We start from the raw sequence: 144179 nt of genomic DNA, 5'->3' as shown, positions 1-144179 counted from the left end.
TGCGTGTGTGGGGGTGTGGGTGTGGTGTGTTTGTGAAATAAAATTTGAAAATTTTGAAAAACTGAACAGTTTATACATTACAGTTTCCTACTATATTTTTCTGTTATTGCTCACCTTTAGATGAATTTCTCTCTAAATTGGTAGAGACGAAAATAATCCCTCTCTTATTGTTTTTACCATTTCCTATATACAATCAAAGTCGGCCTCTCCAAGATTAACACTTCCGATTTAAAGTAGTACACACTTCACAGAGCTACTTATTATGTAAATAAAGCCGAACTACTGCATTAATCAGGATTAACTTATGGTATACATTTATTTATCTCCGTCCATTCAATAGATTTAGAAACATCTGTTTTCAAAATTTCTAACGTCATTCCCACTCATCGTGATGGACTGAATCATGATAGCGATTACACTCAATTTGAGGTCATTTCTGCTGGAAATATCGCCTTGAATATCAAGAGAGGTGTTAAACTTGATGAGATGTACAAACGTATACAATACTTAAAGTAACGATGAGACATCCAGCTATAGAACATGCTAATGCATTCTGTATTATCCGTTTAATGACACATTAAGTGCCGTATATATGCCTATGCACGGTGGTACTATAATGATAGGATATTTATATCGCTACAATGTGAGGCGAATCCTCACATAGCAACATTAGCATTTAGGTTAACTTTGGTATTCTTCACTGCCGAGTGCCCTTTAATTGGAGTAAGGTGAAGGGTGGTTGGGTGGGGTGGGTGAGGCAGGTATGGTGGGTGGGGTGGATGGGTGGGTGGGGTGTCTTTCCGTCAGACAAACAGATACACGCACACACCAACCCAAACACTCAAAGTAAGGGCACAAAAACCTCGCCTTTGGCAGGGGCTGATTCCTGATTTTATCAAGGAGGGGTGTGGCCCTGGCATCGTTGAAACCTTCTACTAACCTACAATTACGTGAGGTTTAAGAAGGGCGGGGACGGGGAAGGGGAGGGAGTGGGGGGAGAGTGTGGAGTACACCCATACCTCTGGATCCGTACCTGTTTGGATTCTTTTTACACTGTAGACAGACTGTATATGTGAATAATATACATCATGTTGGTGAAAGTGATGGAATACAATTTTATCGGTCCGTTGTTACAGTGCGTTTACATCTGATTACAATTTCTTAGCTACGTCTCTGTTATACAAATAAAAAAATAATAAAAAAATACTAGGGCTATTACGTAATCAGCTTGACAAGAAACTGACCGGGAGCTGTGCTCCCTCAAGCCTCAAGGACCACTTTTATATTTCTGTTTCCTACCCTGATATCATAAAACAATTTCACGATTACCCGGTTAACCCCCCCCCCCCAGGGGTACTTCTTTTCTAACATGCCAATGTCATTTCCTTGTCTATTATCAGCAATTCACCTTATAACGATACCGACATTGCACCGGTATATCGTCATACCGATACCGGTCATATCAGCCGATTAATTTATTGAACCGATACACGGATATATAGTGACCTATATGTTATGGCGAATAAAAACCTTGCGAGCTTCATACAAGATACTCCATGCATCAATACCATCAATTTATGTATCTAGGATATGTCAATTGAAATTGATACTTACCGTCATGCTCTTTTTTCTTCCTTATCTTTAAGTTCCTGGTAGGGTGTCTTATGACATTGTAAGTGAGTATAAGCCACTTCACGGGAAATCTTGAAGTTTATTTATGATGGTAATAGTTTGTTTTTAGCCATGAATAATTACAGAGGCCTCTGGTGTAAACATACAGAAGATGATTTATTATAACATCAGATATTATATATCTATAGCAATGAGACGGTTCTATATGTCTCCCCCACACCACCCCCCCCCCCCCGTGCATGGAAAATGTCAAACTCACATGAGTGTATAGTCGGCTGTGGTGTTCTCAAAGCTACAAATGCATCTTAAAGCAGCCATGCATGCTTGCAACCTGTAGAGAGATGTTAAATCTTCCTGTTGCAACGTACAACGAATATTTATGTACAGCTCATCCATTTAGAGCTTAATGTATATAATGATTTGTTGTTAGTGGTACCGACAATTAAAGTATACCGTAGTATTTATAGGATATTCCAGTGGTAGGCAATGAGATCCTTATCTTAAATATGAAACTATACTCTGTGACGTAAGTATATGACTTTTGTCCGCACATGAAGCTGTGAGGGCGGTTGGCGAGACAAATAAAAATCCAACCTAATATAGCATAGCTGAGGTTTGTGAATGGGGTGGGGGGGGGCGAGGCGCAGCGCAGCGTTTGTTCGAACACACCCGATTTTGTCAGCGTTCCACATCTCCCAATGACAACCTTCCCCCATCCCCCAACCCCAACCACCACCACGCCGGCTGACATGCCTCCCCATGGTTGGTCACCCGTATACTAATGTCTGTATCAAGTTCTTGCTGGTTTCCACAAAGTTGCAATTATTGCTTTGAAATGCATAAATTACCATGAAGTAACAAAAGCGATCATATCACATGCAATAAACATGTTGGAGTTGCTTATGTCTGTGATTTATGGTGTCTCCCTTTTCCCCGATGCAAATCACCCCCCCCCCCCCTCCCCACCCCAACCCACCACCACAACGTGCACGAACACTGAACTTCAAACCTAATTTAAGCATATTTCATGCCCTTCTAAATTTCGTTCTTCGGCCTTTCCCTTCTTCTTTACCATGCTGAAAAGTCAGCAATTATGTTTCATAGTCGTATCTAATCGTATGCACGTTTTTGTAACTTATTCCAAGCGTGGACTCCCGCCTTGTTCTATATACATATACATTTTTAGCAGTGATGTAAGGCCGGACTGCTGGTATGCCTCTCCAAGCTAGGTTGTTGACCCATCCTAATGTATGTATCAAGTACCTGCTCGTTTTTCACAAAGTTGCAAATTTTGCCCGCATTGAAATGCATAAATTACCATAAATTAACAAAAACGAGCATCTCACATGCAATAAAAATATTGGAGTTGCTAATATTTGCGATTAATGGTGCCGTGTATTAAATGTAATTCAAGATGTTCGCAAATGCACGCATCTGCTATATCTGAATAATATGCAGTAATTATTGTGAAATCTAAAAACTGAGTCAACAGAGCCATGTTCGGGTGTTCAAATGTTCAGCCTTGATTTAGTGATCAATAATTTGATGATTTGCTCGACCTGTTGGTATGAATTATTGCAGATATTTCGATGAATATTTGGACTTCATAATTCGAACTATAATGAGACCGATAGTTCGATAAATATTTGGACCGATTGTTCGATGAATATTCATTATCTGAAATTGAAATTTGACCAATCATGAGTTACTATCATGAGTTACTGTCATGGAAACTTGAATGGAATTTTAGTACTGGAGCATATATATATATTGAATCAATTACGAGAGATTCCTTAATTGAATCAACACAGAAGCTATATAGACTTGGCGTATACTTCCATACTATATATACAAAAAGAATTAACACTTCATTTTTACTTTTTTTTTGGTTGACATTTTCAACATCTTTCAGATGTGTCTGAACCTTATAAATAAATAAATAGTTGACGGATGGAAAATAGAGATTTCATCATCAAAATATTTTATTTATAAGACCGAGAGTGTGTTGACGTCATTTCCTATAAACACTATACACATTATTACATGCTTTGTACGTACATGCATATATAATTACATACTGTGAGAAAACGTGTTTTCTAGTTCGGAAAACTGAGGAAAAGTGAAAACATGAAATAAAATTAGTAAGTTCTTGTCATGATTCAAATTGATTTATGCATCAACATATAAGAGTACGGCATTGGAGTCACGGTAAGATTTTCATATAAAGACGAAGATAAAAATCTAGAGGTAAACCGAGTTTTACCTGATTCGGTTAAACAATTTTACCTTCTTGTGTAGCTTAAATCAGGACCCTTAAGTTACACGTGAAAGTTTGCCACCCCTTTTATATACAGAAACCTATATAGTGATATTTAACTGCGTTAATGATTATGTAAAGTGGACGTACACTTTTGTATATGAAGGCTAACCCTGAAACAACACTCGCTTCATATTCTCTCCGATCTGAATTTTTAAGGGTTCTTTTTACGCTCTTTTTATCTTTTAAGAAGCAAAAACTCACGTTTGTACTTTGGGGTCAATGTTAAGTCGTTATATATACCCCGAGGTCAGTGGATAACGTTGGATGGAAAAATTCTGACGTCACTATAAACGAACAGAAAAGATAAGACAGCCTGACCCATCAGGAGATAGAATTACACCGATTGAAGTTGCACTCATCCGCCCTTTTGGAGAAATTGTGGATTTTGAGAAAAGCCTTTGGCAAATTAAGCGTGTTTGGAAGGTATACGGATTTGCATAAATGATACTTGTATATCACAGAAGCCATTACGGATGGTTCCCATGGTAGCCAATGTATCATAGCAACGTCTTAAGTAGCATGATTCTGGAACGTTTAGTGGGTCATTAAGAGTAAAAGAAAATCTTCAGTTTTGAATCTTGAAATATGCAATGACATTTAGTTAATAAGAAATATGACCGGACACATCAACTAATCCGACTCTTGTTGCAGTATCGAGGGAGGAAATCACTTAAGGAATGACGTCTTTGTGACGTAAGATAACCTACTTCGAGGAGCAGAACCCTATCTAGTCGAGGAGGACGTAGGGAGAAGTATGAATATTTCAACATGTTATCATCTTTTATGAATATATGTATGTGTGTTATATATATATATATATATATATATATATATATATATATATATATATATATATATATATATATATATATATATATATATATATATATATATATATATATAGATATAGATATAGATATAGATATAGATATAGATATATATATATATATATATATATATATATATATATATATATATATATATATATATATATATATATATATATATATATATATATATATATATATATATATATATATATAACCCTGGCCTTTCCGGGTATATATATATATATATTAATATATACCCGGGAAGGCCAGGGTTCGAATCCCGGTGGAGGCTGGAAGTTTTTTCACTGTTCTTGATTTTCCAACTCATTACGATTTTCATTTATATATATATATATATATATACAGACACACACACACACACATATGAATACATATATATATATAATGAAGATTTCATGAATATAATGAAGAGTTCTAATACTGTTAGAAATAACCGTGAAATAAGGAACGACGATAATAAGACCACGCACCTTGAATCTGTTTGTGTTCTTCGCACTTAGCCAGTTCCATTAAAACCACATGCATATTGGATCCACCGTAACGTGTTTCAAATCAGCATGTTTTTCTAATGCTAAATTTGATCTATATAGCTTGTAAGTTACTACTTTCTCCGCTAAAATATCATCCTTGTATATTTTGCTTTCTAAAGATTACATTTCCATAATTGCTTAATATTAAACCCTTTTATATGAACAAGTGCATTGTTGTGAAACACAGGAGGTCGGATATACTCCTTAAAGGTACAGTCTGCTTTCTTTGCAGAGCGAAATGCTCGGAAAATACTGAAAACCTCAGCAGAGTATGAGGGTTGATATACAATGTTATATTTCAGTTTCTATCGAATTAGATAGTGGCCTGTAAGGTAATCCAATACAAAGATCACGTGTAATTGTGGAGTTTGTTGCCTATTCAATGGCATAGTGATACATACTATACACGTATTCTAAACGACAACAGTCGTGATGTTAGAGGACTGGGGATTTTCAAGACCTTGTTTGTTGGGGCGCCGTTTGTGCCATTATTAAGTTGGCACAGAGTGCACGAAATAATGTTTAGTTTCCGTGTTTTGAACGATTTTACACATACAAAAACATACACACACAAAAATTATGTGACATTGCTACATTGTGTGGGTGTTTATGAAGGATCACTGTATAAATAGGCCTACCACAGGCTCATCAATCAAAGTGACTGAACTACTTAGTTTAACACGTAGACCATAACGTCTCAGAATATCCTCAGAAGCAAGATATGGAATTGGAAAACATATCATCTTTTACTAATTCATTTTCGAATAACATATTCACATTGCACTGCTATCTTGCTTATAGGTCAAATGACATGAAGATTTCAACATGATTCTCCTGTCATGATTTACTTGAAACTTTCAGAATATATCTTGGAATAGTTTTTAGACTAATGACAGAAACTTGATTAACATTATTATTTGACTGGGTCTCGTGTAATGGACTGGCGCCATCATTAAATTTGCGTTAAAGAAATATTCTATAGTTTTAACATATCTTTTATGTGAAGACCTTGTAACATAATGAGGCAGCACGTATAGATCTTCTACCCAAAATTTCTATTTTATATAATTATGAATTACCGGCAAATTTCCAAAATTCTGCGCTATGTCACCTTGGCTAAATGTCCACTTACATTCGAGAAAGGAAAAAAAAAACAGACAAATGCGTCAAATCTCAATCAAAATTGAATTCTTCTTTGCTAAATTTGCTGGTGAGTTACCGTACTGGAACACGAATTTGATATAGAGTGATGAATGATAAATGAATGAATGATTAAATGAATAACTTATAAATAAAGGATCATGAGAGAAGGAATGTTTGAAGTAAACGTAGTAAGGAAAGAACTGAAGCAATAGAACACAGACTCATGACTGCTAGGTTGTTACTTACAACCGTTTGCTAACTCTAGCAACATAAGAATCTCTAGATCAGGGTTTCCCTAACTTTATCCCCCACGAATCCCCTGTGGATGTCCACGAACCCCCAACTTTTCGAGACACGATCTGAGTCATTATTATACTATAATATACGCATAACAGTGCTTCGTAAAAGATCAAGTTCATAGTGTAATATTGTACTGTCATGCGTACACCAACTTCACCAAAGTCACGCGGCCTGTTTCTGTTTCATAATTCAATTATTTATCACATGTACGGTATAAGGTACTATACTATGGCAACATATGCGTATGAAACGCGAAAAGAGTTTGACTTTTGTACATTACTACATTATATGATATATCAGATTTTAGTTCAACATATAGTACTATAGTTTTGACTTTCAGAAACGTCTCACGAAACCCCTGGGATGCATGGCTCACGCACCCCTGGGTTTCATACACCCCAGTCAGGTAACCCCTGCTCTACATCATAGTAATGAGTTGTTAGACAGCCGAGCCCGGTCTGTATATATATATATATATATATATATATATATATATATATATATATATATATATATATATATATATATATATATATATATATATATATATATATATATATAACCATGGAAACTGTTTATACACAAAGGTCCTTGTATAATTATCATTTTATCTCCATATTACATTTGAAATTGTTGTAAAACTGTCAAAGCTATAGAGTAAGAAAGTTAGGGTATTCCAGATATTTTATTAATTAATATAGCCCCATCCAAAATGTGGAGTATAATTTTACCGTTGAAATATGAAGACGTACATTATATACAGGGACTTTAAGTGTATAAAAATACAGAATAATAATGTACTTTACCATACTTCTGTAAAATTTAATCAAAGACAACACGAACCAATTTCACGTTTTGCATATGTGAAACGTGTCTTCGTTTTGGCTGGAGATTGAGACAAATTAGATTTATAAGCCTTCTTGCAAAAAAATGATTTGCAATTCTGTCCTTGACAGAGCTTATAGTGAGGCCTCGTGTGTGTATCTATCTTGATATCTGAGTGACCATATCGATCAAAATACATTAAATATTGACAACAAGAAGGATAAAGTGAAATAAGAACCTCTGGATATACAGACTCTTCCAGGGTAAACACAGAATTACTTTATTTTAAAATTTTAAGTATATATGAAAGACGTAACAATATAAAATTATGATTCAACCCAAGAGCGAAAAAGCTCATTTCCCCCACGGCTGCAGTTAACCGTTTAATTTACAGTCACTCCTGTATATGATGGTACAATAATATTGGCTAATAATTTAAAGTAATGATAATATATTGAACTTATAAACACGTTACTTTAGTCCACTAAAAGCAGGCCTCATCAAGAATAATGCAATTTAGTAAATAAACTACAAAGGTTTGCGAAGGAAGAAAATGGAGAGGGAGGGGGGGGGGGGTCACAGAGAACAAAAAAGAGAGAACAAACAAAATACTATATTATATGCGGTATTTTGAAAAAATATAATCCCGCAATTATGCCGGTGTATTAGCACAACGTACACGGCCATTGCCATTACTTAGATACGTTTTGCACTACACATGTAATACGCTAACATGTGTGCTTACTGATGCATGCTTCACATAATTAAAAACTCAACAGTAAAACTCTCCATTGCGCGTTGTCTGTGAGCTTCCCTCCCACCACCTACCCCCCCCCCCCTCCAAGAAAAAAATCGTAAACGTAAAGGAAGCTAACATATGGAAGACAAACTGCGAAACTAGAACTTATTAAATTAAAAATACAAGTGATCATCATCCTTGCAATATATATATAACTCAACATTCGCTGCATCACGTATACATCACGTATTTGAAATCAAGACAAGCTTGTAACACAAAATAATAGACAGCGGTATACTCGGCGATTTGTAACAACGGATGACGTCATACCTAATTGACGTCATCGACCTTGCAGATATTGTGATATTCTGTCTCTGAATTTACACTTCACTGATTATTTGAGACAAGATGTTCGAAATTATTCCGTTAGATAGGACTTATTTTGATCAATGCGAGACTGTACAATGAGGAGGAGATACGGCTGCCTTCATTAAAGGAAAAAAAAAAGATTGGATTCGAGGGAAACAAGAGTGTGTAGGATGTTGTAATGAATCAACGGCTTATACAAAATGCAATAATATTAAAATGAGCAATGTATTGTGTTTAATAAACATAATGTACATATATCCCGGCGGAGGCTGATGTATATAGATACGTGTATATGTAGATATGTGTATGTTAATATATATATATATATATATATATATACATATATATATATATATATATATATATGTATATATATATATATATATATATATATATATATATATATAACTATATATATATATATATATATATTTATTTAAATGAACGTTTTAGAGGAGGGAGAACATTATAAAGCTATTTGCGACAATAAAAAAGTGTCTTAAAATGGTAGTGAAAACATTAGGTCGACACTGAAATGTCGACCTAAGGTACACTGTTGACCTAAGGTACACTTTTTTACCATAAACTGTCGACCTAAGGTACATATTATGCTTATATGTTTATATATATATATATAATATATATATGTGTGTGTGTGTGTGCATATATATATATGTATATATAGATATGTGTATATATATGTGTGTATATATGTGTGTATATATGTGTGTATATATATATATATATATATATATATATATATATATATATATATATATATATATATATATATATATATATATATAAACTTAATGTAACGTAACATTAAGTCCTAAACCTTCAACGGAAGTACATATTATGCCATACATAATTCTGATGTCACATGCATATACAGAGAGACATGCAGCTGACATTTATCCAATATTCATCTAATAGTTATTAACAACGAACACGTGCGTGTGCTGGAAATAAGGCAGAAAGTCCCCAGATGGATTAGATAATTTAATCAAGCCATCCACAATGAAACTCTCGTAGAAATGAGAATGTCTTTCGGTTTCAAACCATTTAAAGGTAACTACAAAAACAAAGCAATTAGGAGTAGACAACATTATAAATTGAAAATTCAAGATAATCATTTAGAAGTCTTAGTTGCCAGCTAGGGGGGGAAAATTACAAGAAAGAAGGGAAAATCCCGTGAGATAATCCTGTATACGGTAGCCTTTACGGTCCAGTATGTATAATAGATTCTGATGAACTTTCATTGACCCTGTTTGCTAACCATGGTATGCTCCATATTATTTTGTATTGCGCTTTGAAATATGATAAAATATATTGATAATATTGAACAATTATACCCTCACATTATCCAAAACACCGGATTTTTTCCGCTGTCCTCTGTTTGAAGAAGCTGTGCACGGCTGTGTTGACAACAAATATTAATTTTGCAACACATGAACAAGTTAATATGTCGAGGTTATACGCTTTCTGTTATATACCACTAACTTTTTGAAAATAAATAACGGTATATGGTTTTGAGATAGTGATGTAAGTTTCAACGTCCAACTTTTATTAAATTTTAAATTATCCAGCTGGAAAGCTGTAGCAATAATTGAGTTTATTAGGCATCACGATACGCAGGTTGGTTAGATTTTCTCATATATTAAATTAATACATAATAATCGTATGTGTAAATCCGCTTTCTGAGTGAACGTTTGATATAGATTGTAAACGAGTTATTCTATAGTACAATACACTATGTAGTCGGTATTACATGACTGGTCAAGTTTGATTGCAAATAAAACTTTTCATACTGGACCGTGTTTGAAGTAAATGAGAATACCTTAGGACTATAGTCTTAATCTCATACTTCTCCGGGGCCATTAATTGACCCAGCCCGCAGATGTAACAATCCCCAACCACCCCCCCCCCCCTCCACAACTACCTACTAATACTCATCTTAAGATCCGTAATCCCATATAAAAAATGAACATAAACAAATTAAATACAAAATACAATGTTTGACAGGATATTGAGTGCAGTCAAACCGATAGAACATCTACTGATGAAAATAACATTTGACGAGAATCAGCTCAAGAAGCTGTTCTGAGGGGGGAGAAAGAAACTGAAAACCTAGTATGTTCCTTTAGCTTTATCAAAGTCATATCAAGAATGAGAAATTTAGGTATTGTGTTTGCAGATAAAACAATCATATCCCTAGTTGCTGTATATATGTTTGTATTACTGTATGTGTATCGCAGTCTATTGATACTTATACTATTGCTTTTTTTTTTCGTTTACGACCCTGTGTAAGCCGAATTTCCGATTTTGCACAATAAATTCAAATTCAATTCAATAGTCATACATTAAATTTGTGGGACACAGAATTATCTGTGTATAACGTACTAAACGGTTACAATGATGGACTGAGGTAGGCCTTATCCAAGTTATTTATATTTCATCGGTTATATCCCTATCAACTCGCAGAAAAAAAAATTGCGCAGAATTTCACTCAGAATTGAAAACTGTGTGAAGGTGATCTGAATAACAAAGAGAATGAGAAAACGTCGTCCACAGCTGTGTCAAGAGCCTGGTCCGACTCTGGACAATTAAGTAATCTTGCCACCCCCAGCTCCCGTCCCCCACCTCTTCATTTTCCCATTCCGTAGATTATGAAATGAGAATGCATTATTCTTCACATCACATATTTCCCAGTGTCCTCTGGTTGGACCCAGTGTCCTCTGGTTGGACCCCGGGTCCCTTCATTGGACCCCGGTTCCCCTGATTGGACCCCGGGTGCCCTGGTTGGACCCCGGGTCCCTTCATTGGACCCCGGTTCCCCTGATTGGACCCGGGTGCCCTGGTTGGACCCCGGGTCCCTTCATTGGACCCGGTTCCCCTGATTGGATCCCGGGTGCCTAGATTGGACCTCGGGTCTCGCATCATTCCCCAAACTCTTCAGGAATAACTATATATCCGCATGATAATGCATGACATCATTTCAGTCATCTATCGATGTTAGATCATGTCCAGTCCCATATAGTCACAATATTGTTAAACATTTCCTATTGTATTCTTAAATGTGTATCTGTTCGGAATATCAACTTATGAATATAATAATATCTATACACGCTTTAATAAAGTAAACAATATTTATTTGACAATCCGAGATGTTAAAAAAATAAATTGCCAAAAAACCTACTTAAACAAAGGAGAATAAAGATCAATCAAACTATATTTTTAGGTCATCCGTTTGATCAATTTTCTCCCAGGTTTAAATAGACAGAAATGATTTAATTCATCCATTTGCCCACCTTCTTTTTTTGTGTGTGTTTTCACAAGAAATAAATCAGCCTGTCTATTGAATCAATTTAGCGTACGTAAAACGGCGAAATGTTCAAACACTCTTCAATTTGTAAATAGATCCAAGTTTCTCTCAACCAACAAAACTAAAAATGAACAGTTGACTTAGACCGCTTGACAATCCAATAAGAAAGGCCTAAGTCAATATCGCGAGACGGTGAATATCACTAAAAAACGATTTAATCACATTTTAATCGAAGCATCCAGCACTTTTTTAAATCAGATTTTATATTCTAAGCCAGCGTATTACGGAAATGAATGTCTCGTCTCTGTGTGAAGATATATTTTAGCTGTGAATGGTTAATATATATGAGAAGCAAATACTATATAGTAGACTGCAATGGGTGAATATTGTTAATATTCGAGAGTAAATAAGAATAAAAAAGAAGAATATTAAAAGGAGAAGAAATACAAAAAGAAGAAACAAAATCGTTAAATGTGGGAGAGAGCCTCCCAAATTAATTAGATGATATAAATAACGTGAGATATTGTTGTTGTTGTCTTACAGTCAGTGGCGTAGGAAGGTACTTTTGAGTGGGGGGGCTGAAGACAGATGGCCGGCCTGGGGGAGGGGTCTAAGGGGAGGGGGTCACTAGGGGAGGGGGTGTCCCCCTCCCCTTTGGATTTTTTTGGCATTTCCAGGTGGCCTCAGATGCAATTTGGTGCAATATAGCACACTTCAACCCACCCACTCCATTTTGTATATAATTTTGCATTTTCACCTGGCCTTAGATGCAATTTAGTGCTCCAAATTTTTTTCTCATTTGGAAATGAAAAAGGGGTTTTTGACTTGCGAAGCGGGGGGGGGGGGCGGAAGATACTTTCGCCCCTCCATATTTTTCACTGGTGGGGGGCTGGCGCCCCAGCCCCCCCCCCGTTTCCTACGCCCTTGCTTACAGTTGTCCTAACAAACATCAGTATTATTCAAATTTACATATATTATGGTTGTCTGCCATCGTCCCACACGTAATTATATCACATTTAAATTAATTTATAGTTAAATTGTAAGGAGTATTCAAATAGCCTATCCTAATTTTCATATATTAATAAACATAATTTGTGGACACCCTAACCACTAGGCTATGGACGCTGATTGTATGTCCAGAGGTTCGAAACCAAAGAGGAAGGTCGTAATTCCACTGTAGGCGTTTGTCACCTGTATCGAACAATACTAGTTCTGTTTCGGTGACATATTTTGCCTTACTCTAGAGATCAAACATGATTCTAACCAACTCGAAAATCATTTGTGATTCCTAAAGCCGGATCTCGAAAGAGATACTTTGAACAGACTTTTGTTAATGAAATGGAGGTCAACGACAAAGGCAAATGAATATATATATATATATATATATATATATATATATATATATATATATATATATATATATATATATATTTGGCTTGCAACTCAGGTCACACCGTTATGTGTTAGTATTTATAAATGTCATCAGTCTTAATTTCAGACTAAGATGACCTTTTGTACCTTATACCAGCACCTTTGGCCAAATTCTGGAAACTAATTCGTCGTATTGGTCAAGGGCGATCCTTCAGGATATTACAACAGCTGCAATGTATTGATTTGTAAAAATAAAAGGTACAAAGTTAATCTTTATTGGAATTCTTCAGTCAATATATAAACCTCATGAATTTTGACCCACTTCAAAACCTTTCTATATGCTACTTTGTGACTTATTTCCCCAAAGGATGAGGTTAAATTTATTTATTTATTTATTTCAAGGGTTGTGTTTTATTATTTCTCTCTCTCTACTGTTGAGTCATTGAGACATCACAATAACGGTGAAGTGACAATTTGTTCAATAATTCATTAACTTGGCTATTCTGTTGATGGTACAGTTTTAGGCTTAAATTTATACCGTTTGTAATATTCAAAGGGAAAAGATGTAAGTGGACACACAAAATTCAGATAGTATAGAATATGATATTTCAAACGTTATAGCACATCACGTCATTGTTGAATGGGACACTCTATAGCGCCTATAACGTTAGCACGGTTTGCTGCAATTAATCGGTAAGAGTAACACAACCCAGTCTTGCTCATCCCCTCACAAAAGAACAAAAGAAAATAAAGCAACAATAACAATAACAATAATAACAACAAAATATTGACCAACGCAAATGTAGTGCATATCTATATGTATATATATATATTTAATATATATATATATATGTATGTGTGTATATATATATATATATAAATATCTATATATATATATATATATATATATATATATATATATATATATATATATATATCGATATATCTATATATCTATATCTATATCTATATCTCTATATCTATATCTATATCTATCTATATATCTATCTATCTATCTATCTATATATATATATATATATATATATATATATATATATATATATATATATATATATATATATATATATATATATATATATATATATATATATATATATATACATCTATATTTATACTGACATTTTACCAAAAAAAAAGAAAAAAATGTACATCGAAATGTTTTAGAAAGAGCAAAATTGCGACGTTTTGGAGAAGCAAAATCGAGTAACACGACTTCGGTATCTCCATCTTCACATCACTATCTCAATAGTTCATTTCTGTATCTTAAAACCTTTTTGTAAAAATGTTTTAACATAAAGTGAACTATATGAGAGACAGCAGGAAGTTAATCCTACATTTAAGGAAGCTTTTAGCAATTATATAGTTAGCTGAAAATTTGAAGAAATCCATATCGGTTTCCTCCACTCTATCCTCGGATCATGTAGCCTTTTAAAGTGTCATATTCTTTTTCTTTTCTCTTTTAGTGAGAGTACTCGAAATATTTTCATTGGTATTTCAGTCACGTTTACATATCGTCCTACGAAGTAAGTTTATATATGCCACAAATTTGCACCATGCACATGATAAAATAGCTAAATATCAATGTTTATGCCCTACCAGTGAGTGAACTTGGAAGCAGAAAAGGGTTTTCCCCAACACGATAAAAAGAACTTTTTATCCTCGGGATTTTATCCTTACAAAATGATTAATGAATTCGTTTCAACTATTAAATCCCTCGCAATATTAAATACAGGCTCATATTAAAGACATTGTATAAATACGGCAAAAAATAAATAGTAGAAAATCAACGGAAAGAAGATTAGAACATGTCGGTGGATTGTTTGCGTTACGATGTAGCATATATGGGATATTCCTTTATTTGGTTTTAACTTTAATGTCCTTTACCTTGAGCATAAGTGAAAATGCGATACTCGTACTTTTTACATATTTTCTTGTTCATATTTGTGTGTGTGTGTGTGTGTGTGTATCTGTATATGAATTTTATTTACTACTAAAAACACCACCTGCTCCTTTAAGGATAATTATCTCAGGGGAAAACCGTCTGTTGATGTTTTAATATTCAGCTTTAAAGCTTTAACGTTGCATTAAAAACCATCGCTATTTTAAATCCCCATGAACGAACAAGACAGAGCCTCAAAGTGTGAACTGCAAAAACAAGGAGAGAAAAAAAATCTTCATACAAAATTAAACTCAGAACGTTCGAAAGCAGCTTATGCAGATATCGATCAGGCTTTTTGGTTTATGCATATTTAATGATATAGGGATATCTTACAAGAAAGCAATATTAATGGTTTGGACAGCAGCACGAGAGGCAATAAGCCGTTGCCATCGGTCAATGTAATACGAATATTTTGGAAACAACAACCAAGAGAAAAAAAAAAAACCTTTTTGTCCCATTTGTGTGATATCAGAATTTTAATCTTCTCTCTGATAAATCCAAGACTGAAAACCTTCATTTCAGAAGGGAAATAATTATGTATGCCTTGTGTTGTAAGTTGGCTTTCTTTATTACAATTAATATTATTTGCTTATTCTCTGTAATAGAGATATGTTTGAATATTCTGCTGTTGATTGAAGTGTATAATATGGTCCAGTAATTTATTATTCTTCATCACATCTGTATCAACGCAGTATACATTCACCTTGAAAGTATGAGAAAAAACGACTAAAAACAAACATGGCAATCTGTCATGACACTTCGACAAAGTGGTAACCCGGATGGAAGACGTCACGTGACACAACAGAGCATTGTATGTATGTATGTATGTATGTTGTATGTTAGATCCTCCTGCAAGCAGGAACTCGCGAAGAAGCCATCATTGGCTTATGAAAGCCACAAGCTGACCGAAGTCAGTCTCTTAGATTCATATTTAACGTCCATGATTATGAATTGTCAATTGTCAACAACTTTGTAACTGGACGACATTAATCTTGGAGTGACTCGAACTCGGGACCTTATGATTGAAAGGCACCGGCGATAACCACTGAGCTAACACTGAGCTTACACTCCCATTGTGAATTAATACGACCACGCAAGCAATAACGGTAGTCAACAAGGGCACAATCTCTCAAAATATAGTTCGTATTTGATAAGGGAATATGCTCACACGTGAAACGACACAAAAATTCGTACATTGGTATACGATACTTTACTTTCCCGCTATTTGATATATATACATTCTTCAAAGTATACATGTACAAACCATGATTTGTCCAACGAGTTTTAGCGTAAGGAAACCAATATGTATACAACAATTACAATGACTTTGTATTGTCTTACATGAAGATGATTTTCTTGCAGACAAAAAATAATCTTCATTATTGTCATCGCAAATGGCAAAGTTGACTACATGCAAAAAAAACCTCTCTAGGGTCTAGCGACGAAGACACACGCTATCTTCAACATCGAGGCAACTTCGTGGCTTGTCCTTAAAAGTGTCTAAGTACTAAATGTACGTGAAGCGTGGTTAAATATTTAGTGACATTAAGAGCAAAAGCTGTCTTTGAGTAGCTTTTAATCTTAGTCAAGCAGTCACGTGATTTCGCCTCGTAAAAAACATGCCGTCTTTAAAAAGAAAAGGAAAGCAAAAACAGAAAAGAATATACAAGATAAAACCCGGAAAGATCAAGAAAGCTCCATTAGATAGTCACCTTGAGCTCACATACCACCTAGAATGTGTAAAACAACAGACTAATTAAAGTACTTGGTCAAGTTAAGTATACTTAACCATATACAACTTGCCATCCAAGTATTTCTCAATATCTCTCCAAGAGGTACGATTAGCTGTTATACTGTGCAACCAGCGACGTTATCAATAAAAAAAACAAGGCTTAGATAGTTTATTGTGTAGGCTTGTTAGTCACAGACACTGTATATTGAGCCTATATATATATATATATATATATATATATATATATATATATATATATATATATATATATCTATATATATATGTATATATATATATATATTTATATATATATATATATATATATATATTTTTATATATATATATATATATATATATATATATATATATATATATATATATATATATATACGACGTTACCAAACATTATATCACGTAACTAATCTACTCTTATATATAGCCACCGTCAGACCTCTGGCGGCATCAGGACAATACCCCCTGATAATGACGACAGCCTTTCCATATGCAATATCGCGATTCAATATCATATAAACCACATATGATCTTCCCCGATATATCGGGAAGCGAAATAACTGGTTCTATTAATCATATACATCAGTTCATATCCTCTACCAGTTTCTGAAAGCATTTTTTCTTTACACTTTAACTGACTGACCCATTATCTCACCGGTCTATATATTAATACAGAAATAAACGTTCGCTCCTGTTGGGCTTTAAGCCGTTTCTTTTTATTTCTAGAAGGACAGGAAGCGCAGTTAATAGTCAAGCGACGCCAGTGGATTATTTCGATTTTTATCCTAAGCACAGATGTTTTCGTTTTAACTATATCCTTAGAGAGCAGTGTGAATCTTTAATTGGCCCTAAGGTATTCGGACAATGTTCGCATACGATGTAATTAAATTATTAATTCGTCTCTCTCTCACTCTCTCGTCCTACAAATATTTCTTTTTCGATAATGAATAAAGTTATTTGTGAGATACTAGAAGCACGTATACATGGATTGTTATTTATAGTATTTCCGTGTAACGTTTGTTATATGTCTTGTATAGTGTCTCACACACACACTAATAGCTTGTAAGCGTTGTCTCGTAATATATAAACAATTCTGGTATTGGGAGATCAGATAGAACGATGGCGTGTACAATTATTGTACAATTTTTCGCGTTACAAAATGTCAGTTGGGCGACCGTACATTATAATAAGTCAATAATTGACTGACTATATATTACTACTGCTATGCTGATACATACCTTACTGATGGTGATATTAATGCAAGGCTTACTGCTATACGTCTCTGCTATATCATAGCATTGATATACTATTGTAACTATAGATTACTGATGTAACCATTGCGATGCTGTACTATTCTACTATACTGTACTTCTACAAATACTATATTGCTACTGTAATGCTATTGCTGCGATACTGCTACTGCTATCGCTATGCTATTTTATTCTACAAATGTATACTATCACAATGCTATTTCTGCTATATTACTGCGACTGCTACTGGTAACGTCGTGATACTATACTGTGCGATGCTATCACTATTATGACTGCATTATGCTACAGTAGATGTTACGGCGGCCACTGTTACTGTTATGTACTGCTAACGTTACTGCTATGTTGCTACGCCACTGTCCTGTTGTTACGGCTATGTTGCTGCTATGCTGTTGACTACGCAATTGTAGTGATTCTGTCACTGCCAAAGTCTGTCACTCTCTGTCTGTCTGTCACATTGTCTGTCACATAGTCTGTCACTGTCACTACACATGTTGTATGTGACAGTTATACTGTTACTGTCCTTTCCAACTTATTATGCATGCTACGACATTAGAGGTACGGTTTAAGATTCATATTTTTTAAATGTTATATAAATATATATATATATATAAATATATATATATATATATAGCCTATATATATATATATAGCCTATATATATAGCCTATATATATATATCACTACGCAATACATACATATATATATATATATATATATCACTACGCAAAAGCCTGACAAGTAATTTGAGTTGGCTTCCTGAAGCAAACGAATGAAGTCGCTACAGAGGTATAAAACACAAAACACATCTTGTCAACACATCCCATCATCAATCCAGGCTAAAAGTTCTGCACTTAGAAATATGTTATGTAACGAAGTCTAGAATGTCCTAACGGAATCAACGACCTAAGAAAAGCTATTTCTGTTGCATCCCTCATGTGTTCATGGACCCCTTTGGCTAACGTAGTATTTCTCCTCAAGAGCTTTATTTTTACAGCATCGATTAGTTCATTTTATGTGAGTTTGATGAGTCCGATCAATGCCATAGCGAGGGGACCATCATGAGGCTCGATAACCGTGATTTCAGTTTGACAAGATGCGTGTATGCCTGGTTTTATTTCCGCCCTACTTCTACATAAGTGGGAATACAATATACTTAAAGGAGCTGTTTACTATTTTGACAATCATCAATGATGCCTCCAGAGATGTTAACATTTTCCGTCTTTATACTTTTACCATATCAGCCATGTTGGGATATCATTAAAGATACGGTTCGTTTCTTACAATATTATTTGCAGTATGAATTAAAAGCGTAGAAGTTTTGTTTCTGCGTTAGGTCCTGTAGGAGTTGGGAGTATACGGAGTAGGTTAAATGAACTGTTCAGTTTGACATATTCTCTGTGCATGGTGCGTGACTGCTTTATTTAACTTCTGCGTTATGTCTGCAGTCACCATTACCGCTACGCCTGACTCTATAGCTACAGACTATTTACTGTTACTTCTAATGCTATGCAGTATTGTATATGATACGAGTACAACAGCATGAGTATGAGTACAACAGCATGAATACGAGTATAATAGCATGAGTACGAGTATAATAGCATGAGTACGAGTACAACAACATGAGTACGAGTACAACAACATGAGTATGAGTACAACAGTATGAGCATGAGTACAACAGCATGAGTACGAGCACAATAACATGAGTATGGGTTCGACAGAATAAGTACGAATGCATCAATACGAGTATGAGTACAACACCATGAGTATGAGTACAACAGCATGAGTATGATTACAACAGCATGAGTACGGGTACAACAGCATGAGTACGGGTACAACAGCATAAGTAAGAGTACATCAAGATTAGTATGAATACAACAGCATGAGTATGAGTACAGCAGCATGAGTATGACTGCAACAGCATGAGTATGAGTACAACAGTATGAAAATGAATACAGCAGTATGAATACGAGTACAACAGCATGAATATGAGTACAACATCATGAGGGATATATTCCAGTTTCTAATTGACTTATACCAGTTTAAATAGACATATGTACCGATTTAAATAGACATATACCGATTTAAATTGACATATACCAATTTAAACTGACATATACCGATTTAAATAGACATAACGTTTTAAACTTTCATATACCGGATTATTCATGATCTGATACAAATGGCCCGCCATATACACTCTTTAGATGACATCAAACGATCACTTTTAACTGTGTGATCAGATCAGTTGGCAAACAACTCTATTTTAGAAATTTCTGCTTAAGTGTTCGATGCTTTCTTCCACCTCTCCTTTTTATTGGCTTATTTTAACAGTTAAGAAATCTCCCTGGTTGCCTTCTCACTATATGAAACATATTCCATAGGACTTAAAGTTAATTTCAGGCAATACCAAAACATGTCTTAAAGGAGCATGGTTGGCTGTGACACCATGCATGGAGCTGACAGTTTATATGCCTATATGCCTTACTTTACGATTACAGCTGGTTCACGGCAATTCGTTACACCAGCGTTTATATAGTAACTTACATGGATGTTTACTTAGTTTAAAACAAAAAAATCTTTATGGTTCTGACAGAATTATGGTAGATGCTTATCTAGGTATAAATTAGCATGTTTATACTGTGATGTCAATCCCATATGTAAGTTAAAACAGGCCTATAGAAATATATATTACCTGAACCTATCATAATCTGTTTATGGTACAACTATATATTTCTTTCCAAATTGAGTAAGCTGCTTTAAAACTCGAAGTTCTTTTCTCATTGATTTATATCTTTAAAGTAATGCCGAAAACCACACAGGGCAGGATAAACAGGATCAGCTCCTCGCGGAGTTGAAGTATTAAAGAACCTTCGTGTTCAAAAAGATGTTAGAAAAAGGTTGCCGAAATGTCACGACTATAAGGACAATTAGGCGGCTATCAAGATTAATACGTACGTACAAACAAAGTGGAAAGGATCGGTTAAAAGGTAGTATCTTTGCCTCTTTTGACAGCTGAAGTATAGCAAATGTGTTTGTTAATTTTTCTTAAAGGCATTGAAGACTCGCCCCAAACCGCGTGCCGCGCTCTGAAAAAGTTTACTTTCCGTTGCTTGCAAGTGAATTTTTCTTCTTGTTGCTACAAAATGCAGACATGAAATGTGATACCTTGTTATCTTTAGCTGGACCTTAGATGTCCATCGCTGTATCGTTTGTACACTGTGTTGTGGGTATTGACAGCAGCTGTATGTATTGACTGTACACTAGTGTCTAATTACTGACGGTAGCAAGCTGTGTGTTTATTTTCTGGGATCGATGGTGGTGTCTAAAACTTCTCTTACACCTCATTCGAAACTAGGTCAGATTACCGGCATGAGACGTTTCTTTGTCACGAGTCTTCACACCCTTTAAGTATGCTACTGTGCTCTGAAGGGTACACCTAGCTAATTTATTTCCCAATTGTGTTGAACTTCTCCGTCATTCCTTCAAGCGTTGCATCTTAATGATACTGAAGATTCCTCGAATTCCGTTAAATCATACTAATCAGTTTTGTAAATGATATACAAAACGCAAAACGTCTTCTCAAATATCGTGACTATTCCGTTTCTTGATCCTTGTTACCCTGTCTGGGCCTTATCGTTTGAAGATAACGACACGAAGAGAGCTTAAAGGAGGTCACTTCTTGTTTTGAAACAGTTATAGTCACACATATAGAAGTCTCATTGAATTTATACAAAGGTTTGTGTAAGCTATACTTCAATATAACATTAGCACTACAAATGCCTCCTCGACAAAGACGAACTTGCACTAATATTCATAGAATAGCTTGTATACGGTTATACGAGATTTGTTTACTCATCTTCAAGGACACAATAGTGATCTTTCTTGGAACAAACCGTCATCGACTATAGCCTGATAGTACGGTACTTGATAGCAATTGAGGGCTCCTTTGGAAAGGAGTGCTTCTACACTGAGCAGGACTACCCTCATTAAAGATGACAATAATAACAAAAAATAAAATAAATAAAAGTACGAGAGCCTTTCATACGACGGCTTCGGACATTGAAGTCTCATAGCTTTACTATGTACTCTGGCAGGTTTGGTCGGTTGCTAAAGTGAAAAAGAAAGCGTAATGTCATGGTCACGGGGATTTAAAACCTTATCCCCCTTTCATAATTTGTGCAATGTATACATGTTAGTATACATATAAGCGATATGCTATATAACTGAATTTCAGTATCGCCCATGCCGATTTTCTGTTCCTATAACAGCATCCACCCCTTTAATTGGTCAATCCAGTTACGAAGATGAAGAGACTTCGTTGACACGGATTTTCATTTAACTCGAACAAACCGCCTTGCAGCTATTTTCTTGGACGTTTGTCAGAGTAAGTTATTGGACCCAATTTGAAGATTAAGACGCCTTGACAATCCCGACTAAGCTAATGTAATCAGAAACAGTGCAGGGACAAATTGCTGTGCGCAAATTCCACCGAGATTACAGTCTTATATTTGCCAGGGCTGTTTTATTCCCCGGTATGTGTTATAAGGTACAGAGGAAGAGTTTATAAAAGCTATGCTACCGTCGTGATATCGCGCTCCTCGATCTCGCATCCTTCAAGGAATTGAGAAAGGAATTTAAACCGAAGATTTAGAACCGAAAGAAAAATGTTAGCGATATTAAGGTACCTGGTGATATTGTACCTCACAACCGGGACGATATTTATGGAAATGTAGCTTATTTCAAGCCAGTTATAAAGGCTGTGACAATATATCTATGGCAAAGTATATGGCAAAGTTATGGACAAGTGAGTGACCGGAAGCGGCCGATGGGCGGCTAAGAGGCGGGTGGGGGGGGGGGGTCTAAAGCAAGTTGTAACCCCTTTCAAATAAATCGTACGGAATTTTCTTGCGTCATTCTCAATCATTCTGGAGTACATTGCGCAATTATATGTGACGTCACATAACGTGTACACATCTATTTAGCTTTGTTTTTCCTTGGTAGATACCACCCTTTACTATACCAATGAAATTCGGCTTGCTATCAGATGTAAATGAGATTTTTCATTAATGACATCCTTAATGTCCATGTGACTATTGCACTATGCACATGTCCTAGTCCAATTAAAAGGAAGCCTACTTCAAGTATTTGTATATCTCAGAAATGAAATACTCTTTATCGACGTCACAGGTTAGACCAGCACAAATATTTGTTTTCCACGTTCTCTGTTAGACATTACTTCGAAAGTTGGTACTTCAGCATTCGTCAGTTAAAAGATAAATTTATTCAATAAATATCTCCGTCTATTGGTGAGAATTTCTTGTCGCAGTGATGTAAGTTTCGTGGATTGATGGAGTTAATATCTAGTAGCTTCCAACTGTCACGAGGGACAAAAATACTCAAAAACACCTACGGCCGTAACTTGGCCAAAACGATGCCACGTCTTAATTTAGAACACACAGCCTAATATATCCTAATATAGAAGTTCTAAATTTAGAAACCCCAAAATATAGAGGAAAACAAAAAAACGATCAGTATATTTAGACAGGATGAAGGAAAAGTGGCTATATATAGAAAGGAGAAGTTTAAATCAGATTACTGAGGGCTTACTAGAAGGGTTGGATCTGTGTCTTCACAAGTAGTTGCAATGAACTAAACACGAACGTATTTGGAGGCCTTGCTTGGAGTATCCCAAATTGTTTATAAATGGTTTACATCCTGAAAGAAATGATGTTGCATTCGCTGACAGAAGTATCTTTTTCTAGTCTGCATGTTTGTGTAAATTGTCAAATCTTCACCATTTTGTGAAGCTTCTTGCTAGCACTTGTAACCAATATACACCCCACCAAACAATGTTTGACAAGAATCTCAAGTTTTACTCTAATTCTCTAATAAGTATCATCACACAATCATCAAGGACTTAGGTGGCACAGAGTTTCGTCAATTCGGTTCCTTTAATGTTCCAAGATTCTACGACCCACACATTACGAGCACTCCACCACCCACAACGTGTGCAGTTATATGTTTGAGATGCTACTATAGTCATACATGAAAGAACACCCAACCACCCACTATATTATATAGGTATATATGCTGAGACTCTTATGCAACACTCAACCACCCACAACGTGTGCAGGTATATGTTTAAATGTTTCTATAGTCACACATGGAAGAACACCCAACCACCCACAAAATCTATACTCGACTAACACGCAACACTCCACCATCCACAAGTTGTTCAGGTGATATGTTTTTAGAATGCTAATACTGACACATGCGAGCACTCTACCGTAGTGTGTAGGGTGATTTCTATTAAGGAATACTTTTATGGCATGAAAACAAAATGCCTGCAATCATTATCTGATAAACGCAGTCATTTGTTTTCTTCTCTATGGCTGCAATTCCTCTCAGGCAAAGAGTTTATGTTTGGTCAGAAATAAATCCCTTTTCCTGGTCACGGTCATGAAAGGATTAGGTTCGACATGTTCAACTGAGGCTATAGGTGTACCGTATAATACATCATCGCTTTTGATCTTTTTAAAAAAGCTACGTTCATCTTCTGAGGTCACATATTTTGCGAAGTCTTCAGAAAATGTTACCGACTAATATGAAGTAGGCCTAACTTCAATATCCTTCTTAAAAGTCAATATTTCGCCGAGTTTTTGGTTATTCAGTTTGAAATCACCCTTATACCTAGACATGCACAAATAAGCAACACGACCTGGCGTAGCATTCTTTAACAACTAAGGTTAGCTCAAAGCATCTGTTTGCGAATTATCTACAAAACAAAACACTTGCCTATAATGTAGTGTCCATATATTAAGCATGAGTGGTATTGCAATTCATCAACTTCACCCAACTCCTGCCCTCCCCTTCCTCTTCCCATACCCCTCAATCTCCCTTCCCCTTCCTTGCCCCCCACCTTATCCCTTTCCCCTCCCTGCCCCTTCATGCCCTCCTCTTCCTCTCCCCGTGCACCCTTCCCAAACGAAAGTTTGCCATCCTTAACACACACTACTTCTTTAATGGCACTCACTCAGAGACGTGGGATCAAGTTAGTTTTCCGACAGTCCAAATATGTCTCCAAGGCAGAATTATACAGGAACATGGGGGGAGTGTTAGCTCAGTGGTTAACGCCGGTACCTTTCAATCTTAAGGTCCCGAGTTCGAGTCACTCCAAGATTAATGTATGTCGTCCAGTTACAGAGTTGTTGACAATTGACAATTCATTATCATGGACGTTAAAATATGAATCTAAGAGACTGACTTCGGTCAGCTTGCAATGATGGCTTCTTCGCGAGTTCCTACTTACAGTAGGATCTAAAATACATACAATACATACATACATGACACGTTGGACATAATGCCAATGGGACTTAAATTAGTAAGCCCAGCGCCTTCGACGAGCCTATTGAGGGCGCTTCAACTTTTGAACACATAAGTTTTCATCTTAGTATACTTCACATCGGTGCCGATGCTATAGGAACCAATAAGTGACGAGCAAGAGACTTTGGCATAAAAAATAAACTAAAACAAAACAAAAACAATAGTCTACAGGTGAACCGTGAAATCATATATCCGGCCTCGACAATATTACGGTAAAAAATAACTTACGAAGCGGCCTGTTAAAATATGGTAATTTTAATGTCATGATAAATGCGCACTGCTAATAAGCAATTCAGTAAGCCCGCAATACTCTTTCATATTTGTAAGATAAAATAGCTAAGTTAGTTCAAAAATAATATTTATAAAGTATTATTTATAATACATTCATCATCCAAAGTGTCATTGCTCTTGTCACCAATCATTGAACACCCCCCCACTAACCCCCCACCCCTCCCCATTATGTTTGTATATACGTAATGACACATATCAATCTTTACCATCTTTCCAACAACCTCTTTCCTATGTTGTTTGTATAAGTGTGGACATGTAAAACAACTGAATGTTTCAGTCTTGTTTAGACTTAAAACTAACATTCAATCATCGGCTGGGCCGACAAAGGGAGAGTATTTATAACATTTATCATGGAAACTGGTGTTCTCAACCCAACCAATGTTCATTTATGTCGTTTCTGTATATACAGCTGCTATACATACATTTCAGACAAGCGCGTTTTACATGCATTCAACATGTTTGCGGATGTATAGGGGAGTGTCACTGTGGGATGGGAACGTGAATGGATGATTGGTTGGGTGGGGGGTGGGAGTAGGGGTAGGGGTGGGGTACGAGCCAATTACACGTGCTATACCTCTGGTCCAATGGTACAGAAACACTACGCCTATATCTCAAAGTAAATTGCGTGTGACGGTGACATGCTGCCACTTGTACAAAGTAACTTATACATCGACCGGCATCTAGCCCAAACTATCACCCTATAACCCAACCCCCATCCTAAACCAAACTAATCATTTTCCCGATGTAAGCCTCCTCGTTTCGTCTTGCGTATGAAATCGAGCCAGTTATCCACAGCGCTCTTTATTTCTGTACATGACATGCCAGCCTATATAGTGAGTTAATAAACATAACGGTCAGCACGTTATAACAATCGGCGATATATACAATATACATGACTTATATTATGGCATATAAATGTCATATGTATGTTACAAATAGTTTAACCATGTCACCGCTTTCGACCCTTTGATCTTTCTCGGTTCCCTCATATCTTTATATATGCATAATATTTCCATTCTGATTCCAAAACAGATATTTTAAATTTTGTTTTCTTCTCGCTCAAGCCGGGAAGCAACATTGAACAAGACCGATAGCGAAGAGATTAAGCACATCTCGGCAATCTTAAGAGTGCGTGTGGCGCCCAGGGCAATCTGAACTTCTAAGGGTTATATAGAACGACAAAATTTGATAAGTTTATGCAATGCGAGTTAATTTTCTTTTTGTTTCTCAAGTAGATAAATAAGTGGTTCTTGACTCTTGGGGTAAGCAGGCGTGATTTGAATTTAGATTACACACACACACGAATATAGTATACTATTATCTTGTTGTTGTATAGTAAACGGCAATATATAACCTTGTAAGACGTATACTATAATATAATGTATTATATGCATGTTAGGTACTGAAACTGTAAGGTTGATTAAACTGGCGTATGGCGGTTCAGGACAGGTTTCTATTTGGGGAGAGAAGTAAAGGATTTGTTATGTGCGAAACATACTAAATATTAAAACCAAAATAAAATCAAACAAAACTGTAAGCGAAACTGCTTATCCACTAATGAGCCTGTGTAAGAGAATGTGTAAAAGTAAGAGGGCCTGATGTTTCGATCCTAGCAGGATCTTCTTCAGAGGCTGCATGACAAGTTACAGTAACAGAAGGGACAAATACAAGCACAAAAATACAGGCAGGTTAATGAGCAGGGTGAACACAAAAGAGATGGATGTAAGAGGATTAGTAGACAAGGGATGGAGAGAAGAAAGATATGTCAAAGCAGAACCCACTCCCTTCCCACACCGTCACCCCTATTCCTACAGTAGAACCATATGTTAAAATACACAGAACACATTAATAATACTCCCCGCCCCGCTCAACACTCCACCCCGCCCCACACCCCGCCCCATACCCAATCAATAAACCAAGTCCATCCATTCCTCTGTTTGTCCTATACATGTTCTTGACGAGAAAACAGTAAAAAAACGAAACCAAATAATAACACATACGAGAATAATGAACTGTGACAAGTTTTGATAATTTCAACTAGGTCTAAACTACGCATGTATAAACATGTATGCATATATATATATATATATATATATATATATATATATATATATATATATATATATATATATATATATATATATATATATATATATATATATATATATATATATATATATATATATATATATATATATATATATATATATAATGTGTTGTTATTCATAATAGCTATGGAGCGAAATATGTGACTAGTTTGCAATAATATATGTCTGCTATTATCGACATACCGGCTATGAGAGTAGGCATGTATATATGCTACCCACATTATTGACATACAGCCCAGCTTATTTTTCGCATAAATCATAAATTTTCGGTTATAACTAAACCATGCATGCATTGCTGTTCTATATACCCTTAACTCTCAAGTGAGACAAGTGGTACATTGCGTTATAGTTTTTTTTGGGAGATATTGGTAGTTGAAATTGTCAAAAGTTGTACCAGAATCGAACAAGTGTGATTATCTTGTTTGAATCCTGACAGCAAAATGTTTTGGGATTCCCCCCCCCCCCCCGCCTCTCTTTGTTTTGACTTTGTATTTGATATAAGGTGGGCCGTTAGGGGATGTGAAGTTATCAATGCATCATTGACTGTAGTGTTATTCATGTGATGTTAATGCATCACCCATTTTATAGTGAATGTTTTTAAAAGAAAACCTTCACACAGACTTGTCATTGTGCATATATTTGACATCACACATGTTTGCTTCAACTTAACTTTCGTTACAAACACATCTCAACTTGAACTATTTTTTATCTCGAAAACGATAGATGGGCAATTTCACGTGGATGCATTGAATATGTTCCTCTTTTATCAGCCAAAAATCGTTTCTCAACTTTTAAATTGACTAATTTGGCAACTTCTACATTATTTAGTATCAAAGAGGTTCGAAAAAAAAGCATCATCATCTTTAAATCAGTCACCAGGTCAGAAAGCTACCAATGACGAGTGTTTGCCCTATATAAGCCCCTCCCCTTTCTGGCCCACGCCCCGCCACTATTTTCAAGTAGAGACCCCCGGATTTCACTTTTACGAACACCGCCTGATATCTGACGGCATATGTCCATGTGCTTCCATGCCATATAGCCTACATATGGCAGAAGTGTGAACCGATTTGTGGCACATTAGATGAACATTGCATTCTGGGTACAAGGCCTCTCTCATTTGAATACGTCATTATATTCTGTCAATTTGACTTCAGACACTTTCATCAAAATCGAAATATTGTAAAAATCAATGAATTGACATTTGTTAATAAAAAAAAACAGGGCCGCGTGAAGGCCACAGGAAATCCAAGGCTATTATTGTCGTAGATTTGTTGTTGATAATAACTATAACATGATACATGATCATTATATCTAGACTGGTATACAGTGTATAGCTGACAGAACCTATATCTAAAACTATCAAAAATATGGTTTCTATCTGCTACGAAAATAAAAAGTTAAAACTACATTGGACGAAAGTATTAACCATTTGACCTTGTTGAGCTGCGTAATATTCGCAGGCTAATTGTATTTGGCATCCTCTTCTTATATTGTTTATTATTTGAGAGAGGACAAAGTTATAGGTTAACATAGATGCAGAACAACTTCGACCGCCGAGATAACCTTTTCGAGTAATCGCGGAGGAGAGAGGCAGAGAGACAGCGAGAGAGAGAGAGAGAGGAGAGATCGCATAAGAGACAGCTAAAACAAAAAGGAGAAAGATAAGAGTACGAGATATAAATAAAATCAGATTCCTCCAGGTAAGGTGCCCTTGGGCATATGTATGACGTCAGTGCTATCAATGTGAAAACAATAATTAAATTAGTGTTTTTACTTTGCCCGATGCATTGGCATTGATTTTCACATATCCGTTTTCATCCGACCATATGCCACGTACACCGAACTCAATGGCGTGTTATCGACTAAAACATCGAGTCTCCTCCTGATGATGGTGATGGTGAATGCAACGTGAGAGAAATTGCGACAGAATTTAACGCAAAAAAGTCCTTGATAAAATTGCCACGCAATGTATATATATATATATATATATATATAAATATATATTTATATATACATATATATATATATACATATATATATATATACATATATTTATATATATATATATATATATATATTATATATATATATATATATATATATATATATATATATATATATATATATATATTTATATATATATATATATATTTATATATATATATATATATATATATATATATATATATATAAATAAATATATATATATATATATATATATATATTTATATATACACATCCATCACGTTCATAATTTATGGTATATATGTTTAGCTGACATTCAGAAACATAAATAATTATAACCAAACGAGAGAAAAAAAAAACACAACCCTGGACAAAATCCGACAAGGAAAATTAATATAGCGACCTTTGTTGAATGTATAGACACCGAAGGTAGAAAGAACGTTGTTTATTATAAAACAGTTACGCACTGGGGAGTGGGAACTTGACCATGATGGTATTTTAATAATTATACGGTGATATATAGCAATTGTGTAACATAGGCTTTTAAAGGAAATGATTGCGGTCGTGAATTCACTGATGCTTGAAATGATGGAAAGCAGGATTCAGTGTTTGGATTCTCGTTTTCAAATGACATGGGACGTTTGTAGGAACTGTATTATAGTAAACCAACATATTGATGCATATTTATCTTGAGAAAACTTTATTTAAAGTAATAAACCCCTGCAGTTCTTCGTTCTCATGGACCCCTCAAAATTGTAATTTAGTAACCAAGGGGAACAGGGCTTTCCGAAAATCTTTCGCACTAAAACTGTAGCTGCAAACTAACATAATTTGGCTAATAAAATAAGCACGTAGTAGAACAATTTAGCACGGTGGAGAGCCGAATTTGTCATAATTTATTACCGATGCATTTTTATGAACCGCTATTTGAGTAGAATTTAATTTAGTGTCTACGGTCTAATACTTCTATTCCGGTTCCCCTCTTATGTTAACGCTTTCAACATGGGGTACAGAGGATCATGGGTAAAGGTGAGAGGGGATGTCGGGAAGGAGGGGGGGGGGCGGAGGTTGTTGCATATATATGCAGCTTTTATTATTGCGATTATTTAAATATCACAAGTCTTGAATGGACTATTTAGTATGTAGTAAGCGTTCTAGCACATGCCTCTGGATTGCGCCTGGATATGTTAAATTGTATATAGTTTCTACTGTATTGAAACAAACACGCTTTATATCAGTTAACCAAAAATTACGCTTATGCATTTGCATTTGTTAATATTGACATTCGAAGAGAGAAAGAATCTCTTTTCCTTACTGATGACATTGCTCTTTCGTTTAAAGGCATTGAAGACTCGCCCCAAACCGCGTGTCTCCCTCTGAATAAAAAGTTAACTTTCCGTTGCTTGCAAGTGAAGTTTTCTTCTTGTCGATACAAAATGCAGACAGTAATGAAACGTAATACATTGTTATCTTTATCTGGACCTGAGATGTCCATCGCTGCTATGTACACTGTGCTGTGGGTATTGACTGCAGCTGTATGTATTGACTGTACACTAGTGTCTAATTACCGGCCGTATAGCAAGCTGTGTGTGTATTTTCTGGGATCGATGGTGGTGTCTAACACTTCTGTTACACCTCATTCGAAACTAGGTCAGATTACCGGAATCAGACGTTTCTTTTTGCGCGAGTCTTCACTCCCTTTAATGAAGGAGAATTGTAAATCTCTCTTGTATTTTAATTCTCTCTCATTATTATAATAACATACCATATGACACAACAAAACCATGTCCTCCTGTATTGTTCTCTTCTTTGCTACGATGTGTTGAAGATTTTTATGGACATGATATTATACGCAAACTTTTAATATGACTCATGTATGCTCGTTCATTACCCAGGACTGATAATTTCACAAAACAGTCCAAGTATGTAATTAACTGTTAAATGTCTACCTCAGCTATTATGTTGTTGTCTTATTGTTCATGTGCAAAAGATAGTACAAAAGATAAAAGCAATAATAAACTATATTAAATATTCCTTGATTGATCTTAGCTGTATCATAATATTTGTTTTCCCTATGTGGAATGTAAGTCAACATAGACAGACACACTGTCAACTCAAGCATATAATGTTAGGAACATTCTTTTTTTTTCGACTATGTTTTCAACATTCCCTCGGGACGGCAGCTACAAGGAAAGTCAAACTCCGTGACAAGACTAATATCTTCGTGATATCACGTGAGCTGTTGCATATTCAAACAGCAACACTGGAATTCTTTGGAATTCCTATACCTGAGAGGGAATTCTAACACTGTAGTTCTCAACTACAGATATTTTTAAAAGTATTTTCTGGAATATAGACTGTTTATTTATTTAGTTTCGCCGTTGCAAACCTTGCGGCACACGGCACAGTATAAAACTGGAATGCTGTGCTGAATGTTATGATAAATATCACACTCTCAACGATAACTTATGGAAAAGAAAAATTTATAGCAACCGAATATGTTTGTAAGGTAGTGTGCAAGGGCGTAGGAACCGGGGGGCTGGGGGGGGGGCGCCAGCCCCCCAGTGAAAAATGTGGAGGGGCGGAAGTATCATTCCGCCCCCCCGGTTCGCAAGTCAGAAAACCCCTTTTTCATTTCCAAATGAGAAAAAAAATCTCATTTGGAGCACCAAATTGCATCTAAGGCCAGGTGAAAATACAAAATTAAGTTTACAAAATGGAGTGGGTGTTGAAGTGTGCTATATTGCACCAAATTGCATCTGAGGCCACCTGGAAATGCAAAAAATTCCAAAGGGGAGGGGGACACCCCCTCCCCTTAGACCCCTCCCCCAGGCTGGCCATCAGTCTTCAGCCCCCCCCACTCAAAAGTACCTTCCTACGCCACTGGTAGTGTATGTTACCATAACAGCATAAGTCAGCTGAAACTTCACAACACAGGCTTGTACTTTGCTTGAGATTCAGGTTCACACATCCTTTAGATGATATTGAACCACTCACATTTGAACTCAACTATGTTAACAACACCCACCAACCCCCACACACATATGTTATATACTTCGTGTTCGATTTATGTGTCTATGTTATAAAGACAGTAGAGAATGGAATTACAGTAATTTATGACTGCATGTTACGAGATGTTGGTTACATTGACCCTGGATTATCCTTACCATATGGTGCCACCATATGGTGCCACCATATGGTGCCACCATATGGTGCCACCATATGGTGCACTGTCGGTTGCTGACAAAATACACAGGATGTCTTACGCTGAAGTCCGTAATAAATTCCTCCGCCCATAAAGTACGGATAGAAAGTTTATTTGTCAACGTTTGACTGTTTATAGCTAAGATGTGTTAATGATGGTAAATTGTCTTGTGGTTGTAAAGGGACAGCATGCCCCAGCATAATAATGCACTAATAATGCCCTATCATGCGTTATCATGCTCAATCATGGTCTATCATGCACTATCATGCCCTACCACGCGCTATCATGCCCTATCATGCTCAATCATGCTCTAATCATGCCCTATCATGTTATATCATGCCCTTTCATGCACTACCATGCCCTATCATGGTCCATCGTGCACTATCATGCTCTATCACCCGCTATCATGCGCTATAATGCCCTATCACGCTCCATCATGCACTATCATGCCCTATCATGCTCTATCACGCTCTATCATGCTGGGTTGATTGTTTCGTTTGATTCTTTCTTTTTTAGTTTATATTCAATATTTGAATTCATACATGCATATGGTTTTGTACAGTTTCATACTGTAAGTGCATAATATGTCTTGGAAAATATCAAACAATAAGAACACCTGTCTACAGGCGTCGAGAGCCTGGTCGGGCATCAGGACAGTTACATCCACCTGGCCTCTTTTTCGCAAGTTCCATTTTTTCCCCCTTAAATATATTATATAATGAGAAATATTCTCTTCGATATCCCATATTTTCTCGGCCACCTTATTGACCGCGGTCCCAGGTGACTGACACCTTCTACTGTTGAAAAAAGCGAGTCAGCAGAGTATAAAGTATAGTGAGTCTTAGAGAATATATAGAAGTAGATCTGTAGCTATAACCGTCATCGTGGTTAACAGTCACGGAGTTTACTACGGTACACTGCATGTGTATGATACATTCCCGTTCATTTTTTCCGCTAACAAACCAGGGCCACCTTGGGTTTTTGCTTTTCTACGGAACACTATCTGCTTAACATTGTTAAGAAAAGTAGCAGAATGCCAGGAAAATATCAGTATTTTACAATCAGAAATAAGTATACCGATATGAAAGTTAATATTCTATATTTAAAAATACATCCCCGCGAAAGACGCTTTCAATGACCTATGAAATTAGAACGGCATCACCTATAACCCCAAGTCTCTAGCCAGGCTCCAAACATATACATATCCATTACAACACGTATAACAATATGTGCATCACTCTGATGTTTTAAAGTTATTTTGAAGTGTATAGGCTAACGTTAACATAGTAGACACATGCTTAGCCGGACCTGTGCTCTTAAACATAATGTCTGTACACTACAGGTACAAGTAATAATAGGCTAATATAATAATATTCCAAATTTATGAAGCTTCTTATCCAATAAAATATAAATGTTCTAAGGGCGCTGTAGGTAAAATACAAACGAAGTAAACGAAATAGAGGTAATACTTATTAAATAATAATATAAAAGAATAGGTGACAAAGACGAAAAGCTAAATATTAATATCAAAGTTAAAACTGCAAAAACTATGAAAAACTATAGCAATACTAACAAATACAGCACAGAGAAGACTATGTTTTACATGTTTCTTAAATGTATTAATGTTTTTTTGGCACGCTTAGCTCCCTTATCAAAACGTCGATTTTCGTAAGTGGAAGTTTTAACTGTGGGGACACTGACCAGTGTAGGCCTAACGATACGCGGTGCATTCGCGTCCACATTCCTTTAATTGTTTTATCGTTTGTTGAATACAAAGAAGATAAATGAAAAGAATAAATATTACATAATAATGAAATCGGTATCTTTCTACCAGCTTTCAATACTCATTTCATTATAACAAATTCTAGTATCGATAATTCCTGCCAAAAGTGTTCAGTATATCTCTCTTTTTTGCTAATTTTAAAAGCTCCCTAGTAATTATCGATCAACGTTAATAACCTTATAGTTCTTCGCTTCGTTGTCATCAGGTGCAAAAATCGTTACCAGTACGTAAGTTATTTCGTATTTTGTGGCGAATTTCGATTATTGAAATTTTACGCCTTCTTGTGGCATCAAATGATCAACAAGGTCACGATTTCACAAACAGTACGTTCCGAACATTACATAAAGTTCAATACGAAGGCATTTATTATATGACAAATCCTGTAATCATAATTTATATACTGGTCATATTGATATTGTTATTACTTGTCATTTACTGCTGTTCGTTGCCTATGATGTGATAATATTTATAGACGAAAATATGTTAATTAATTGTATTATTGCATGAAACCGTTTAAATATCTATCAATTATATAGGAATATATTTCACTACAATATTTTAACCCGTTTAAACAAGGCTCAGATTTCCTAATTAAAAGAGACCCCCATGAAATTGTAATTAACATATTTTGGTTAAGTTTTATTCACATTGAAATCAGTTTATGTTGAATCTCACGCAATGTAACGAAATCTATCTACCGCTGAAAAATTCTGTAGATTCTTAGATTTTGCAATTTTTTTATGTTTTTTGTTTTTACTCTTTCTGTTATGTTTGTTCGAAAATATGTTATTAAATATAATTTAGCTGCTTACTATGTTGAGTAAATAAACCGTGATGTTTGAACAAGAATCCCACCATATTTTTTCTACTGAGGCGTCACAAAATATAATCAAATGGGCTAATGATTCAATTGGAAATCACCCGGACCGCCTGACGACAGTCAACTCGTTCGCCTCGATTTAATTCATGCAAATGACTTAATTTATGAATTTAATTGGAACATACCAAATGGACTTGCACTTTTATACAAATTCCTCTCACGACAGAAACTGTCACAACTCAATGTGTACATTGACAGTATAATATCAACGAATGTCACACATTTGTTGGTATTAATCAACCGGTCGATTGCAACCACTATATTTCATTACATTATTTATAAATCCATCGCTCATTTTTTATGACGGTGTGAATTTTTAATGGTAGTATTGTAGACTCACAGCAGTATATGCACGGACACAATGGTAGCAAAGCTGAGAGCCCTTTGTAAAATTCGACTCAATTTGTTGTTAATGACAAGAAGGCGTTAGCTCGTAAGTTATTTTCATTTTCCGCGCAGTTTGAACAAAGCACATGCGATATATCATTCATCGCATGAACGGTGTCATGGTATATATATATATATATATATATATATATATATATATATATATATATATATATATATATATATATATATATATATATATATATATATATATATATATATATATATATATATATATATATATATATATATATATATATGTATATATATATATATATATATATGTATATATATATATATATATATATATATGTGTGTGTGCATGTGTGTTGTCCAAATCTGGCACATATGTCAAACAGACCTATTCTATAATTCGCTTTATTCAAATGTCTAGTAATCTTGTAATCTGCGATGATGTGGTTCTAGCTGTGACGCCCAGGGGTGCTATTAGAAGTTCACATGAATTGTTTCTATGTCATGTAAAATTAGAAAGTTGATTTATCATCAGAGTTTTGCAATCATAGAACTGTGCTTCTATGCTAAGCCATTGTCTTCTTTTCTTCATTTCTAGTTTTGCAAGCTTCGTTTGTGTGTGTGTGTGTTTGTTTTGCTATCTGACCGAGGACTTGAACAAAAGAATTTCAGGTCCTCGGTTGTGATTTCTAAAGAATCACCACGTCCTCGGAAGAATTCTATTGTATGGGGTATTGTTAAAGTTAGGGTACGTGGATTTGAACAATGGAAAATACAATGGGGTCGTCGGTCTGAATGAAACACAAACATGTGTGTGTGTGTGTGTAACGTACTGTCCAGTAGCTACATATAACAAGGTTTGCTCAAAAGGATTGCGATCCTCGTATTGTACATTTTAAAGCTGAAACGACAATTCTCTGTTTGGGATGAAATAAAACAAAATTGGTGGTATATGTTGACTCAACATAATATAGACTACGTTGATAGATTGTGTGTGATAAAAACAACTTGGATCCACTGCATTTCTACCAGATTCTGATTTGAGTAAATATAAAATATGTGAAAGCATTTCCATCTAAGCAGGTGGTACCATAGCATTACAAATAAAATCATCGTCAGCCCCATTACCACGCCGTCGCCATTGTCATCGTCATCGTTATTGTCATCACCGTTATTTTCGTGACCAATTGATAAAAATGCTAATAATTTGGTAAATATACACAATTCTTCATTTATTTGCAAACTTTGCAATTGCCAATATAGTCAAGATTAGACAGTTGTCTGCATTTTGATGAAATACGAGTCAGTTATTCTATTTACTTTTTTTTTTTAAAGTTAAACATGTAAACGTTTACCGTGCGTTTCCATAGCAACGTAGTTAATATTTTATGATTTTAAATGTTTTCGGCATCAAATTGATATATTACCCAGTTACCGAGGAACAAATAAAATCCATAAACAATTATGCCAAACGTTTGCTGTTTTGTAATATCATAACGTTACTATATACGCGGTGTCCAAAAATAGGTTTGACCCTATTTTGCGTGTTTCTCCTTTTAGTGATTAAGAAAAATCAAAATCAACTTCATTAGTATCAAAATGTGGACGACTTTTGTCTCACTTTGTGTGCCTTTAATTCTTGTTTTATTCACAGAGGTGGAGATATTACTGAAGACCGTGTAATCATACAACATAGCACTTTAAACATAGTACTTTATTTGTTTTGATGACGCATAGGCCTACTCTGTTGCAACAGCCCAGGGTACTCTTGTGTATTGTGTAAGCGCATTGTAACGCTATTTCTATGTATCATCATCACCCGACTCTTTTATTAGCAGTTAATGTGTTCAAGCTTTGTGACGAAAACTGGGCATTTTCACATTAACGAAACGCCGTGTTGGCAAGCGAGACATAACAGCAAGTGGGTATAGGAGCAAATGGCTTTTCCTCTTCGGTAAACGTCTAAGGTTTCAGAGTTCGCCAGTTGTTTTTTACTATACACGAAGAATATTGCATTTTCCCCAGGTACCAAAAACTTTCCGAATAATGAAACATGATATACTTACACATGATTTATATAGGATACAGTATTGTATGCGAGGGATACCCTACTTGTAACACATTAACAATCATTTCCAAGAAAGTCTGTCAAATAATAATTTTCACAGTCATTTCTCTAAGGTGATTCGATCCTAAAAGGTCCAAATTTACAGTCTTCAAGCGAAAATGTTGTTTTTAATGGGTGTATGGGTGTGGGTGTGTTGGGGAGGGGAGGGGTGATTTGTGGGGGAAGTCCCCTTAACCCCTCCCCAACGTTCCTAGACAGCGGTTTGAAACATTATCATAGTGCTGAATCACATCAAGCGCACATTAATTCCTAGAACTCAATGTTTGCCTACATTTCGTCATGTGACATATATGAACATTAGAAACTCTTTTTAAATTCACTGCCGTTAATGTTTTACATTGGACGGTTTTAGACAAATTTCTTTCATTTTCTTTCAAAGCTTTGCTATTTGCGATTCAAGCAGAGAAGTGAACCAATGAACCAGATAATCTTAAACAGCTTGGCACTTTGGACGAATTAAACTCTGGGTGAACTGTCCAGGTGTGTCTAGGAAATGCAAAAGTAGTCAAATGATTCGGCAGGTTTGGCAAGGTTATCATAACCTGTTATTACATTATATCGACACCCTCTGGTTAATTTCCAAAAAAGGGGTGACAGCTTCTACTATAACTGGCGTTAAATGCATAGTCTATATATATAGCTTGTGCGATATTCACTTGTATATATACAAACTGTATAGAGGTTACTAAAAATGAAAAGAGAAAAATATCGTCAAATCCTCAAAAATAATCCAACTACCTGCATTGAGAATCTTTCTTCACTAAATTTTCATTTGATATACTCCCACATGTACTCAAGGTGAAATTATTTTAATTTTCTACTGCCATTGAGCAGGATTTAGAGTTTTCGCCAAGATAATCATCAGCACCAGATGAATGTCTTCGGGTGTATATTGTAATCAGAAAATGGCCTCGTAAATTGAAAATGAAAATATAGTTTAGCCTGTAATAATATCATGACATTATATCCGAGGGTCAAATATGATTACAAGGCTCGTAATTATACTATTTGACGTATATATACCTTTGGCACTATAGGAGGCAGAAGGTTGTCGTAATAACAGTATTAAAACAAAAATTGTTGGGTTTTAGCTATGCGTGTAAATGCAGTATCCTTTTGACGTTATTAAGTACAGAGGAAATTACCAAAATTAACTCAAAAACAAAAATGCTATAATTAAAGTTTGGTAGACATAATAATATTTTATGAAAACTTGCTTCGGTATATGAGCAAACAAATTAATCCAACCTGTTATACGTGTCTCTCTAAATATGTAACAAAACTTGATAAAGTCATTTATTTTTATGCTTTTAATAATAACTGAGTATATACCAACATAATAACTTTTAAATTAAAGATATTAAAGTACCGACTAGTAAAATCGATTAGTGTCTACAATATTTTACAGTTTGTCTGTATTATTTTGGAGTTCGTATATAGTGGTGTCTATCGTCATACTAAATGAATGTATTCCACTCTGTGAGATGTTTTAATGGATTTTTTTTTAAATTTCATGCACTCACTTGAATGCGAAAAAGAAAATGAAAAGAGATATGACATATGCTAGAAGCATACAATACTGTAATGACTTGGCATATTCCTTAAACTGGTTATCTGCACTTTTCCTTCATTTGGCAAAGATTACTTCTAAACCATTTTTACTGTTATTTTTTTTATACCGTTGAAAGAAAGGAATTGAGTCATCCTTAATAACAACTTATATACGTGTTTGAGTGCATGTACATGTGTCTCTGTATTTGTTTATGTATGTAGGTGTGCGTGTGAGGGTATTTGTATGTGTATGTATATGTACTTTTTTGCGCGTGTGTAAGCGTGAGTTATATATATATATATATATATATATATATATATATATATATCATAAAGCTGTAACTGTTATTACTTAAAGCAGAGCGAACGAGCTTTTTAAATTTCTATAATACGATAGAACAATCATTTCTCGCTTTACATAGGAATGTCTGACGTCATATTTGTAATAATACCCACCGTCATTAATTCCTTATATAATCCAGTCGTTGGAATGTTAGTAAAAGACGTGTTGTACTTCTTAAATGAAAATTCAAATATCTATTTTTTGTTCAGTGTGACTATTTTACCAAATGAGAAGAGAGATAGAGAGATGGAGAAAACAGGATAAAACGAGAAAAAAAAGTTATCCTGTGGTACTCTCGTTAAAGTTTACGATGGACATATTAATTAAGTATGGTGCCAAAAAAGCAGCTGTGCTTTGGTATTGCTGAAAGCATTGAACAAATAAAATGAACTATGAAGGAATAAAACATGTAACGTGTAAACACTCACCAACATTCGATGTAAACAAATGCCTTCTTGAACATATCAAAGTGTTTTCCTGGAATTCTTCTGGCGGTAATTCAGACGTCATTCCTGGAAATGAATGTTATATTTCAATTTAAAGAAAACATTTCATACTTATGTGGTTACATATAGGCGTTTGAAAACTTACGCTCTCCTATATCATGCGTTTAATTTCGCTTCGATGTCATTTAGTGCCGTTTTCTGCAAATTGTATAAGTTGTATTTGTAGGATGCATCTTGTCTTAAAAGAAAACAAACCGGTACAATATAACTGTACACTTATACGATAAGAGAGTATAGCTAAATTCTACAGCGTGAACATCGTGGAGTTTAAAGGATATCTTCTTTAGCTGTTTAATGATATGTTTCCGCAGGAGTATACAGTGTTTTGAATAGCCATAGTGTTTATATCGAAATTTATTTTAGTGTACTTTTTTTTTTCATAAGGAAAGTCACCCACGACAGAGTCTGCGCAAGAAAACCAAGCAACTTGATTCACTCTCAACCCCACTGTCGCCTTACAGGTCTCGCACCACAATTAATTGTTCCATTGACTTAAACACTTAACTCGTTACTTTCAAGACCTGCCAAGGCATAGATAGAAGTTTTCAACTGGTATATCTTACCCACCACATGATAGCTGAGATCTTGGCCTATCATAGCACTTGCAAACTTCCATATCATGACCGTTTAGATTTTGAGCTAGAAGAGGAGCAAGTTTAGCATACTGAACCCCCACCTTTCCATATGTTCAATCGGAGTAATATCAACATTTAACCAAAGATTTTCTAAAATGGTTTATATCACCTTCGATCGTCCCTATTTTCACACCATCTGTACTTTAAATTATGCTCTTTCATACAAAGGCAGAACAAACGATGACAGTAACTTGTAACATGCTTAAACAAGCATTACCTTAGGTACTTTAACCTCTTTTAACTACTCTAATCGTGGTGCGGTACCTACATCCATACTATAACCGTAAATGAACATGGTGATTGCAAATATCACTTTTCAAATAGAACAAAACTTAGGATATGACACACAGTGAGCTAGTCAAGTATAAACCAGGCATTTGTTGTTGTCCAAGAATATGTTGTCTGACATACCTCGATAGGTTTGAAACACTCAGGAAATAGAATAAGAGAACTTGAATATAAACTGACAGAATCCATGCATCGTACACAGGTGGTAAATTCTTTATATGTCACTCATGCATTGTACTATCGATCACAAGAGATTTGATATAAATTCAAAATGGCTGCCTTAATGATGAGTGCAATACTTACAATGCTACAGGGAGTTGTCACTGTGAATGTAGCTCTCTCTCTAGCTGCTTTAGAGGCGGTGTCGATGGAATCAAAATGGCTGCCAATAGTGTATATATATATATATATATATTAAGCAATGCTACGGGCGGTTGTTAGGGTATACTTTGAAGCTTGCTTTCTCTTGTTGTCTCAAATGTGAAAAACATGGCTGCACGATAATTTATTTCTAATGAATGCTATACACAGGTCATTACGTAGGTAAATCTCCTTGGCTAAACCCTTTTCAAATGAATGCCCCGAAACGGCGTGTAATACATGTAGGTTGTTATTCTCTAGAAGCCTCGTAACTATACAGCTCCTTGGATGAAATCTAAAAATAACTTGCTTATTGTGATTTGCTTACAATGTAAAAAGGTGGTTTGCACTTTCTCAAACTAAAACGTTCAAATGTGAGTTTTGATGGCTAAAATTCAATTACCATATGCATAAATTACACAGTGTAGATCGCCCACCAACCTTTGACCAGATCAGGTGTAAGGGGCTTGTGATACTCATTTGACGTAACATGGTCATAATCATATTTAGGTTCAGTCTCGATGTAAGGGGATGGAGGTTGAGAGGGTGGAACAATTTGTTTGGTTTTCGTGTCCAGGCTCTCCATCTTGGGTGACTGTTTCTTATCAAGTATCAAATGGCTATCGGAAAAAGTATTATTACTTCAGGTCAGAAGAAAAACGAGTTATTGTCGTTGCAACTTAAAACACTATCTCCTCTAATTACAGATTTAGTCTAAAAACCAGAATGAAAACATTTCATGGTTCCTTGCTGCTGTTCATTAGTTCCATTCCTAGGAAAATTTCTAACAAAGCCCTAATACAACAACAGTAATTTATGCTCACAAACTTTTGTTGCCAAAGTAATGCTAAGCCCTGATATCAATTGCAACACACATCAGTGTGTGAAGACTATCTACCATTATCATCATACCAAGTTTGACGAAATTCCGACTAGTAATAGTAGCCAAGTAATTGCAATTTGGAGTATTTCACGTTTGACCCCATGACCTCATTAATATTCATGAAATGAGCACCAAAATCAACAGGGTTAATCTACTTACTATGGGCCACCCACTCACCAAGTATGGTAATGATTGGTCATTCCCTTGTTGAGTTATTGTGCATACAAACTTTTCATAACAAAATAATGCTAGGCCCCCCCCCCCTTATAAACATGCATGATATCAATTGCAACACACATCAGTGTGTGGAGACTATCTACCAATATCATCATACCAAGTTTGACGAAATTCCAATAAATAGTAGCCAAGTTATTGCAACTTGGGAGCTTTTCACGTTTGACCCGTGACCTCATTAATATTTTTTAACTTTGACCTCGTATAACTTCGCACACGAAGGTCACACGGGGGTCAACCTATTGACATTTATGATCAGAAGGCACCTTTGACATCTGAAAATAGCATCGAAACTGTAAAAATCCCCAAAACACGAAAAGGTCACCAGAGGTCAAATTGAGGTCAAGGGTCACCCAGATGCGGGTCGACAACTGGATTACATTGAAGCAACTCCCAACCTTAACGGACAGTTCGTTCTCAAGTTATCACAAAAATACTAGTTTTTTATCATTAATTGACCTTTGGTGACCTCGGATCACATGACCGTTAAGTTTGAAAATATTCCCCTATACCATTTGCAACTTGTCCCAAAATATCAACCGTGTCACACCTTGGAACTGAGAGTTATTGCATTAAATGTCTGAAAATTAACTTTGACCTCGTATAACTCCGCACACGAAGGTCACACGGGGGTCAACCCATTGACATTTATGATCAGAAGGTACCTTTGACATCTGAAAATAGCATCGAAACTGTAAAAATCCCCAAAACATGAAAAGGTCACCAGAGGTCAAATTGAGGTCAAGGGTCACCCAGATGCGGGTCGACAATTGGATTAAATTGAAGCAACTCCCAACCCTAACGGACAATTCGTTCTCAAGTTATCGCAAAAATACTAGTTTTTTATCATTAATTGACCTTTGGTGACCTCGGATCACATGACCGTTAAGTTTGAAAATATTCCCCTTTACCATTTGCAACTTGTCCAAAAATATCAACCGTGTCACACCTTGGAACTGGGAATTATTGCACTAAATGTCTGAAAATTTACTTTGACCTCATATAACTTCACACACAAAGGTCACCTGGGGAAAACCTATTGACATTTTTGATTGGTGAGACGTGAATATAGCATCAAAACTGTAAAAATTCAAACATTTTTTTCTTTGCCCATTTTCTCACCCAAAATACTAGTTTTTTAACATTAATTGACCTTTGATGACCTCGGATCACATGACCGTTAAGTTTGAAAATATTCCTCTATACCATTTGCAACTTGTCCCAAAATATCAACCTTGTTACACCTTGGCCCTGGGAGTTATTGCATTAAATGTCTGAAAATTAACTTTGACCTTGTATAACTTTACACACAAAGGTCACCCGGGTGTCAACCCATTGACATTTTTGATCGGAAGGTACCTTTGATATCCAAATCTAGCATCAAAACCAAACATTTTCTTTTTCGCCCGTTTTCTCCCAAACTAAGCACATTTTTTCTAATGTGACCTTTGACCTTTAGACCTTGGTTTCAAATGTAGTTTGATCTGCTGATTCCAAAAATCAACACGATAAGTCTGTACAGCCATCCTAACTCCGACCGAAAACTTTGACCCCTTATAAGTTCGCACACAAAGGTCACACGGGGGTCAACCTATCGATATTTATGATCGGAAGGTACCTTTGACATCTGAAAATAGCATCGAAACTGTAAAAATCCCCAAAACATGAAAAGGTCACCAGAGGTCAAATTGAGGTCAAGGGTCACCCAGATGTGGGTCGACAATTGGATTACACTGAAGCAACTCCCAACCCTAACGGACAATTCGTTCTCAAGTTATCGCAAAAAAACTAGTTTTTTAACATTAATTGACCTTTGGTGACCTCAGATCACATGACCGTTAAGTTTCAAAATGTTTCCCTAACCAGTTCACAACTTGTCCCAAAATATCAACCTTGTCGCACATTGGCACTGGGAGTTATTGCAGTTTTAGTATTTTGGGTTTTTGGACCATAACTGACCTTTGGTGACCTTTGTGGGCACCAAAAACAATAGGGTTCATCTACTCACTATGGGCCACCCACCCACCAAGTTTGATCATGATCAGTCAATCCCTTGTTGAGTTATCGTGCATACAAGCTTAAGTGTCACACACACACACACACACACACGCCAACCTGAATACATAGGTTCCTTTGCTTTTAGCAAGGAACCAAAAAGCTTGAAACACGCTCTGTCACATTAACTAATCTTTGTCAATTTCATTTCGTGGATCACGGATTCGACGGAGTATTTTGACATATTAAACGTGTCGGAAATTTGGTTTTCTCATTATTATAATTACAATTATACTAGTACGATTTATGGTCTCAAATGATTTAATGCAATCAGTATATAATTTGTGTTATTTGTACTTGTATGTATGGTACATAGCCAAAAATGTTCCCTCTGCAGAACTTGTATCCCAATGTCTGTATCTGCAACTATATTTATTTTATAAAATATAGGATGCTAAAATTTACTAAAAAGTTACAAACAATAAAATTATATATTTTCCTCTGAGAATTGTTTTAATATGTCAGTTAACAGTTCAAACACTCAGATTGCACCTTTATGGTTCGATAATTGCATTTGTAGCACCCCTAATATTTCCCAATAGTAGTGTCTATAGTTTTGTCCCCCTGTATAATATACCCTTCCCCTTCACTTTTATTTTTCCATTTTCTTCTTATATCTATTTGTGGTATTTTCTGGTAACACTCATTCCTGCCAGAAGGACCATTAAGCCCCTGACATGTGTGGTCTGGCTTCACATTAAGGTTACTCCAAGGTTACGCTAAGGCTAGTGATCATTTATCTGTCAGTCCCTACATTAAAAGACTAGGCCTTGCCTTATTTCTCCCTTAAGTGTAGTAAGTATGTTCACACTCTTTGGAATCTCTGCTGGAGTAAGTTAAAGATGTGGGAAGACAGTTTGTCTACTTCCTGGAGTATTGGTAGCCAGTCTAAGTAAAATCTTGTCTGGTAGGGTGGGATAACAACCTTCCCTTTGTTCAAAGAATGGCTTAAAACAGCTAAGTTTGCAAGCGACTCTACCATTCACCAAGACACTCCAAGCTGCCATGCACCTGGCTGTACCAAACTGTTCCAGTTTCATTAGAAATTAATTTCATTAATTTCTCGACACAGGTAAGAGTTCATCTTTTGACTTTGCCCCAGACCCCTCAGTAGCTTGTTCATTTTCATTGTGCATACATAGTGTATTTTACTTGCAAATGTATTCATGTTAGTTCTGTGCTGGCAATGTGCACACAGAATATTTAGCAGCCCTCATTAAGTGTAATTGTGTTGTATTTACTATTTACTACATTTATCCTGTGATGGCTACATGCACACAGACTGTAATTATTATGTTGCTCCTGTGATGGCTACATGCACACAGACTGTAATTATTAATTAAACGTTTGTACCTGTAATGGCTATAGAGAGTCTACAGGTAAGATCATTATTATTGTTACTGTTGTTTTATAGTATGTTATTACGGTTGATTATGGCACTTATAATGCCCTCAACCTTTGCCATCTTGTGTATTGTTATGATCTAACCTACATTGAGTTAAATGGAGAGTATTGAAAGTACTTAGGTTATTTTGGTCTAGCGAGAATCCACATTTGGTATATTTATTTAGTTATTATGTACTCTTGCGATACGTCTAGCATTACCCGTTACTGTGATGTACTCATATTCGTATCTAGTTGTACTTAAGTTTCCGCTATTCGAGCTATGTTTAGATCCTATGATGCAATGTTACACTTTTACTAGTTGCCATGGTGATAGGAATAGTTGAACTTCTGTTAACCGTTATATTGAATCAATCGTTGTATCAATATGTTAGTAGGCATATTGACTATTTTGTGAACCGAGACACTATTGTAGTTTTGTTGTTGTTTATTAGAATATTAGAGTATTAGCATGTATTTAGCCCTGGAGTCACCCTTCACTGGTACAGACTCCATCTGACCAGATATTTACAGCAGATAAGCTAGGTGACATAGTCTCCGTTTTATAGCCTGCTCTTAGTCCCAGGGGACGCTTAGGTACCTGCAGCCTAACAAAGGTGTCAGTTGCCATGGCAACCTGTGGTCTAAGCTAGTAAGAGGTGCATGGGTTGAAGTACATAGTTAGTATACTACTGTTGTTGCTATTATTACTAGCTGAGGGATTTTCCCAGTAGTACATCATTTATACTTGTAGACTTCACGTAAGTCATAGAGGGTGTATTGATTTTAGAGTTAGTCACTGGCCTCTATTTGGATATTGTTCGTAGTGGAATTAGAGCAACCAGCTTCTAGTTATATATTTGTTAACTACGACATTCCTAGATTTTACTGCTATGCCAAATAGGGATAGACAGTTTCACTTATTTATGGAGCACTGTATTATTGCTGTATGAGTAACATAGGCAAGTAGTTGTATGTTTAGCAACCAGTTGTGTATTAGTGTCTATGTCTCGAAGGTTCATTTTATTTTAATACTTACGGTTTACTTGTTGTCATGCCGACCAGGCATGATGAGTGCACCATATATGTTACTCTTTATTAGATGATCAGGTTGACATTTGCTTATACTATTTCATTATTGTTGTGTCACCCTTACTGATTATCTTTGTTGTATATTATCGCATATTTTCATACTTATTTTAATTGCTTAGTAATTGCTTGTTTACTGTGGAAGATTGTTCATCCCCTTGCCCTTTGTTTGGTTTATTTTTATTGTGTTGGCAATGCATGGTGACCATTCACCAAGACACTCCAAGCTGCCATGCACCTGGCTGTACCAAACTGTTCCAGTTTCATTAGAAATTAATTTCATTAATTTCTACACAGCTTTTATACATGTAGAACTTTGATGTAGTCTCACCTATCGAGAGACCGTAATTATAGATGTCCTTATAGACGGCTATCTTAGATGCCGGAAACCCCACTCCTGGCCCGGGTAACCGAGGACGCATGATGCACCCCCACCAATAGACGTTATTCGTGGACTGAGGGACCAACCATTAGACTATAATATACTAGACGAGATTGAGGGGCCAACCATTATGCAGTAATACATACTAGACGAGATTAGCGACTCCCGAGTTATTAGTTTAGTAGGCCATTAGAGTGTTAGGCCATGTTGAATGTCATTGTTTTAATCATGTTTTAACTTTATTTTGTATTTTATATATTTTCATTTTGCATATCGTAATTTCTCTTTTATCGTATGGTGAATACATATTTACCCTGCGGATTACGATAGATTATTGCGTTTGTCCTCATTTTAATATACTGTGTCATTATATCTTCTCAAAGGCAGGCGACTCATCACAGATTTGAACCCCGCTTCCCTTGATCTAATGTATCTCGTGGTTGCGTTACCAGCACATATTTAGTCTTAAAGCTAAGTGCTACACATTTATATTCAATAAAATGCAGAAACGGAAGTTACTTTTCTGCGTGTTTTGTTCGTTTTTTGTTGCTTTTGTTATGTTGCTGTCAGACAAAAATTAATCCCCTCTGACTATAACACTGAAAGGTGAATATTTGATGTTTGTATCATTCGTTCGTTACTGGTGTTCCTCATTATTCTTATCTTTCCGTATATCCTATAGAGTTAGGATTCCAGTCTGCAGGGGCCAATTCACAAATAGTGTATCTTTAATATATGCAGCATGCTGACGTAATGGAAATGGAAGATATATTTTTAGACTTTGGTTGTTTACATATAGGATTTATTTAATAAACAAGTGTTGCCCAAGGCTCGTTGGTCGGTACCTCAATTGACATTTGAGAGGGGGAGTTGACGTTAGTGACTTTTTAAGTCATACATTATTTACTAACCTGGGTGTATCTACGGGTACTTTAAGAGGTTAATTGAAGGGGGTAGATTTCTATAAAACAAAAGGTATTTTAATGGTATTTCTTTGGGAATTTTGTGAAACGTCCTAAATAAATAGGCCCAAAATATTGACGCAGTGATTACTGAGTAGACAGAGGGAAAGGAATGGACCTAGAGTGTGTGTGTGTTGGGTGTGGGGGCGGGTGGAGGTCGTTTGGGGTAAAGCATTGACAACTGTTTAGTTAAGATGTTTTGTGAAAAAGTACATTCCCCTTTGGGTTCATGGAGATATCTATACCAACACACACACGCGCACACACAGCTGCGGTATATGTTCGCTGTAAATGTTGATAACACACACTTTTAAATACCCGTTCCTGTTAACATCTTTAACCAGTATATTTTTATTATTACATTTTGTCATAGCAACCAGCGCTAAACAGTGACTTCATAACCTTGACTTTATCCAAGCTATAGAAGTTATAAGAAGCGAAAACACGTGGAATAAAAAGCCTACATTTTTGTTGTTGTCATTTGTTATACTGTATATGCTTGTAACACATTATAAGACATGATAATTATGCGTACTACCAAATTCTGTGTTAAAAAGGGTTACTTTCGTGTCACATTTTCTTCTTTTTTAAAGAAAAGTAGGTGAATACAAAGTCCCGAAAGTATACTTTATAGTGACGAAATTTTTAAGTTTATCAGATAAAGCTTTTAAATGAAAAGAGATTATTAGCTATAGGCAATTGCATTATATCTCGATTGAAAGGTACATGAGTAAAGATAATACCTCAGATGGTTTGTCAAGTATCAAGCGTTACCTGTAATTATTTCTCTTAATGTCACGCAAACAATTTGGGTCTGTTTAAAACGAATAACGTATTCTGAGATTTTAAATATACATTTAACAAAGCTGCATAGTGATGGAAATTTAGTAAAGTGGTCCAATTCCCGGCTCTATAGTTTGTTCTGTTGTTGAGATCTAAATTGTTGGGATTAGATTTCTTCATCATTTGACTGAGGTTATTGCGAAATCATCTGTGATTATACCTACACGAAATACACACACAATAATCTTGTTTTTTTCCGCTTGAAATTGAAATAATGATGTAACCGTGGAAATCCGTTTGGAAGTTGTTGAGAATAATGACATAAATAAAAACAAGTACATCTGCAAATATATTTATATATATATGTTTTTAATAAATTGTTTATATTTAAATGTTGCTTTTACAAAGCATCAAATTGTGAATTAAAATTTCAAATGAGTGATCTTTTTTTACAATACTGTGTTATTTCAGAAACTGACAATATTACACAACAACCACAACGACCAATGAGTTTAAATGATTTCAAGTTGTAGAAAAAAACGAACTCAATCATTTTATATTTTTTTCATGAAGCGTTTCATATGAAAACGTCTGTATATCGAGTATATATCCAATGTTCTAGTTAATCGACGTCTTTGTACGGAATAGATTCATAATCAGAGGTTCATTCATACTTAGTAAAGATTCCTAAATCCTATTGGTCCATTCAGGTCAGCTGACCGTGGTTAATCCTGTGAGTAACGCACGGTAAAATTACGGGGCATCACTTTGATAAATCTTTGGTTATATGTAACCAAAAATGTTTTGTTTTATGATTTTTCCCCCACACAAATGGTAGTGTATGAATGAACGGGGTTAATCAACGGTCTAGCGTGCGTTACTCACATGATTAATGCACTCCGGGTGTTAATGCTATCACTGGATGCACTCGGGCTCCGCCCTCGTGCATCGCTTGCATTATCCCCCGATCGTGCATTAATCCTGTGAGTAACGCACGCTAGACCGTTGATTAACCCCATATTTCCGTGTCATATGTAATACAACAAGAATAGTATCCACTCTAAAAACCGATATTTTACCCTCAAATTGGGTTTAGTATATGTGTTGTAAGTGTCCTGGTATTGATCATGTTTTGACACTTGATCTGGTTAAGGAATCGTAAGTTTGCTTGCTTCTTATTGGGCCAAATATAGCCAAAAATCGGTTGAATGCAAAATTCTGTATACTGTAAGGTATATAGAATTAGATTACATATTAGATTACATATTTTAACATTCACTTCATCGACTAGTGGAATATACTCGGTGCGAACGTTACGAAACATTCCTTCTCGACAAAACTGTGGATATTACTAAATAAATGAAGATTACATGTTAATTAGTATAAAACCGTTAGCAAGATTATTAGTTACGTAGGTTAACGTATAGGTCTACATGTACCTACTTGGATAAGTCAATTAAATATTTGATTTACAAACAGCATAATGCGTGTTAAAATGTATTTGCGTGGCTTCATATCAAATTAACATGATAATAACGATATCTATTAAATTTGAAGGTTGCATTGTCGTCGTAACACACTTATCAACATATTTGTTATTGATCGTGCGCAATGATAAAAAAGTATACATATACATATTTTTAATTATTCTTTTCATTCAAGTTTTAACCTATTAGTTAAGTATATATAGGCTATATATATATATATATATATATATATATATATATATATATATACTGTATATTACATTTATATAATATATTATAATTACATATAATGCTTGTAATCTGTTTTCACTCTATGTTGAGAGCACAGTTTGCGAGAAACATAGTGAAGGCACATAAATATCATATATACATATACCGGTATATATACACACATGCGTAAACACACCCATACATTATTTATAACCTATACACTCATTATATGTTACATACACATAAACATATGTTATATATGCATATATAGACAAATATTTATATTACATCTAATACGGATATAGGGGAATGCGTAAAGAACCGACATCGGCTGTTTACATTGCACAACGTTAAATAAAGAGGGATATAAAAATAGGGGTGGGTATGGGGTAATGTGCACAAAACAGAGAGAAAAGCAACAACAACTTAGTCAGCAACTTAGTCATATGCGGTGAATGTTAAAAATAAACATAAATGCGGCGAACACTACATATCAACAGTTTAATTTTCTCTGCATATAGGAGAATTTAAGTTATGCTGGAAGTCACTTCAAACGGAAGACGTATACTAATAGCGAAGTGCATAATTATTCGAAAAGTAACAACTAAGTACATTCTGAAACAGAGACGACGAAAGCAGTTGTTTCCTCTTTTGCAAACGACTAAGCCACCCCCTTTATTCAGACCTTTCGCAATAATTTTATCTTTCAGGAAGATAAATGTCTACCTAAATATATGTAATATCTACTCCTGTTAACTCTTAATATCAAGCGCTATTACATGGAATTCAATTTATTTTTATTCCCCCCCCCCCCCCACTAGAGTGAACTTTGTTCCTTGCTATACCTCATTGTGAATTTCACGGAAAAGAACGGGCTGCTATTTTTCTTTGTTGCCAGCTCAGGCTAATGAGATCTGTATTGTTTTTATTATGAAGTTTGTCTGTGGTAATTTGCAATAGGCTGCAGTTCCCGGTGCACACACTCATTTGATAAAATATTTCGTTTAACTCTATATACTTGCGTATGTAGAAGATGACATCGCAGGCGAGACTTTGCACTTTGCAGACAGAACCGTTTCAAGAAGCTGGCTGGTTTAATGCATGTAAAGTAGAAAGCCGAACGACACGTGTGTCATTTGCCAGGCAAGAATCATTTGCATTTGTCAGTGTGTTCCAAATAAATAAATAACCAACACTGCGAAGTAAACGTTTTCCTTGCCAAGCTATTGTGCAACTATCAATTAAAGACGAGGAACAGCCTAAGTTATAATATTGCTGAATCGGCAATATATATTGCTAGATGCCAGACACCATATTTTCCACGTACGTTGTTTTCCGTAACTAGTTCTCATCGTTACTGTGCTGTTATCGGCCCTCAATCGAATTTCAGATAAAGAAAGCTGTGACGTCACGCAAAATCCGCCATACTATATTATTGGATTCCGCTGAGACGACATAACATCTTTAACATAACCATGGTCCTTGTTATTACTAGAGCAATGTTCTTCGCGGAATTTTTCAGCTAAAGCAGAACAAATATTTGTTGTAAGTTCCGAAGTATCCAGCTATTGATTGGGTATACTGATATGTGAATACGTGAATTGAAAACCTCACTTATAAAACACAACACGCACCTGTAATGCCCCCCCCCCCCTCTCCTCTCTCTCTTTCTTCTGTTTACTTAAAGCAGTACATAACAGCTGTACTGTGGGGTGTTTTGCCAAGTATTCCGGGTAATCTATGTTTTCTGGTAATAATGTTACAATGGGTCAACCCTATAAACCACCTCGCAACCTTTCACTAAAAGTGTTATGGGATTTTTATACTATCGTTACAGCATCAAAGCACTTTAAATATGTTATACATTGTTTCTTTATGAGGTTTCTAAAATCTTCATTGGTATTATTCAAGGGCGTAGGAACCGGGGGGGGCTGGGGGGCGCCAGCCCCCCCAGTGAAAAATGTGGAGGGGCGGAAGTATCATTCCGCCCCCCCGCTTCGCAGGTCAGAAAACCCCTTTTTCATTTCCAAATGAGAAAAAAAAATCTCATTTGGAACACCAAATTGCATCTAAGGCCTGGTGAAAATACAAAATTAAGTTACAAAATGGAGTGGGTGGGTTGAAGTGTGCTATATTGCACCAAATTGCATCTGAGGCTACCTGGAAATGCAAAAAATTCCAAAAGGGAGGGGGACACCCCCTCCCCTTAGTCCCCTCCCCCAGGCCGGCCATCAGTCTTCAGCCCCCCCACTCAAAAGTACCTTCCTACGCCACTGGTATTATTAATATCCAAACAGTATCAAAGTTGATAGCAAACGTGTAGCAAAAAAAGGGGGAGGGGGGAGGGGAGAGAGAGAGATTTAAATGCTAGAGATAATCTATAGTTTACGTGGCTTGCAGGTAACTGCAGTAACCTCGATATCCTCGTATAATACTTACTATTCTCATTAATCTGTATTCATTCTACTTGGTTTTATTCAATCTGATTCAGTCATTGTTATTCTCATTAACGTCATCATCTTATAGGATGACCCTGAAGTTTTTTAAGTTATTTTTCAGCTTGTTACTTGTAGAACATTCTTAAGATCTTGTTTTCATAACTCAAGCACCCTTTGAGAGAATATACATGGTAGTGAACGCATATACCGTACAACCCCCCCCCCCCACCCCCCCCCCCATTTATAAATGTAAAGTAATGGCATAGTATATAGATGTGTTATAACTATATTTGTAACCTTCGAATTGAATGCGGTACTGTTTGAACGTGTATGAATAAGACACAATAAGTATGACAGTAATGCTATACGTATACGAATTCATTCGAAGGTATGGAATCTCAGAAACGATATTCATTTTGAATCGCAGGATATACAATACTTGATGACTCAGTCACAGAACCCATTGGTATAGTACGATAACCCGCATACCACACAATACGTCCGTGCGTTTAGAAAAGCTGTTAGCTGCACATATGGCCATATATATTGATAAGTATGCTTTATGCAGACATGGGCATGGAGTAATGTGTATGAATTTCCACCGCTGCAGTCTTTTTAGACACACTTTCATATGGTGATATGAACATTACGTGTACTGATGAGCAAGTACAATGTGGTGTATAATCTAATTGAATCTAGGGATCAGTGATTCTTCTTAAACGTTACTACAGTAGTTTCAAAATTAACGTTGTCTTTCAAAACAATCACAGGTTTGAGTTGTGATATGCTGGAAAAGTTGGGTTTTCATTAAGTGCGGACAAAATACGCATATTATAGGTTTGCTCAAAGCCTTACTTAATTTTGATTGTCAATGGATTGATCTAGCATTGATATACGTTAAGTGACAGAAATATGTTTCAAGTAAGTGGCCAAGTTGTGTAACCTCAAACAACTAATGTTACTATACAGTCACAGCCAGTTGTTATGAAACTATAGCACAGATCTTATTGAGTCCGACATCTTAATAATCTTAAACCTGAACGAGTACAAGTAAAGACTGGCAGTAAGATAAACTATATGACAATACACAATAACCTATGCATAGTAAAACAATTGCAATTAAGGCTTGAAATTTATTAAAGTTTGAAAAAAGTATGCAAAAGTGTTAGTATACAGGCAGGCAGGCAGAGAGTTCACTTGTAATGATCCAGTAACATGTTTTATAGAAAATATAATGGGGTTTAATTCATTTTAAACTTCGTACCATCTTTTAAAATGAATAAATTAACAAGCAGAAAATATGGTACAATCAAATTTGTGAGGAAGCAATATATCAAACTATTGAGGATATTGTGTGAGCTATACGGCAAATGAATTTAACTAGTCAATTTGGGTTGTGTTTTTTACTTGCCTTTAACAAGATGTTATTCAATCTTTATTCGGATAACGCATATGCATGATAATTTGAGCAACCTTCTTCCAGTTTTTAACTATGCAGCACATACGTTTGAATTAGTGTTGGCCCAAAAGTCTGTCAACTAAATTATGTAAGCCCGGCCATTTTGGTCGATGGTTGTCTGATGCTCACTGTTTTTTCCCTTCTTACCTAAAACCTAACACTGTCATAGAAATGGGTCATTGACTTATACGGATGTTGTTGTGATTGTTATATTACTGCTTATCAAGTTTAAATGTTTTGCCTCATGTCATTTATAATATTTTATTTTGTTCCATGAAGCAATTAGTTCTTTGATCACTTGTACATCATTAGCAATTCACGAAGGGCACTTGTCAAAATGACAGTTTAGAATTTTAACTTTGCAGGAGGAAAAAAAACAGATGGCATTCAAAATGGTTTCACCGAGTAAGTTGCTACAACTTTGTTATGTAGGATATTTGATTATCTGGCGTGGTTAGAGAAAGTTTATTTTCTTATTTACCACCAATGACCGTTGCGAACTAGCTGCTTATAGTCCAAGTTTCGTTCCGTATATCATTTAAGGTTCTTACTGTGGACTGTTATAAATATCCTAATCATTATTTCTTCATACTAATTAGTAATAGGTGACCGACAGTAGGGTTAATCAAATTTGTTATTGATGCATTTTCCTTTGCTTTCTGTTGGTAAATATGGTATTGACAATGTTGGGTGGCCTTTCTGAACACCAACACCACCAACAACAACAAGAGCAAAGATTTACAATTCCCTGCTTAGTACATTATATAACATATATGAAACACTTGGTTTAGAGATGCCTGCATATAACCTTATTGAAAAACTGCAGGTCAATACTGACCCCCTCCGTCCATCTTTGCCTCCTCCTCACCATCCAAGGGGCTTAACCAAGCGTAATCGAAACACGACCCTGGTGAAGGATCTGGATATTGTGCTGATGAAAACGCTTCCTTGTTTAACGTTCTGCATCATTTTTAAAGGGCGTCAGCATATTCCCGAGATTACAGCGATGAGTAATGTTGTCGTGTCACCGTCAAGATAAATTGCAATGACTTTTCTCTTGAACACAAATTGATGAAGAGGACCGTACACAAAATACAAACTGCATCATCCGCACGATGAAAGCAGTGCATTTACAAGATGAACATTTTGCATCCAATTAAATAGATTTTCTTCTCTGCCAAAGAAGATTGTGAACGTGGTAGTGGAGAAGAAAAAAAAAGCTAATCATCACTGAAACACGAGCAATGACGTCACACGCGTTTCCCGGCTACAAATAACCTTTTCCCATTAAACCATGAAGCCTGCATGCACACAGTACAGTACTTTCGTGCTTGACATAATTTTGAAATTTGTACGAACTTAGGAGAAAAGCGTGTGTGTGTGTGTTTTTTTTTTTCATTTTCCATTCTCTCGGGGAAATTTTGTTCGCAAAAAAAAAATGTAAATTTGAAGCGCTGGCACAAAACGTAGAATAGGGAAAGAAAGAAAACAGGCGAGCGGCTGAAAACACAATAATGTAATCCAATTCTTGCAAAGAGACATAGGTTGGGACTTCTTTCACAGACAATTATATCACGAGAGACATATATTCAAGTAGTAGGCTTCTAAAGTATTATAAAAAAATCGTGTAATTTTTCCCGAGGTTATTATTTTATATTATGAATTGTGAATGACGTATTTACAATTCTTTCTCTGTAATAGTATTAATGGAGTTACCCACTCAAATTAGGCTGTACGGTGTTATTCCTTGTTCATTAAAGCTGATAGCATTTCTACCACAGGAAGCTGCCCTTTAGAATACAGGTCATTGTGAGACATATATATTGAACGGTATCCGTGTTGTAGAGATTAATAATCCAAGCAGCATCACAAGCGTATAAAGAGGGACACGTGAAAACAACGATGAAACAAGCGAATATGAAGTTCGTCCGATTAAAGTATACTAGGTAGTAGTAGTAGTAGTAGTAGTAGTAGTAGTAGTAGTAGTAGTAGTAGTAGTAGTAGTAGTAGTAGTAGTAGCCTACCACATTCGTTCACAGATATAGTCACTAAACTCACACACAACGACGGAAGCATAACACCGCATAGGCCTTACATAACGTGCCTTTAATGTTGACTCTCCACAAAGATGTAAAGCAGAAGATCCTGTACTATACAATGTCATCCTCACTTTGTAATATTAAAGTCTTGTCGCGAAGTGATGCTTCCCTTCTCATTCTTCTTTGCTGGGATTCTTTAAAGTTCGTCTTGGCGAGCCATACTACTAGACTGATGAATGCAGTAATTGCTAGAAGACATATGATGACACCTTCTGTCATTACCTTCTGTGGTAATTGGGTGTTGTAGGAGTATTTGTAACCGGGCTCTTTCCCGAAGGGCTGTCTGTCAGAACCGGCATTCACAGCTGCAGAGGACTCCATACTGTAATCAGAATTCATGTCGTACAGATCGTAAGCTTGACCCTCGTCTACGTAAGCACCCATAGCGAAAGTTGACGAGAGAAAGAAAAGAGTAGCTGATAATAGTAGATGATTACACGGGAATGACTGTACACACGTTGTTACCCTGTTGACTATATATGGTACTTGGCTTCTACACGTTTCTAGTGACGACGTGTAGCACTTGGTATTGGAACTGCTTAGTGAATCGTTTCGAAAACGCGATGAGAAAACACACAAATAAAACCGCCTTTGTCGTTGCGAGACAAAGGGAGGTATTTTAGTTCTTCTTATAGCTGAGTAAACAGGTCGGCCATAAGAGGTTAACATGCTGCAAACAGTCTGTTGAAAAGAACGGATTCGTTCGTACCATTTAGCACATAACGTTTTGCTATGATGGCATCGAGCTTGCGTGGAGTCCATATTTGAGTCAAATATTGGAAAAAAGTGTATGAAGTGTATGACTAAGGGAAATATCGCCCACCTCAGAAAATGAAAGACAAAAGACATCGTCACCGGCATTGTCAGTTCCAGCAGAGACCAACTCGATAATATTCTAGACAATTCAGTGCATAGAAGAATTGATACATATACAGTTAAGTTCGGACCGACTCTCCGTCTAAACAATCTCCCATTTGATAATTCAAGTGATGGTGAAGAGTTGATTAGTTTCCCAGGCAACGAGTTCCGGCCATGAGCACAATGTGGAACTTGCTTGGTATGGATCGTTAAGGCCTGACAGAACGGCCCATCCATGCTTGCAGACATTATTCACCTTGTATAGACTACAACTACTCTACAACTTTGAAAAGGTAAATCCTTGCTGCAGATATCCAAACCATCGGAAAATATGTCCCCCAAAAAATATCTCCCGCAAATCGAAATGTATATTTATACAGACCTATAGGCCTTCATACCACACCGTGAGAATTCAGTATATCATCCAGCGTTGCTTCATCAGTATGTACTATAAGGTATAACATACGCGGCTCGGTGTCTTTGTTCAAATGTATACCACATAGCAAACGTATATTGAAAGATCCTGCGAAGGCCTAACTTTCACGATATAAAATATTAATTATAATTAACCAGCAATCTGATTATTAATCACATATATATTCCCAGGCCGGTTGCAACGCAAGTCAGCTCCCTGTTCTCTGTATAGGCATAAATAGTATCAATTGCATGTATAGGCTATAGGATATTAATGTCAACACTCGAATACGCTATGAGAGCTCGTTCGTTATTGACGTTCAATACGCAACCAGTTACTCTATTCCAATACCAGCATAAAGACTGCTTCCATTACTGAATACCATCCAACTCGAGCATATCAAAAAAACAAACAAAAAAACGAAGAAACAGAAATCTCTGCTGATTGCTGAATTGGAAGATGATTCACGCCGATTTTAATACGCCTCTGCAGTGTATATCACTGTTAAGTGACAATAACGATTAGTTTGCGAATAAACATTCAGATATCGCGTATACGAATACAATGCAACTTCTTGAAGACACACAGAGTGTATTATTAACTCAGTCTTGTATAAACATAGCGAGTGAGATTTATTACTTCGCAAAGAGACTGCATAGAAGACTACACAGACAAAAAAGCAATTTTCTTTTTTGTTTTGTTTTGATTTTTGTTAACGTGTTAAAATGACGCACAAGTTTCCACCTAAACGGTTTAATTCCAAACATAAGACATCTTCTCTCGATGTAGATCTATATCCGTGTTATTATAAAACTTGAGAAAACGATGCTTCAACAAACACGACATCCAGTTATAAACACCGATACTGGAAAGAGAGACGAATCCAACAAATTGCTTACAATATCTCCATAAATTGAAATCTCATTTTTTTTTATATACTCCGCAAGAGGTCATTGGCTCTTTGAAATAATCGTACGCTGCCTGTTAATGTCAATCCAACTAGTGACACTACAACCAGTGAATTAACTTTCCAAAACTATAAGACCCACGCAAAGCTGAGCTTCGTCGTCGTATCCAGCAGCATTGCAGAATGGTCAGTTGTTTGCAACTGCTCCAGCTCTTCCTAGTCGCTTGCATTTCCCAATATCCAATATTACGTAGTACGATGCTACAAAAAAAACATCTGCTTGGATTGGCGGCGAGGTATCATGTCACCGCATACTATATAAACCACACATGGATTCACTATAAGAGACAGACCTGCAACGGCAACAAAATTGCCCAGCACGATTCTTCATCCGTCTCACTAAAGCGATCTGTTCGCCGAATTCATTTCAATTTGTGATGGCGCCCTGCTGAACTATAGGCTACAGGATATTCGTCTGCATTGCCAGGGCATTATTTCAAAATGGTACGGTACTTCTTGGGCGGCTAAATGCGATGAATTATCCACACGTAGAAGAAGTTTAATCTGCCCTAGCCGGGGTTTGGTTCTACAGAAAGGCAGAGAGATATAATATACAGGTTATTTATACAATATTATTATTGTTATATAATTCTGCTTGATGTGGTTTTGTATCATAAATAATAAAAAGGCTAAATGTAATTGAATGTTTAATTTATATAAGACCTTCTTTAGATTTTCATGGTAAAGACCTGAACTTGATTGAATGAACCCGAGTATTTCGCAATTTAGTTGTTCTTAAAAGTTATATAAGTAGAGGTCTCTAAAGATCAGCTAACAGTGACAGACGAAACCTGATCCAATCATTAATCAATTTAAAGAACATTAAAATACAAAAAGAAACAAAATGTTGATTGTCCTATCGGTTGAGTGATGATTAAATCATGCGGATTTACAGATCAGATGTAATTAATTACTGTTATATCGATAGATTGATTGATAATCAGTAAACAGGTATTAAAGATCCCGTTCAGTTCAGAATTTTTCAAAATGATCAACTTTGACTTGACTTTTTTGGCAATATCAAATCGGAGAAATTCTTAAACTAAAATGTTGATGAAAGGTGGTAACGGTTAACATTCAAATCATCCATAGAATGTCACTAATTTGCATTAAGTTATTCGAACCAATTTGTTTTAACATTCTATCATTATTAGTGAATTTGTAACTATCAAGGTTGCATGTTCAATTTCATGAACATTGGAAGTAAGTTCCGCGAATACTGATATAAACATACGAGATGATTGCACATTACCAAGTATACACGTTGGTGTAGCCACGCTTCTATATACTAAAATATCAAGGTAGATTGAGATCAAGGTATATACTAAGTCTACCATATGTTATCACATATTGCAACAGGCCATACACTGTTCCAGATCAGTCAACACGTAGACGTTTACAAAAGTAGTTGGTATATACATACATTATATATATATATATATATATATATATATATATATATTTATATATATATATATACATATACATATATATATATATATATATATATATATATATACATACATACATATACAACTGTATAATTTGATCTAAGGCTTCGGAAAAAAAGAAGGGTATGTAAGTAACGCAATGCGTGGTTGCTTAATCTGAACTTGCATGAAATAATTTGACTTTGTGTCGCGACAACAAATAAATGAAAAACAGAAATCTCAGCAAAAAGGGTCAACAGCCAATAGAAACCTTCTGATATGATTCTGAATCTGACTTGATTGCTTCACGATGTAAATTAAAAACTGAGTACAGTTATGATATATCATTCGAAACATGTTTACAATTGTAGTACAGTTTGGTGATTGGGAGTTCTCTAAAACTGTCCGTAGACATACCGTGACTTATACTGACGCAACTAAAGCTAAATGGTGATCCTTAATGACGGCACAGTAGAACAATGTCAGCAAACCTACCCTGTTCACAATATATGCCTTACTAGTACATTTAAGTCACCGCCATATTATTTATTAATCAAACAAATAAAAAATATGATTATAAATTTATAGCTAATTTCCTTTCGAGACCACGAACAGGTTTTTGAGATAAGTATCTGTCTAATTAATGCTAAACGAACATTTGAAGTTTCATTTATTACATTGGCGATGTCATTTGTTGGCACATTGCCAATTTATGTACTTCCCGATAACTTACCCTAAGTCGTCATCACTCACGCATGCTCAGTGGTCAATGTCCATGTAGGCAAAGACACATCAAGTTTGAGTTCCACTGAGCTTACGTTTTTAAGATTACTTTCCAAATACTCCTCTGCGCAAACTCAGTAGAGCACGTTTTCAACCTTTGACGTCCAGAGACCATGTGACCATTGAAATTTGTCCATAATGAAACGGGGAAGAAACATTAAAAAGACTGACTTCCTAAATGAGTCCAACAGTTGCAACCACTTTGGAACTGACGTAATGAAAATTCCTCTGAAGTCGTCACTCGTGGAGACTTCACAGCCTTAGTCGATCATACTACATCCAACAAATTTGATGTCCATCGGGCTAAGGTTTACACACTTTCAGTTCACACAATAGTTTTTAATTACCACCCCGAAATTTGCCATTTTCTATCCTCTTGTACCCTCTGCAAATGACACTAACCCATTGTTCAGTGCCTCAAGAAATCTGAGACGGACAACAATTTTAGTACCATTTACGTTCAATTGTCTATAGAGTTCAATATCTCAAACATATAGTACGTGAAAGAATGAGCTGATAACGAAACCAATATAGACGAAATTGGATACATTTATAACGCACGAGCATATATGGACATATATACGTTAATCCAATAGCAAACATAGTCTATATACGTGCACTTTCTCTTATGTTGTAGGTTCGCCTTAAAATGTTTACAAAAAGTTGCTGGTTGATAATATTGTCTAGCCAGCCTACGACAAACTTTCTATTAGTACATATTAATACAATAGACTCATATGGCAAGCCGATTCAAATGTAAACAGGTATGAAGGGTGGTGGTGGTGGGGGGGGGGGGGTCGTTTCTTAAGATAGTCATGTGGTATTTAAGATATTGTAAAGTTGCATAGGAATGAAGACGAAACTTGTGTATGGGTAATTTATAGGACTCTGAGCAGGAGGTAGTGAGTATATGACAACACTAGAGAAAGTAAGAACTGGTGGTAGTGGGGTATTGCTAACACGTATACCATACGACTGAGTTATACTTCAACGTACTGAGTCAAACTGTTTATAAACGTGTTTTCATCCACCTTTATAGTTAAATATGTATGGGATTGCCTGCGAAGAAGATCTTAGATATACTGGAACCGAAAAAAAAGGGTACAAAACGGAAAGTTTGTAATTCTGCCAAATCCACTTCCGACCCGAATTCTGAGATTGAAATTATAGGCTCAGCAACACCTGTATCAAATTATTTCAGATCAATAGTGTTTTTTTAAAAATCATAACAGCTTCAACTCTCTCTACATTCTACAACTTAACTGTATACAAGATGGACCAATTTACGCAGATATTTCCAACATGCAAGGTCGCGTAGTAACATTACTTGTGTGCAACTAAAGATGTTAAAGCCGCCAAGGGAGGGGGAGGGAATGCATTATCGGGAGTATCCGCACTGTTAACATATTACATATTTGTATTTGTAATTATGTTTTTCTATAGCTAACAAACTTTAGAAGGTGGACCCCTCCCCCCACCTCTCTACGGATCCCTATCTGGCTACGGACAGTGATTTATGTCGGTGACAGCGTCCTCAATCCACAACAAGCTATATGTATAGAAACTTCTATCTGATATATATACCATATGCACGAATTATAAGTCTGATCAGTCGATCCAAGATAGGAAGCCATGTCATTAATTAGTTGTCTTTGATTGCATTGATGTCCAGCAAGACTCTCTCTTCCACTGTTTGATGACGTCAGTATTAGAAACGTGCTGGTTTACTTCATTTAATTATCGAATTGCTTCTCATGGAATCTACTATTGGTCGTTACTACAATAATGAAAGACATAAGACAGTGCAAGTTAGACTGCTCATTGTTATTGTTAAGTTGAAGTAAATTTCAACCTTGACGCGATTTATTGGGGTGTATTTATAGATCGATAACCTTACCATTTTGAATGGAAGGATTTCTTGGTAATATACTAGGTTCCAGATCTTTAATAAATTTAAAGACGTGGCGTAGTTTATAATAAAATAATGAAATAGTCACCACGGTATAAGAGAAACCATCTTCTGCTGACCTCTAGTGACGTTAATGCGCTTGCATGCCCTGAAATCATTAATTGGTAGCCATATTTGATTTAAGGTCAGTATTGGAAGGCTATACTTTATAACCCCTTAGCAGAGAATAACGAGATCAGAATATATTGTCAATTGACATTTGAAGGTTAATGGAATTAATGTTCTATATATTCGTTGATTATTATTACATTTGGTATGAGAATAATATAGTCTCTGGTGTGTTTTCATGCAGGAAAAAGATTTCTATTATGCCCCCCCCCCCACAAAAAAGAGATGTATACATGTCAGTTACAATATCAACGAATGCAATATTTCGTTCCACGAGTGACGATGCATGCAATTCTGAGAAGTACTAGCAGTCCATGTAATTACAAAAAATACAGTTCGAAAATGAAGTACAGATTTTGTAGGTTTAATGTTTTAACAACAAAAAATGTTACTTTAATTAACAATGCAACTGTTCAAATGTCCATGAAATAACTAATGTTTAATTTACCATTAGTGTACAACGTTGAAGTAATAATGAAGTTTGAACAACATTGTCATGTAATTCCCTAGTTCTCAAAATTGCTTTACATTTCATGATTTGTTCAAGAACAATAGCAACAAAAAATTGAACGTAAAAAAGTTGTACACGACATACGTGTTAAATGGTACAATGAATTACAATATTTACAAAAGTAATTATTCTCATTTTCTCTATCGATCTCTGGATATATTTGTCTGTCTGTCGGTCTGTCAATCCATCCATACGTCCACCCGTCTGTCCGTCCGTCCATTCATCCGTCCATATGTTTATCTGTATTTGTTCGAAGCGTGATGCGATCCTGCAGTCCGCCAATGACGTACACAACACACGTGAAGAGATCTCAATTTCGAAAACAAAGATTTTTATGAAAAATTTAAATTGCAAATTTGAAGGCATTCGAGTCGTTCAAATTGTCTATTTAAACGGAAAACTGCCGGGCTTTGTATTTTAATACGTATTCGGGGAATATCTGTCCTGCTGTGTGATACACTCTTAAATATTCTGATGAAAAGTTGTTAAATTCCGATCGCCTCAATACCTAATTTTACTTTTAAATTCATTCCGCGAAAGAATAGCAAAGGTGACATGGGAATAACTTTCAATATTGTTGTCCTTCTATATCCACAGAGTTTCGAGTTTATTTGATGGATATGCACTTTCGAATAGATTGGAACAAGCTTTGCTTAAACGTTAGACATGCTTTCTTATACGAGTTATTTACCTTTAAATGTAAGAATTGACGTCCTAGAACTTAGATCCACATATATGATTTTGGTATTCTCAAAATAGTAAGTAATAACATCGGATGGCCTTGTTCTAATATCAAACTTCAATACGATTTGCTGTTTACCACTGTTCAGATCTTATATTTGAAAAGAGAAAGTACAAAAATATAAGAGAAAATGTACGTTATAATATTAAAGTAAGTCGTGAAGTGGGCCTAAGGGTAAGCCTGGGCGCGATGGGACGTTTTGCCTCGGACAGGCGCCGCTTAATTTACGATCACGGTATAAAGGCACGGTATATGTTAGTTATCATCATTTCTGTTATATAATTCTATGAACCTACTGAGACAATGATATAAACTAGTAAGTTCTTAAGTTCTTACATGTGCTCTTGCAATTTTAATTTCTTCTTCTTATACAACGGATGACTATAGGGCACTTTTGTATTACATCTACTGTAAGGAACTGGCCTTATGGTATGTGTGTTAGTCTACGTAGCCTAGCTACATGCACTAACTAATGGGCGTCAGATGCTTATATAGTCATTTCTAAACCAAAAAAGTGGAACATAAATACAACCTGGAGGTAAAATCGTGTTTGCAACATATCAAAATGAATGTAATCCTTTACTATACCCGCACGTGAAGTTAATGACACCCCTCCCCTCTCTCTCCCACTCCCTCCCCTACTCCAAAAAGTAAGAACCGGAGGAAAGAAACAATCGGTCCAATTTAATATATATAATGATATTCACTTGTTTCCAATGTCAGAGAACCCAAAGGGATCTAGTAATTACCATTTTCATTTTTTTTATTTTTTTTATTTTTTTTATGTCTTGACACGAAATGCATTTCCCCTATACTGTCACCCCAAATCCACGTCAAAATGAAAAGCATCAATTACGAAATATATATATGAACAAAGTAAAAAATTGGGGCCTTCTGAATTTTTTTCCAGGCACAAACTGTCGGCACAAATATAGACCATTATCTGTTCAGGCTAAATAAGGAGACGTGAAGTATCATGAACGTTACATTTCTAAGATGCCGATAAATTTGAACATTTTTATATGCGATGAACATAAACAGCCACACTTTCGAACAAGAATACAAATGTGGAAAGTCCTGAAATAGCTTTACGTAATATGATGGGTATCGTACATAAATGTGCTAGTAATATTGTGCAATATTGTGAAGGAAATGTTGTTCCTTCGCTGTCTCAAAAGTTTCACTCTTCCTTTTCAGCGATGCCATATTAGCAGTTATGAATTATATAATTTCGCTCTTTATCAACTAGTTCGGAAGGCCTGTCCATGATCTCTCAAAGCCGCTACTAAACAAACATAGCTCTGTCGCGCGTGACTTCGCGTAACTGATACCACATACATTCCTCACGCAAATTAGCACCTGTCACCAGTCTTAGTAACATGATCCCTTCTTAAAAGCGTATAAAGAAAAGAAAAACCTTATTCCTCCGGATTGAGTGAAGACAAGGAGTCGTTCAGCTAGCTAGGCAGCTCCTCATACGTTTTATAATCATCCTCGATTGAATATTAAAGTATATTGGTGTACTTTGTCGAATTCAGCCAACTGCTGAGTACAAGTATCTCTTACTGGTAGCATATAATTGTTATTGACTCTGTACGTGCAGAGCTACGGTGGAGACTGGTAACTTGATTGCCTAAAATGATAGCAAATGATAGATTAAAATTATTTTTACAAATTTTATCTCATGTAACTTAGAACATTGGTAGTGACGACACGAACAGTGGTTCGCTAGAATGTACCGCGGTCCAGTCGGGTGAACATGAGTGGAAAAGATGTTAAACTCTGTGTAAAATTACACAAGCCTTATATCCCTCCTATGCACTATAATTGATGTGAGGTTGTAGTTATCGCATTTGACCATGCATGCATTTATGAATTCACGCTCATCTTTGTCACCCATTTGCAGAAGAAACTGAAATTAAAGCAAGCCACTCCATTCGATGGTGGGTTATTTTAATTCCTCAAGGAGCCAGATTCTCTTGACCGATTCAAAAATCGTTGTAGTGCAGTATTATCTCAACTACATATAACCTAACCGTATCATGACAGCAGTTGTCCTAACATCCTTCATTTATCGAAACTAACAACTTCAATCAACTATACTGTCATTTTAGTTAACGTGTGACATAGTTCCTCCCTGGCCGGAGGTACAGTCTTTCACAAACAGGTAGATATCTGCCTCATCAAACAATACCTCATGCTTTCCAATCAATATTTATGCAAACTCTAATAACGTATATGATCGCCCTCAACTCAAAATGAGCCTGCCTAATTCTTACTTCGCGAACGTCCAAGCTTGTCAACTCTATCAATTCCTACATTGTTGTCGTCGGTGAAATTCAACACGATACACCTTAAATGGTCGCAAATTTTAAGGACATCAATGTCAATTTGTTTACCTGAAATGTTCAACGTTCGACAGGTTGTATTTTAAGCACCTTTTTTTCTTCCTTCTTTTGGAGGACAATGCCTTGCCTCAAGACATCATTTGCTTGAATTTTCTTATCAGTCAATAGCTTTGAGGATGTTAAACCTTTCCTTCCAAATTTGACTAGTTGTATGAAACGAAACTGCAGAGAGGCTATCCAGGGTAACATTATGGCAATGCACTCCATTTATTGATCAACGTTGAATGCTTAACAGCCACGGTCTTTGCAATAGCGCAGAGAAAAGCAATTAAAGACGACGTCGTCACCATCGCTACTATCAACATCATCGGCTTCATAATAACTTAAACAAAAATCACATTTTATGGACTAAAAGCTTTTCTCTTTCGCTGTTGTATCACAATATATGACAATAAATGATCCTATTTACACATAGAGAGGTGAAAGCAGAGAGCAAGCATATTAACTGTCTTCTTTGTCAGACAGAGATGGAGGTTCATCTCAACTAGAAAGCCAAATGGCTTAGTAGAGAGATTCCTTGCTGCACATTTCACACGCCAATTGCGAACTCACGGCAAGTTTCTTGAACTCATGTGAACCTGTTTAGAATGTTTAACATACTCTCCCGCTGTTATCGCTATTATCAACCCCAAAATAAATTTATCTCCAATTAAGCTTACAATAAGGCATTAATGAATTCAGTTTACATACATCATTTACATCTTAAAGACTGTCTGTCTCCTACTCCACCCTCCCCCTACCGCCCAACCCCCCGATCCCGTCCCTCCCATTCCTTGCTTAAACACTCGCTTCAGTTTATATTGAGTCATTGTTTCGATATCAGAAGACAATGATTTACTACCTACCAAGTCAAATAGACAGCTTGTCAGTATTTAAAATGTCATGGTTATAGTTTCTACAAAAGCTTGTTTCTCATTGCTTCATTGCAAAGTTGCTAATATTAAACTGTAGCTGCTGTTGCTGCTGATAGCTTGTATAACTTGATCGCTGTAGTTATCTTGATAACTTGATAACAGTAGCTGTAGTTATCTTGATAACTTGATAACTGTAGCTGAAGTTATCTTGATAACTTGATAACCGTAGCTGCTGATAGCTTGTATAACTTGATCGCTGTAGTGATCTTGATAACTTGATAACAGTAGCTGTAGTTATCTTGATAACTTGATAACTGTAGCTGTAGTTATCTTGATAACTTGATAACTGTAGCTGAAGTTATCTTGATAACTTGATAACCGTAGCTGCTGATAGCTTGTATAACTTGATCGCTGTAGTTATCTTGATAACTTGATAACAGTAGCTGTAGTTATCTTGATAACTTGATAACTGTAGCTGCTGATAGCTGCTGATAGCTTGTATAACTTGATCGCTGAAGTTATCTTGATAACTTGATAACCGTAGCTGCTGATAGCTTGTATAACTTGATCGCTGTAGTTATCTTGATAACTTGATAACTGTAGCTGTAGTTATCTTGATAACTTGATAACTGTAGCTGCTGATAGCTGCTGATAGCTTGTATAACTTGATGGCTGTAGTTATCTTGATAACTTGATAACAGTAGCTGTAGTTATCTTGAATCTTTCTTGATTACTTGATATCTGTAGCTGTAGTTATCTTCATAACTTGATAACTGTAGCTGTAGTTATCTTGATAACTATAGCTGATGATAGCTTGTATAACTTGATAACAGTAACTGTAGTTATCTTGATAACTTGACAACTGTAGCTGCTGATAGCTTGTATCTCATATGTAATCTTGAACACCATGAAACAAATAAACAATAATTATAATAATAAAAACAGTACACGTTAGCAGATTACTGGCCCACATGAAGCGTATATGCATGACAACTGAGAAAGTGATTTATCTTCGACTGTGCAAAAAGTACACTACAGTACGGTACAGTACAATACAGTACAGTGCAGTACTGCCAAGTCAGCTAATGTACTGTAGTCTATAATGTACCGTAAACTTTGACTTTTGTTGACCGGAAATGACCTTTGATCTGGCAAACAAATGATATTTTTCTTTGACTGATTAAAGTCTGTGGAACTCTACACAACACACGAGGATCAAACTTCACATTTACAGTGTTTATAATAAGAATTTCATACTTTCGTGAGCCCACCAAACAACCTTTGAACTGTACAATATGCAACAGGTTTCATGTACTTACTTAGGCGGTTGAAGATATAAAAGTACATAAGTTTGGCTTTGTTGAGAGACTGAATATGACTGAAATGTCCAACTAATTTATCAGGCAGGGAAATTGCAGCATTTCTTTAATACAATCAACTGACAATTTACGTTCCTTTTTCAAGACAACTATCACAAAATAAGTTACTCACATGTAATTCGACTTTGTTAGTACCCTTGACACAACTAAAGATGCAGAACCTATAGGTAAAATGTGTTATTCGGTCATCGAACTTACCCTCAGCAGTTGGGGACAAATGGAGCTTAAAAGCCATGTAGGCCTTTTTTGCTACTCTGGGAGTAATATAATATTATCGTGGCACTGAAGTGTAGAGTGTAGTATCGCCGAGTAGCTCATGTTCTTTCTAAGTAACTTAATCATAGATGCTCTCAAAACACAGAACACCTTAATTGATTCAATTTTTGAGCAATCTTACGTTTTTCACATTTGTAAGAGAAAACCTAATTTTGTAGGAGTATATTGTACCAGATTTCCATTGCAGCAGTTTCATGTTAGAAAGGTGATTTAATTTGATCAGAAATTTGACTAATACATATAAAGGTCTATGTAATATATATGTCTTCTAAAGCATAAGTAATGTGTAACAACGGTTAGTATTGGTTTTGTTAATGGTACACCCCCAAAAATACTTTGATTAATGAAATAACCATATTATGCCTTCTCCAGTTTCCAGAAGAGATGTGAAGGAACTTTAGCACATCCAATCATCAAAGAACTTGTAATAAATTTATGCCGAATTTAACTCAAGGACACGAACCACACTGACACCATACAACCCCATCAGCTTTAAGCCCAAATGTCATGTTATAAACTAGGAACGTCGTTAGGGGATGAACAAACAATTCACCATTCAACTATTAGATAGCCGTGAAGCATCCAAGAGCTTTGCGAGTAAAACATCAAACTCCTCACTGATTAATTACCAAGATGTGAATTCTTATACGTATACTTTCTTTTTTTTTAAATTATAAAACACACACTCACGCATCAAATTAAAGTTGTTCCAAACAGTGCGAAGTTTGAATTAAAGGTTACATCATCGTCGCATGCATTTCAAACCTTTTGTATGATTACAGTCAAACTTATATACAACTTCTATATAGAAACGGTTTGTTGACCAAAATTGACCATGATTATTTAATACTAAATCATTTCGTCTTCTCATCGAGTTGAGTCACGGGTATAATGTTTTCGAAACTATAGATATTACAAGTTGGGTTCTTATAATAGACCTGCTATACGAATTAGTTTGCGAAGCCCATGCATATTCACTGAATGAAAATAAAACATATAGCCCAATCTTAAATATTGTGTACTGTCTGTCTTTGAGAGAAAGAATAGGATTGCATTTTGTTTTGGATACCAGGTGACTTCATGCACTGAATACCTACGGATTAAATTATCGTTCGCTGTTTCCATTTATCATGCAAATTAGATGACGTCACTTCTTTCATCGAGCCTTCTATCTATAGCTTTAATTACTTTTTAGCAAAAAATATCAGTATTTTTCTCATCCAAATCTGCAAATAACCAAAAATCTCTTAGTTTGCTTTCTTTTTTAAAGTTGATCACATAACCAGATCAGTGTTATTTCATAATCGTTCGATTTATGTAACAAGAGCCAAAGTGCACACTGGTCTCTTTAAACAGCTAGGCCACGTGAATTAACGTGGCTGTCATCCATGTAATTATTTCAATTGAGAGGATAAAGACCACTCTAATTCCAATTAATATTCATACTACCTATTAAATTGGGTGACAATGTCATGAATCCAATGAAGGAAAAATATGTTTAATACAGATTTAGCTAAGAGAGATCGGAATTATCATAACGAGGACTAATCCATTCTCTCACGGGTGTATAGTATCGTCTTAAAGAGACTATTCCAAACAATATTTGACGTGCCTGCAAAACAATATGTGCTTTGCGGCTTTTGAGATACGCAGTGCTCTTAGGGTAATATTCAAATAGTTTCACCAGATAGTGTGCCTTTCATTTAACTCCGTTGTTAGAATATATTGTGCATGCTGGTATAATTATGAGCAGATCTAATGACTAGACTGTTAAATATCGTATATTAATATTTCAGTAATAAGGGTTGCATTATGGACAATTCATTCGTTTATGAATAATAAAAACCGTTCATGAATCCAAGGTGTTAATCTTTACAGAGCAAAAAAAAAAACTGAAAATTAAAAATGATTATGTTCAAGTGAAGGTAAGAACACACACCATGCGGCACCTTTTTATGTCCATTGTATAAAATTCTTTGTAATATAAAAATTTGAATGTTTTCCACTTCAGCTTTTCGGTGTTCAAGAGATGAGGGTATTAATATTGAATGCATGCAACAATACCGTTGCAGGAGTACTTTATATATATATATATATATATATATATATATATATATTGCCTATATAAGCAATATATAGGCAATATACAGGCAATATATAGGCAATATATATAGGCAATATATGCCTAGGCATATATATTGCCTATATATATGAATTCTTACGCTATGCTTCCACATCTTGACAAATGTGTACGAGACTGAATTACCATGCCCCATAATGAGCTATGGATTCTTAACTATATGAAGTGAATATTGCAATCAAGAATACCTCTTCCTGGAAAATAACCAGATACGTCACAGTTGGCTTTTAATACTTCAATGGTTGAAATTGTTCATGGACAGATGGTGTCGTCTATGTGTGATACAAACCGTCTCGAAATCTAACAATAATTGCCAAGGGTTGTTATTCTGTCTGACTATTAACATGTTTTCGGTTTCAAGAAGAAATCTGAAATATTTGGTGAGAATTAAAGACAGGTACAACTACCAAAACAAGTTGCACATTTATTGCAATCTTCGAGGTCATTAATGACGTCTCTCAACTGAATCCGTCGGGTATAGCCATTTAGCGTAAACAGTTAACCCGGGAGATGCATGGGGACGATTGTGAGAACTATATCACGTACATCGAGGTAAATAAATCTGGAGGATTCATATCAATTGGGCGCGCGCGTACCATGCAGGGAGGGTCATGTGATGTGTTCCAGGGTGGTACCAAACTGATATTTCTCTGTAGCAGTTCGAGAACAGTGTTAGTGACTTCGTGAAAGATTTGCACCAAGACGGATCGGACATGAGAACTAACGGCGTAAGAAGGTACTGGTACTTTAGGCCTACGAAATAGTGCTAATATGCTAACGTTCAACCTTATTCTCTTGAATGAAGGCAGGCCTTCTACATAATAGATCTTACTTATTAATACAGCTCCAGGGGCAAGCTTTGTCTCATACGGCCTAACGTTATTACTACTCGCTATAAGTGAATGTAGAAATGGGAAATGTGGGGAAATGTTTAGTTCAGTGCAACCACGGAATTCTCCATGGAACAGAGCCTAATGCTGCTCGACGGGAATATAGCTATCACGTTAGGCTACAGGCACGGTACGTTATTGCTAGGTAACGGGTGCCGTCTGCTGCTCTAAGCACGCATACACATTTACGTACTAGTTGGGTGAAATCATCATGCGTAATGGGGAGAGTAATATATTAGTACCACCCTGGAACACATCACATGACCCTCCATGCATGGTACGCGCGTAAGCGCGTATTTACTGTGCGATAGTTTCTCCAGATTCATTTACCTCGATGATCACGTATAGCTGATAAATGATGTAAAAAAAAGTACCTGGAAGATCTTCTAGCATTATTCTTGTACAGCAACATGAGCAGTGCTCTCAGAGAATTAAAATTAAATGTTAACATAAATTGATATAATCATTACGTTTGCCTGATCATAATAACTAATTACTTACTTTTATCTAGAAATACGATACAGCACAAACTGCCACAAAGTGGATTTTTGTCAGGAAGAAATGATAATTGACTGGACTGAGAAACTGTCCACATTGCAATCGATGTTTCTTTCGTCTCCGGTTTGTAAGCTTAAATTTGTTTGCGAACAGCTATGTATGTCAAGTATAAACACAACCTGAATGCACATTAAAAGCATCAAATCATTTTTATAGAAAGGAGGGGACTGTTTTCTACAGGCTAAAGCTGAATGCAGTAGTTGCAACAGTCACTGAGTTAGTCGACGTGGTGGTCAGTGCTAGTGGGAATGCGAGAATTCGTTGGTCAAATGGTAATGTTCACCTACGCCCTGAGATGCGCACTATACGATACAGTTTTATGGGAACATGTATATATCATGTATAACTTATCTAAACTTATTAGGATCAAAGGAACGTATATATGGTGACGTATAGATAACGATAATATATATAAAATATATATAAACCATAGATTTGTTTCGCTTATACCATCGGTATCTTTTATCAAGTAACATATATTTAAAAAAAAGTATTATATATTTCTCGATTCAAGGTTGATGTTTCTGTGTCTATGTACAACTTTTGACTGGAAAGGGGAAACAAATTAACTTCTAATTACATTTTCAGTTTGCCTGGTTTGAAAAGGGAGGTGACAGGAGCTCGTTGAATTCTCCAGGGAGCTGCAATATCAATTAATCTTTCAACCACACTACTGCTTTTCTCATTTTACAAGTAAGAAGGTAGAAAAGTTAGCTAACAATTCAATTTCTCATATTTCAGTCCGTAGAATATTTGAGATAACGTTTGTCCGAAAGATTCATTTTTCAATCATAACATTTTTGGGGGCATTAATTTTTTTTCCGAGAAGTATAATTTATGTCGAAAATATCACAAATCGTACGCCTAAGGAATATAAATACTGACATCATGCTTATACTTATACGAAACAGATCAAATATTCTCATTATATACTGAGACGTGGTCCCTGGATAATGAATTCTACTAGGCACGAATAACTATATACATATCTGTATATAAACACATGTTATGTATACGTGTATACATATCATTAGGGCAATCAATATATGGATTACATTTTTAAGGGGCGCAGTATAATGATGCGGGGAATACAATTTATGAATTAATCTAGATGCCGGTCACAAGACAGTTTGTTGCACACTCACGAGGCTCTAAATATATCGTTGCATTTTCGTCATATGCAAGACCTATTTTATATAAGTTCATGGATTCTCACAGGTTCACTTTTTGAGTATTACATGCAAATAACATATAATCCATCATTTAAGGCTCTTTCGAAATTTATTGAGTTAGATTCAGGGAGCATTAGTTCAAGTTGAACTATTCAATCATTCGACATTCCTATAAGTGATAAATAGCTCGATGCATCATATATCAACAGGACTTTTGGTATTTCTAAGCTAAGCTGATCGAAGTCGCGGCATCAAGGGAAAAAAAATCATTTGTACACGTACCACGTGATAGATAACATTGCCGACAAATACCATTTGTTCTTCGGGGAAATTCGATGTTGGACTTCCGGCACTAATACATCCGCAAACAAACAGTACCGTAAAATCTTATTGGTCGAGTTGGTTGGGTGATGAACAAACCGTTGAGTTTGATGCAAGGGCGGCGGAACCGGGGGGGCACAGGGGGCACGTGCCCCCCCACTTTTCCTCAGGTTAAAAATGTGCCCTTTTTCTACATAAAAATTGAGGTGTCTCAAGTTTGCAAGAGGCCAGGGAACCAGAATGAACACTCGGGAAGGGCCGTTTCCAGCCATCTGAGGGGTTTGTAAAACCAAAAATTTTCTTGTACGCTCCGCGCCAACCGATGGTGGCGCTCCGCTCAGATAGTCGTGCATACAACTTTGCAAATCCTGGCTACGCCCGTGACTTTTAATGAATATCCGTGGGTCAAACTCAAAGCTATTTCGAATGGAAAAAATATGTTAAGATATTGACAAGAAATAAACTCTAATTCGGAAGATTCCTACATTAGCAACTAGCATAATTTCACCTCATTTTGTCTCAAAAGAAAACTTGTTCCTTGTTTCCCAATTTGCACATTGGATATTGCAGTGCTAGTATGCATATTTTCCTTGAGGGGGGGGGGGGGGGTGGAGTGATGTTTATACGCAAATAAGATAATACAATAAGAGTTATAAAGGGTACTAAATATAAGGCTGCATCAGTCCAATCGAATTTCTGCAAAGTGCCCTTTGATGTCGGTGCCCCCCCCCCTCCCCACGGATTAAAAGTGCTTCCGCCGCCCTTGGTTTGATGTATTTATGACAGGGATTAATACATTAAAAGCATATTAGTTAGGTAGGCCTAGTTTTAATTCAATTAATGATTAAACGTCACATGGAACGTGTTTCGTTAAATTTGAAAGTATACGGCTCGAAACGCCGCACGCACAAGTAGTATATATATACTACATGCATCGAACTACTGTTACTTAGTTAATATTCTAATAACACCGAGCACAATGCAGTAGAACGCGGCTTGACGATTATTATGGCCGCAAGGATATCAAGCGATCTTTTGGTATATAACGTTAGTGAAGCTAACCACTACAGGACGTGGATTCAGATGAGGCTATACTCGTAATAATGAATTGCAGTTAAGTGTTGTTCTTTTTTTATATGTAGGTCTTATCCTTTTAAGGCTCAATTTGAACCGACACGTACTATGACAAGAACACTTATCTGTCCTGTACATTACATATTGGAGTGATAAGTCATTACGCGAATAATATCGTCCGTTCCACATTGTCAATGGGTTACGTCATATGATATTGCATGTAAATATGTCCTACGCAGTCTTGGGTATACTATGAAGCAGTGTTAGACAAAAGCATGCCGTATGAATGCATTTCAAATCGTATACATTAGAATTCTAGAAGACTATAGACAACAGTGTTTATACAATTAAGCCTGTGTCATTGTTGATTTGTTCAGTGATAAACAAGACTTAAATTGTATGATTTTTCCGCAATAGCTGATGTCGAATAGTAATACCTTATTATGTTAATGTGATTGAAAGGAACCCTTCAAAACTGAAAGATATGATCACAATTAAGATATCAGTCTGTAGTATTTATTTTCCAAACGTCGGTCCATTCCCCCCTCCTCCTTCCAAACGTCGGTCCATTCCTCCCCTTCCTCCTTCCAAACGTCGGTCCATTCCCCCTACTCATTACAAACGTCGGTTCATCCCCCTCCTCCTTCCAAACGTCGGTCCATTCCCCTCCTCCTTCCAAACGTCGGTCCATCCCCCCTCCTCCTTCCAAACGTCGGTCCATTCATCCCCCTCCTTCCAAACGTCGGTCCTTTACCCCTTCCTCCTTCCAACGTCGGTCCATTCCCCTTCCTCCTTACAAACTTCGGTCCATTCCCCTCCGGGGGTAATTATGTTCCACCTTTGGAACCACTGCTTTAGAACGTTCATGGGTGGTGACGTCCATATCAACGATACAACACACGTCATTCACATTTATTGGCTCATTTCGATCCGTTGATTTCGACTTCAAAGAGAAGTTTACAATGTTCAATTTCAATCTACGTTCAATCACTTTGTATGTTGATTTCCAATTTCAAAGTACATTTCCCAGATTTGAATATGAATCGTGACATTTGAAAAGGCTAACCTCGGAACGGTGTCAATAACAATTTGAGACAAAATCAAGCGTAGTAAAATAACCGAGACTCGTTCTATCGACACGCTTAGCATGATGTTGTAACAACTTCTAGGATACGAAAGCATTATTTAGTAATATTTTCTCGGAGTGAAACATGTAGGACAAGATGTTCTTCAATGGTATATCTCATTAGGAAGGATTCAATATTGAACTGTAAAGTATTGCTCTACCAAGGTTAACGTCGCCAATATACGTGACATCCTCTCCAATTTCCTCATGCTTGGGATATATTGCCCATACTTGATTCAATTAAAATGTTGCCTCGAGGGCTTCAGTTTTTAAGATGTAATGTTCTGTTATTATGTGTGCTTGCTGAGTCAGTGATTCCAACATGATATTTGTCCCAATGCAATTGGGGATTTCAAGGTAACGAAGAAATAATAAAATAGGAGAAGCAAAGAATCTTCCGGCATCACAGAAAGTATAGCTTGAGCTTTCCTCAATTTCTCTGAACAAATTAGGAATAATTATTGCCTTGGCGTTCTGTCTAACTAACAGTAATTATCAGAGGAAGTTTTCATAGTTGATTTTCTGCCGACCTTTTTCAAAATTCAACTAAATACGACCACATTTACAACAACCATATTAATCTCAGACTTCCTATATACTATTCAATACCCAATGATTAGAAAACACATGCTGATATTGCACAACTAGTATAGTAATACGTAATATCATATTAAAACGACGCGTATCATACGATATAATATATCTCAGTACCATGTAATATTCATGTATTGACAATATGCGATACATGTGCTAATAAAGATAACAATTCTGATTTTTCTGAAACAATTTATATAGTAACGTAAACAAAGACGAACAACGTACAGATGAAGCGAGGATACGCCATTCCATTTAAGCACTGGGAGATCAAGTAAGGTAAATTTTTCAAATGCTTTTGCAATTAAAATAAATGATGAATTTGAATCTCTCCCAACTGTCGAACGGTTATCGTAAATTACACAACAATATTTTCTCGGTTATACGAGGCCGCATGATCTGACGACCACTGAATTCCCTGTATGAAAGCATTGAAGTTCGCTATGCAGATGTCAATCGAATTCTCTCCCAACCTGCTCACTCGCCTACCCTTCCCGTCCCTCTCCCTAGGTTCCTCCCACCCACTTCCCTACCTTCTTCTCTCCCTTTCGCAACGAGTTTGCTTATGACAGATACGGCCAAACTACAAGCTGATTGACACTCAAGCAGTCTGCAAGTAATCCTTCCGCCTTCGAGAAGAAATTAAAAATAAAATAAAATGCATAATTGGTGATGCTTGCAATGAACCGTATTCGATATTGTAAATACATTTTCACTAAATTTTATGAAAACAACATATACATATGGGCTATGAATTATAAAGGGTGCACGGCTTATCTCTTTAGTATAACTGCAGATCCATAACGAACTGCATAAAACGGCCGACTGGTCTTCCGGAAAATGTGCTGCTGTATGTTTACCATGGTTAGTATCAAATTGACTTTTACAATCAAGTTCATATCCATACTTTAACTGTTTAAGTCCCACCACTGAATCCGTCAAATATAACCGTAAACTTCATTAAAACTACATATGACAGTTTACCATTAGAAAGCATCACCTTCGCAAGTGTTTATACATACCTCACCGAGGTGGTATATACAAGTTATATATAGCTTTCACTTTATGTGTTTATATGAAATGTCAAGATGGTGAATATTGATTAGAATTGAAATGATTTATCAGCTAATGGTAGCCATAAATCTAATCACCGTGTTTGTAGTATTGGTGAGGAGTGAATAAAGAAGGTAGCGCGCCTAACTCATCATTCGTTATACCATCGATCACATTATTCTTTTGATTACACGCGGAGACAGTTATCTTCGCATGTTTTTTGATTTAGTGAAGACAGATATTTTTTAGACATGTTTGAAATTGGTAAAAAGTAAACAAAACTGAAAGAACTGAAAACGTTCGATAAAAAATGTGCTGTATGTTAATGATTGGCTAAACTAATCATATGATCATATCTTGAGATGTTATAAAGACATTGGAGATACACTCTCTTATATCATGGAGGTAAAAACAGATGCGAAGCGGATGAATGTGAATGTTATTGTAAACATAAAATCTGCAGTTTCCAGTGTATAATGTCGTTAGGGTACTCAAACGGTATTACGTTTTTGCTGAAAAGTCAAAAAGCTGTTTACTTATGAATAAACAGAAAAACAGAAAAAAACTGTCTGAATGATACATCAGATTAATTATTACGATTCTATTCCTGAAGTAGCAAGAGTGTTATGAGGCCAAATGTAGTTACGCTGAGAAATATATATATATATATATATATATATATATATATATACGCTGAGAAATATATATATATATATATATATATATATATATATATATATATATATATATATATATATATATATATATATATATATATATATATATATATATATATATATATATATATATATATATATATATAACAAAGAGCATAACATTGGAACGGGGCATCTACTTTCAACAGTGCGATATTTTTACTTAACATAAAACATAAATATAAAAAACAAAGGAAAAATATGCTTGAATTTCATAATTACATATACTGCACTGCATGGAGAATGGAAAATTTTTCTATATCAAGCGATCATATATGCGACGTATATCTTTATAGTGATAGTACGTTGTCCCATTTGGGGCTCAAGTCAACAGATTGGAAGAAATCATTTCTCACGCATCGCAACAGTCAACTGTTTTCGTTTTTTCTCATGCCTGGCGTGCATTTTTATATCTTTTAGAAGTCACGTCAATCGGTGTAGAGAGCATATTGTTGAGACAGCAGCACGAGTTCCCCGGGATATTGTATGCAATAAACCCATTTGGGATTCGAAAACGTTGGCTGGCTAGCGAAGCTTGGCGCTTAGCCATTTCGCCGGGTAAAAACCATGAAATTGACGTTTGTTATGGATGAAGCTAAATAAACATTATGCGATATTGACGTTCTCACTGGATGAGGGTATATCACTTGAAAGTTGTCTCATATAACTGCTTATACACAAATAACGATATATATATATATATATATATATATATATATATATATATATATATATATATATATATATATATATATATATATATATATATATATATATATATACAGGGGCTTGTGTGTGTCAGCTCAACAATATTTTAATTCCCATTTTACAATCAACCGGGAGCCCGAATTGCTCTTGCTTAGCTGTTGTAATCCGCTAGATTTGAAACCGTTCTATAATTGAAAATTTGGTAGGCCCTGGTATACTTTTCGGATCTTTCATTTGTCACAGAACAACTTTGGACGTTCTGCTGCAATGGAGTGAACCGAACGGGGTTTTTCCACCTTTACTTAAAGTCTGAGAAAAATCGTCAGATTCTGGTGGTGCAGTCTCAAACGGGTAGTATGGTCGTCCTGGAAGAGCGCAACACACACACACACATACACACCTGTCCGTGTTAATGTGGAATACATTAGCTATATAGATATATATATATACCGCGATAAGCCAAGACTATCACATGGATAGCTGTGCCAATGGATAATCTCCTAAACCTTTGGGGTTTCATAACTGCTATAAAAGTATCGCGAAATTGGTCTGATATATTTATACCATTCTAATTTTGCATTACATTTCCTCACTGTTGACGGAAGGCATGGAGAACGGAAATGGAGATTTGAAAAGCGATCCAATTTCACGATTTGACTATACATTCTCTTATGAAGCCATGCGTAGATAATGCCAGGCATCCTCTGATAAGCGGAGAACCACTTAAGTTTCTATGATGTATTTAATTATATATGACTTCATGACATCTGTAAACACGTGGTGGAAATGTGATCCGGACATCATCCAACTTTTATTACATTAACATTCTGACTGCGTGTCACACTATAGAAAACCTACTCCTAATGGTTTCAATGGTTTGGTATGAAGTAAAAAGAAAAAACGGTATAGCTAGCACGTGATTCATCTTCCGAAGACAAGGAAGGTACAATTGCGCCTTTAATACAAAAGCAATATTACCACATACAGCAATTCACGTAAAATTTAACAACATGATACAAAATCATTATCAAATTCGAAGTGCAAACGTTCCCTTTAAGTCAGTCAGTCTTGTCTATTATACAAAGCCAAAGTAAATGAAAATTTCGAAACATTTAACTTCAATTTGTGGTTCCTCTTTTCATGAATGATCAATTGAGCGAATCGGATAACAAAGTAGGTAGGTCAATGACTCTAAAGGTTGAAACAAACGTACTGGACATTAGCCTATAGCGTTACAGAAATTGGGGACAGAGAAACAGGTTATTATGATAGACACCAATCCGACGAAATGCTAATCATCCCCGAGACATCTAAATGCATGGCAACGTTAAATGAGGCCTATAGTCAAAGTGTCTACTTCTGTTCGCATATTAACTTCATCCAGGTTTGACATATGCAGTTGAGATAAAGTAAAAAAAAAATATGATTTGGCATTTGTTAAAAGACAAATTGGTACAAATATGAACAATTCAACTAAGCAATGCATGTTATAATAACTGAAAGAGTAAGCCGGTTGGAAGACGTTTATCGTTTCGCAGAGCATCTGTCAAAATCATTTGCAAAAGCTCATCTTGATAACATATTTCATCGGTAAGGAATCAATTTCAGTATGAAATATCTATCGACCACAACGCGAGCTTATTGACACAAAGTAATCTACCACTCGCTAAAATCATGACTTTTTGTTAGAGCTATTGCATTTTAATAGAAAACATTCATGCAAATAAATTAAACTTACAGCGTTAGAAATACAGTGGTTTTTTTTATATTATAACGCTATCTGCATATGAAACACGTTTTTAAATAACTTGACGTATAGTGAATGCATTTCTCTCTGAAGAAAGCTAATATGTTATGAACTAACTTTATGTACATATTACGTGTGGAAAAACAAATTGTCTTCTTTTTCGACCATCCTCTAAACACGAAGCCCCTTTTTCCTTTCATGTCAGGAACAATTAATAAGTGATGCATCGAAGCACATCAAATTCTCAATGATGCTAAAGGAGCTTCGACAAACCCCATAATTAAAAACCAACCATTTCTACTAGTTTTTTGATACACGCTGAATCGATAAGCGCATAACATTAGTTATTATATTTTCATCAAATACAATTTCATGGATCCATGGATTCCACGGTCTAATTTATAAAATTTTGCGGAAAGAAACAAATAATTAAGTAGAACATTTTCAAACCATTCCAAACTAGGATGATTAATAACTTCCATGTTTAGCTCCTGGTATTATTATTATTATTATTATTATTGTAAGATTCTAAAGTAAAACTTTGCAAGAAACATAGATCATTAATTCCCACCCCGACCGAGCCCTGCCTCCAACGAAGAGCAAAGCTTCCATTAAATCAATCTGAAAAGGACAGATGATGATATGAAGTGCTAAAGTACCACGTGAACGGTGACAAATCTTTCGAATCTGATTCTGCTGGCTGACGGATGCGTCTTTTCTTAGGCAAACAAAAACTTGAGTGTGTAAATAAAAAGAGACATGATTTACACACAGTTCACAACTACATAATCACGCGCGCAACACTCATAATTGTTTGAAATCAGCAAACTGTTGACGAAACATGTTTGTATTGATTAAGAAAAGGGATTTTTTTTCTCCTATAATTCAGTCTATTTTGTTGATGCAATTTTGTGCCATTAATTTCGATAATATAGAGTCAAGAAGCTATACTCTACCTTAAAACTGACGTCAAGTTAAATATACTAAACACAACAAATCTTTACCTGCGGATTGTTTCACAATTAAAAAAAAAAGAAGCAAAATAATGATAATGATACAACAAACACACGCTACATTGGTTCGTTCAGTGCTATGAATGTGACAGCAAAGGAACAACTTTAGTATAATACGTAACCATATATACTATACTGCAAGACCCACCTCTTCCCCAACTAGAAGGAATTTGAGATGCGACGAGAAAATTTACTTCCTTTTTAAATGATATCAATTAATTCTCGTAAATATTAATTGACATTCAGACACAAACCTGCAGGCACTGATATTTCATACTTCTAAGATTCTCAGTGAGAGGAACTTCTCCGCTCTAAGTGTATATATATTATATATATATATATATATATATATATATATATATATATATATATATATATATATTATATATATATATATATATATATATATATATATTATATATATATATATATATATATATATTAGTGTTTGCACGGGTTATCCGGGTACCCGGGTACCCGCCCGACGCAATACTACCCGGTTCCTAATTTATTACCCGAATCCTACGCAAAGTGTGATTTAAAAAAAAAAAAAATTGCAAATCTACGGTTAGGCAGATTTCCCATTGACTTAGTGTGGTGTTAGGCTAAAATGTGTGGTCGAAGATAACAGCAATAACGAAGGTACGCCCGACGCAATACTACCCGGTTCCTAATTTATTACTCGAATCCTACGCAAAGTGTGATTTAAAAAAAAAATGCAAACCGGTGGTTAGGCAGATTTCCCATTGACTTAGTGTGGTGTTAGGCTACCATGTGGTTGAAGATAACAGCAATAACGAGAGTATTCCATGGATATCTTATAACTGCGTCACAATTTCAGCTAATAAACAAATGGCTATGCTAGATTACCCCGTTGACTTAGTGTGGTGTTAGGCAACCATGTGGTCGAACGTAACAGCAATAATGAATGTGTTCCATGGATATCTTATAACTGCGTCACAATTTCAGCGAATAAACAGATGGTTAGGCTTTGCTAGATTTTTCATGCATTGACTTAGTGTGGTGTTAGGCTATCATGTGGAAGAAATTATTATTTATTCATTCGTTTATTTCATAGAAGGAAAGGCTGACAAGGAATTTTACGACATGTTTATGGATTATAGACGGGATAACGAAAAAATAATAATCGCAAGTGGCTTTTTACTACGAGATTGCGAGAATCGCGTAATCTCGCGGCTAATGCGAACCCTGGGCCTGCATAATAGATAGTAACAACTGAGCTAAAGTAAAGGGATATTTTATGGTCTGACCCACTAGACGTGGAGAGCAAGCATAAGCAGCGGCGGCAGTGCGATGTTAACAACAGTACTACTAATTAATAGTTAAGTTAATTATATTAAGTAATTAACAAGTTTATGACAGAAAAAAAAGCAAATAGAAATTATTGAGGAAGGTTTTATACCTTACCGTTCACATACGTTTTTGAACATGAAAACATTGTCGGTAGAGAATACAATTAATTTATTATAGCATTTAATATGTAATTTCTTGAAAATCGTGATACACGAGGGTAAACAATTTTTTCCCGGGTACCCGGATACCCGACGGGTAACGGCTCTCGGGTACCCGGTTCCCGATTTTTGGACCCGTGTAAACACTAATATATATATATTTATATATATATATATATATATATTTATATATATATATGAAATAATATGTTGATAAGCAATTCCCATGCTGACACTTATATCATTGAAATGCTTGAAATGCTGCTTTCTCTTTAGACTTGGTAACTATAGCTTCCGTCTGTTTGCCCATAGCGTTATTTTCAAGTCATGGAATCCTGAGCATCCACATGGCTATTACTGAAACACGCCAACTATCAACATTTGTTAAGCAGATACCAATGAAACAGGTGTTAAAACAATATCACGGTGTTTGCATTCCCTCGTTGTGTAAGACGATCAAGACAAAACAGTTAGGATGAGCATAAGAAGTGATCATCTCTGTTCGCGAACTCACAAAGGCATGACTCATTATCCTCCAAATAGACGCCAAATGACGTCACTATTCTCTCCTTTACGAGGGTTCACCTTTGTGTTCTTAATAGTGACGAACGAGGTATGGTGAACCTTGACTTTTGTAACGTGAACATGATATTTTCTGCAAGGTAATATCTCTAACCTGTCATGTAGTTTAAAGTCGTTGGCTATACTCTGTGTGTCCTTATTGTAACCTTACAGTTATATATATAATTCCATTGTCGTATAAACACGTTAGATATGCACTAACGCACTATCGTGCTTCTCAAACGACGAGTTACGTATTGAACCATATTTTGGTGATTCGGCTAGATTCTATTTGAAGAAAACATTCAGAAAGTAAATCCTCCCATATTCTTAACTTTAATTATCCGTCGTCTGTATGGTTTTGCTTCATAACTTTGAGATTTGATATTAAGAAATTCAAACAGCTGAAACCTTTGGTATCTCTAGGGGACTCATAACTTTTTTATGCGTCCGTTTAATATACTTCCAACCAAAACAATTCTAGAAATGAGTTCAAGCATGCAAGATGTAGTGTTCAATATGTCTTGGGCGGGTGCAACTGAAGGCTAAGTGGCTAAACAATAATCTGTTTTTCGCTTCAAGGACAACGAACTGTCGAAAATGACATCAAGTTGTTAATCTAAACTCGCCGGATAGTTTATGATATTATGACGGTTGCCAGGTAATGTCAATCATATAATATTCGTTTATGATGTGATCGTGAAGTATAGAGTAGCGAAGGAGAAAAACGCGAAGGTACAAACCCATTTTGCGGAATAAATGGTTAAAATTGGTTTGATATTTAGAGACACATTTTCTAAATGAAGAATATTAGTTTAACGAAAGGTTTTATTAGACTGTCTGTTGACCGTAAAAATATCGATTAAGATGTTATTAATACGTGACAAACAGGCTTGAGAGCTTTTTTCAATACGCATTTTTTCTCGAGAGCTTTGATTACCGCATTGCGTAATCAGTTTTACCTCAACGAGTCACAAAACAGTCGGTTGAAATGAAACTATATTTATAGAGTTTCCTGTAAGTTATTTATTAGCCACGGACGAGGGTAGAACGTCATTAAAAACGGAAGGGTTAACTACCCAACAGCGCATCAATATAACACAAAAGTATAGGTCTTTGTCACTTGCGGCACAGCACCAGAAGTATTCATGGGCAAGACTTCGACTTCATATACAATATAAACCCATAGATTACGTATCGATTTCGTAACCGTGTACTCACAAAATAATGTTAGCAGCGTTCAATGATTACAATGATATTAATCACACAAACAAGGAAAATTTATAACATAGTAATAGCATGAATCGTTTGCCCTTTGTGGTACCTTATTAAATGAACACTGGATATCGTTATAGGTACCATTGTGTCTCGTTCACAGCCCACGCAACAAATGCCTGAATGTGTGAACTAGTTCTGTTATTTACAAAGTTACACAAACAGGGGAGTAGGAAGCTTCCAAAAAGTTGGGTGGGGGCACTTTCTCATTTCACAACCACCACTCGTTATGCAATAAACCGATACACACCGGCCATATCACTTAAATATATGTGATGTGTTAGTATGCTATCAATACTATTATGGTGCACGTGAATAATTAAAATAAAATATTAAAATTAATAAAGGCTTAAGATATCCAAAAGACAGTTCTTCATCAAAGGGGCACATTTTATTTGCCAGTAGGGCACATTGAATATTTTGGAAAAGAGTGGAGGGCAAGTCCCCCAGTGCCCCCCCCCCCCACCTCAGCTCCTACCCCCTGTACACAAATGTTAGTACATTTACTACAATCAAGTCCCATTACAGATAACATAGTAATTTATCGCTGTCACTGGAGCAGTAGTCTTTTCCTTTGGTCTTCCTTAACGTGGACAACAAGGGACATACAGAGACATAAACTTACCTTACTCCGTTAGTTTGTACACAGACTGTGCACCAGATTCCCTAGATTGCTGGATGGCTGGTAAACCATTAATGATGTATATGTATGTATTTATGAACCTTCTCACAGAGTCCTTGGCTTGCCAGCTCACGACATGTGATGCTATATATAAATATCTGTAGGTAAAAGGTTGAAAGCCGATCCTAAGCTAGTGAGATGAGCAGAATATTTGAAGCAGTTGAGATCACAACGCAGTGGGCTATAATTACTATGCCGAGCACGCACACGTTTCACATAGTTCTTTACGCGCGAATCAAATGGAATGTTTTCGTGACGTCATTGCTACTGCGAGAGGCCGCATCAAGGTATAGTGAGCTAAATAACTTTCGACTGGCACTGCTCGCTTCGGCGAAATAGTATTTTAGTGTCCACGTGTTTTACTGCAAAAAAAAAAACAACCCCTTGTCCTAAGTGGTTTATAGATAACATGACATTTGTGTCTCTGGATTGTACTAAAGATAATTTACGAACCTAAAAGACTACATACCAATACAAAATCAAAACCACTTTATTTTGAAAAGTTCAGTAGAATTATTTTTATAAATTACCCGGTCATCCGTTCCTAAACAGTACTAGCTCTCGAGGACAACAAATGAAAAGAAAGCTTGCACAAACTGCTTATAAAACGTTCCCTCCCGGTTATGTTGTTGGTAATCATTTTCCCTTCAGGTTAAACACAAACCGGCAGTCCTCTAATTCTAATCTAGGAAGGTGAGCGAGCGTAGACTAAGTATTTTTCAAGGTTTAGTTAATTATGTAAACGTGTTTTTCGTGGTATTCATCACCCCAAGGGGCGACGGTATATGGATGACAAATGATAGAACATTCTCATTTTTGGTGGCAGAATGAGAAAGTAAAGTTCTACGACTTATAAACATGAAAGCAACTTTTCCACATAACACATGTATAACAGTATAGTTCAATTTGGTTTTCTTAAAACCCATATTTCCATTGTATACACTGCATTCTATTTGCATGTCCATGTCCACTGATGTCCGTGTCCACTGATGTCCGTGTCCACTGATGTCCGTGTCCACTGATGTCCGTGTCCACTGATGTCCGTGTCCACTGATGTCCATGTCCACTGATGTCCGTGTCCACTGACGTCCGTGTCCACTGATGTCCGTGTTCACTGATGTCCGTGTTCACTGATGTCCGAGTCCACTGATGTACGTGTCCACTGATGTCCGTGAAAACTGATGTCCGTGAAAACTGATGTCCGTGAAAACTGATGTCCGTGAAAACTGATGTCCGTGTTCACTGATGTCCGAGTCCACTGATGTACGTGTCCACCGATGTCCATGTCCACTTATGTCCATGTCCACTTATGTCCATGTCCACTGATGTCCATGTCCACTGATGTCCATGTCAATGAAAATGTGTCTTCTTGCTAGTTCTTCAATGTATTGATCATATTTTAGATGCACCTCCCACAAAAAGATTCTGACCACGTTGATGTTGGCAAAGTATACTGTTGTATTAGGATTAAGATGTCTTGACCTCTGAGAAAATTAATCAGTTAAATTAAACATCCCTTTAAAAAGTTACTATATCTATAGCAGTAAAGTGGTAGTAAATTTATTAGTGAAGGGACAATAATGTTGCAGTCTTACGTTATATTGTAATACGCATATCGGAAAATACGTTCACAAACGCATTATTTCAAATAAGTGACATTTGATTACGTCATTGTTTACCGTATGTTCACTACATTAGCTTCTAATTTTCTAGGGGAAAGAAGATGTTACATGGGTTTCAAGAAAATAAAATGCTAAAACTACAATGTTGATATCGTCCTTCTCTCCAATATAATTTGCAACGTTTACGCGTTGCGCAGCTGAATGTTTTGGTTGTTTCGACTCACACATACTTAGTTAGCAGTAACGTTGCCATGCAGTTTGACAAAAACAGAAGACACTGTTTCAAGACACCCCATTTTGGGGTTTATTTTATTTTGCTTGCAATCAATAACGAACTAATAGATATTGGTGCCCCGTAGTCCTTCTTTGGGTTTTTTTTCTCATGACATACTACTAGCGCTCTTCATCATTGAATGTAAAGTTCTTGGAGCAAACAGGGGAACATGCAAAGACAATTGCTAGATATCTTCTACGAGTGATTCTTAAGGCAACACGGATTTATAAAGACCAACATTATCAGTACCCGATACTTGCAACACCCTCGAAGTCATTCTTGAATTGTAGCAACAACAAAATAACATAGTTGATGTTTATTAGAAAATGATAGAAGGAATTAATATACTTATATGTCTTAATAAAAAAGTAATTAAAAGTCAGCGGTAAGAAAATAGTTAATAGTGAACGCTATTCATGATATTATATCGATACTTGCGGCTGTATTTGTTTGGAAAAGATTCACTGCAAAGTTCACTAGTAACTGCATACATTGTGACACTTGAGAGCACGACAGAAACATGGAATACATCAGTATGGAGGAGGGTAAGCTATGCAGAGGTCTATGATCTTAGCTCCATGGACAAGTAATCGACAATAGCGCCTTTTGTAAACATCGTTGAAAGTTTATGCATCTAGCACGTTATCTCTCTAATACATGACTGGCCCCATCGTCATACAACTTTAGTGGAAGGTATTTCAATTTCAGATTTGGATAATAATTGGCGTGTCAATAATGACTACTTGACATTGTGACAACATGGGCTTGGTCGTGCCACATCTTTGGTCACCTTTTTGTCGGTTGTTCCTAAATATATTGAGACAATTATTTATTCATTAAAAACAGACCATTGTTATCTACGCAAATTGTTTGTTTTCTTGGAGCTGGTCACGACCATTTCAAACTCACGACACTTTGCACGTCACTTTTTGGTTTTTCTGCAAACAGATGGATCCCTTGACATTTTAACTCAACTAACAATGTACATTAGCTTGTCATTCAAAGTTACAAAATTCTAAATTAAACCGTCCATTCCGTTAGAAAAGTTGACTAGAAAACTTGATTATAGAAAGGCTGACGGGTATGGCGTGACGAATGTCTTTCCCTACACATGCATACACACTTAACATATGCTGTATAAGGAACCCTTCGAATGATAAAAGTCGCTGGCGGTTAGCCTGCTTATAATTGCCAATAAATTTTCCTAAAAGCTCGATATAACTGTCAACTGCTTTCTTTGCAGCCGTCGATCGTCAGAATCTGAAGTAACTGTAGATAGTTTAGCGATTAGAGGTAGGAGGCCTCTATTGTAAAACCCATCAATCCTTGACGGTTCCTTGCTAAGAAAAGTTAGAGTCAAAGAAGAGGAAAATTAAACTTGAGGTACTGAGACAATTAAACTAGCTGTTATCCAAGTACAAGTTCCTACATGTATGTATCCGATAGATGAAAAGGGCAACAAAAGCGAGCAAAGGGAGAAAATTAAAGCTGTTTATCAGTGGTAGGCAACGTGACATTAATAGTTCAGACGGCTTCGTTCAATCCCAAGTGGTTTTGCTTCACCACTTGCTAATTGCAAACCAGTCAAAACTGCAGGGAAATGGAACAGAGTCGGTAGCCTCATGATTTTCACCTTAATTTGACGTGTTGTCAGTCACTCTACTTATGCTTATACATATTCATAAAGTTTCATCATTCAGTTAAGGACTGTTTGTCACGTGGTGCCATACAGATAATGTACATTTTCACTCTGCTCACATTATATATAGAATGGTCTATCTGTAGTGTAGTACAGTTTACAGTGCAATACGTTACATGGGCGTCAACAGGTGGGGGACGGGGGGGGACATGTCCCCCCCACTTTCAAAAGTGGAGGGGATATCATATCATTTGTCCCACCCACTTTTCAGAGTAGTTATTAAAAAAAATCACATGCATATGCGCGATTTTCTATTTAAGGTCAAGAAATCTGGACTCCCTGGGCCCCTGCTATCTATCACTTGCACCGTCATTTATCTCCCCATTCTCCCAATATCCTAAATCTGCCCATTTAATTCGTTCGGGGGGGGGGGGGGGGGGAGACCATTCGAAAGTGTATTGAATCTTGCACACATGTTGTTTGTATGGGTTCCAAGGGATTAGGTAAGCCATACAGGTAGATGGTGATGAGTTACTATGTTCATATCACTACCTCCAGTCCCTTGGACTGGACGGACGAATAGGGGTGTAGGGGTTAAGTAATTAAGGCTACATGTATTCGCCGGATATGGTAGATCTTTATTGCTGAGTGCCGGCTAGGCGCTACACACGCTCTGCGCGCGGTGCCTTTTTCTGATTATTATTATTATTATTATTAAAGTACCTGGGCACATAACAACTGACGTCTCGCACCTACATGCATGTATTATATATACCATTCCACTCATCCCGGAGGTGACGGCGCCACTTTTTCAATATTTCGTTTGAGATGGACGCTGTGTAATTCGTCTCCCTTGGTGTAAGAACGGCTTCTTTCTACCAGTACTTTCTGTCGGGATTTATTTTTGTGAGACAAAATTTCTCCTCACAGATCTGGTTCTGATGTAACTAAAAACGACTCAGGAAGGCCGTCTCCTGCGATCTAGGGGGTCTTATGTACCCAAAATTTTCTGGTACGCTACGCGCCAACCAATGGTGGCGCTCCGCTTAGATAGTATAGTGTCCCCCTCACTTTCTGAAACCTGCTGACGCCCATGATAAGTTATATAGAATAGTATAGTTGAGCGTGAGACATAGACTGTATCAGAATGGTTTAATTGTAGTGTAGTTCAGTTTACATTGCAATACGTTATATAGAATAGTAACGTTGAGAGTGAGACATAGACTATAATGCTTTAATCGTAGTGTAGTACAGTTTACAGTGCAATACGTTATACAGAATAGTATAGTTGAGAGTGAGACATAGATTATAATGCTTTAATCGTAGTGTAGTACAGTTTACAGTGCAATACGTTATATAGAATAGTAACGTTGAGAGTGAGAGACATAGATTATAATGCTTTAATCGTAGTGTAGTACAGTTTACAGTGCAATACGTTATATAGAATAGTAACGTTGAGAGTGAGACATAGACTCAATTAGAATGGTCTAATTCTAGTGCAGTACAGTATACAATGGAATACGTTATATAGAATAGTATAGTTGAGAGTGAGACATTGACTGTATCAGAATATTTGGAACAAGATCATCAAAACACATCTGCGGTAGCTTGTTTTGAAGAACAATGTTTGCTAAAAGTAAGAAATGTTTATCCTGGCGGGTAAACATATAAAACGATACAAAGTACGTTAAGATAAAACCAGGCCCCATGGATACGATTGTGACAAGATGGAAGATCGTATAATTACACCGCTCAAATTTTATGTTATAAACACACACAAAATAGACGGATAATTTAGAATGACTGCAAGGCGAATAGTCGGGTGATCTGTCAGTTACCTCACAAAATAAAAAGCTACATACTTAAAGTTGTATCGAGGGCTTGTCAAATCGTTCTCCTTTTTTTTTTTGGGGGGGGGGGGGTTGTAGGTACGAGGTTTTACCCGATGGTCTGAACGATACATTAATACTTCCTTCAAGCTGTGAACTGACAACGACAGGGATATGAAACATTCCGTGTCTGCATGCTGCGACTGCAAAGGAGTCACTCAATATGCTCCTCGCCAACATCTCTTATATTTCTTAATATTTCTTCGTCTCTTTTTTATTCATTGGGGAATGTCTTGTCTTTTACTCAGCCTCGAGTTGCAACTTGAACATTTTGATGTTGCGCTCAACCTATTATTGTTTTCATGACGTTTCCATGGGAACAAGTGTTCCTGCTAAGCAGGATGATAACCCAGCTCATCAAGATGATGGCTTTCGAAATTAGTCGAGGTGAAAGTTTTGGTGATACCATTTTGGAGGCTGTTGCCAAGTGTTAACAAAACGGTACATGAACATTTAATTGCATCCCAAAGAAAATACAGAACATGTTGCACGCCGAAAAGTGATGACAAATATGTCGGTTTAGTACTTCATAATCGCCCTATTAACTGCCTCCAATCGATCTTTTGACAAAGCTATCTATAAACTACATTCATTATTTAATTTTAATATTTGTTTCCCCTCAGTTTATAGTAGAATTCTCATTCCGGTTGAAGAACTAGGCACTTGTTACTCTACACCAAATTTATGTGCAACGTCTGGTAATTTAATTTTGGGATTCACAAAAAGGGTACATGATAGTACCGATAAAAAATATTAAAGAAAAAGTATTTAGTGTAGAAGCTTTTCTAAATATAGAATTAAGAATTCTTCTGCAACTAGCAACTTATGTCCGCCAAGAGATCACCCTGCATGAACAAACGCTGATTGCTTCCCGTTTTTTGACGCTTCATGTTAGAATGAAACTCGTGTACTGTTACACCATTAAAATATCAATGACGTCAGAAAATCATCTTCGAAAGTTAGCCAGTGGGCAGCTTCTCTTTTCTTTTTCTTTTTTCTTCTTTTTTTTGCATTCAATCTGTAATTCTTTAAACGTAGTCTCCAGTATTTTACGAACATTTTCTTGTGCCGGACTAAAATAATTGTTACCCTTGTATAGAATTTAATGTCGATATTTTCGTAGGCTTTTGGATTTGTATCGTCAGAGAAAATTGAATGCTTGACTCGACATTGCCTCGAGCGACTGACATGAGGCAGATTTTAGGGACCAGAACTTCATACTGTCTCTATACGACGTGTCAGGAGGGATAAGAGAACACCTATTAAGCATCCGATGGGTCGTGTATCTATTCCCAGGCGTGAAATGGAACACCAGATCATGAGCTAGAAACATCTTTAATATAGGACTGACTAGCTGCTAGCAGGTTATTGGTTACATCAGGGTAATAACCTCGGAATAAACATTGCATTGTTAAGGAATCGATGCCGTGTACTGTCAACGAATGCACTTAGTACATAACATGTAATGCAGATTCTAGGAATTCATTTTTAATTTTGGATATGACACAAAGTGTATTCATATTTATAGTGTTTGGCCGTATTAATTGTTAACTCTGATGATGAAAAAATAAAGGTCCACAGCTTGGACATTTTCCGATTAGATCATTGCATGAGCTTATTGCTAATAAACGGAAAGAAGAACACAATTATTCTAGATGATTACATTTATTTTGAACAAATCCCCAAAAATTGCTGCTCTCAGGAAATTTCCAACATGGTTAGGTCTAAACATCTGTCATAATTATTATCATCGCTTTTCGTTTTCTATCTAGACGGTTGGTCGATAATTAAGTCGTTAGAGCTGAAGGTAAGTAATTTTGCCACTACATATTATTTGCAAACACTAATTCTCACATACATATTAACTAAAGGAAATATTGAATGAAATTTCAAAAAATGTAATCAATTTTTTTTTTAACCCAAACGCTGGACTTTTTCATCATTATCTGAAGTAACTTTTCAAGTAATCGTATCTTGTAATTAGTGAAAAATAAAGATATTTTTGACATAAACTTTAATTAACATTCTACTTTGTCTCCTTCGCTTCTTAGTAGATGATGAAGCACACGACAAACGATTTTGCATCGCAGATGTGAAAATACAAAATGCAGACATTTTCAGACTCGACTTGATTTATGTTCTTTTTGGTTGTTATCAACTCCCTGATTTAGTAAAGAACAATCTAGGGGAAGTGTCGTAGATTGATTAATTGCAATCCTATTTTGAGTAAAATCAATGGATTTTATAAATAAAATAAAACTAAAGAAAAAGGAACACATTATACTATTCAGAGCATAGCGAATGACGAAGAACATTATCACAAGCCTTAACATCGCTGTTACTACGAGTTAACAAAATTGAGATAAAACTTCCAGGGGCATCCCAAATATTGCGGATTCAACGAGAAAGAAAAAGCATGTCAAAATTTACCACATTTTAAACACCAAGGTGCTCTGGAAAGACAAGGTTACACCACTTGCCGAACACAAAGAGGTGTCGACAGGTTTGGGATGCCTGTAGTATAACACAAAATATTCTTATGTCCACAACAATCTTCACACAAGTATGTTCACGCATGATCAAGGATAGATAATTCACAAAATAGGATAACCTAAATGAAATCACGATTTTAGGTCCCGGCAGATGAAGAAGCTGTTATCAATGGATTCTTTTACTCATCTATTATTTAAACAACACGAAGTGATATTATGCAGGGTTATAATATTGACACTATAGTTGTGTCATGATTCCATAAAGAAACCTTCTCCTTCAAGCTTTTGTCTATAACTTTATTTTGTTCTCTCAGTGTGTATCACTGGAGGAACATCAATTATCTTTCCAATTGTTGGAATATAAAAGGATGACAAAAGACAAAAGTGAGGTTTATTATATTAAAAAAGTGTAATTCTACGACCGTTATGTATAGGTATTTGCTAGCCACCGAATTTGATAGTGTGTCTATTGATCACTTTATGAGAGTTGTAGTGATTTCCGCCACGATCACATTTATGTAAAGTAGAATCGCTTTATAATTCTGAAATGTAAGTACAGTAGATTTTCTTTCAAAGCTTTTTTTTTTCCGGCAACAAACCCCCCCAAATGTTGTTTGTACTTAAGTGCATTAACCGATTAACCGATGAAAAGGACTCAGAAGAAGTAAAAAATGAGATAAAAACCGACGCAGCTATCTGAAAGCTTGTTACATACACCAATATATCGTTTTTGTATTTTAAAATCGACTGATTGGTTAATTGCATTTATCCAAAAATTGTCAATAAAGTAATAAACTACATTCTAACCAAACAGCCTTTATTGATTTATGAATTGAAGTACTGTTTGAATTTTTTTTTCTATATTAATTGTGATTGTAAAGATTTTCTAGAGCAGATTTTGTCTTTTTGTGGTGTCTCTATTCTTACATAAAGTGTTAAGTCACGTGTTTATCCTATTTTTGAAAGATCGGAATATGACTACTATTATAACTGCGGTTGTTTCCCTATTTGAATCCAAATTGCCGATACCGAACTCTTGATTGCACACAGCGAATAGTCTTTGAACATTCCCTGGAAATTCCCTGTCTTTTAAATTAGTATGAGGCTCTCAAGACACTAAGGATAGTCTGTACAATCTAACAAATTCCCTTGGTAATAAATGGGAACGCATCAACAATCTATAAATCACTATGACTCTATACGGTAAAGAAATTATACAGATACTTAATGAGATTCTTGCATCTGATAAACTTCAATATAGAAATGCTGTCACAAGACTGGACCATCTTTTCTTGTTTTCGACAACCCCCTCCTCTCTTAACGCAAGGATAACGTTAGGTAATAACATACGAACTTGTGATTTAGTACAATTCTTAAAATATATTATTTTTATACTTTCCTTTAATTTGATCAAGTACACTGATGCAATAAAGGGAGTTTATCTGATCTAATTGATGGGCTGCGAATTTGAAGCAAACCAGATTATATGTTGAATTCTCTATATACTTAAGTATATTGGAACGTTATGATGACAAGTATAGCTACTGCAGACTTACGCAAATGAAACCAGACTGAGTATCAGAGGGCGATGAAATCCACGCAAAGTAAATACTTTCATGTAATGTAGTAGCAGAATAATATAGAACATTAGTTATCTGCTATAGGCTTTCTGAACTATTTATGATATATTTTGGAGGGAAAAAATGACATAATGTGCGGCCAATAGTTGCAATCAGTGCTTTACATATCGTTTTTCGGGTGATACGATGTGAATGACCATCTAAAGTGGATGAACCAAACTTTGGTCTTCATTGTTGACATTCGCTACTAGGCAACCCTTCAGCTACTGTCAGCGAGGCTGTTTTAAATTTACTGGGTCAACTAGCTGTAGCTGCCAAATTCTTTATTACAGACAAAGAAAAGTAATTTACGTTGTTGTATTGGTCTTATAGGTTTCTTGTCAATTGTGAACTGTGGATCAAAGGGAAAAAGTCATTTGTGGCTTCCTTTATAAAATATACAATCGGGATGTATACATTTCTTTGTCAAACCGCGTTCCATGGAATCAGGTTCATTTTTTGGGCATCAAGCATGCTAATAACAGTGAAACGATAAGCTGGATGTCATAAACATGTCAGTTTACTGCTGCATATGATTAATATCGCAACGCGGGGGCCAATGTAAGAGAATGAACTTCAACAATATCTTCTTGGAATGTAAAATGATACAAGCTCTTTCGAATTATTCGCGAGGTCCAGTAAGAGGTTATTGCATTACATATGACAACAAACGTGTTTTTGCATATTTTAATAAACTTCATTTCATACATTCCAAACTAATCGTCATCCAAAGGGGAACTTTAAAGGTAGCTATAGGATTATTCACGAGAATTCTATGGAAATGTTATTGTAGCACATCACTGTAGTCTTACTGTACAATAACTGCATTGTTAATTCAGCATCACTTTGTTAGTTTTTTATATTTTATTATTGTCATCTTTAATGAGGGTAGTCCTGATTAGTGCAAAAGCACTGTTTTCCAGAGTAGCCCTCAAGTTCCTTTTAGATTCCTTGTAGAGTATTTCTGAAGTATTACTGCAATGAGTACTAAATCAACACCGTATTGTTACTGTATTATATCTTTAGTATCATTTTAAATTCTTTTTAGTATAGCTATAGCATCCATGCAACACTACTATCATTTTAGTATCACTGTATCATAACTTCAGTATCACTGAAACTTATTTACATTACTGTTGTAACATCACTGCAACTTTACTATACAGAACGTTAATGTTACTGTAGAATCACTGTTAGTAGAGTCACTGTATAGTATAACTGGATTTTGCCTTCGTTTACGGTATAATTTCAGATCTGCAAACGGACAATTCCTTGAATTTAATTTATTACTTCGTAATCACACAAACTTAAACTCAACTAGTTCAACAAACTCTGAATAGTCCAAAAACGTTTGAATTTATCGACTATTTTGATAAAGACATTGGCTCACAGAGTTGAAGATAATAAATGTAGCCCATAGGCACTTTGTTTAATGACATTTTGTTTCAAAATTACCATAAAGTCGTAATGAAGAGAGGCACACTAAATCTACTCGCTGCATATCGGATTTAGTGATCTGGCTGTAAATTGACAAGCAGTCTCTATCTTGATATTATTTCCTGCTCGATGAATATATCTGTCAACATTGTTTCTTAAATAACAGGGAAATTGATAAATACAGAAGCATGGCTATGAATAATCAGATTACAGACATGCGTTAAAATGATAGAATCAGTTGTGTATGTTAATTTGAAGTCTAAAGCGGTGTTAGCATAAATTACGAAATCAAATGATGCACGATGTTGGTTGTACAGTAGTGATAAAACTCAATTTCGCTTATCCCTGATGTTATTTTATTTTGAGAAACACAAAGCTGCTTAAAGCGTCAATCAAGTGAAGCAAAAACGAAACATCGTTTGCCGGTATTAATGTAGCACTGCTTTGTTTAGCTTATGTCAGGAGGCATTCTTGCCAACTGAATGAGTGTTGTAAAACTTTAACATGCAAACAGATACGGTATTCATAAACTAAGTAAAAAAAAAATATATATATATATATGCTTATATGCGTTTTCTCACAAAATTTACTTTCTTCTTTGTTGCTTTCAGATTAAGAAATTTACAAGAAGCCTTTGAAGAAACAGACCGACTGGGACATAGTTGTGCAACTAATCGTTTGTAGGGTGGAATGTCCAGTCATGACATAGACCGACTCGGACATAATATTGTGTAACTAATCGTTTGTAGGGTGGAATGTCCAGCCATAACATAGACCGACTCGGACATAATATTGAGCAACTTATAGTTTGTATGGTGGAATGTCCATTCATAACATAGACCGACTCGGACATAATATTGTGCAACTAATAGTTTGTAGGGTGGAATGTCCAGCCATAACATAGACCGACTCGGAAATAATATTGTGCAACTTATAGTTTGTATGGTGGAATGTCCATCCATAACATAGACCGACTCGGATATAATATTGTGCAACTAATAGTTTGTAGGGTGGAATGTCCAGCCATAACATAGACCGACTCGGACATAATATTGTGCAACTAATCGTTTGTAGGGCGGAATGTCCAGCCATAACATAGACCGACTCGGATATAATATTGTGCAACTTATAGTTTGTATGGTGGAATGTCCATTCATAACATAGACCGACTCGGACATAATATTGTGCAACTAATAGTTTGTAGGGTGGAATGTCCAGCCATAACATAGACCGACTCGGATATAATATTGTGCAACTTATAGTTTGTATGGTGGAATGTCCATCCATAACATAGACCGACTCGGATATAATATTGTGCAACTAATCGTTTGTAGGGTGGAATGTCCATCCATAACATAGACCGACTTGGACATCATATTGTACAACTAATAGTTTGAAGGGCGGAATGTCCAGTTATGACAGTGGTGAAGATGAGTTCTCATTTGTGAGCAGAGCGCAACTTCACTTGATGTCACGTGATGTACATAACAGACACTTCCTGTGTTTCTAGAGTCACCCTCACTCATCCTCCACGCACGAGCGAGGCATTAACACATAAATTTCCTCATAGTGTGTCTGCTCCCTGGTTAGCCTCATAACACCTCCTCTACCGCTCCAACACCTTCCTATATAGCACCGGTTTGCACCTCCTAATACTCCGTCACTTCAATTATGTATGATCGAACGAGGCGCCTGTGACACTTGTGCACAAACATGAATATTCATATCATGTAAAAGAGCCAATTAAAAAAATCCTGTCGGTCGTTCACCGAATCATGTGATAGAATGACGTCACTCAATGTCACACGTGATCGTTGATAACGTCAGCTGACAATGCACGATCGCGATATAATTGGTACAATACATGGTTACACCATCTAGCATGACGCAGATCTAAAATCCAAGAGAAATACAGATAATGAAGAAAAAGGTGATAAAAATAACTGCTTTGATATGATTAATATACTAATACTGCATGGGCGACAATATTATTTGAATCATATTTTTAATTACTCACCAAGTAACTCTCGTTCGGTGACAAAATCGGATCATCATCTTGTGAATACCACTCAAATGTCTCGATAGAATGATAATATGGCTGCAAGACATAGAACACAACACAGGAAATTGAAGTAGAAGAAGAAAAATAAATGTAATTGAATCAATAATATGATAAACAGCAAACGATCATTTCGGGCCTATGGCACTTAAAATAATATCATTTCCAGCTGAGCTGTAAAGTGAATTGCCGTATATATCATAGTCGACAAAACAATGAATAAAATAGTAGAAGAAGGCGTAATGCGTTCAAGTCGGTCAGTTCATTTCTCGCCCATGCAGGCAGACGAGCACATTATAGGCTAAAAATAGTCTTGTTAAAATTGCGGAGGCTACCGCATCTACAATTTATTGTCTGGCAAAATTGTTGGTCGATTTGCTGCCTTCAGGTTTGTGGAATATACAAATCAATTATTGTAATGATGACATATATACACACACATACACACACACACATATATATATATATATATATATATATATATATACATATATATATATATATATATATATACATATATATATATATATATATATATATATATATATATATATATATATATATATATATATATATATATATATATGTATATAATAACTAACATAAATATAATAGCTCACTGCAGCATATACCTAAATTATTTTGGGGTAAATTGTGCCCATAACGTTTTATTGCCTTTTTTTCTATTTTGGAAGGAGCGGAAGTGAAACGGGCATTAGTGTTTTTATTCCATGCATCAGTTACACAGTTTCGCGCTTAAACTAGCACCTATCACGTTAACATTATATGTTTCTTCATATGTCAACTCAGAGATGCGAATATTTATCTTGGAGCTATCGTGTTAAAGAATTAATGACAGGTGCTGCCAGGACTTAATTTCTTCCCTTCGTGATAACGTTCACTTCCAATTCATCAACCCAGTTTTTCTTGTAAATTTGTCTTAAGGGCGTAGGGTTGAATTATCCCTCTTAACTTCAACTTCGCTTAATATCTTATCTCGGATTTTGACTCTCGCCTCAACACAGAGACGAAGTCACAAGGACCTGTTTACATTTAATCAGAGCAAACTAATCTAAGGTAATGCGTAAACGGTAGAGACAGGTGGTTTTATATTAACATCATCTTCCCTTTCTTTCTCTTACACGGTTTGTTTCTCTACTGGATTTTCTTCTTTAATAACTTCAGAGCCAGAAGCATTTTGCGTTTAATTGGGTTGCTTCTTCTTCTTCTTCTTCTTCTTCTCATTTCTTTTGCAGCAATCTAAACAAACACAGAACGAGTATCTTTCGAAAACCCGATTGCAATTTATCAAACTATAACACACACTAGATTAAATAGCCATACAAGTAATTGTCAAAGATCGTCTATTTGCGACTACTTAACAACTCGATCTTTTCTTGTATTCTCGGTAGATTAATAGACGCCCCTCCCTTCCCCCTCCCACTCCACCTCCCCTCCCCAGCTCACCATTCAACAATATATGTTGTATGTTGTATGATGTATGTTTAATGTCAATGTTATAATTTTATGAAGCTGCATCTCATTGAGGTTATGGATGAATAAAGAAATGTATGGATAGATGAATCAATTCATAGATGAACGAATAAATAAAAATAACGAATGAATGAATAAAGCTCCTCTAGGGCTGCCATAAACACAAGTGACCTTCATTGGTCACCACTTTAACTTTCTTTACTGCTAGGAAGTAGCTTTTTTTATGTTGAGACGTTTTAGAAAGTTACCTGTATTAGCTAGTACATAATCTTGAACTAATGTGAAATTGCGTTCATTTCGTGTAACCTTGAAAATCTCTCAATGCGACCAATTGCAATGTTATTTTGTAAAACAATCTGCGGTATAGGTGAAAATGTTTGCAAATTTCTGGTCAGAGACAACACCTAAGGTGCCCAAATTTTGCTAGATTTGTCAGAAATGACAACCTATGTATAAAGTGAACTTGTGCACTTCTGTCCTCAACACTAGAAGAACCTTTTCATATACTTTCCTTGTTTTTAAGTCCTCCATAAATGTTTATGAAAAGGTTAGAACATTGGTTAGACAGATCCAGACATTTCGCTTAAATGATATTGGTTACAGAATTAAAGAAAGAAGACAAGTTTACTTTTTGTATAATTTTTGTCAGCTTTGGAAATTAATTAATGTTGAAAGAAGTATTGAAATAATTCTTCGAATAAATAAATAATACACAGGCAGATCATATCAATTTAAGAACAGTATAACTGTATGAATAGATGAGGATTTATGACATTATGGGAAAAAAAGGTGAAAACAAATAGAGAATGTTATCACATCACGCTCCAAGAACTCTGTTCACCCTTAATACGTTCCAACGTCTAGGTAATTAATGTCTCCTCAGTTGAAAAACCGAAAATGTCAGAACTAGGTTAACGTACAAACTTCGATACCTTTCGCTAGGATGGCGTTTCATGTAATAACTCTATTTGGCTCTCGAAGAAAATGAAGCGCTCGTTTTATATCGGTCCAACATTTGTCTTATATTTTACGATCATGACAACTCCAGTGTTTGCCTCGAGACTCACCAATGGATTAGAGAATTCCCCACCCCCCCCCCACCCCTTCGCAATATTCGAGCAGAAATTTAGGGTCATCAACTAATGCAAGCAAAGAAGCATTTGAGATTGTATGTAGCCATCTATTAACAAAACACTTTAAGGAAAACAACTGTAACAGCGATTTAAAATGACTTCAACATGTTGTCGTTTTACTTCTTAACTTTAACAGTGGTATTATATGTTTACTTAGTTAAATCCTCCGTTATAGGTGATAAAATATGTTTTCATGTTACCACTTTCGAAAAACTTTATATGCAAAGACGCTGAATAGCCATTCAGTTGTACATTAAAGTGACAGATATTTATGTTAAGCAGCTTAGTCAGTTTTACTATTAACATAGGATTATGCAGTTTATATAACAAACTGGTCCAGTTTGTGACTAACCAGTTGTGCCACTGCAAGGCTTGTCAATGAGCATATATGAACAAGTCAGTATGTTGTTTATCACGCCGTTACCGCATGGTTGCTTCGTTTTGTGGTTCATTATGTTTCCGGAGTACAACTGTATGCGTTCAATAGACTGTTATTGCTTTAAATATTAATCATATAAACATGTCTCAGGAAACACTCATAAATCAACACCGAAAACCTCAAAACTCGCCAAGATTGCTCTCTCTTCTAGTCGCTGTTTTCTAAATGAATTAAACAGCAGCGTTGTACGTGCCTTAGCAAAAAGAGACGATGTGATATGAAAACGTATATATGTATTCATCCCACTATCATGCTTAGAGCATCCATGGGCTTTAAAGGATAACTTTTAAGCTAACAGAAAATGCATTGTGACACTTCCATGAGAGAAATATCTCGGAGCAGACTATAGAATGTGGAAATTGTCTAACGGATAGTCCCCCCCCCCCCCATTCTGCTGTGAAATTAATTAGTTCGTCATAACGGGTATCTGTATTTTCTTTTTAGTTTTTGGTTTTGGTCTTCCTAGTCTTAGTTTTCCATACTTGGACACTTTTCACACTTTCCTACATATTTTTACATATTATTAAATTAATATTTTTTCACTTTTTAGGTTTCTTACATCCTCTTTTTGCATATCTTTACACATTTCTTACATTTTTATATTCTTACATATTTTGATATATCTTCACATATTTTTTTATAAATTTCTTATTCATATTTATAACGGAGCAGGAGGGACGTCTGGTTTTCGATTTGAAGTAATTTTGACTGAATTAAGTAATTGAAATTGATCGTCTTGTTTGGAGACCGGAAGAAAAAAAAAGATTTACTGTTAATTGGATACGCGCGGTTCAGTGGCAAAATACGGCATCATACGTAATAAGCAAAGCATGAAACATTTTCAAGGAATGTTTGCTATTTTAGGCGTTATTTTATAAGTTTCAGAAGACTGTTTTCCTTTCAAAATATTAGCTATAGGGGCACTTTCCGACAGACAAATGATGCTAACTACTATTTGACGCAATTTTGTCAACATAACGAAAAAGATTCTAGGTAGTATTGACTAGCGCCTATTGCATTCCCCACACTGCCCCCCCCCCCCACACTGCCCCCTACTTATGTGTCTTGCATCTAAATCGAAATACATTTGAAGTAGATAAATAATTGCTATAAATTATTGGATATAAACAAGAGAGGAAATAACTTGGACTTTTTTTAGTGATCCCGTGGTAACTATTTAACACGGTTTATTACCTTAAAAATGTACCTGTTTGTTTTGTATTTTAACTGAAATGTAATTGCGCATTACGCGGATAACGTCGTCAAGCTTACAAGAATATGTAATTTTATGTGGAGACTATATTGCCAGTTTCGTTTAGAGCAGGATTTCCCTAACTTTATCTTCCCCACGAACCTCCTGTTGATGTCAGAGTTGTCCACGAACCCCCAGCTTTTCGAGACACGATCTGAGTCATTGTTATACTATCATACTCATAACAGTGCTTCGTAAAAGATCAAGTTCATAGTGTAATATTGTAATATTCAATGTGTAATATTGTAATGAAAAAAACAAGATATGACAAATATTTATTTGGAAACTTCAAGATCAAATCAGCTCTTTATCTTCACGACGTATACTGTCATGCGTACACCAACTTCACCAAAGTCATGCGGTCTGTGTCAGTTTCATAATTCAGTTATTTATCACATGCACGATACGGTACTACTATGGCAACATATGCGTATGGAACGCGAAAAGAGTTTGTCGATTGGTACGATTTTTGTACATTACTAAATTACATGGTATATCAGATTTTAGTTCAACAAAAAGTATTCTAGTTTTGACTTTCAGAAACATCTCACGAACCCCCTGGGATGGACTCACGCACCCCTGGGGTTCATGCACCCCAGTTAGGGAACCCCTGGTTTAGAGTGAAAGCCATCACATTATTTTCATTTTGTTTGTTTCGCCTGCTTGCTGTTGATCTATATCAATTACTCCGCTCATTTACTTGTTTGTTAAATATTAAATCATATATCTTATGAACTGATGGACAAGTCACAACTTTTCTTTCTACAAGATTTTTCTTTTTCTTTACTGTTATTTCCAACAATAATATTTATAACAAGCGAGATAACGATAGTTTTTACGTCATGGCTTAATTATGATGACACGTAGTATCATGTAAACGTAACACCACACTCTGACATGTGAAGACTTAAAATTCATTTAGACCATTGTCCGTTTTTTTTTTCTAAACAAGGATTATTGAGCGTTCACTGTGACGTCATTGGCTTTGGCGAAGCGTATCTCAAGATGCGCGTAAATTCAGCCTTTTCACATTTAGGAACTTACGTGAAGGAAAGAGAGTTATGCATCGGTATATACGACAGTCTCCTAACAGATGTTGATCTCAAACAGGAGATATAAATGTTTGGTGAGCTAGGTTTAGGAGCAATTTGCACACATTACTCAGAACGCCACAATGATAAGTTGTATGTTGCCTACACATGAAGCATGGAACTACAACGTGTTAACACAGTGAGTGAAACGAGTTCATTGAGAGTGGTGACCATTACGGTAAACTATAATATCTAACTTAATATCTAAATAATTTTTTTATTTTATTATTCAAACATCGGTTTGAATTTCTAGAAATTATGTCTGTATCATCTTAAATGTTCATAACCTTTCATAACCACTCGATGATTCTATCTGATTTTACCTTGATTTTCTAGAAATTATGTCTGTTTGATCTCAAATGTTCTTAACCTTTTCATAACCACTCGATGTTTCTACCTGTAACGTTCACCTCAGAGAAAATGAAAGACAGAAACAAGAAAATACTCTCGTCCTGCGAGAAGGAAGGAAAGCGGTTTATAAATAGAAATATAATGTGAAATCTATTAATTCTAATTTGATGTTGATTTCCAAGCCATCAAAACTTGATGATTCCGGAGGTAATGGAGGCACTTTCATTTGATGGATTGCGAGTAAATATACAAAATATGTTGGTGTTTGTCCATGCAGTATGTTTGTCTGTTTGTGTTAATGAACCATATTAACGTAAGTGATGAGACATCATATTTGGAGAACAATAAATATCGACATTATAAAATATCTTTGAATTTAACATGCTCGATGACTGATGACTTATAGACCTTAACTTATTTGAAATTTGTTAAATTGAAAAGTGTCGAGCAGCTATTCACAAAACAACAGCTCATATATATTAATTTATGAATTTGATTGTTTATGTTTTATGTATGTAAATTAATCATTTCATGAGCACATAAAATCAAGGGTAACATGTAGAATTTGATTTTACTTGGAATAAAATAAATGTCAAATTCAAGTATTTGATTGGCACCATTTTTGTATAGGAGAACTGTAGTCGACCCGACCCGTTCCTTGGTTGTCACGATTTTTATCCAAACAAACGTAAATATCTTGATGTATATAGTTTACAAATTATCAAACAGTTACTGACCGTTGCTGTCCTTATACATCTTTTTTTCTTTTTTGTATATCCTAGCAGTGTGGGGTTTTTTTCGGTTAAAGGTACCCCGATCAAATAATCGAAACGTCCGTGACAATCACACTTACCGATACTTTTCATTGACACTTTGATCAAGAAGGCGCCAAAATAGTCCCTCGTGCAATTATCATGTCACAAAAACCTTGTGATTGTATCATCAAGTTTCATTAGAACAAAACGTCAAAAGAAGCTCAGGCTTTGACAACTGCTTCTAAACCGATACCCATTTCGGTGGGTAAGGAATGATCTTCTATACAGGGCTTTTCCATTCATACATGCATTAAAACATTCAAAATTAACCAAACGCTTAATTTATTCATTTGACGTCGTTTTGGAGACCGAGGCCTTAAAAATCACGGCTGATTAATTGTAACTGTCAATGACTATATGTTGTTTTTTCTGCTTAGGTCTGCCCAAATGCAGGGCACACAGTAACGGCTCAGAACTAGCTGCTAACTGCTCATATCATAGAGTGTTAGCTCAGTGGTTAACGCCGGTGCCTTTTAATCATAAGGTCCCGAGTTCGAGTCACTCCCAGATTAATGTATGTCGTCCAGTTACAGAGTTGTTGACAATTAACAATTCATAATATTGGACGTTAAATATGAATCTAAGAGACTGCCTTCGGTCAGCTTGCGGCTTTGATAAGTCAATGAGGCTTCTTCGCGAGTTCCTGCTTGCAGGAGGATCTAACATACATACATACAGACATACATATCTGTTCACTTCACTCTGTTGACTATTTACTGTTCCCTGTTTATTTCTCACAGTTCCACAGTTACCGATTACCTTTCACTGCTAACTGCTCGCTGCTCACAGGCGCATACTCCAAGCTCACACTAATTCACTCTCCCTCTTCCTAACTGTTCATTGCTGCACTTTTTATTGCTCGCTACACGCAGTTTACTCACACCTGTTCACTTCTCACTCTATCGTATGTTGACTGCTGCCTGCGTAGTCCTGACTGATCCTTAGTTACTGGCAATTTTTCACAAAGATGTTCGCAAAGATTTCATTGCACACAGATGTTCACTGCTCACTGTTACAATTTTACAGTTCCCTGCTTCTCGCTCACTGCTCACTTGTAACTGTTTTATTGTTCATTGCTCACTGAGAGCTACTCACTATTCATTGTTCTCTGCTTACAGATGTTCACTGCTCACAGGTGTTCACTGCTCACAGCTGTTCACTGCTCACAGGTGTTCACTGTTCACATGTGTTCACTGTTCACATGTCTTCGCTGTTCACATGTCTTCACTGCACACTTGTGTTCACTGCTCACATGTGTTGACTGCTCACATGTGTTCACTAATCACTATTCATTGTTCTCTGCTCACAGCTGTTCACTGCTCACAGCTGTTCACTGCTCACAGCTGTTCACTGCTCACAGCTGTTCACATGTGTTCACAAGTCTTCACTGCACACTTGTGTTCACTGTTCATATGTGTTGACTGCTCACATGTGTTCACTACTCACTATTCATTGTTCCCTGCTCACATGTGTTCACTGCTCAGATGTGTTCACTGTTCATTTGTGTTCACTGCTCACATATGTTCACTGTTCACATGTGTTCACTGTGTACTGCTCACATGTGCTCACTGCACACATGTGTTCACTGCTCACATGTGTTCACTGCTCACATGTGGTCACTGTTAACAGCTGTTCACTGCTCACATGTGTTCACTGCTCACATGTGTTCATTGTTCACTGCTCACATGTGCTCTCTGCTCACAACTGTTCACTGCTCACATGTGTTCACTATTCACTGATCATTGTCGATGATTCATTGTTCAGTGTTCACTCAGTACATATCCCTGACCACAATAGTTTCAGTGTAAGAATGTAAACTCTTTGAGCCTTAACACTCTTCTCTAAGATAGAGTCACATTAAAAAAAGTACAAATATACTCTGTGAATGTACTCAGACATCGTTTTATTTTTATTCTTCTTCAGCATGTTGTTCTTCGTAACATTGATCTTTGACGTTCCTATGAAGTTCTTATACAGTAACTCGAGTATAGAAGGACGACATAATTGAATTTCAGAGGGCTTGTAGAACTTGATTAACGGAGCTCGCTGCATTAAGGGCAAAGAATAAACACGCAGCAAATCATGGAAAAGTCAAGCGCGTGTTAGAATCACAAGCCATGTTTATTTTTCATTAACAGGAGATGCCACTCATGTGTACGAGAATGCGATTGACAAAACAGCATCTAAGGAACGTTCCTTTTGCAGGCAAATGCGACAATTGCAATAAAACCTTTAAATCTTCCCCAATATATACTATATGTTCAGTCATTAGTCTAGACTTAATCAAATCGCTCAGTCGTGAAGCTTTTTTTGTCGCAAATCATGTTAAGGTAGTTGTGTATTGTAACACGTCTTTCAGCCCAAAAATGTCTCAAAGTTTTGCCACTGAAGTTTGTGTTGCATTATGCGAGGGACTGGCCTTATGATCTGTGTATTAGACTTCATAGTCCAGTCACTTTAGTTGACAACCTCATCTGTTATAAAAAATAACTTCTCAAAACTTCAAAGTGTTATAGAAATCCAATCTGAACTGACAGCATTGTGTTTTCATTGTCTACAAACAGATCAAATCTAAGTTTGTATCTTAAAATCATCCTCTAAGATAAAATAAAAGAAACAAATGTGGTTTTCAATTACAGCCTCTTTACCCTGCTTTAATTACTATACAAAACTAACATGCAACTTATATAGAATCCCAATGGTTTTATTTCTATTTAATTTTGAAAACATATTGAAAAACTGGCCCTCTCCACCCCTCCCACCCCCTTCCTCACCCCCATTCTTGCAGACGGGGTTGTATTTCATCACGTTTTTCCATGTTCGATAGTAAATTCACGAATGACCGTGCACAATTGCACTTTTATATATGTTGTTTTATTGAACCAAGAAGACATAATCAATAGTGCAGTACATGATCTTGTAACGAGAGTAACCATCTCATATGTTACATTAACTTAATGAAGACAACAACATGCTTGGATGGTTTGATTTCAAGTTGAAATTGGCGTCTCATATTAATATTCAAGACAAAAATAACTGGTAGGTAAAAAGCACGACGTTATGAAAGCCCGCCGTACGTTGTAAGGTAGGGGTTCTCTAACTGGGGTGAATGAACCCCCAGGGGATGAGTGAGTCCATCCCAGGGGGTTCGTGAGACGTTTCTGAAACTCAAAACTAGAGTACTTTTTGTTGAACTAAAATCTGATGTATCATAATTTAGTAATGTACAAAAGTCGTACCTATCGACAAACTCTTTTCGCGTTCCATACGCATATGTTGTCATAGTATAGTACCGTACCGTGCATGTGATACTCGATCTTTTACGAAGCAGTGTTATGCGTATAATAGTATAAAATGACTCAGATCGTGTCTCGAAAAGTTAAGGGTTTGTGGACAACTCTGACATCCACAGGGGATCGTGGGGGATAAAGTTAGGGAAACCCTGTTTTAAGGTGTAAACAGGACTAACAGTACAAACAGGAGCTCATATATTCAGTCATTAATCGTTAATTTTGATCGAAGTTTTCGACACAATTTCTTGTCTACTAAAATTCATGAATTTATTTTATGAAGCTATTCGCTTACTTTCACTATAGACTATATTCAATGTTTGATTTCATATCAGTTACTTTCAAATCAGTCAAAACTTCGTGTTTGATAATGTTGTGAGCATAGAGGCGTAAGGAGCCCAATTTCTTTTTTTTGGGGGGGGGGGGTGGGGCTTTAACGACTTGCCCGAAAAATACAACACGAGATTTCGCGCGCTCCGTGCGCGTTCAACATCTTAAAGTACATATCATATAGGCATGCATCGGTTATTACATCCATCATCCGCGGGATGCTAATGTAAACAACGAAATGTCCTATGTAGATGGAGAAAAAGCATGGAGGGCCAGTTATGTCAAAACTCTCTTTTTACATTAGTAATGGCGAATTAGTCGGGCAAGCTTAAAACTTTATTTCAATGCCCAATGAGATTTCTTTTTAAACTATATTGATTTCCTTTAGCTACATCATTACAATTTAATTTTCTTTCAGTAGGTGCCCGAAAAATTCTCAGCATATTGCTCGAATTTTCACAAAAATATTTGGTTGGGGGCTGTACCGCCCCCCCCCCCTCCCCCGACCCGCCTCCAACGCCAATGGTTGTGAGAGGGAACAGATTCTCAGTATCCTACTGAAAATTGTATGCATAGTTTTGGTGATAACAACATTTAAAGTTGACGAATTTTATACAAAATACCGAACTTGAGACAAATAGGATGAAATATCATAGAAAGCACAAATACTCAATACATTTATGGACAAGTTAAAGTCAGAATTCTAGTCTTTATAGGTTAGACCTTAATCCCCTCCCGCCCACACCCCCCCCCCCCCCAAACCTCAAAAAAAGGTATACTTTTTCTGGTTAAAGTATGCTAAATATCCGTCAGTTTCTCTAAGGCTAAACTTTTTGATGACGTAGGCTCCCCGGTAGCCTAAAGGTCGAAACGTCAATATTGATCCAATGTTTCATAATATTGAGTAAACTCAAGCAAAGATCTTTTTTGCTTCAACTTCATATAAGCAACAGAGCACAAAAATATGGATAACAACCAGCGCGGGTTGTGCCTGAAAATTTTTATTGCATCGTAAACTTGTTATATGAGGCCGTGAAAAACTTCCCGTATGGTTTTCTTGTTAGTTTTGTGTAGCATCCAGGGAACTCATGACCTACGGTACTGACCCAGGTGCTAGACTTAGTTGTCCAGGCACTTTAACTGATGAGCCTCAAATCATTGCATTGTCATTTTTTAAATTAAAAGTGCTATAGCATTGCAACCTTCACTGATATCCGTGTTTTATAACGGTTCTATAGAATATATCACAAATAGTTTTATGCCTTTATTTTTCCTTTAACTTTATGCTGGTTTAATCCAACTTACAAGAGGTCATGGGAACGCAGGCTTTTTAAAGGCACCCTTTTAGTTGAATCGTCAATTTTTACCAAGTAGATGGGTTTTGCCCAAATTAGGACAAATATTTATCATACTAGGACACTTCAACAGAGTTTACCAACAACCGAATGAACATCGATACTTGTTTAATTAAAGATACCAATTTATTGATTATCTATATTTCGCCACCCATAAACAATTGGCTCCATTATTATTAATCATATACACATTACACACAAAAAATGTTGTACAATTTACAACTTTTTCATGATTATTTGAATGAAAAGTTTGAATACCCAAACTTCCTGCAAGCAGGGAGTTTCCATATCAACTCCCTGCTGAAAGTTTATCTGAATTCATCAGTCAACAACATATTGAGTGCCTTCCTCGTGCAAAGCGAGAAGAAACTGAGTTGAAAGATGATACACATGACCCGTCCTTGCCCTGCAACGATAGTTTTTTTTTTCAATTATTCTTATTAATGTTTTTACCCTCCCTTTATCAATTCCCTAAAGTATGAATGTGATTGCCATAACACAGCAATGTTCTCTGCATAACAGATACAAAAGTGAGGGGGTTGTTCACAAAGTAATACACCACTCGGGAACATGCGGTTGTAACATACACTACTCCACGAATGAGGTTTTCTATTTCATTTTAATCGACACTAACAAAGTACGATATTGGCAATTTGCTCTTCCTGCACGGAAAACATGGAATTTACGTTAAAGTTAGCGGATGTAGACATGAATTTTAGTACATGTCTTCTAAATCATTAACCATTATCCATGGAGCTATTATGTTCAGGGGGTAGGAAGCTTCCAATAAGTGGCCGGGGGGGGGGGGGGGGAGGCACAACATCAGAGGGGCACTTTCTCATTCAACAATCACCACTCGTTATGCTATAAACCGATACACACCGGCCATATCACTTAAATATATATGATGTGTTAGTATGCTATCAATACTATTTGTTGAGATTGTTTATTGTTAACCGTGCTACAAAAAGATATGGGATGCCATTTTAAAAATAGCATGTACAGACTAAAAATAAATAATTAAAATAAAATATTAAAATTAACAAAGGCTTAAGATCTCCAAAAGACAGTTCTTCATCAAAGGGGCACATTTTATTTGCCAGTAGATCACATTTGCTATTTTGGAGAAAAAAGTGGGGGGCACGTGCCCCCAGTGGCCCCCGGCTCCTACCCCCTGATTATGTTATTGCTGAATGCATTATCAAATGCTTTGTAACTATAGTCACCCACAGAGCCTAGGCATATATTAATATTCTTTTCTTATTTTGCTTCAAATCTACTGTTTTTCATCCTCCACGAATCCGCGATATCAAAGTTGGAAGCTCATTTTTTCATAGCTGCTGAGAGTTTTACTTTAAGCTGTCTTTCTAGATCATCTGTAGATTGACATAAACTCCCAAAAGTCTCATTCAAAAAAACGAAAAAAAAAAAAAAACATTTAACCAAAAGTTAAGAAGTCGTTCCGGCTTGAGCGTGTAGTTTCGCAGAAAGCGGGCGCTCTTCTAGAAACTGAGTTTACATTTCGCGATGTGAGCGAATCAGGAAAGCTTGAGGCTTACACATTATAAGGAAGTAGATTTGCAATAAAACGTTAAGTGGTTTAGATATTTAGCCGACGACCTTTTCTAGTTGATAGGCCAAGAATATTAGCTACCCTTTATCGTTCAATACAACTGTTTTTTCCCTTTCTACCTAGTGCTTCTATATATATAAGCAGGCGAAATTGTGTTCTTAACGCATCCTGTGTTCTTATATGACAAGAAATCCCACTCAATACTTTTAGCTTATCTTGCTAAGATATTCTCACCAAAACTAGATTGTGCAATTAATGTGCAGGGTATGACCGGTGGGGTGTCCAAACCAGAGCCATTGAAGGAGAAATTTACCCGATTAGTACAATGAAAACCATGAATTTTTCACCGCCTGACAAACACCAACCAAATATTTGTTTCGTTCAACAATGTATTTAACCTCTTTAGACTATATTATGGCTTGATAACGACTCACTCAGTATACCACTATGAATGTAACCTTTGTCATTTCGAACCCTCAAAGGTACTAAGCCTTTTAAGACTCCTTGCATATTTCCCTTTATAAACATGATATTCTTGTTGATTGACACATTAAGTTTCTTTGCCTGTAATCATCGCTAATTAAGATCCTCGGTATTCTCTTGCTCCCATTGCTTAGGCTTATCAATTAGTCACTCATCTCGAACCCTAAGAGGAATTTGGGCGAGTATTTGGCATTCCAAGAGCGATGCCAAAGATTTCGTTTACCAGAGACGTCATAACCAACACCCCCCCCCCCCCTACCTACCGCCACACCCATCTTATTCGCTTCCCCCATCCCTTAGTAGTTTGAAAACCTGGGAAGAACTGATCATCATATCACTAATTTTCTGATTTTTTTTCCTCTCTGTTTCTCTGCCATGGCAACAAGCGGTTTTGGAATCATTCTAAAAGTAGGTTACAGCTCAGAATTCATGTGATCAGTTTCATTGCATAGGGAATAATCAAGCTCGAGTTTGAAAAGAATCGAGAAAAGCCTAAAAATAGATAAATATTCGGTTTCGTTTTATTAGTGGTTTGCGTGGACTTAAAGCAGCTGTTTGCGACTGATAGATATAGAATTATGCGCAGGCGCAGTTAAGGGGTAACAAGCTGTTTATTGAATTATGTTAAGTGTCATTTCAACAAAGATATCAGAGAAAGTCGAATATATTGAAATTTTTACGTTGCTTTTATACACGTTATTCATTACTTATATGAAAACATACGAAATTATTCGAATGGACTGGAACCTTTAATTAATCTCAATTGTACGTTCATTTGGTGAAAACAAATTGTCGAAACTTGCCGAACACACATGGAGATGATTTAACAGCAATATGTGACGTGTGCAGTCATGACTGAATCTAAATACGAAATGCAACTATTTGTAGTGGGATGCAAGCTACAGATCTGAGACCGTCATTTGTCGGGCGGGGGGGGGGGGGGGGTAACGTTATAATTATGTACCATACTTCAATTTTGAGTGCAGATTTCGCTCCAACATCTGCTTGGTTGTCAGGGTTCGAAATAAGCCAATGGCGGCCTTGAATGATATTTTAACGCAAGGCTCATTATGACGTCAGTCAGCATTTGTGTTCAGGACTAATTGTTGACATCAATTAGAGTGCAAAACAGGTGGAAGAACACTAAAGTCTGTTGCCGCTCTTTTAACCTTGACCCCCTCCTCCCCCTCGCCCCCCCCCCTCCTCGCCTCCATACCCAACCCTATACTCTCCCTATTGATGCACCACTGTACTTTATTTGGAACTTTGCACTTCATCGTCTCCTTAACAAACTTATGGTATAGGAAGTACGCGAAACATGCATTATGTAGCAATGGAAATGCTGAAACTATCTAATTTAAGATCTGCGATGCTGTAAATTAAATGCCATTTTCCGGTCTAGCTCATACATAAGAACATGTGCATACTAACACAGAAATCATTTCAAATCAGACGATCCGGTTAAATGTGTCGTATTCAACCGTGATTCCTACTGAAGATACTTTTTAAGAAAAAGTCACCCAGGAAAGAACCTGGGCACGAAAACCAAACTACCAAACGACTGATCCGCTCTCAGCCCCAGTCCCCTTGCATCGGGACTGTGACTGTGTGATCATCGTCAGGTGTGTATCACCATTCCCTAAGGGAAGAGATACTACACATGATCTTAGCCAAAAGGCCGAGAAGCGATCTGAAGATTTCTAGCCAGTGATCCCCTTTATCCATCTTCTCGACTGCAATACAACAGTGAAAGCCCGCCCCCTTTATCAAACATTACAGCATTGACTCGTCAGCTCGCACTGAGGGGTTATTATTTTCAATTGATAATTTAGTACTTACCGACACCATGAGTGTCAGGATTATAGGATTACTGGGGATTAACGAAGACAATTAGAGGGATGGAGTGGAATTAAAAGCAAGAGAGTGACTGGGATGTTAAAGCGACTGAATCTTTGCAAACAAATTTGGGTGTGTGTGTGTTTTAATCTCTAAATCAATATGCTAACCCATGCGGGAACAGACGGTGGGGTAGAGGTTGAGAGGAACATTTCAGCTTTAGTTAATAATACATGTGGACATATTTAGCGATATCAGAAGTAAAAACTGTTCGGGAACCCTCCTCACTCCATCCTACCCCCCCCCCACCCCTCTCCTTCCACCTGGCTACCCCACTGGCTTAATATTATCATTTGACTTAAATTTGAGTTCACCAGGTGATGTTTTGGTAATGTTGCGGGCCTAAATCTTTCAAATATATATATTTTTTTTATTATTATTATTTTAGTGGCTTCGTCTTACTGTTCTGAATTTAATCAGTTGGTTATGTAAAGCGAGTTCCGTTTTAAAATTCGATTTCAAAGACATTTCCAGCACTAAGATAACATGAAATGAAATCAAGCACTAACTGACAGACATACAGACACACAGGAGGTTATTAAGTCGATCGATCGCTATTACTTCCATATACCCACATTGATTGCGGACGGTTTCAAGTTCAAGGTTGTATTGCACTTGATCCTGTTTTCTGATACTCTTCTAAATTTGTTTATAACTCGTTGCCAAGGAAACAAGGGTACACCACCGGTACACCATGGTGAGTTTTGTTTCAGTCTGGCGAAATAAATAAATAAATAAATATATGTATATATATATATATATATATATATATATATATATATATATATATATATATATATATATATATATATATATATATAATATATATATATATATGTATATATATATATATATATATATATATATATATATATATATATATATATATATATATATATATATATATATATATATATATATATATGTATATATATATATATATATATATATATATGCTGTTTGTTTTTGAATGAGAGGTACACTCGAAGAATGACTTTCGTTAATTAATTTAGTCTGGATGTTGTTTTCATAAGCTCGGGTCACGTAAAAACACAGCGGTGTTTGCTAATGCCGTTCCAACTTGTGAAAAGATAAAGCCATTACCAGATCAGAGAATTGTAACAACTCCCTGATCAGCCAGACAGTGATTGAGATGCAGGCCTATTAAGGGATAAGGCAACGTGGTCGTAACCGTTAACTGCGTGATACGTGTGTTCGAAACACTATATAGATACTTACAGCGTTTTCATCAATGAGATTCCTTTGTCTACGCGTTACCGCAAAATGCGACAGTGACGTCATAAATGGGATAACAATACTAGGCTACTACCTAGTTAGTATAGCTACGAGAATACTGCCGAGTCAATTCGGCGGGAATAACAATTAGATAAGGCTTCAAATGTTTTGTTTAGTATAGCTTGTGTCTTTTCAACAAATGAACAATGACGATACAAGTAAACATTTCTACGATGTGTTCTCCGGAGTTCTGTTACGCATTTGCCGATTTAGCGTATCATAAATTTGACGTTACCCACACCAGCCCTCTCTCTACTTAACCATTTATAGTCCTTTCCGATCACAGTGATTGAAATGCGATGACCATGAAAGAAACAAAAGTGCTGATAAAGCTGTCTCAGTAAATCGCATCGCGTCGGATGTCCTACCTTTCTCTTGACACACTTTCATGCGGATGGGATTAAGAAAATAGTGGGGTGTGACTGGTACTTGCATATTCCCACGCAATAGTTTGTGTTTCACCCATATATATAGGCTAGTCAATCGTGTACTTGAGAAGTCCACACATGCCGGTAATTTAGTGATTCTCTGTATTCGAATTTGTTTTCTTTTTCCCAGGTGTTCTTTTATTTTGGTGGCCTGGATGCGGCTATCAGTGATAGTCTTTCTCAATTGGGTTAATCTATTTATTCAACCCCCTCATGTTTCTGTACGTTGTCCATGCAGCTCATGTACAGATGTACTGCCTGATTACATACAGTATAACCGGTACCCGATATGATAAATACTCTCACAATGTAAACCAAATCTATACCATTGAAGTTGTGAACCGTCTAAATCAACATTTCCCAAGTTCAAGAAAATATATTTTGTTTAACTAAAATGTCTATATTGTGATCCGGGGAACAAAGCGTTTCCTTTATGGGGTTACATCGATATTTAATTTCATAAACTTACCTGTAATCCGTACCATGTGTTATGAAAACAGTAAACGGACCATTCGTTTAGTCTCCGTCTTGACGACCACGAAACGACGCTGAGCTAACAGGTGACCCTTGACCTTGCAGGTGAGTGCATGTACTAGTATGCGGCAGAGTGAAGTTTACTGCTGGAAGAGTTTGTCAAATTGGAAAAGGAGGAAATATAACATCGCGGCCAGACAGAACAAAGATGACCAATTGTTGTATATATGCGCATACACTCAAGCACAAGTTTGTGGATATCATATGTTTAACGCGCCTAGCACAGATCCGAGTGCAGCTATTGTACTTACCACGTACATTATGCACGTGAAGTTTTAATAGACCAAAGATTACTGGATGGTGTTATTGTAGTGACGTCACGCATTGTGATTATTCCATGTGCATGCGCCGACCTTTTAGGATCCCGCCACGGGAAGCGCTCTTACCACCTACACAGTCTGTTTAAAACGACAAGTGATAACGTTTTTCACACCTTGTACCAATCCATCCATACATTAGTCCCACCACCTTCATTTCCCGCGCACATTTTTCTCAGTTATTTATTTATTTATACATTTTTTGTGTGGATAAATTCTATAGTTCAACGTCTCATCGATCCACCAAATTAACTAATAAATTAGTTCACGATTTCAGATGAAATAGTTCAAACAAATAAAGCTGCTTTCAACTTGCTTGGCACTCCGCAGTGAAATATCCTATACTCTTGAATGAACACGACAGCCAATGAGTAACTTAATCAACACGTCCGTCTAACCTCTTCAGAATGCCTAGTTTGTAAGAACCCTTTCTTCGTATAACAATTAAAATCTAAGGCATGTGTTAATATAATGAACGTATTGTTGACTTTGGCCTTTGTTAGGAACCATCTGCACCCCAGCTGCACTTTTGCGATGAATAGCAACATTTTATAATACAATATCAAAAACGCTTACAAAAATTCAATGGCGGCGACTTAGGAAGTAAAGCAGACACTGTGGATATACTGTGTATAAATAAAGCTAGGTTCATTATCTTTGTGACTCCCGCAACGTACAGCATTTATTGTGCAGATTACTTCACAATACCCCGGTGGTATAGGCTGTAACGTTATGTTGTCCTTTAACGCGGACTGAGTGAAAACAGATGGACGAGCCTGGAAAAATCATTGAAAATGGATTTAAGAATGATAGTTTTTCAAGCCCCTAACTACACACGGCCACCATCATATTGTCTACCTTTCACGACCCCCTACCCCACCCCAGTGACCCAAACTTCCTTCTAAAGGCAAGCATTTGTTAGTACATGCAGAAGTAGCTATATATAGCTGTAAACCAGACACTATTTTAATTCGAGGAACAATATTAATACATACATATGTAGGTATATAAATAATACATACATATGTAGGTATATAAATCTTCACCTGCCGGACACAGTATAACTATATCGGTATCACACAAACTTATTCGAAAAACATTTGTAGGACTTAAAGGCATTGAAGACTCGCCCCAAACCGCGTGCCGCCCTCTGAAAAAAGAGTTAACTTTTCGTTGCTTGCAAGTGAAGTTCTTTTCTTGTCTCTGCAAAATGCAGACAGTAATGAAACGTGATACCTTGTTATCTTTTATCTAGACTTGAGATGTCCATCGCCGCTATGTACACTGTGTTGTGGGTTTTGGCTGTAGCTGCATGTATTGACTGTACACTAGTGTCTAATTACCGAAGGTAGCAAGCTGTGTGTGTATTTTCTGGGATCGATGGTGGTGGTGTCTAACACTTCTTTTACACCTCATTCGAAACTAGGTCAGATTACCGGCATCAGACGTTTCTTTGTGCGCGAGTCTTCACTCCCTTTAAAAGGAATTTTTAAGAATGCGGTTTCTTTAGTATCACACTTAAACATCTTTAGAGATACCATAATTCGAATTACAACGTTCATTAAGAGATACGATATGAGACAAGGCCGATTGCTGGACTCACTACATTTTGAAAGACATAGCTACAGCTTTACAGAGGGTTTTTGTTTAAATTTATTCACGCAGGCGTTACGTCATCATGACGTGTAATTATACTCCCCACCGACTTTACCTTTCCATTTCTGTTGTCTTCTGTCCATTCAATCTCGCTCTGGGCTGTTGTGTTGCGAGCATCTATATAGAGGGAGTAAGTATATCACCAGGCAAAGCGACGAGTTATCAGCTTACAAGAAATGCGCACTAGAGTCAGTATAGGAATTTAAAAAGAAGTGTGTAGCAAAGGAAGGGAGTGAGACACGATTAACAACAGCGGTTAGTTCCCAAGCGACGTGGAAAGATCAGAGTGTAGGAATTTGTTGAGCAGACTCCAAGCCATCCACTATAGAAAAACAAAGATACAGACAGCTGCATGTGACAAAAACATATACCATTCCCACCACTGAGCCAACTGTATCTCTCTTGAGGGCCCCTCACTTAATGTCACATCAGATCCCTTCTAATGTCAAGTTTATATACATAACATCAAATAACAGAAAATAGCCTACAGTATTAATCTTATGGGAAACATAAAAAAATCTAAGCCGTGTGTGTGTGTGTGAGTCAGTGAACATAATAAATCCTAGAATGAAAAATGTTTTCGTTCAATGTGGAAAGGTCGTGGGACTTGTAACTGCATTGTGAATCAAATAAATGGTGAATTATTTCATTGTAAGTGTTATCCAATGATAATCAGATAAATCCAAGCACTACCAAGAGTATTCAGATCCCCCAGATAACATCATAACCGTTGTAAAGGGTTCAATACTGTTCTATAATGAATCGTCTTTGGAAGGCAAATGCTTGGAGGATGACAGTAAGTAATTATATATTGAGATGTTGGCTGTGAAATGCAGGGCTTCGACACCGATGGAATCCCCCTCCCCCTCCCCCCCAAAAAAATCAATATTATGCCATACCGGCGAGGCAATTACATCACTAGTGAACATTTTTCTGATACCTTCCCCACCCCACCAACCCCACCCCACCCCTCCTATTATATCAGGGTTCCTGTAGGGCTTACATTTGAACGCCTGCGTGACCATTTACCAGTCCCCTTGGTACAGGTTCGAGATAGGGAGGATGGGAAGGGGGATCGGACCAATGTTCTGCCTTTGTCAGCAAGATTAAAATAGTTGTTCTGATATTTATTTTCTCGTTGGTGTTGGGAGTGGGGGCATGGGACAATGGGACTGTATTATAGAGTAAGGACTAAGGTGAGCAGGTGGGTGAAATTGGGTGGGGGAGGAATCATGCATATTAGTGTATACCATATAGACTTCGAAAAGTTGAACGTTTTAACAATTTTCAGTTTTCCTGCACCAATCCTTTCGAATTAATCATGTAATTGCAATTGGGAGGAGGCTATAGGATTATCTTGTCTTGTCGTTTTTTTCATGATTAATCTTCAATGCCTCGGTCTTGCGATAAAACTGAAGAAACCAAAAAATCCATTAGTATAACTCATTGATATAGTCAGAGTAATATATACTGCAATGGTATATTTATCACGTAAAATTCTGAACAGTGTATTTTGATATTCCCTTCAGACACGCCAGACTGTTAACATAATCGCGCAGACCAATCTCAAACAGAAAACCGAGATGCATTTTGATAAGGCGCTGCGGCGACAGACTATATTAATGATCATGGCAGCCAGCCACATGACGAAGAGTCTTGTCGATACGCTACACCGACGTGTAGCTTTTCAAAGGTTTAAAACGACTAAATTTTTGCTTCAGGGAGATAAAAAGTCAAATATTTATCCTCGGCTTATATGCCAGAGACCTTTCTGAACGACAACTCCTCCAAGCAGCTGAGAAATTACTGACATCGTTTGGAAGATTTCCAAGTTTAAAATTAATGTCTGGTTGCTGACATTTTGTCAATGTGTGATGTCACAGTTCCATTATGTTTTGAAACCCTTTTACTGTGAACAGTGTTGACACTAAAAACCAATGTCGTCATAAGGTCATGTTGAGGGGTTCAGCATTTTAGTTTCAGCATATGTAAAACCCATCTCAGTGAAAGGAACCTATATAGACAATGCGATAAACAAAGAAGTACATAAGAGAAATTAAGCACATGTGAGTCGATGACGTCATATTTAGACTTGATCAAGTCTTCGACCGTATGTGCGTAGCTGTAGGAACATTAATATCCGTGATATCTCCCAAATGTAACAACACGTTTTTGACTGCTTTGGAGAAGTTATTCACGACATTTATCTCTATCACACATACTAACAAAGATGGTTTGGTTTGTGTCTACTCCTAACTTTACCTCACAAACCTACATTGAGCAAACTATATATAACTCGACGACAAAAAGAAGCATAAGGAATCTGAAAACTAATATTTCATATTTATTCTTTCACCAAGATCGTATACCAGTTTTGATCAATGTGTGCATATATATACGTCGACGTTTTGCAAAGGGAATTATCTTCTTTTTTTTAAACATTAATTTTGTGCAAATTATTTGTTTTCTTTTGATTATAGGATTTACAACTATTCGGGCAATGCAGGAACCTCTGCTAACTGGATGATGATGTTAAAATTCAATTAAGCATGAATATTGCTGGCTTGACCAGAATATCAAACACAATGTCATTGCCCAAACGTTTCAGAGCTATACACACCCACAGACTAATATTTAATTATACACATTGACCCCATCAGCTTCATTCCTTCCTTTATTGGTGGGAAAAAAAAGCTTCGTGAACTCTTTTTTTCTTTTAATAATCACATACAGTACCGTTTGTGAATGCTTTCCTTTTAAAACTGCATGAATATCATATTTTTACGCCTAGACGTACCTCGATGCAGTAGCATTTTTTTGTTATCTTTATCAAAACATTAGCTGCATTTTACGCTCACGATAAATCAGTTCGAAATCGCAAAAGAAGGGTACATTCAAAACTACCGTGTTATTCTCTGTTATTTTGATATTTTTTTTTGCTATAATATATATACCAATCTGGCTATAGTCATAGCTTGACACGTATCATTGAGCATCTTAACGAGTTCCAAGCAGCTCTGTACCATACACTACTCCGCGTACAGCTGTACAGCTTATACAAGTAACCTCTGTGTTATTAAATACGCCTATATGCATTGATAAAGGGAAAGCTTTGTCCGGGAATAGTTGGAAAGTGATGAAGAGTTACCATTTTATTTTAATGTGCATTAATAAATAATATTGCATATTTATATAATTTTTATAGGAACAATTACTTCATACAGCAAATAAAAGGATCATAGATCCCAATCTGTGTCCGTATCACTGACATAATCTTCATCAATTGAAGATGTGTCTGGATTTTTGATATTTAAACTTCTCAAAGATACCTGTAAATCGGGTATAACAGGCGATATCGGTCCGCTTATAACCGGCCTACTACGTCCTCTTCTACTTTGAGAGACATTTTGCGACATTTTTTCGGTTCTGGGCGGAGGCGGTGGACCAAACTTTGGTCTAGTACTCGAAGGGTCTGTAGGTTGTTGCACCCCAGAAGTCTCCTTTAAATGCTCCTGTATCGCATCACGCGGTGTGGCACATATCAATACCGAATGAGTCGATTCTTCATCATCGTCTCGTTCAGTTTTGATAATTTCTGACGATCTGGTATACCGGTGATTTTCGGTATACCGTTGACTGAGTCTCAACGATGACCGTCTAGCTTTAAGTAGATGCAAAATACCGACACGTTTTCGTCGATATGATATTATAAGTACAATGACAATTAAAATGATTATAAATAATATTGAACCACCAATAGGTACTACAAGGGGTAAACCACGTGACTCCACAGGTATAAATGGTGCTTTTTCGACAGTTGACAGTTTATCCGCTAATAATGTCAGCTGTAAAGATGCTCTCCCTTCTAACTCTATGATAGTTAAAACATGACATTCAAAATGGGAATTATTGAAACTTGCATTGATCGATTGCAAGAATACTTGACTACCATCTTCGGAAAAGGAAAATTGCTCGTTTCCGGTGAAAATTGACATTTCTGCACCGTTCAAGAACCAGGTGTAGTTCATGCCGTGATCGGGCACAGCTTGGACGCCACACGTCACGGTGACGTCATCGCCGATAGTAGGCAGACGAGGTCGTGAGCTTAGGCTGACATTTGTGGGCTTGTAAAACGGCATAACACTGCAGCTCCTAGTGTGTTCCAACACCGGATTACTTTCGACACATGAAAAAACCGCACCGTTATGATACTCGGTTACTCGAAACTCGTACACAGACCGCGGTTCGTTTTCGTCCAAAAACGAAGCGGGTAATATCTCCATGCTTCTGACCCAATCTAGACGGCTAAATGGTGAGCCACCCTCTGCGACACAGCTAAGCATTATCCAATCACCCGGTCCGGTGCCACCACTTACCACATCCGGTGTCATCGAACATACAGGGAAACCCTTGCTCGGTTCTGGGAATACCTGCAGCAAGGCGTCACGTGATGAAAGACGAAACGACCGATCTTGAAAGAGAAGGCAACTATACAGACCGGCATCTTCAGAGGTAATGTTACGTATATGAAGAAAATATTCCCCCAACAGAGCATCGCCGATTATCGAAAACCGCTCACTTTCATCGGAATGCCGGTAAATTAGCCTATCTCGGCTGATGTATCGATGATTTCCATGGTCGTACCATAAAATATTCATTGAACCCCAATTAGTGACGATACATCGTAACGTAACCGACATACCGACAATCGCGTTCGTATCCTCCGGTTCCTCTTGAAATGAATAGGCGAAACTCGTTTCCAAGTACAAGAGATATAATATCAGGCTGTAAATCATGTTGTAATCATATGAAATGAACCACTATCTTCGAACCGTACATAGGGTATAGGCCAGACCATTATGTATCAACGAAAATTGAGATATGAATTCGTATCCTTGTACCTTCCGAAGTGAAGACAGACCTGGCATTGACTGAGTTTTTCTTTTTATTCAGCTAGCCAGTAAAATCACGTAAACATGTTTAGACCTTATGAGTCATTTGTTGATTTATCACACCGGTATATCAATACAGCGTCACCGTGACATCAATATAACATAATTTATACAATCATATATATTTTTTGCTTGGGATAATGAGCCGTTGTTGTTTCAACACAAAAAGGGCCTCGTGATTCAATAGTACGCGAATCGCCTTCCGGGCTTTGAAAGCTGTTTATAGAAAGGATAATATTTGAAGTCAACTGTTAAATGGAACACATAGTAATACCCAGCTTCCAAAGGATTTCTCTTCTTTCCCGCTGAGATACAGATCCGGCAAGTTTTGATTTCTTTTACCCTACGAGAGTGTCATTCAAGTTTCGGGTTATGTCGTTCTTTTATGACATCAGACATAAAATAATCCTGTTCACTGTTGACTCAAAGATGGCGGAAATGATTCGGTATTCTTCAAGCTCAATCACTGATGTAGATTTGCCTTTGAAATAAAACAGACGACCCGAACGAGACGCGTGGCAGAAGGTAACCAGCTGAGATCGTTCGTCAAACCTCCATGTAGGTATAGCTGGCTTAATGTATATACGTGTAGGCTTAACCAGTCATCTGGCCTAACGAGTAATATATATGTTAATACCCAACCTCCAACGTCCTCACGTTCCTATAGCACGTATATTATAGAATATATACATCTATAATTCTAAAGATGTCAAGTCAAGAAATCGCATCACTGTTATACAACGTACATAAGATTTCAGTAAGGACAAATTCTGAAAACAATTCAAACAATTGGAATGGAGGTAGAGGTCCAGTCCAGTGACGTAAATACCTGTCGTTGAGTGTCATCTAAAGTATGGCCATCCTATCATCGTTGGGACTATAAATCAACGCGTATTGTCGGGTTTACTAAATTAATAGCATAACTGTACGGGTCACAGTCCAGTATCAGGCCCGAGATGAACTCCGGAAAAACTACTGTGACCTGGGATTGGGGAAGATGCAAAAGATGTGGCGCCCTAGTTGAGTTTTAACGAAACGAGTTGATCAAGTTCAAATTCTTGGAAATGATTCACTGAGCCTGTAACAAGAGAAAATATCACATGAGGAAACGTAAATCGATTGCCGGATGACAACATACTCGCTATAAAGAAGTCATTAATTAGTGACTAATTATGTAAGATCTAGTATCATTTCAATTGACCAAAAACTATTTTAGTCTCTCCCGGATAACTGTCCAATAAAAGGATTTATGTTTTGGCACCAACGTACAACTGAGGCAGTATTGACCTAATTGAGTAAGCACTGGTTAGAGTTTCTCTCTCCCTTTCTTTTTTTCTTATTTTCCAAATCATTTTTTTTCGAAAATTTCATTTTTATCTAACTTATTCGCAGGAAATGCACAATTAAATAACAGGCACTAGAAATCCTCACTCTGAAAGGTTGGTTGTGATTTGTTGATGGTATACCATATAGTCACTTACATCGTACAAATTCGTTAATAATTCTTCCGTTAATGCATTCGACATATCAGAATCAAACTTTATTGAACAGGATATTTTTCATTATTATAGAGAAAAGAAACATAACCCTCTACACAATTGCTGCAAGTGATCCAAAGTCCAAACCAAGAGTATCGTTTGACTCAAGTTGACTGAAACAAACATCATGTGAAATTATGTCCTACTTAGTCGAAATATTTAACTTTGTATTTAACCTTGTATGTTATTTCAAACAGAGATGCACATTTGTATAGGTGACATTAATATGCACATTGATATTCAAAATGTATCGATGGATAGTTCTATTACAATAGTGTCATGCAGATGTTCTGGAATATAGAGGTTATTGACTGTCTAGCATATTTAGCAATCTTCAGGTCGACTTTCTAGTCTCCCGCGTATTGATGGATACGTGTAATTGGACTTGACAGACAATACCGGAATTGATCATTCTGATTGGTCAGCCAACCATAACACAAACAGGCTACAAGAGACTCCTAATGTTTCGAAATAACAGAAACAAGTATTTGCTTCTTCTTCTTTTGGAGCTGAGAAGAAATGCTTACACGAACAAAAATGTTTGCATCAGTATCAGATAAATTCCAAGACAAATATTGTTTTATCCAGCTTTGCCACGAGTGCCATAGATTATTCTCTTATTGATAACAAGAGATGTAAACTGGCTATCCCTGATATAACCAGAGATGTAAACTGGCCATATCCCTGATATAACCAGAGATGTAAACTGGCCATATCTTTGATATAACCAGAGATGATATAACCAGAGATGTAAACTGGCCATATCTTTGATATAACCAGAGATGTCAAACTGGTTATCTCCGTGATACAACCAGAGATATAAACTGGCTATATCTTTAAAATAAGCAGAGATGTAAACTGGCCATATCTCTGATATAACCAGAGATGTAAAACTTGCTATCTCTGATATAACCAGAGATGTTAAACTGGCTATACCTGACATAAACAGAAATGTAAACTGGCTATCTTAATAACACCAGAGATGTAAACTGGCTATATCAATATAACCAGAGATATGCACTGGCTATATCTGACATAACCAGAGATGTAAACTGGCTATCCCTGATATACAACCAGAGATGTAAACTAGCTATCCCTGATGTAACCAGGGATGTAAATTATGCTATCCCTGACATAACCAGAGATGCCAACTGGCTATCCCTGATATAACCAGAGATGTAAAACTGGCTATCACTGATATAACCAGAGATGTAAAACTGGCTATCACTGATATAACCAGTTTAGCTGAGTCTACTAGTGGTCTACGATGCTATAAAACACACTGAGAATTGTGAACCTAAATATGTGATCCTTTAAACTAAAGCAAAGATTTGTCTGATTTTAAGAAATGATTGACCACGCAGTCACTTTCAGAGAAAAAAAAGAACCATCTTTATTAAATTGACCGAGAGTCATGAAGATTGGTAGACGATAACCAAGTCGTTGTGGTAAGATTTGCCCCTTCTCATTTCCGATTTCAGCTGTAACCCAACTGTCTGACCTTACTTGTATAAACCGCCAACAAAACAGTCTTGGCTTTGCATTAGGAAAATGATGATTGCAACAATATCAGAAGCTACTTAAAATAAATCGTCTTTATGCTGTCGTTCAAAACAATTTTCTTTTAATCTTTTGAAGAGATCAGGAAAAAGGGAACATAAACTATCTATTCAGAGTTCCTGTGTTGCTTTCTTTGAATACGACTGCCATATTTTCATTTCCAAAACTGATTTACGATTTCCTATTTAGGAAATATAATTTCACAGACAATGATAACTCTTGCAAATTTTACAAAATGGCATTGACCGGAGTATAGCAAGTTTTGGCCTTCCCCCAATAACATAATTGACGAATGTTGCATATCTTGCTGACAAGATATACAAGGACAATATATACAAAGACAAGATATACAAGATATCTTGCTGACAAGATATGCTGACAAGATATGCTGACAAGATATGCGAATATAAGACGAATGCTGCATATATTGCTGACTCGCTAAACCTTACAGCTATATGTTGAAAACACAAATAACGCCCTTATAATTAAAAAGCTGCCACTAATACTGGTATATGATGACTATAGGTCACAACTGGGAGTTTTTAAGGACAAAGTGATATTTACAAGTTAACTATAGCCAACACAAAATGAATACACGTTCTGACATTGAAACATCTATATAACGTTGTTGAACAAGAATATCTATGCAAACTTTGGTGTGACCAAATCTCATTATGAGTATTTAGCTATGAAAACAATTGCTAAAGAGCCAGAATTACAAAAGGAGGCACACAAACAATATAAACATTGCATTGGTCAGTTTTAACGTCGCTGTTATTGTGCAATGTTTTTTTAAATATTTTTTTAACAAACAAATTGAACAAATGTTTAATATTTTATCAACGGATCAAGCAATGACGAACTACGAAGAGCTCAGTAAAAATTAAAATCAACGATTTTCTGCAAACTTGTTTAAGTGCGGAAAGTGAACCAATACGAGACCAAATCTGTAGTAAAACATCATAACAAAACCGTCTGCCATAACGGGCTGCAACACACCTGCTCTGAGTGTTAGCAATAGGATTATAATATTAGGAAATAGTTTTACCCTGGTAGACCCACCCACCTGTTCATATTTGAGAACGATAATCGCATGGCTTTGAGAATGCTATTTTACTAAACAAGTGATTTAATGCATTGTTGATTTCAACCGCATGTCCTAGATAAAGCTCATCAAACTCGCCCAGACAGAAGTCTCAACAACAAGAAATGAGTATGTTATAAACTTAAATCCATGTTTAATTCTCCATTCCTGTGTATTTTAATCCACAAGGGTTAATGAGAAAAAAACATAACTTGCATACTAATTATGATTCCTTACACGGATTATTGTGAAGGTCACTCAAAAGTCAAACTTCAATTAGAAAAAAAAATTCTGCCAAACTGCTCAATAAATATGATTATCGTATTTAACAGACGTGTGTCTGGCATATACTGGTATATAGTTATGTTACATGGGTAACACATTACCCTTAATTACAGTGGGAATCATTTGGATTGAATTAAAATGATGTCAAAACATCACGCATATATGTTAGCAAATTTTCATTTTTTTTTTCTTTGAATAAAGTGTGCCTGTGCATGTCTAAGCTAATTTACAACGTTAACATAACACAATGTATGATCAGAACTCTTAAACTGAGATAGGAATAAGCTAGAATATGATACAAGAATTGGTCACCGTTGTAAATTGATATACAGTCTGAAACCATTCACTAATCTAAACGACCGTTTTTATTGGCTCTTAGTTTTCTTTTAGGCCAATTAACTTCATTAATTCATTAAGTTAACACTCTTTCTTGCTCCAAGTAGTGGAACCGAAACATCTACGTGGGAGTTTCAGTCAGTCACTGAATGGTGAATGTCATATTGAATTAAAGGGGTATTCTATTGCTAATAATAGAAGCAGTGTAGAGAACAGACCCTCCTCCCCCCCCCCCCCACACACTCACTGAATACCAGTGATATCAGCAAACCTGATACGTTGCAATATTAGCCTGATGCGATGTGCAGACCTGCTTATTTTGACCTAAGTTAACAAACATGGTGACCTTTCAACGAAGCTCTATACACCATAAAGTAAAGCATATTTCCAGGGCCGCAGGAGTACACACATTTTAATCATAAGCATATATAGAGCAGATTGTTGTCCGGTTGCTGTCTGTACACCAGTATGACCTATGACCTCATTGCTGGTGTAGCTGAATATTAAGGAAGTTATACCGTGCTAAATGGTGTAGCAGTAATGAGCAATGGAAATAATTAATCCCATTAAGACAACAAATTCTAGGTCCATGTCTTGCTAGTTTGAGTTCAACAGGTATGGATTTTGCAGAGTTTTTGGAGAAATTTGTTGAATTTTTATTGAGAGCAGTATGACCCTATAATGAGTCAGAGCACATATTTTATATTCTGTAACACATGCTTGCAGGGCAGCGCACGCACGTACCATCAAACCGTTATATAGATATAGGCTTGCTATATAGTGTTTTCAGTTTTGCCGTTTTACCCGCATGATGTATAAATTTATGAATATTGTAAGTTTTATTCAGCCATGGACCGGGAATTATTGATTTTTGGAAATGAGACTGTAACTATATATACTAACTACTTGAGCTGCAGTTATTGTTTAGCAAAGCAAACTTCGAATCTGCATATTGAGAAAGGTGAATTTGTGTGTTGTGAATAATTGGTTATTATGAATGATTGAATATAGAAAGAATGGTTTGTACCAAAATATGAAGAACAAATGCAATATCATAGTCAATTCGGTAAAACTGTTGGATTATAACATCGAATTAAATTTACCACCAACCCACACCCCCATTCCCGTGACCCACCATCTCGGCTCCAGCCTCTTCAATCTCACCCCCCCCCCCCCCACTTCCCTCCCTTCGAGGACAGGGATAAACTTGCACTGCATATCCTAGACTATAAGCACTTTTCATGTAGATATTTTGATGTTTACGATTTTCTCTTTACATCACAAACTACGAAAACTATTGGCGATCTGCAAAATAACTGCTGTACCAAACCAGACGAAATCTGATCTGAATATTTAATTTTTTTCACAACTGACATTTGTTCCCATTTCGTGACCTCGTAAGATAAACTTGACCTGTTGTATTAACAGAGGACAGAAAAACTTCCACTCTCATCTATTTTACTAGAGGCAGTGCCAAGGCCTCAACCATTCACCGACCAAAATAAACCTCAGGGGAGAATGCGGTTGCGTTCGGTGATGACCTTCCAAAAGTTCAGACCACCACATAATGGCGACCTTCACCTGAACACAGGTGATATTAGCAGCGGGGTGTTGAATAATGGAGGGTTTATATACAATTTCGAGCTAACAAGTGTCGTTCAGTTAGGGCGTTACACACATGCATACATACTGTACAAAAGCTACTGCTATATACAGGCTCTTGTGGCATTAAAAAATGTGTTATTTCGAGGTCAATATTTGTTATAGTGAGTGGAACGTCACTGAATGTTTTATGCTGTAAGGAATACCAATGTATCTATATAGTTCAAATTTGTCAAAGTCGCCATACGCATGCACGTGGCTTGTTTATTAGAACCTATAGGCCATCATTAAATGTAAATCTATACTGAGGGTGGGGATTGATGGGGGGGGTCTATTTAGAAGACACCATTTAATGTGCTAAATTGAGTCTACCGTATACGTATATTGCTCATACCATTAACAATTGTACAGTGTTAGTGAATACGTTTCCTGTACATTACGCTACCAATAAACATATAAGCTCACATTTTAAATTCAGGTGAAATATGTGGGTATATGTTAGACGCAAATATTGACTGTTGTATGAGCTATACGTGTGTAGACGCATTGATATACTACAGCACCTCAGCAAGATAAGCATATTGCGTTACCATGGCGGAATGGGAATGAATCGATTTTAATTTCTCTGTTCAATTATATGTATCTTTCATATATAGGCCTATATAGTCAGTAACGCCTTTTGGCACGCGTGCGTTAAAATGAGCATCCGTAGATGTATTGTATAGGGAGATTGTTTCTTGATATTAACATAATTTATAATTTAGGTTACGAGCTAGATACTGCTTAATTTGACAGCTTATAAGCTGTATAGTGTATGATTGATTGTGCAACTCGTATACTACAGTACAGTACACCTCCTCAATGTGCATATGAAGCGTATCTATAGAGCTGACGTGTATCGAACTCATAATATCATTAATTGGGTTATATTCGGAAATTCGTATGCATACGTAAATCTAACACACACTAAATATATTAAAAACAGCCAGCGTGTATAATGTACATACAGCCTATATTACATCCTACGCTGTTCATTAGACTATGACTTTACGTGTGTTGTGTTCACTGTCCGTTGTGAAAACCGCCGGTTATAACAGCATTTCAAATCGCACATGTTTGGAGTCTACATTGTGATAATTAATACAAGATGAAATGAGGTCATCGCTAACACTCACTACTGCTATGTAGGCCCGTACTGTGGTGAATACAATCAACAGCAGTTTAGTATTATTTATTATTAATGATCAACACCCATACTTATTGTACAATATCTATATATTTCAGTAGTAAGTCAAACTCATCACGTACACACACATGATATGAGGCTTCTATCTTACCTTGGCCAAAAAAATTCCAGACGCTTTTCACGATGATAAAAGACTCGGCGGATCCGACAGAAATATTCTCACTTGTGGTTTATTAGAACAAGTATCAACATATGCAACGTTCATAGTAGACACACAGAGACCAATTGTTCGAACGTTGAAACACGATTACTGAATGAGAACCCTTCTCAAAATTCTATCTGAGCTTCTGGAATATAATCGACTTCAGATAAGATTTGACCTAATATGAAAATAAACAGTTCGAAGTATAGACAGGCTCTCCCTTTGTTATGACAGATTGGTTCCCTGGGGCCTTGTAGGTAGACTTCCTGCAGTTCAAAATTTGCTACAGAAAATAATAATGTGCCCCAAAATTACCAGACAGGGTTTTTTTCGCGCGTGCCGGGAGTGTACGGAAGCGTAGAATAGGCATTACAACAACCACATAGCCCTTGAAAGGCTACGTGTGTCAAGAAAAAAGAACGACAATATCGAACGAAATATATATATATATATATATGCTAATATTACATAGTGTTATCGTAAATATTAATCAAAATATTATCATAATTGTTTCTAGTAGTTTTGACGTTGAATATTTTACCCAGATACTGATTATTGATAATGATGTCCTTAGAATATTGAAGAATTAATGATGACATGGTTTGTGAGAATTGTAGAAATTTGTCGTTTCTAGTAGATATTGTATTTGAATTATCATTATTTCTTATGTTATTTTCATTTGATAATATATTATTAGTATATCATATATTATACTCTGGCGATCATCTCTCGTACAAAGTCGTTTATTTTCTGATATTTCATTGTCTTTTATATCTTTAGGTCGTCAGTTTGATGCATCCTCTAGGTTTCCTTAGCTGAGAACTAATCATATAACAGTGTGACGTCACTTCTAGATCAAGCCCACAAGGTACTCTGATAACTCTTCCCACCCCCCCCCACCCCCTTCTGCAAACACACTCCCCTCTATCCCTTCCTCCCCTCCTTACCCCCTCCGTTGCCTCATTTCCACCCCGGCCAGTTCCTGTCACATTATATATTTATAGGTGACAAATACATTGTGCGGCCCGATTTACCGGGCCCAGTGCCTCTTCCCTGGATAAACATTCGTTATTATCCTCGACAATGTTGTTATGACGCCAACAATAACACAGGCTGAAGAGCATTAAATGTGGGTCATACCGTAGGTGATGGGAGTGTCCGTTTATATGACTCATGCTGAAGATGTACTTAACACTGATAACCGTATAAGGAGAGATGATCTCAATCTATAAAGGTATATATACACCGGTACTGATTATAGACGACCTACTTTACTAATACCAATGCTACGGTTTTCAAACTAATGACCTGTGTATGAGAAAGAGATATGTACAGTGTATGCTCCCACCCCCCCCCCCCCCCCACCCCCTCGTAGTATCCCTTCCCCATGCACAGGAGGAGTTCGAGTCACTACAATATCAATGTATGTCGTCCAGTTACAGAGTTGTTGACAATTAACAATTCATAATCATGGACGTTAAAATATGAATCTAAGAGACTGACTTCGGTCAGCTTGCAGCTTTGATAAGCCAATGATGGATTCTTCGCGAGTTCCTGCTTGCAGGAGGATCTAAAATACAATACATACGTATTCCCGATTAACATAACAATAGGCTGTGCGGCTGCATGTAGATCTGCCCATGGAACAATCAGCTACATAGCTAAGAACACATTGCGACACATAGCTTTGTTCGATCAGTCATGCAGTTACCCGAAAGAAGACGGAAATTAAATTAATTAGGTCAAATAATCCAACGTTCAACTGTTTATTCTTGTTTTATACAACGGACATTCACAGTTCCAAACAAAGGCTTGGTTTACAAAAGAAGAAGGGCACAACAACTTTATTTAGAAAACGTGTTGTATAAGAGAGCTTGTTTACAGTAATCTGTATAACCGCTCTAAATGATTTCAATAATTGCTTACATCCTTTCAAATTGATTAATAAATCAGTATTACTATTTCTTCCCGGAAACAAAGAAAAAGTTAGAAAAAAGAGTCAGACACTAGGGCACACAAAGGAAATTTGAACCGCCAGGGTTATTATTTTTGGCAATAATAATAGAATGAGTTAAAACATATCGGTCTCACACTATTGTTTATGAATGCATTGACCTGATTAAGGGAAGTTAATACACTGTCTTCAGCAGAATGTAACACATAATCCCATCAGACGGGTATATATTTAGGGACTCTAATATCTAGGGAAACCCAATGCCAAGTTAAAGGCATGGCATAAATCGTGTCTTTAAGTGAACATATGATGTAGACATGGTATGGTATCTTTACTCGGTAAAGACTTATTGTAACCTAGGCTATATAGCCTACTATGACGAGCTGCATGCTAATTAGTACCGACCTACACAACGTGCATATCAAACTATACGGCTGTACATCTAAACAATCTGACATAATTGTACACTGAACGGCTATGACTGTCTTGGTTAGGGAAGGGGCGTGTGGCGAGGGGGGGGGGTCTTATTGGATCGTTTGTGGAATGAGATATGACACCATCATGATGTCCATGGACGTTGATAGGGTCTTGTGATTGGGGGTCGGGGGTGTTGAATCATAACATTCCAACTAGAATTATAATTTTCCAACTGGGTGGATTCGTAAAGAGGTTTACTGTACCGCAAGGTCGAAATCATCAGCAGCATTATAACACGAGTGGGTTGTCAATTCTTCGTACCTTAAATATTCTATATCTATGATATTCTATATCTATGATAATCCAGATAAAATTTAAATCTGCCATGTGTTTGACCACAGATTTTCCAACTATTGAAGATTCAAGACAATTCTTGAAAGAGGATGAGACACCACCTGCCCCCCCCCCCCCTTGCCCAGTATAACTACTTCCCTGATGTCATTTCCATTGTGGTACTGGATGGATATGGTCCATTTAGTGACTAAGTTACAACATATATTAACATTAATACGCTTAAATGTTATTTTGCTTTCAATCGTTCGCTGAAACAGCGTCACTGAAGCAACCGTTTGTGACGTAGTTGCATCAGCCTGCAGAATTGATACCAAATGTGAAAGCTGTACGACTGCATACCGAGCTTTATGAATAGTACGATTTTATAAATGGATTTTATTTTAATGGATAATAACATACCAAATTACTTTGTTTGATCTGACGATGTTGCAAAATTCCTACCCTCCACCCACTCCCGTCATAATCATCACTCCCTCCGCCTTGAAATAAAAAAGGGGTTCGGGTGAGTTGTATACTTGAGCTGTTCACCTTAGCTATAGGCTCATAAAGGCCTATTAGCCAATTGCTTACGTTCGTAGTTTGTGTATGTGCAATGGAACTAGTTTCTGTAAAGCCGACACTTTTTTAGCAGATATAATCACGAATGTAGTTCGGTTCGCGCCAATCTTAAATCCCAAACCACCTCAGTCAAATTATTTCTAGTTTCCTGTTAATTCTTGACTTGTCCTGTTATAATCCTATGAATGGCTAGTTGTGTTCCCTCGTGAATTGTGACCATTATGTCCTTCTAACAATTGCTCATTGAATGAGTGTTCTTTCACAACGCGAATTAAAAGTAATGTTATAATAGTATACAAAAGCCAACTTCTTGATATCAAAATAACCCACAATTTAACGATAAAAATAAATTTGACCGGTAAATTTATATTACAAAGAACTTTCTTTTTCTTAAACACTTGACAAAACTCAAGAACGGTTGAGTTCTTTGTTTGTATTGATACGGGGTCATTGACGATACTTTTGCTAAACGACGTGCGGTTCTTAGAAGAAAAAAAAAATCATTTGTGCATCGCTGACGAATACCCCATTAACTCTTTCTTAAGTTTAGAAACTTCTATGGAACGCTAGCCTTTGTTAAAGGCATTGAAGACTCGCCCCAAACCTTTCCGTTGCTTGCAAGTGAATGTTTTTTCTTGTCGCTACAAAATGCAGACAGTAATGAAACATGATACCTTGTTATCTTTTATATGGACCTGAGATGTCCATCGCTGCTATGTACACTGTGTCGTGGGTATTGACCGTAGCTGCATGTATTGACTGTACACTAGTGTCTAATTACCGACGGTAGCAAGCTGTGTGTATATTTTCTGGGATCGATGGTGGTGTCTAACACTTCTGTTACACCTCATTCAAAACTAGGTCAGATTACCGGCATCAGACGTTTTTTGTGCGCGAATCTTCACTCCCTTTAAGGCGTATCGGCCAATTTTTCTTTGCCAAATACGCTATGAGCGATTTGTTCCTGTGTTTGCGCCGGCTTATGTAGAATGGGGAGGAAAATATAACGTACTTAGCATTTTCCTATTTTTATGTAGGGAGACGCATTCGCGTCGCTCAGCAAACTCAGCAGAGTCTTATGGAACGCCAAAAGGATCACCAGATAGGATTGTTGTCGAACAAGTATATCGTGTTCCAAAGTTATAGGTCCGAAAGCATCTATGCCACCCCTCTGAATCGATGCTCAAGTTGTATGAAAGATAGCTAAAGGAAGCCTTTGTGATGACGTCATGTTCTGCCCTGTTTTTGTTGTATTGAAGTCTTACTGCTTAATATTTTAATCTTACCGTGTGTTAGTATGACGTCAGGTTATTTAATTAAGGCTATTTAATTAAGACAAAACCAATTACCACTTGAATGCAAGTTAGAAAATAAGAATAAATAAATCTGATTAATTACTATTAGATAATTCTGCCTTTCGAAAGTAATTACATTTCTTACTATAATTAACGTGATCCATTAAAATTTACAAAACGCAGTTTATTTCTTCTAGCAGAAACTAGAGTAACCTTAGGTTGCAATCAAATGGAGGGGGTAATGTCAATTTGTGTTAAGCGGTGTGGCGCTATTTGAGATCAATTTATAAGATTGTCGAGTGTACCGGACTAAACAAGTAAAGACTATATTATACGTATGTTATAGGCCCCTTCACAAGCCCCTCACTCCTTACCCTCCAGCCCTCTCCCCACCTTCCCCCACCCCCGCCCTCTCCTCATCAACTCTTCAAAAACAAATGTAACAGAAACTCGCGCATGCCAATGTAACCAATATTACCGTATAGATATTTCAAATCTCAGTGAATGTACAAGTATCGATTTTTATTGAAGAGGTAAAACATCCCTCATATCAGTCACTTCAACGCGTCTTCACTTTCAAGGTGGATATTCTCTCGCTTTGTTTAAAACTACTGAAAATGAAGAAAATATAATATATATGCACAACGTTAAAAGTTGCTTGTATATATACATGTGTATATATATATATACACACACACACATATATATATATATATATATATATATATATATATATATATATATATACATATTTATACATATATTTATATACAATGTCTTACGTCTCACAGGGAACTGACGCTATCATTGACCAGTGCATATACCGTTCTCTCAGATGTCCTTTGACTCTCCCCTCTGCTTGTAACTGTTCTCTCCCAATCTATTTCAGTGTATACCAAGCTCCCATTTGCCGTCGGTGTGCCCCTTTGTGGAGACCTTACATTCCTCTGTTTTCCCGTTGGTCCTGCAGCTAGTGGTTCTTTCATCGTTGATTTGCTTTTCGGAAAGCCTTTGGTGACCCTGGAATGACCCCTTTTCAAATTTGACATCACTTTTTCGGACGCTGAACGATAGCAAAATTCGCTACTGGACATAAAATCCGAGCTACTGACGGCATTCATAAGTCGGCCATCTTGTCCTTCCACGGAAAGCCTTAGACTATTCAACTCACTTGAATGAGGGCGCTCTGATGGTTTGAAATAAACTTCGTCCAGGCTGAAACATTGTAAAATTTGATTTTTGCCCTCCGATGACGGAAAGGTGAATGGTTGGGGCGTGACGTCATCTGTACTTTCTAAAAATTGCACGTATTTACTTCTACTAACCGGAGAGGCACGAAATCCGTTATCACCACCGGAGTCACCATGGAAACGTAAGCTTAGAGTACAGCGTCGAAGTGTGCCAAGTATATCATCAGAGACAGTGAAAGGATATGAGATTGGTATTTGATCTATCTTACCTACACTACGAGCTCTGTGATTGGATAAAAGTTTCACAATGATAATGACAGTTGCGCAGACAATAGAAAACAAGATCAGTGACCCTACTAAAACTGGTGTGATTGGAATAGAATTCATATGGGGACTAGAGGGCTGCTCGTAAGAAAAATCTCCGAGAAGCGATTGACCTCCAACGAACACACTACTAAATGAAACGGACGCTTCTGTCGAGGCGGATCCTTTCACAATTTCGAACGTTTGCTCTCTGCCAATTAGCACATCCCTAGCAAATCTTTCCAGTTCGTTTTTATCGCCAATTTTTGAAATTCTTTCCGTAATATGAGGTAAATTCTCATTATCTCCAGTATACGTTTGTCTTGACGGATTAATTTTATTCCTCTCCGTCAGCCGCATTCTGAAAGATTCCTTTTCAGTCTTACGCCGATTGATGACAAACAGGACGCCCTTTGACCTCAGGTCACGTGTTTCAATGTCTAAGTTTAATATTCCAGTCACGATGCAATCTATAGTCGTCTTATGGTCAAGTAATGTGACATTTTCTATCCCTAACACCTTATGATCAAGACTGAGTTTGTATCTCCCAATCGTCTTCCTCACGAACACTGTAACACCGTCCTTATCCGTCACCGCCCAAACTAAGTTGTGTGCAGACACTGGCAATGAGGTATTACAAAAATAGAGGGCGTTCTGTCCAACTCTTACAAATTGGACTGGCGTTATGGAGACTAATTCTTGTAAAGGCGTTGCACGGCATGGGGGCAACCATGCACCTGTGCTTGTTTCTACCGCTCTGCATTGAAAGGTTATCTCTAATTCATGAGATGACAAAACCGTCTCAAGAAACGGAACGTTGTCTTGGTTACCTGCGTAAAACGAAGAGGATACCGGTTTATAGTTTGTTTCGTTGATCCATTGTAGTTCAACGGTGTTCTCTACATCCACGGTATAACAATACATAACGGTTCTATAACTATTCGCTTTCTCGGTGTTAGTGGCTCGTGGGTACAATCCACAGTCAATCTTTCCAACCGACACCGTAACATACACAGTCGCTGTATCTATAATGTCATAACCAACCGCTGTATCGAACAATACACACCGATAGGTACCAATGTCTGTTTTAGAAGTATTATAGACATTTAGAGTGTAACTGACATGGTGGAGTACATCGGATCCGTGCCGATGCCGCCGGTGTGTGGCGTTATATACCGTATATTTACGTCGTTCCATCTCACTTAAACTCTCACTTGCGATTTGATCATTTTCATCGTCGATCCAAAATGTAGCACCGTTTTTACGTGAACTGATATATTGAAATGACACCGTGTTCCTATGAGGATTAAATACGCCACTCACGGTACAGGTTATCGAAGCGGTGTCACCGCTGTGAACTGTGATGGACGAAGTATTTGACTTAATCGTCGGTGAACAATATCCCAGTAATATCTGTAAAGAAATGCACAAAACTGTCAGAAAATATCTTGCAGTCCCAACGAATGCTTGTTGCTTGGTTTCAAGAGGAAAGACTCCCATTGTGAACGCTGTCTCAGATGACTGACTACAAAGTAAATTACGCGTGTATACCTCTACTATTACCCCGTTTGCTATCTACGCCAATATTTTCCATACAATTCCGTTCATGTAGGGCCGTACTCTACGAAAGCGGGTACAAGTTTCTTGTTAACTAAAACAGAAACCGATTCACGTAATTATTTTAGATCCGCGACTGTAGAACAACTTTTTAGCCAAATAAGATCCGATTGTTTTCAATATTTTATTGTGTCGCGAAGAGAAATGTGCGTAAAACGTTTATCCTTGCTGTTAAAGTTTACACCGTGTGAGCTTCTGCAGTTCTGTAGGAAACCCCTAACTGTCTATAGGATACCCTGTAAATGGCAAGTTCATTCGATTAGCAAGTAATGATGCATATAACAATTACCTACCGGTATTTCTTGTAATATGAATATAGAAAAAAACAAAGGATGTTTGTGATCTATTCTAGTCACAGAACTTCCTGCCAAAGTTTCCCTGATATCAATAATATATAATTTATGATGACAATGTCTCAACCATTTGAAAAATGACGAACCACGGTGCGGCGTCATCACTTAAATAATAAGGGGTTAACCAACGGTCTAGCGTGCGTTACTCACAGGATTAATACACGATCGGGGGATAATGCAAGCGATGCACGAGGGCGGAGCCCGAGTGCATCCAGCGATATAGCATTAACACCCGGAGTGCATTAATCATGTGAGTAACGCACGCTAGACCGTTGATTAACCCCGTTCATTCATACACTACCATTTATGTGGGGGAAAATCATAAAACTAAACAGTTTTAGTTACATATAACCAAAGATTTATTAAAGTGATGCCCCGTAATTTTACCGTGCGTTACTCACAGGATTAACCACGGTCAGCTGACCTGAATGGACCAATAGGATTTAGGAATCTTTACTAAGTATGAATGAACTAAAATTTAAACCAGGTTGGAAACAATGGATGATACCAAATAAGTGTACATACTAATACGACTGTGGTGACTCCGGTATGAGAGAACCACAAGACAATACAATAGCACTGAGGTAGCCGGTTTAAGCACACGTCTATTCAATAGGATAGCTGTAAGGCAAGTTGTGAGATATATACAAGAATGAATGAAGCCTGGTGACGTACATCACCATAGCGTATAGGCTGGGAGGTTCAGCCGTTTGGTGTGATGACAAACAATTAATATGAAACTATAATCTACTACAACGACCATTTCACTCGGGGAGGTGGGAAGGTGTGGAGAGGGGGGTGTAGGCGCGGATTGCCCTACCACTCGGAACCGATGCACCCGCCGCCAGGATGAGGTGCTGAAGGCGGAGATGGTCACGAATGGTTCTACTTCATCCGAGGATCAAAAGTGCACCTCAGCGCCCGTCTGTTGGATAATGTCCCATGTCCCAGTCCGCCTCTGGTTTGGTGGCATTAAAGAGTGTGAAGACTCGCGCACAAAGAAACGTCTCAAGCCGGTAATCTGACCTAGTTTCGAATGTGGTGTAACAGAAGTGTTAGACACCACATGCGATCCCAGAAAATACACACACAGCTTGCTACCGTCGGTAATTAGACACTAGTGTACAGTCAATACATACAGCTACGGTCAATACCCACAATACAGTGTACATAGCAGCGATGTACATCTCAGGTCTAGATAAAAGATAACGTTTCATTACGACAAGAAGAAAACTTCACTTGCAAGCAACGGAAAGGTAACTTTTTGCAGAGGGTGGCACGCGGTTTGGGGCGAGTCTTCAATACCTTTAACTAAGGGATTCGGGTTTCCGGTTTATTACCGTACCAAATGACCCTATATACTCTAGCATTAACGGTACGTTTAGAGGAGAGCCTGTGGATGCAGGATCCCGTTACGCTGTTTTGCGTAAAAAAATATATAGAATCCTTGGTTTAGCGATGAGGTTTATAAATGTCAATCCTTATATATACATTCACTCTTTAATCGTGTAGCTATTGCGTAATAGCTCCGTGTATGCTTAATAGATGCAGGAATACAGGTCTGTTCTTGCTGGCAAAGGCGGATGTTTTTTTTACAGTACGAAACCCCTATGCAGAAACTTCGTGAATGCAGCGCAGAAAGGATGTACGGCTCCCACGTACGTTCATCAGTATGGTGGTTGACGTAAACGAAACGTTATTAACAATAACTTTTAGTCAGCGATGAGTATGAAAGGTATGTTGTAATGGCCCGAAATATGCTAGATATTCAAATATGGTCACTTTTGGTCAAAATTCTTAAGCTGTTTTTGTTACAACCTTCGAATAATTTTTCCTCACTGGGACATTCAGTCATCTTGTTTGTACTTTAAAAATGTCTGAGCAAGGGCGTAGGAACCGGGGGGCTGGGGGGCCCCCCCCAGTGAAAAATGTGGAGGGGCGGAAGTATCATTCCGCCCCCCCCGGTTCGCAAGTCAGAAAACCCCTTTTTCATTCCAAATGAGAAAAAAAAATCTCATTTGGAGCACCAAATTGCATCTAAGGCCAGGTGAAAATACAAAATTGAGTTTACAAAATGGAGTGGGTGTTGAAGTGTGCTATATTGCACCAAATTGCATCTGAGGCCACCTGGAAATGCAAAAAATTCCAAAGGGGAGGGGGACACCCCCTCCCCTTAGACCCCTCCCCCAGGCTGGCCATCAGTCTTCAGCCCCCCCCCCCCACTCAAAAGTACCTTCCTACGCCACTGTGTCTGAGAACAATTTGGAGAGTAAAGACCTCCAGGAAAGTACTTCTTGAAAACTTATAGCAAATTATAGCGTGCTATAATTTGGGGCTTATACAGACTACCTTTAAGACAGAGACAATTTTTATAATAGAATAGATCAGATTTTGACTGACAACTTTAAATGACACAACAGATGCCTATATTATGCGCTAGATTTAATGTTAACATTTAACTCTTTTTTCGTTACAAAAATTAGGAAACAAATTCATTTTCAAGTTTCAGGGATCCAATAACATTTAACGTTTAACATCTAAAAATGTTATAACGATTCGATTTCGGCGATAGATTTTTACACTTCACAAAACGTCTGTCATTGAAATACAGGATATGAGGCCTCGTTTGACTCTGTCATAGTTGTGTATGACCCTTATATAATAATCTAATCCTATATATTTGATTCCTGTAGTTGAGCCAAGCCCGGATTCATGTACTTGATACGGCCACCCGATTCTCGGTGATACAGCAGATCGTCTATACAAATTCCGCAGCGCAGTATTGATAAAACATTTACTCCAGGAAGGCAAATCAGAAGAGAAACAACAAGGGAAAAACCCTTCGCATTATGACGGTGATGTTATGCAATAACTTCATATGTATATAGCATAGGCGTGCATAATAAAATATCAGTATATACAGAAGAAGGAAATACGGTCACGGATAAATGCAAATACCGCCACTATTAGTGAAGTCAACTTCTGGCTTGACACCTGTTATTGCCTGGTAGTTGGTAGTTTCGCGAACCTGGTCAATGCGTGAATGCCCAGATGAAGCTGAAGTTAGTGACAAATCACAGGTTTCAAAGTCTTGTTGGAGGCCAAGTCCCCCCCCCCCCCACTCCCCTCACACCAATTTACATATTAACCCTGGTCATTGGTAACTTGTCACACCCACACATCAAAGTGTGCACAAT

General features: G+C 36.6%; 1 protein-coding gene, 1 long non-coding RNA gene and 1 pseudogene across 4 annotated transcripts; all 3 read right to left on the bottom strand.

The window, feature by feature from the left end:
* Positions 1 to 50285: 50285 nt before the first annotated feature.
* Positions 50286 to 120024, bottom strand: LOC139963219 (uncharacterized). Of its 3 annotated transcripts, XR_011791526.1 has the most exons (5): positions 118159 to 120024; positions 101606 to 101723; positions 100422 to 100502; positions 66831 to 67046; positions 50286 to 60396 (listed from the first exon to the last, which is right to left on the bottom strand). It is a non-coding gene; the product is annotated as an uncharacterized lncRNA (long non-coding RNA). The 3 variants fall into 3 exon arrangements; XR_011791527.1 differs by lacking the exon at positions 66831 to 67046; XR_011791525.1 differs by lacking the exons at positions 66831 to 67046; positions 100422 to 100502; positions 101606 to 101723; positions 118159 to 120024 and adding an exon at positions 87376 to 88338.
* On the bottom strand, positions 115665 to 115759 carry LOC139963309 (U2 spliceosomal RNA; annotated as a pseudogene).
* A 2503-nt stretch (positions 120025 to 122527) lies between the features above and the next one.
* LOC139962794 (uncharacterized) lies at positions 122528 to 133258 on the bottom strand. The gene is made up of 2 exons (XM_071963127.1): positions 132891 to 133258; positions 122528 to 126226 (listed from the first exon to the last, which is right to left on the bottom strand). Exon 2 carries the CDS (start codon positions 124990 to 124992, stop codon positions 123433 to 123435), a length of 1560 nt encoding a protein of 519 aa, XP_071819228.1. The 5' UTR covers positions 124993 to 126226; positions 132891 to 133258; the 3' UTR covers positions 122528 to 123432.
* Between the last annotated feature and the right edge of the window lie 10921 nt (positions 133259 to 144179).

The sequence above is a fragment of the Apostichopus japonicus genome, chromosome 21, assembly GCF_037975245.1.
Source record: "Apostichopus japonicus isolate 1M-3 chromosome 21, ASM3797524v1, whole genome shotgun sequence".
Lineage (NCBI taxonomy): Eukaryota > Metazoa > Echinodermata > Holothuroidea > Aspidochirotida > Stichopodidae > Apostichopus > Apostichopus japonicus.
This window is presented reverse-complemented; position numbering and strand designations above follow the sequence as displayed.

Excerpts from the sequence above, each read along its gene's own strand:
- LOC139962794 (XM_071963127.1), bottom strand. The coding sequence starts at position 124,992 with ATGATTTACAGCCTGATATTATATCTCTTGTACTTGGAAACGAGTTTC.